Raw genomic sequence first — 112,722 nt, 5'->3', positions numbered from 1 at the left:
ATTGTTGCATGTATAGCATAGTTGCTCTTGTATCCATCTTCCACTTGCTAATTATTGTTGCATGTATAGCATAGTTGCTCTTGTATCCATATCAGTCATGGTTTTATGTAACAGTGAAACTAATAAGTACTCCTTGCTACTCTCTTTTTCTCAAATTAATCATCATATAATAAAATTTGAAATTTCTCAAATTGATCATTATATAACCGTATGGACATGGATTTCATCAGAATACAATTAATGCAGCATGATAAAATATGTGCATTCTAATTAAAGTATTAATTGGCATGGTGTTTTATTCGATGCATGCGTTATGGGAGATTGATGTGATTTAAATTATCTTTAGAGCAGGTACAATAACCTTTAGAGCAGGTATAATAGCAGGCTATAAGTTAGCTGCAAACATATTTTAAAAAGATAAATGAGGAGAGAGAAGGGCAGCGGGCTATAGATTTGTAGCTAGCTGCAGCACGGACTCCAAGACGCAGTGTGTGTATAATAGGTGGGACTAGATATTAATAGTGTAGTATATAACTATTGTATGAATGAGCTATTAGATTAACTATAGATAAATGGAGCTAATAGTTGGCTATACTATTAAACTTGCTCTTATAGCGCTAGCGATAGTGATTACACGTAGTTTTGAGTAGTGAGCTGGAGGGGTAAAGCGCAGAGAGAGAGAGAGCAGCTCGGCGACTAATTTGCTGCCCGGCTGTACGCTGCTCCCAACGTTGTCTCAACCTTTTTCTCATGCATGCATCCTAGCGGCTGCTCTCAGCCAATGGGAGCATTTAAGTGAAGATTAGAAAATTCAAAGCTTAATGGAAGTGTGTAGAGATGTATATACGGTCTATTATTGTATTTATTAGTTTTTGGCTTTGGCTATAGTAGGATGATGTGATCACTTTTGAAGGAAGGAATTTTTTAAGTACCACTGAGTGAACGTGAGTCGTTTATTGTAGTAGATCCATCAGATCATATGTGTTTCTACTACACCTATTAGATTGAGTAGTAGTGTAGTAGAAGGGTATTTTAGAAAAAAAATACTACTTCCGTTTTTTAATAGATGACGCCGTTGACTTTTTCTTACATGTTTGACCATTCGTCTTATTCAAAAAATTTACATTTATTTTGTTATGAGTTGTTTATCATTCATAGTACTTTAAGTGTGATTTATATCTTATACATTTGGATAAAATTTTTGAATAAAACGAATGGTTAAACATATAAGAAAAAGTCAACGGCGTCGTCTATTAAAAAACGGATGAATTACATGGCACTGCTGTAAATACGCAGTTGTTGAAGGGTTTCGTATTTCATCGGTATTCCGTAGATCCGTGCGAACAGAGTAAAGGGATAAACGCTTTTCAGCAGGGCGGCTTCGCCGCTGCGGCCGCCTTCCTCCGGCCGTGTTATCTTCTCCTGAAGGGCCACCTACTCCTCATGGACGCGGCGTCCGCGAGATCGTGACGGCCGGCCACTGACGGTGACGGGAGGGGCATCTGCTCGACTGCTCGGTAACCGGCGGCATGACCGACGTGGTCAAATAAACGAAAAACTAGCGTATAACAGATCACATGCATCTGGATTAATTACATTGATACATGCAATTGCCAATCGGGATAACTAAATTGATTGATAACACCTAAACATTCACGCATGCATGTTGCATGGTTCCGCCGTGACCATGCTTGCGCGACGAGGAGAGAGTGAAGGCAGACGGCGGCTGTCCCTCCTGTTCTCTTCTGCTTCGTCAACTCACGATGAAATGAAATTGGGTCTGCAAACCAGGCCCGTCTGATCTATCACGGGAGCACAATTACAAGATTACCCTCCCACCTCACTTAAACAATTACTAGAGTGGCCAACAAAATCAACGGTGAGATTTATTCCTACTACACTAACACTACTACCACCTTAAGTGGGAGGTACTGTAAAATGACCCTTTGAAGCCAACAACGGGCTATACTATTAGCCTTGCTCTTAGGCTGTGTTCGCTAGGGAAGGATAGGAACATACACAGTACACACGGAAAACGGAGTAGTTCATTAGCGCGTGATTAATTAAGTATTAGCTATTTTTTTTAAAAAAATAGATCAATATGATTTTTTAAACAACTTTCGTATAGAAACTTTTTACAAAAAAACATACCGTTTAGCCATTTGAAAAATGTGCACACGAAAAACGAGAGGGGAGTGTTGATAACTTGCTCTTGCAAACACAACCTTAGTCTTGATGTATAAACTTATATGATGATCAATTTAGAAATGCGCGAGTATATTTTTTTGGAAACCGATCGAGCCTATAAATTTTTCCTTATCACGTGCATATTGTTTAGTACTATATAATCAATCAAAGCTAGTGGCTCTGCGTTTGTTGCGACCCAATAGCTCAGGTGGAGCAGGCTCTAGCATTTATGTAAAAAAAGACTATGTTAGCATAATATCATTGCAAGCATCATGTTATTGGTAGGATGATCGCTTCAGATGAGTTCACACGCAATATGGAAATATTTAATTGCTTTAGCATTATTATTTATTTTAATATTTTCTCCATTTTCTTATTTAATATAGCATTCCTTTTTGCGTCCTTAATATTTTCTTGGGTCGGTTTACCATTTTATTTGAAGATAGAAGTGTTGTTGTTTTCTTTGATGCCAAAACTCGGTACCCTAATACGAGGATATTGGTATTTCAAAGTTTGGTAGGGAAATATACCTGTGTTACTTAGTTAAACGACAGATTTATCTGGTTATTCCTTAGAAAGTGACTACATGTAAAGTACATGCATGGCTGTTTTATCATATTATTTTATGCTTACATTTTGTTTTAATAAAAATGAGTTGTAGCATTCTCTCAATGTGGGGACACCCAATTTAGGCTTGGTGCCCCGAAAATCTACTCGTGATCGTCCAGGATTTTGATCACGCACAGATTGATATACAGAACAGCTTTCGATTAATTGTACAAATTTATTCATACAAACTAATTATACAACTGTTAAAGGGTGAAAAGATCCAAACTAATATATCCTTATTTGAAATACAAGAAAAATCCAAACTTCTAAGTTACTAAACTACAACTAATAAACTCCAAAGAAAATCCATAGGCTAAAACTCGAGTGTAGACTAGCCTAGAAGAAAAACTTGTCGTTGCCGTAGATCTCGCTTCCTTCCAGACTTCTTGTTAGCTTAACTATATGTCAAATTATGCAAGAGTGAGTACTTATGTACTCAGCAAGACATATTATTATAAATAACTAAGTGTAAAGAGATATGAATAGATTAAACAATGATAAAGTAAAGAAGTAATAAAAACCATAAACCATCTTTATCCTCAACATTTTAATTTTAAAACTACTTATACTTCAGGAGTAGGATTCACCCTAATGACACAACTCCAGAACCGGGAGTACGGCACATTCGAATGATTTAATTCACCTCTGTAGAGACTGTCCAGCTTTACCCGCACGATGCCCATAGCTAGCTGGGCTGAGAACAACAGAGCCGTTCGAAGGTCCCACTTACTACTAGTTACTGCACAGTGGGGTCTTGGCCCATCATAGTGGTCGAACTCTTGTCAGTCCTAGGGCAAGGTTACTATATCGTCACACTTTCATGGGACCCACTATTGTGAAACACTGCCCCCTAACTCCTTACGCATGTTCACCCAAACCGCTGATAGAGCAACCCAACAGTCTTTCATATAGTGGGACAATGTACTAGGCTAAGTCCAATTACTTGGTCATGTGGATGGATGCAACGACTATGTCATTTCCCATGGTATAAGGGGGTAATTATAATCCAGTTAAACCATCCAAAACTTTCCAAATTCCCCACACCATCTTCATCATTTATCAACATTCAAAATCACAATATTCACAATCTCAATTCATAAATGCCCATTTTAACCGGATTTCTAAGTTTGTAAAGATGTTTGAATAATAAACCACATAAAATGATCTCAAATGTATCTTTCAATAATATCATGTAATAATGCTAGAAAGCATTAATAATTATCAAAATGTTATTCTGAAGTATAACATCTACCCATGAGATGTTAAAGGATATCATGCATCAAATTAAATATGAAGATTAAGTTTTCTATATGATCAAATTTTAGTTATGTCTTGTCTTGTGCCTCGAGATTTCCTGCGGCTTCAGCATAGCCATCTGGGTCCATATCAGCTCCTTGCTGATAAAATTTACTGTACGGTCTAACGTACGAATACGAAAAAGATGGCAAATAAAGTCTATAAGCAAATTGCTACAAATAAACGATAAAACCAAGGAATAAATAAAATTGGAGCGAGGCGAGAGGAAAAAGGAATGGTTCAAAATAGATTTTAGTTTGGAAAACAAAAGAGAGGTTTTAGTTTCTAAAGGTTGGAATTGAGGGAAAGGATAAAATGGATAGGTGGGGTTGATTTGGTGGATTTGGTTTTCTAGTTGGTGCTAGAATGGAGTAGCACGATGGCTAGATATTTGGATTGGTTAGCCGATGCTAAGGTTGGGTAGCATGCCGGCTAAATATCAGCTCGCCAAGTCGATGCCACAGTCAAGCAGCACAACGACTAGTGAGTTGGGAGATTGTGCGGGTTTGAATAGTGTTACTCTACAGTCATAAGTGACAGCAGCGGCTAGGATCGCACAGAGCCCAAAGCTAGTGTACGGCGTGTTGTGGAGGTCGAGGGAATATTGAAGCTCTGACCACTATACGCGTCGAGCCGTGGGGTGCGAAGAGCAAAACTTCGACCTTAGGATTAAGCTATGCCGGGTTTTACAACCAACGGTTCGACGTCGGGGTTTGAGACCACACAAACATCTTCATTGAAGGCGTAAAGTTCAAACGGCGGCTTTTGTAGGATCGAGATGTCGACTAGAGGGGGGGTGAATAGGCGATTTAAACAAAATGACACCTAATCAAAACTAACTTAAGTTGCTAGGCTTGGTGAGGGTCAACTCTAACTAAGCAACTAAGTTATGTTTTGTAAACCTAGGGTGATAGTGGCTCAATTATATCTCTAGGAAAGTAAATCACACTCCTATGTCAATGTTTAGCAATCCTAAGGTGAAATGATCTCTAGTATGTCTCTAGAAATGTAAATTGCACAAATTAAATGCAACAAGTAAATGAGACAAGGAGACAAGAGATTTTTCACCGAGGTTCGGAAACTCGCCGGTTTCCTACTCCCCGTTGAGGCGAGCCCAACTCCACCGCTCAACCACGAAGCCACCGCACGCCCCCTTCGTCAAGGGGTGGGCAAGGCGGGAGCCGGCCCACGGAGAGGACTACCCAAGCCTCGATTACTAGGGTAGTTCTTCCTTCACTCCGAAGGTGGTGAACTCCAAACCACTCACAACCGGCGCCGGGCCTCCTCCACAATCTTCTCGGAGAAGTCACCGGGCAACTCTTCCATAAGCCATCTAGGAGACGGCAACCTCCAAGAGTAACAAGCAATGACCCGGCGTGGAGATGATCAATCAAGTGCCACACAAGCTCTACAATGGAAGCAAATGCACTTGACTCTTGGCTAATTAACCCTCTAACACACTAGATGGATGAATACAAAGCTCAAGTGGGTGTGAGAGAGGTGCAACGGGTGTATGCAATTGAATTGGGTGCCAAGAGAACCCCCTTGCTGCTGAGTGGGAGTATTTATACTCCCACCAACCAAAACTAGCCGTTGGGGGCGAAATCCCCCAACTCTGTGCTCTGGCGGTCTGACCAGAGGTATGTGGCAGGTCAGACCGTGCTACTCTGCAACGGCTAGAAAACTAGCCGTTGTAGCTCTGTCAGAGGGCCCCATCGGCCTGGCCGGTCTGCCGGTCAGACCGGCCTCGGCTCGGTCAGACCGCCATCAGGTCGGTCTGACCGAATACGGCTCCGTCGGCTCTGTATCGGCTACCCCGAGCAGCACCATCCCGGCCACCAGGGGGCCGGTCTGACCGCGCATGAGCCGCTGGTTAGACCGGCCTTATGCGTCGGTCAGACCGCCTTCTTGTGGCCGGTCAGACCAGCTAGGGCACGCCGGTCAGACCGCCACTCTGTGGCCGGTCTGACCGCCCCTGGTCAGGCCGAACCGAGTGAAGGGGATATGAAAAGTGTGTGTGTGAAATGTGAGCACAAGTCTAAATGCATAACGACCAAATGTGGCAATTAAAATCATCTCTTTGCTAGGTCATTACCCTTCTTAATAGTAAGGCGAAACTAAAAATAAACTAGCAAATTTGATCGCCCTACACCTCGATCAATTCAAAAATCAAAGCACTAGTTTTACCATCTTCTTTCCCTTTGCTTTGCGCCGTCAATTTTAGTCCATCGATAATCATCCATGCGCACATATGACGTGGACCTAACTTAAAATATATATCTCAAAGACAACGGTTAGTCCATAATTAGCGCTTGTCATTAATTACCAAAATTAACACCGGGGGCCTAGATGCTTCAGCTTTTTGGTGGCCAAAGGATGGTATATGAGTGGTTTTAGAAATAAAAAGGGGTATTTAAATAAATCAAAGAAATTTGAATTCAAAAAGGGTTTTCAAATAGATTAAAGAAATAAAATTTAAAATGGTATTTTAAAATAAAGAAAAGGGCATCTAAAGAAATTAAAGGATAATTAAATTTTAAAAAGGTTTTTAAATAAAAAAATAAATTTAAAATTAAAGGGATATAAAGTAAATCAAATAAATTTAAAATAATTTTTAAAATTAGAAAGTAAATAAATAAATAAGAAAAAGGTATTTAAATAAAGAAATTTAAATAAAATTTTAAAAATAGGAAATTTGGTATCAAAAGATAGAGTTTGAAATTAGATAAATTTAGATCGAAAATTTTCTGGAATTGGATCTAGGGTTTGAGAAATATGGATGTCTAAAGATTGAATTTGGAATAAAATGAATAAAAAGAGAGATTTTACTGTAGATAAGTGGGGCCCACTTGTCAATGCTTTCTCCTCCTTCTACTTCCTCCTCCCGTTCTTCTCTCCTTTCTTCTGTTTGGCAGCCAAGAGGCAACAGAGAGGAAGGCAAGCAAGGTACCGGCTCTCCAGTGGCCGGGAGGTGGGAACGTTGGTGGGATATGGTGTTCCCGAGCAACGCGCACCCGGGGAGGGTGGTGGAAGGCGGAGGGAGAGAGAGGGATGGCCGGAACGGCGGCGACAATTGCTCAGCTCCGGCGATAAGAGAAGGTGGTGGTGGCGGTTTATCTCAAGGTGGAGGGAGAGGGGAAAGGGGAAAAATGGAATCACCTCGGCGAGGCGGAGTTGTTGGCGCAAGGGTTTGGCTTGCGAAGCTCCTGTGAGGGAGATCGGCCGGTGGCACTAATGGCCAGATATGGGAGAGAAAGAGAGAAAGAGAGCTTGAGGAGCTCGGTTTGTGTGAGGAGGAAAAAGGGAACCTCGTCGTCCTTTTATAGACGGCGAGAGGCGGTGCCGATGGCGGTTCGCAGAGGAGGAGGGCAAGCAAATCACGGCGGCGGCGGTACAGAGAACAGGAGCACGGCGCCGGTCTCGTGCAGCCATTGGCCGGCCAGGGCGGCGCGCACACGTGGCGGCTGCAGCAGGGTTGGGCGGTGGAGGAGGAGAGTCACGGCACGGCGACGACTTGCCGTGGTCAGCAAGGCAGCGGTGACGGCAGCGAGGAGAAGAGGAGCACGGCGTCGGCGGCGGCGCATTGGGAAGGGGCGAGCGGCGGCGGCGCCCACAGGAAGGGAGGCGGCGGCTCAGTCCTGGGCCAGCTGGGCCGTGAGCTAGATGGGCTGAAAGGAAGAAGTTTCGGCCCGATCGAATAGGAACTCTTAGGAATTTTTGTGTAGAGGGTTTTGAATAGAATTTAAAGGAGATGAAGTCTAAGGGATGAATGGATGTGGACTTTTTGAATCTTGGTCAAGGAATTTAAATAGAATTCAAAGAATTTTGAATGCAGGGTTTTAAAGGAGATAAAATTTAAATGAGGAAAGTTTGGGGGGGGGGGTCTTTTGAATTTTATAAAAAGAATTTAAATATAAAGTTTTTAAAGCAAAACGAAGTTTGAAATATTTTTAAAATAAAATCAAATATATCTATTTTGAAGTATAAACTTTATGAAGGATAGAAATGCTCCAGTTTTAATAGAATTCAAATAAGAACCAAATGTAAAACTTGTCTCGAAAGATTTAAAAATCAAACGGGAAGGAAAGGCAATAATTTAACTTCTAACTTTGGATAAATTTGGGATGGTGGCAAAAATAGATGGAGGTAAATAACTAGGATTTTAGCCTCCAAAATATGTGGTATGAATTCTCGGTGAATTATTTGTGGCTAAAGGAAGTTGAATTTTGAATAGAAGGGATTGGGAATAAGTTTCTTAGCACAAGAGCAATGATTCAAATATTTGTGATAATATTATTCTTGTTCCAAGAATGTGATCAAGTCATAGGAATCAAATTGGTGGATGGATCAAAATAGAAACTTGACCACATAATATTTTGGATCGATTAAAAGGAGACAAAGGTTTTCGGAGATAGGTTTAGATAGGGGTTGATCCAAAATAAATTCCAACAGAAAGGGAGTTATACTGGTTTAGCCCCAAAGATAAAAATGGTTAATGTGATATAACAGAGAGCCGGGTCAATCGGGGAAATATTGGCCCAAACTAAATAGTAGACTTTGAAATCTTGAATGGATAATTTAGATGAACGAGATTTCAAAGGGGAAATATTTGTGGGAGTATAGATATGGATTCGGAAGTATATATGGATGGGAATTTCTACAGGAACGGAATTGGTGGTAGATTGATATACTTCTAAAGGATAGGTATGTTGACCCAAAGGGGGACTGAAAAGGATATTTTATGAACTATGGGAATATTTAGGTGGAGATCCAAAGGAAAGGTATTGGTTCTGGGAAAATAAGAATTGATATTTCATGTGTTTGGGTAGAGATCAAAGGGGAAGTATTTGGTGGAAGATAAAATTGGATTTGGTGGTAGTGTGGTAAGCTCTATATGAAAAGGTATTAACTATAGAGAGATTGAAATTTCACATGCTCTAGAGATGGTTGAACGGGAATTGAAAGGGTATTTGTTGGAGATATTCGGGAATAGATTTAAAGGAAATATAATTTAGAGCCAAAGTTAGAGATTACAGAAAATAAATGGAAAGGTTTTATAGAGTTTAAAAAGGAGCGATTAACTTTGCAAATAAAGTTTAAGTCCAAAATCAAAGAAAAGATTAAAAGCAAGATCACTCCAATGCAAGAATCGAGAAGAGCATAACTTAAGACATTTCGCAAAAATTTTTCCCGGAAATTTTGAGTCCGTTATACTCAAAATATAAAATTGACAATTTGACATTTAACTTTGCCATATAATATGTACTAGGACGGAACCCCATAGCAACAATAGAACAAGAAGTAAGAAAAAAAAGAAAGAAAGAAAGGGGAGCGAGGTTGGTTACAGGTGAATTGTAACTAGTCACGTCTGAAAAATCGATTTGCATTTTCGCATATGGCTTCTTAAGAGGCTACATGCAAAAATCAATTTTCGTAGACAAATATCTTAACATATCCACATGCAAAAATAAACATATTTTCGTTGGCGCCTGGTACCAACCAACCAACACCTTAAAATATCTATTTCCTTCCTCCACTCCTCACTCTCTCCCCACTCCTCCCTTATCCTCTCCTCTCCTCATTCGGTGGAAGCGGCAGTGAACTACGGTGGGAATGGCAGCAGCCCTCCCCCGTGTTGATCCAATGGAGCAAGCGTGCATCGACTACAGCGGTAGCCCTCCCCCGTGCAGATCTAGCGGTGGCAAGCATCCCCCACATGGATCCGGTGGCGACGGCGGCAGCGGTGGGGCCCTCCCCCGCGCTCCTCCTCCGATGGTAGCGGTGCCCCCCCTCCCCACACACACACGGATCTGGCGGTGGAGGGGCAGTGGAGGTGCGGGGAGGGTGACGGTAATGATGACAAGCAGCGGCAGACTACCGCGACGACGTCGCCGACGGATGGGACCTAGTTAGTGTTTCGACCTTTGCTTTTTTGTTTTTTTTTTGAATTTTTATTTTTCGTGCGAACGACGTAAGCATCCGCACGTGAAAATACAAAATTATATTGTCATTTTAATATTTTTTTTCATAATAGTGTGAAAGTATACATGATATTATATTAGAAACTTTCATAATAACGCCACTTGCGCAATTTGCATGGGCTATAGTAAATTTCACTACTTACAGTATAACTTTTTTTTAATTAAGGGCGTAATAAAGCGATACATGTCTATTTAGTCTCACGTATAGGATGTATACGCTCTACAATCCTCATATTTTGCACTGTATTCAACCAGACGCAATGCACACACGAGCAGGAGTCTCCCCAACCCTTGGGGAAAAAAATCCACTGTGATGGATAAAAAAAAATGTCACCACAATTTTAGCAAAATCGCAAATTTATTGTGATGTATATTGTTTAAATCCGGCAGAAACCTTGTGATATATGTGGGTAGGATGTTCTCTTACATGTACACCATCTTCAAAGAGGATCTCCGGACACCCACCTTGCAAGCATAGCAAGGCATTGCTTTGGCATGTACTCTGGAGCTGTATGTCCACCACCCTACTCAAATTAACACCAAATTACTCTTTTTCATTATCAAGTCCCAAGATTTTAATTTGTTAGTCACTTAGTTTCGGATTATAAGTCGTTTTGACTTTGGTTAAAATCAAACTACTGCAAGTTCGATCAAGTTTGTAGAAAAAAATAGTAATATATTGAAGACAAGACAAATGTATTATAAAAATATATTCAATTATAGATTTAATGAAATCAATTTGGTGTTGTGAATATTATTAAATTTGTCTACAAATTTAATTGACTTTAATCAAAATTAAAACGGCTTATAGTCTAAAACGGAGGTAGTACAACACATGAATCCTGAGAAGGAAGCTAGAACGCCGGCCCATACCTTGACAGTTGCGAATGTGAGGTTATTAGAGTATGACCTTGTATATCTGCACATATGACAGACGAATACACATATGTGATATATCGCACACAAGTAATTAATCCATCGAATACCCAATTAATAGGATGATACCAATGAATAGTGTGAGTCCTCACCCTCCAACTTGTCCATCCACAAACCATGGTCTCCACTCATCCACAACAGAGAAATTCAGAGACCTAATCCAGGCTTGCGTGCCGATGAAAGGGATACTCATGTCATGATCACCACTGTAAATTAGGCTTCTGTAGCCTCTAGTTGTCAAATCCAGATGGTATCTTATTGAACTTTTGATGTCGCGAGTGTACGGAAGGTCCAGGTTGCATCTTTGCCACGAAGGAACTGTTCCCTGCATTATTGCAGAATACCGTGGATAGGATAAATTATATTGCATTGTCTTGCTTAATTTGGACCCAGAATTGATCGAACCTGCAGATTACTGTTCAGTTATTCAATGATGAACAGACAGACAGGTGTATATATATACCTGGTGTATTCCAAGGGCCTCTCTTACTGTGTCATTGTTTGCCCATATTCTGGACATGGTATATCTTGTTGTCTGATAAAAAGAAATGCCAAATGGCAGGTACGTCAGATATGATGATATACTAGTAGAAGAAGAAATTAATCAACAAATTAGTTACATGAAGGTACACTAACTCTGCATTCTGAAGAAATCTCAGACAAGTGAAGGTCTTGGAGTTGGAGCATCTGCCGTCCTCCTGAAGTAAATGGCTTATCGATGCGCCGATTATGAGGGCTTGCCAACGTGCAGTGAGGCTCCAGAATGTGATTTTCGTATATGTCCTTGACACACTTCACAATTAGTTTACCAATTGATTAGTCAACAGCTGCATCACTGAACTGAAGAACAAAATAAGTACTAATAATGCGTGCCTCATCTATGGCATCAAGAGTATTATTGCACTGAACGCTTTGCTGCTGGGTGTTGTCCCTGATGCTGCAGCTCTTCTTGTATGCCTGAAAATCATAATTATATATTTAAGATGCTAATAAATATTCCATCACGAAGCAAGATATACATATGGACGTTTTTATATTCATACTGCATGTTTACCTCATACAGTTCGTCAGATATGAGACCCATCCCATGAGCAAATGGAATTTTGGATGGAGTGTCGAAGTTGTGATCAGTGACTGGATTGCCCAAAAGGTAGCCCTGATACATGACAATTCGCGGCAGGTAGATAGGCAGATGGATACCAGTGTGCAGTGCAGTTATTATATACTCACTCCGTCCCACAATTAAAAGATTTTGATCAGATAAGATACATCATAATAATACTATGAATTAAAATAAAGAACTATCCAGATTTGTACGACAAACGGAGCAAAGTACTCCCTCCGTTTTACGTTACAAGACGTTTTGATTTTGGTCAAAGTTAAACTACTTTAAGTTTAACTAATTCTGTAGAAAAAATAGCAATATTTTTAACTCAAGATAAGTATATTATGAAAGTTTGTTCAATTATAGATTTAATGAAGCTATGCTGGTATTGTAAATATTACTACTTTTTTTTCTACTTTTGATAGTCATATTTCTAAATCTGAAAAATTTATTTTTGATAGGCATATTTCAATCCAACAACCTATCCTCTTAATGACTTTCTCGGATTTAATACGTAACTCTCCATTCTTCCACACAAGATTGGCTATATGGGCATTGAGAAATGTAAATATTAATGAATCGCTTATTTACGAGGAATAACTATCGGCATATTTAAATGTATGATAAGTAGAATTACTTATCCTTGGTTTGTGTGCTAAGATGAAATATGACTATCAAAATTAGATAGAAGGGGTACTACTTTTTTCTACAGAATTAGTCAAACTTAGAGTAGTCAAAATGTCTTATAACCTGAAATGGAGGGGTACTCTACTCTCTCTGTTTATGTTATAAGTCATTTGACTTTTTTTATAGTCAAATTTTATTAAGTTTGACCAAGTTTATCAAAAAGTTTAACAACATCTAAAATACATATTAGTTTTATTAAATCTAACATTGAATATATTTTTGATAATATGTTTGTTTTATGTTGAAATTATTACTATATATATTGTATATGTATAAACTTGAACCATCTTAATGAAGTTTGACTAGAAAAAAAATCAAACGACTTATTAATATGGATCAAATGGAGTTGTTGGATTGCAGCAGATGGATGGAAGGACGAAGTCAATTTACCTTTAGATTGAGAGATGGTTGATGTGGTTCAGGTGAAGAAGTGGCGATTCCCAAGGCAACGGCCGGCACAATCATCCCAGAGTATGAGTCGCCGGCGATGTAGAGAGGATTGGAGAGGAGATCCGGGTGCAACTCCTGCAACCACTTGCGGAGGAAGGAGAGAATGTGGCGGACAGCAATGGTGTCGCCGGTGCGGAATCCGGCGCCGTCGGTGTCGGCGTCGGCGGCGTAGGAGAAGCCAGTTCCGACGGGGGAGTCGAGGAAGATGACGCTGGCTCGCTTCGTCCACGACTCCGGCTTGTACAGCAGCCTCGGCAGCTCACCTCCTTGTCGTCCATGGCGGCCATGGTGGAGATCGAAGGTGAGGGGTCCGACCTCGTAGACGAGGCCGGAGAAGGCGGAGCAGCCGGGGCCGCCGGTGAGCCAGAGAAGGAGGGGGTCGTCGGCGGGGCTGTGCTCCGAGCGGATGAAGTAGTAGAAGAGGCGCACGCCGGCGGTGCGGTCCACCTCCATATACCCGGTCTCCAGCTCGAACGGGAGCGGCCCATCGAACCCCGGGAGATGCCTCACCACTCTCCTGCTGCTGCCGCCGCCATTGCTTCTCGCTCTCGCACTCGCGGACACGCGGCTGCAGAGAGGAGAGGAGGTGAGGAGGAGGAGGAGGAGAAGCAGCAGCAGCTGCTGCCGCCGTGTTACCGCCGGCTGCTCTGTACATAAATTCATGAAGAAAAACAGCTGCAGCTTAAGCTTCAGCTAGCTAATTCTAGCTTAAGCTTGTCTCTGTCCTTGCCGCTCTTTATATTTCTGATCGATATCGTTTCTTCATTTTGATTGCGCTGTCCTTTTCTCGCACAACTCTACCAAATCTTCTAGGAGTATTGATTCTTCTTCTTTTTCCTAAATATTCTATCTTTTCCCATGCTGCTCGTGCCGCCTTAATTACTTGTCTTCCACTTGCTAATTATTGTTGCATTTATAGCATAGTGGCTCTTGTATCCATATCAGGACACGTACAAAGGTAGAATCTAATATAAGCTCTCTATATTAATTAATGTCACTAAAGACTATCCTTCTCCTACAATAGTAGAGACAATAAGATTTTTAAGCCATTAATACACTAAATAGTTTTTATTATACTTCTTTCCTTTTTTCCATCCTCATGCAACATTTTTTCCGTTAATAAATGCTAAGAGTCGACTCTGAGCCGTTGTCATCCGTAGCAACGATGTTTCTCATTCCTTCCATCTCTTTCTTCCACGTCACCAAATTTACTTACATGACAACGAAGAGAGCTCATTATTAAACGCCATTGTACATGCCCTCAGTCATGGTTTCTTGTAACAGTGAAACTAAGTACTCCTTGCTATTCCTTCTTTCCTAAATTGATCATCATATAATAAAATTTAAAATTTCTCAAATTGATCATCATATAACCGCATGGACACGGATTTCATCAGAATATAATTAATGCAGCATGGGAGAATGTATGTATTCTAATTAAGGTATAATTGGCATGTTATTTTAATCGATACATGTATTGTGGGAGATTGATGTGATTTAAATTATCCTTAGGCTGTGTTCGCTAGGAGAGGATGGGAACATGTACTGTGCGCACGGAAAACAGAGTAGTCCATTAGAACGTGATTAATTAAGTATTAGCTATTTTTTTTAAAAAAATGGATCAATATTATTTTTTAAAAAACAACTTTCGTATTAAAAAAACGCACCGTTTAGCCGTTTGAAAAACGTGCACACGGAAAACGAAAAGAGAGTGTTGAGAACTTGCTCTTGCAAACACAGCCTTAGTCTTTGATGTATAAACTTATATGATGCTCAATTTAAAAATGAGCGAGTATATTTTTTTCGAAACCGATCGAGCGTATAAAATTTTTCCTTATCATGTGCATATTGTTTAGTACTATATAATCAGTCAAAGCTAGTGGCTCAGCGTTTGTTGCAACCCAATAGCTCTGGGCATGGGATTAGACCAGCTGGACCTGTGCTCAGGTGGAGCAGGCTAAGGCATAGTAGTTTAGTTAGCAGTTAGGACATGTTAATGCTTAAAAAACACTATCATTTATGTAAAAAAAATACTATGTTTGTACATTGATCGACTAGCATAATATCATTGCAAGCATCATGTTATTGGTAGGATGATCACTTCAGATGAGTTCACACGCAATATGGAAATATTTAATTGCTTTAGCATTATTATTTATTTTAATCTTTTCTCCATTTTTTTATTTAATATAGCATTCTTTTTTGTGTCCTTAATATTTTCTTGGGTCGGTTTACCATTTTATTTGGAGATAGAAGTTGTAACGCCCCAATTTTTGGTCGGGATTAAAAATCATTAAATAATACATTTCCTAGAAATTAAATAAAAGTTAAATCAATTTAATCAAGTGAAATAATGGGAGAATTTGAAATTTTCCTTTAAAAATCATTGGCCTAGAATATTTTGTAATATTCTGTGCCCTAAAATACTCTCTGAAATTTCCCGTGAATTTTCAAAGCTCAAGAAGTAATTTTAACATCACAAAGTGCCATTAATCAATTAAATAAAATGAAAAACAAATTAAAAACCTCCTCTCTCCCTTTGGGCCGCTTCCGGCCCAAAGCCCTCCTTCCCTCCCCGCGGCCCGTCCCCTCCCCTCTTCCTTCCTTCCTCCTTGGGCCGTCGACCCATCTTCCTTCCCCTCGCGCAAAGTCTAAATAACCCCCTGGGTTCTCCTCCCTCTCTCCCTCCCCGACAGGTGGGCCCGGTGACCCCACGCCCTCCTCCTACCTTTGGCTTTCCAGGCCGAAGCCGCCATGGCAGGCGGTTGCCGCCCACGTCCCGCCAAATCCGGCGCCCTCCTGCTCTCGCCCTCGCACCCAAACCGAGTGAAACCGATTCCCCTCCAACTCCTCCACATTTTCCCCCACTTTTCCCCAATTTTTGGCGCCAAATTGAGCTCCACTTCGCCCACGTCGGCGTCCCACGTCGCCGGCCGGTTGCCACCCGATCCCGCCCCTCTCGGCCACGATTTCACCTTCTCGAGCCTATATAAACCCTCCCCGTGCTCTCCTCTTCCGTTTCCCCCTCTTTCCCGAGCCCATTGCGCCTTCTCCCGCTCTCTCCGTGCGAGCCCGAGCACCGCCGCTCACCGCCGTGATTCCAGCCGCACGCCATCGCCGCTCCAGACGCCGCCGCGCTGCGCCGCCACCACCGCTAGCCTCGCCATCCTGAGCTCCACCCCGGCATCCACTTTATTTCCCCGAACCACCGCCGTGATGCCATGTCCACGCGTAGCCCGAGCCACCGCCGCTTTTGCCGCCTCCGGCCGCCTCTTGCTGCCGCTCCCGTCGCCACCGCGCCGCGTAAAACCGCCGTCGGCATCGCCATGCCTTGCCGCACACCGCCGCAGTCGGGAGTCGCCAGAGCGCCGTCCCCGACCCCAACCTGAGAAGCGCCGCCGCCAATCCTCGTCGTCGGCCACCTTCCCGCCTTCTCCTCGCCGTCCCCGTCCTCTCGGTGAGCCCCCTCTCCCTTCCCCGCTGCCTCCCGTGTGTGCTGCTGCATCCAGCACCGCTGCCGCCCGCTGCCGGCGACCATCGGGTCAAGCGCTGCCGCTTCTCGGCCGGCTGCCGCCGCCCTGCTCACCCGTGGCCGCCCGGCCCCTTTGCCGCACCACGCCTGCCCATGGCCGCCTGATCGGCCGCCCTAGCCGATCTAGGCCGTCCACGTGGCCTCCCTGTACCGCCCCGCGTGGGTGCCCTCGTGGTGCCACGTCGGCGCCACCTCCGCTCGCCCGTCCGTTGTGGCCGCCACGTGTCTGCCACATGGTGCGCCCGCGGACCAGCGCGTGCGTGGACTTGGTCCACGGTGCGCCCGCCACCCGTGAGTCACCGACAGGTGGGGCCCGCTTGCCGGTGCCACCTCTCCCCCCGTCGGATGACGTCATAATTGATTTAAATTGCGCAATAATTCGTTAATAATTCTAGAAATTCATTTAAATGGCTCAAAACTTCTAAAATTCATATCTAATTCATTCAAACTCTGAATTGAGCCATTCAACTTGCAAAATTCATCTAAAATTAAGCTCTATCTGTTTGTTTACCTTTTATGTATTGTTTTCTTGGTTTTTATTAGAGTTTTTCCTCATTTTGTGTGCCAGCGAGTAGGTTCCGTCGTTTCGGAAGATCGCGGTCGCAAGGATAAGAGTTCGGAAGATCAAAGTGAAGAAGCAAGGCAAGTCACATATTCCCCTTGAGCATGTTGATCTCAATTTATAAATGTTTTACCGTTTGCAAATAAACATGCATGTCTTGCTAATTACATGGGATCCGGGTATTACCTATCTGCTTGCTTGTGCTATGTTTACTTGATATCTGTCCTTTGTCAACCTTGGGTAATAAATCAGCTCATGTTACTTATGTGACCTAGCTATAACTATATGCTTAGCCATGCTTAATTACCACTAGCTCAGTTGATGGGATAATTACAATGTTAATCCTTTTTAGTATCAGAACGAGTTGCGTGCTCGAGACATCTAACCATGCTTCATGGTCGTAATTATCCAACTAAAATGCGACCGAATGGTGGGCTGTGGTTGCATGATTTTGCTAGTCGCACCCATGGCAATTAAGGACCGGTTCACGGGAAACCCTGGAAGAATTCCTCGTACTTACCACAAGCCAGTGTGGGCAACGGCTGGGCTTGTAGTGTAGCTTTCCTCTAGCCGACGTACCCAGGCAAGGGTGTGCATGATGGAGTTGGGTCGGCCGGGGTGTCCGGTTGATCGGCTTCCGGATTCACCGTGGCACGAGAGGGGACTACCCGCTGCCTTGCGAGGAGTGGGGGTGAAACCTGAGGTGTGGTGCGATTGGTTAGAGGGGGTTATGCGAAGGGTCCTGTCACGGTCTCTTTCCGGTATGTCGTGGTGGCATGTCGGCGCACGGTAACGTGTCGTGGGGCTGTGTCTTGTGGGTACAGTTGTAATCAGAGTAAAACTATTCGAATAGCCGTGCCCGCGGTTATGGGCGGTCGACTAGATTCACCGTGATTAGTCTCACACTGAATAAATCGACCCAATGCACTGTAATTCAGGTGGGTTGGTTGGGCCTGTTCAACGTGGTGTAGCGTTGATCAGTGGAGATCTAATTTACCTTAATTAATCAACAGTTTTACTGTTTTTTCAATAAAATGTTTTACAACCGCCTTTATGCAAATAGCCACAAACCGTCCTTGTGTTCCCCTTTTCAGAAGTGTAGTGCTTCTGAGCTGAAGATGGAGTTAGAGGACCAAGGCTCTGACCCCAATTGAGTTTTGCCTGTGGAGTGGAGTTGAAGCCTCGCTAGGATCGCCTTTTCCGCTGCTGCTGCTTTCTTTTCGGTGAGGACTAAGTGCCTCTTCTGTAAGTATTTTACGCTTTTATTTACGTTTGGAACTGTATATTACTTGTTGTTTTGTGTACCCTTGCTGATCCTGGACAGGGATTTAATACACAAAATAGTCTGGAAGTTTGGGCTAAATTTCTGAGCATGACAGAAGTGTTGTTGTTTTCTTTGATGCCAAAACTCAGTACCCTAATACGAGGATATTGGTATTTCGAAGTTTGGTAGGGAAATAAACCTTTGTTACTTAGTTAAACGACAGATTTATCTGGTTATTCCTTATAAAGTGACTACATGTAAAATACATACATGGCTGTTCTATCATATTATTTTATGCTTACATTTTTTTTAATAAAAATGAGTTGTAGCATCCTCTCAAAATATAAAATTTACAATTTCACATTTAACTTTGCCATATATCATGTTATGTACTAGGAGTGAACCCCATACACTGGTGGAGAAACCATCTTTCGTCGGTCGGCCGATTTCCACAATAGTCCCGGATGTAATAAAAACCGGGGCTAAAGATGATCTTTAGTCCTGGTTCAAAAGGGTAACGGGCATATTTGATCTTTAATCCCGGTTAGTAACACCAACCGGGACTAAAGATCATCTTTAGTCCCGGTTCGAATGCTGTCAGGGCATGTCAGGCCCCCCCGGGATCTTTAGTCCCGGTTGGTCGTAACTTTAGTCCCGGTTGGTATTACCAACCGGGGCTAAAGATCCTGGTGATCTTTAGCCCCGGTTGGTGCTACCAACCGGGACTAAAGTCCCACCCCTATATATATGTCTTCTTCCTCCTCCAGCTGATCGAGCAAGCTTCAAAATTTCTTCAAAAAAGAGGGGAGGTCATGCCAAAATTTTTATTGAATTTATTTTGGTGATTACATACAAATCGGAGGTGCCTAAAAGATTTGCAACTTAATCGTCCAATGTTTTTTTTTGTCATACTACATTTGCACCTATGTTTTGCACACTTTTTTTGTCTCCAAAATTTAGTTGTAAGTTGATGAGAGAGAAAATATGTGTGGGGAAGAAAGAATATATAGAAATTTAGTTAATTTTCTAAACAAGGTTTTATAAAATAGTTGAGAAGGAAAACTCTAGTGAAAGTTAATCTTAAATAATAGAAAACAAACTAAAATGAAAATTAAAAGAAGTAAAACACATTAAAATTAGTTTAAAACTTTACAAATAGTTTTTAAGAATTATTTGGTGTAATATTTTATAATTTTTGTATGAATAAAGATATCTTATAATTATTGTATGACTGTCATTATTGTAAGAATAATTATTTGTGTACGGTTTTTTTTGACTCATGTAGATGGATCGGCAATGGATGTACGCTGACCAGCGGTCCAAAGAGTTTATTGACGGCGTGCACTATTTTTTGAGAGTGGCCGAAGCTAACAGGCAAAGGGGTTTTATTTGTTGTCCATGCAATAAGTGTAAGAATCAGAAGGAGTATTCTGCAACTAGGACTATTCATTTCCACTTGTTTGAGTCGGGGTTCATGCCAAGCTATAATTGTTGGACATCCCACGGAGAGCAAGGTGTTGAAATGGAAGAAGATGAAGTGGAAGACGACAATATTCCGGACTTTGCTCAGTATGTTGGATTTGAAGAAAATCAAACGGGCGAGGAGGAAATAGCTGCTGATGGTAACGACGTTGCGGATGATCTTGGTCAGATGTTGCAGGACGCCAGGGAGGACTGCGAAAGTGAAAAGGAGGCCCATAAATTGGACAAGATGTTGGAGGACCACAGAACTTCGTTATACCCAGGTTGCGAGCAGGGGCACAAAATGTTGGATACCACTCTGGAGTTCTTGCAATGGAAGGCAAAAAATGGGGTGAGTGACAAGGCATTTGGCGATTTATTGAAACTCGTCAAGAACATTCTTCCGGGGGGAAACAAATTGCCCGAGACAATGTACGAGGCTAAGAAGATAGTCTGCCCGTTAGGACTGGAAGTTCATAAGATTCACGCATGTCCGAACGATTGTATCCTATATCGCGGTGAGGAGTATGAGAACCTAGAAGCATGCCCTGTTTGCAAAGCACTACGATACAAGATTAGACGAGACGATCTAGGAGAAGTTGACGGGCAGCTAACAAAGAAGAGAATTCCTGCTAAGGTGATGTGGTATTTCCCTATAATACCACAGCTAAGGCGTTTGTTCAGGAACAAGGGGAATGCTAGAATGTTGCGATGGCACGCTGAAGAGCGTCAACAGGATGGGATGCTGAGACACCTCGCCGATGGTTCGCAGTGGCGAAACATCGACAGAAAATTTAAAGAATTTGGAAAGGACGCACGAAACATACGGTTTGGTTTGAGTACGGATGGCATGAATCCTTTTGGAGAGATGAGCAGCGACCATAGCACTTGGCCCGTTACGATGTGTATCTACAACCTCCCCCCTGGCTATGCATGAAGAGGAAGTACATAATGATGCCGATTATTATTCAAGGCCCCAAGCAACCTGGTAACGACATTGATGTGTACCTAAGACCACTGATCGAAGATCTTAAACAGTTGTGGAAGAAGGAAGGTGTCCCCGTGTGGGACGAGGACAAACAGGAGGAGTTTAACCTACGAGCGCTTCTGTTCGTAACCATCAACGATTGGTCTGCACTTAGCAACCTATCCGGACAGTCCAACAAGGGGTACAAGGCTTGCACTCACTGTATAGATGAAACAGAAAGTACGTATCTTAAGCACTGTAGGAAGGTTGTATACATGGGTCATCGTTGATTCCTTTCAGCAAACCACCCGGTACGGAAGAAAGGCAAGCACTTCGAACATAAGGCCGACCTCCGTACGAAGCCTAAACATCGCAGCGGGAAAACAGTGTTTGCTATGGTTAAAGATCTTAAAGTAGTGTTCGGAAAGGGGCCTGAAAGCCAGCCTATAGAGAGCGAAGATGGTCACGCGGCGATGTGGAAAAAGAACTCTATATTTTGGGAGTTACCATATTGGGAATTCTTGGACGTACGCCACGCAATCGACGTGATGCACCTCACTAAGAACCTTTGCGTAAACCTTCTTGGCTTCCTAGGTGTATACGGAAAGTCAAAAGATACACTGGAAGCACGTAATGATCTGAAGCATATGGAACAACGCGGCGACCTTCACCCGGAACCAAAGGAGAAAGGAAGCCATTACTTGAGTCCAGCCAGCTACACTCTTAGCAAGGCAGAGAAGGAAAGTATGTTTGAATGCTTGGAGAGCATAAAGGTATTGTCTGGATACTCCACGAATATCAAGCGAATAATAAGCACGAAGGAGAAGAAGTTCACAAACCTAAAGTTTCATGACTGTCACGTGTTGATGACACAACTGCTACCAGTTGTAATAAGGGGTATCCTTCCAGACAATGTCCGGGCAACAATAACAAAGCTATGTGCATTCATGAACGCAATTTCGCAGAAGGTCATCGATCTGGATAGATTAGAAGCCCTTCAGAATGAAGTGGTGCAATGTCTCGTCAGTATTGAGTTGATATTTCCACCTTCATTTTTCAATATAATGATGCATTTGCTTTGTCACCTTGTGAAAGAGATCCGTATTCTCGGGCCTGTGTACCTACACAACATGTTTCCTTTCGAGAGGTACATGGGCGTTCTGAAGAAGTATGTTCGTAACCGTGCTCGTCCAGAGGCAAGCATCGCCAAGGGTTATGGAACAGAGGAGGTCATCGAATTTTGCGTAGAATTTATCGAAGACGTTCGCCAATCGGGGTACCTGAATCACGCCATGAAGGGAGACTACGGGGAAAGGGAACTCTCGGAAGGAAAACAATAATGACGATAGACAACAATTTATTCCGTAAAGCCCATTTCACTGTTCTGCAACACTCTTCATTGGTAGCTCCTTATGATTATTGGAATTTTTATTAATTTTAAGTCATATATTTGCTTATTACGATTTATCCACTTAATTTATTACAGACAAAAATAATTTTTCGAAGTAATTGTCATTAATCTTTGTACTTTAAATAATGTTTATGCATTAACTTCTATTTTAGAAACACATATGTAAGCGAAAATAATATGCAGTGCTATAATCTTTAGTCTCGGTTCTTAACCCTAACCGGGTTTAAAAAGAATTTGGAAATAGCGGGAAAATATCTTTAGTCCCGATTGATGAGAACAACCGGGAGTAATATCTTTACTCCCGGTTGTTCTCATCAACCGGGACTAAAGATCGAGGGCTATATATATTCCCGATGCGCGCCCTCGTCTTCTCCACCAACACTTAACGTTTTCGGCCGATCTATCTCTCTCGGCCTCTCTCCTTCGCCGCCACTGCCTAGGGCAAATCCCCGCGCCGACGCCGCCGTATCTCGCCGTCGTCTCGAGCTCGTCGTCCTCGCCGCCGCCTCCGCCTCCTCCGCCGCCGCTGCATCTCTAGGGTGAGAGCCGCCGCCGCCTCTCCCTTCATCGTGATCTCCGATCTCGATCTCTCTCTCCGCTCGCGCCGCCCGCCACGAGACGCCGCGCCACAACGACGCCGCGCCACGCAGCCGCCGGCACGCCACGCCGCCGCCTTCGCCGCCGCGCGCGCAACGCCGCCGCCACCACGCCACGCCGCCGCCTTCGCCGCCGCCGCCACGCCGCCGCGCCAAGCGCCGGCCCGATGCCGCCACACCGCCGTTAACGAACACGTGAACGAGAACGAACACGTCAACGTACGTTGCCGCGAGAATGTGAACGAAAACGAGAACGATCGAACGAACGAGAGCGAGAACGAGAACGATCGAACGAATTAAAGTGAACGAGAACGACAACGAACATGAACGAGAACGAGCGAACGAACGTGAACGTGAAATGCAATATATATATGTTACTTCGCATTTATCCTAATACATATTTTTGTATCTTGCAGAAAAGACGTGTTGTCGGAGTCGTCCCTCAAGCCGGAGTGGAAGAGCTAGCCCTAGAAGGAATTCGTGCAGGCAAGTGACGTAATAATATAAATGATTGTTATATTTGTAATGCAATTAAGAATATTAGACTTGTAATTAGACTTAGCATATAAAATTGTGTAATGTTCTAATATTATTTGAGTTTTAATATAAGATTATTTTATTGCAAATTAGACTTAGTATGTAATTATTGACTACGGAATTGGTGCGACTCCTAGCAATTGACTATTGTAGTCTTAATTAGACTTTGCATATACACACGAAACACTTAGCATACATGACTATTTTAGTCTTAGCATGTAATATTATTTGAGTTTTAATATAAGATTATTTTATTTGTAATTAGACTTAGTATATAATTATTTACTACGGAATTGGTGCGACTCCTAGCAATTGACAATTTTAGTCTTAATTAGACTTAGCATATACGACAGTTACACTTAGCATACATGACTCTTTCAGTCTTAGCATGTAATATTATTTGAGTTTTAATATAAGATTACTTTATTTGTAATTAGAATTAGTATGTAATTATTGACTACGGAATTGGTGCGACTCCTAGCAATTGACTATTGTAGTCTTAATTAGACTTAGCATATACGCACGAAACACTTAGCATATACATGACTATTTTAGTCTTAGCATGTAATATTATTTGAGTTTTAATATAAGATTATTTTATTTGTACTTAGACTTAGTATATAATTATTTACTAGCTAGGGTTGTATAATATACGTCACCTAGACTTAGCTTATATCACGATTTGTAATTAGACTTAGCACGTAAGGTTGTGTAGGGTTCTAATGTACGACATTTACACTTAGTATACATGACTTAGATTGTTAAAACATAAATGTCTCGTGACTTAGCAGATGTTTCTTGTATCAACAGATGGCTGACCGCGATGAGGAACAGATATTGTACGATACAATCGTGGAGGGAAGCAGCCAGTACTGGAATGAAGAAGAGGGGAACGAGGATCCAAACCAGTACTTGAACGAGGAAGGGAACGTGGAGAGGGATGCGGAGGGGAACCAGCAGGGGCACGTGGAAAGGGATGTGGAGGGGAACCAGGAGGAGGAGGCTAGTGGTAGTCAACCCTCCGTTGGACAGAAGAGGGCACGCGGGCAATGAGGTGCAGCGAAGAAGCTTGAGGGTCGACACATCATAACGGAAGTGGAAGAAGATGGACGTCCTAGTGCCCCGGCCGAAGCCGCCAAGAACTATGTACGTCACAGCTGTTGGGTTGTGCGGGATAACGTGCCTGTCAGTACGATGTACTGGCGAAGAACAAGGGCATGCGGAGATCATGAGAGCTTTGTCCCAGATTCGGAGAAAGAGATGCTGTGGACCACAATGCTCGAGACATTCACCCTTCCCGCGGGTATAGAGGACAAAGTGAAAAGGTGGACTCTGAAGAAAATGGCAGAACAGTTTCAGAGCTTCAAGGGAGAGCTGTACAAGAAATATATCCTGAAGGGGCAGACACCGAACTTCAACACATTCCCAAAGCTAAGGGATCACTGGGACGAGTTCGTTGCATATAAGACAGGTGAACAAGGGCAGGTGATGATGGAAAGAAACAAAGAAAATGCCGCCAAGAAGAAGTACCATCACCACTTGGGGTCAGGAGGCTATAGCATCGCGATGCCGAAGTGGGAGGAGATGGAGGCTAGCTTGATTGAGAGGGGTATCGAACCGGCAACCGCCAATTGGCCGGAACGATCGAAGTTCTGGTACTATGCTCACGGTGGAACGCTCAACCCAGCTGATGGCTCACTGGTCTTCGGCGATCAGATACGAGAGGCTGCGCGACGACTAACAGATGCAGTGGAAGCCTCCTCTCAGGGCACGTTCCGACCAGACAGAGATAGGGACGAGCTGACACTCGCCCTGCAGACTCCAGAGTATCCAGGACGAACACGAGGGAAAGGGGTGATTCCTTGGAAGATTGGTTTCAAGGAGGATATCCACACGTACAGGACTCGGATGAGGAGTAAGAGAGATACCGAGGCAAAGATTGCAGATCTAGAGTTCCGGGTATCGAGCTACGAACTCAGCATGCAAGAGGAGGTGGCAAGGAATGTTGATGAACGCATGGCCGCACATCGGTCCCATGATCCCCAGCCGACCATTCCTCCTGCAATGGTGAGCCCGTCAGGAAACCGTAGCAGCTGCGCCTCAACGGGGCAGGTAGGATCACAGAGCATGGACGCCATGCAAACACAGGACGAATCGACCTGTCCCGTTGATGACATCACTCAGTGGACACCATGTGAGCTGCATATTCCTTACAAGAACTTATCAATAAAGGTAAGCTCGTAGTTTATATATTTTAGATTTAGCCATTCCGCTAGTTGCTGCTTATATATGTTGATTACTAATAAATAATCTCTCACAACATGAAGGTGGCGTCGGGCATGGCCATCCCAACGGACCCTTCAGGTACTTACCACTGTAGGCCGATTCCAGCAGGATACTCGAAGGTCAAAGTTGAGTTGGTCAAAGGCGCGTATGAGGACCTCGAGCTGGATTACCCTGGAGGAGACGGTGAGACGCATCTACGAGACACAAGCCATGCCATTATTCTATGGCGCAGGCGGTACATCATCCTCCCTAGACGACAAGCGGCGTCTCGTGCACCATCTCCTCCGGCTCCGCCATCTCCTCCTCAGGATCCTGCACCGTCTCCTCCTCATGATCCGCCAGCACCGTCTCCACCTCAGGCTCCAGCACTGACTCCTCCTCAGGATCCTGCACCGACTCCTCCTCGGGCTCCTACACCTACTCCTCCGCAAGCTCCTCTTCCGGCACCTTCAAAGTCAAGGGCCCCACCAGCTCCACCGCCTGCCCACACAAGGGCAACGAAGAAGGCGAAAGTTGACGCCGCCAAGAACAAGGACCCGGGGTACGATTGCATGCAACAGGAGCTTGACGCTTACGTTGCATCAGAAGTCAAGAGACAATTCAAGCCTCGAAGTCCAGAAAAGAAGATTCCTATAGACCCCAGTGTCAGGAACTTCTTCAGGGGTATGTCTGCATCTGTCAAGGAGGCCATCAAGCTATCGGACTATGAGCGAACGCTGAAGAAAGCATCTTCTGGAAAGTCCAAACCAGTCCCTCAGCTTGGAGAGCAACCAAACCAGGAGATCGAACCGTTGGTGACCGGTAAAGAAATGACGATAGAACAATTTATTACTGACACCGGTCTAACTACGGATCAATTGCTAGGAGTCGCACCAATCGAAAAGGCGGAAGTGAAATACATGTACGAACTCGGTAAACCGCTTGTCAAGCCTGAGCTGCTGCAGTCCCTACCCACACAAATGTACAAGTTCCATCAGCTGTACATGGAGATGAGCGGCACCGATAGAGAGATGATCGGGGCGAGGATCAGGGACACGGACTTCTTGCAAGGAGATGACATTCTCTGGATCAATTTCAGGGGAATCTACGAACTATACCAGCTGGACGCCCTCGACGTCTCTATTATGAGTTGCTGGATTTTGTAAGTATATCGTTCAGTTAGATTTCTTACTATACGTCTTCTTTAATTAATTAGGTCCTTGTATATAAGTAGACTATAGAAAATAATATACTCCCTTTTATCGTTGTAGAATGGAGATTCAAAGGGCCCGACGGCGGAGGGTTTTCGATACTGGATTCATCGACCCTCGGAGAGTAAACGTCGCAATGCTCGACCAATATCCACAAGAAACAGAGGACAATCTCGTCCATCTCCTGAAGGCGCAGCATTACAAGACGTTCATACTGTTGCCGTACAACACAGAGTTAGTTTAATTTTACTGCCTTCCTACATACCAAATTTCATTCCCGTACGAACTTGCTAAGTGTTTCATATGTAATGCATCCCACGCACATTGCAGATTCCACTGGGTGCTTTTACTCTTCGACCTGTCGGCCTGCACCGTCAACGTATATGACTCAATGGATAAAAAAGAGTCTACGTTTGACAAGGTTTTCGAACTTATAGACAGGTACCGTCATAAGTTCGTCTGTTAATTAAGAAAATCTTGTTATGTTAATTGCTACTACGAATCATAGCTTTAAACTCCATGTAGGGCTTGGTATCGGTTCCGTCATTTGGTCCGCGGCAAAATGGAGAGAAAGACTTAGGCGGAAGTTCAAATTTCCTGTGAGTACACATGCTCTACATTTATATTTCTCCGATTCAAATACATACAAGTGTATATTAATTAGATCTCTCGTTGTTTGTCATTTATTTGTAGTGCGCAAAGCAAAAGCAGGGAACTAACTTGTGCGAGTATTGCCACTGCCTTGCAGACCAAATCATCACCACAAGAGAGCTCGATGTACGTACAAATAAATTCAAAATTTCATTACGTAACGATTTCTTGTTTAATTACTAATCAATTCCATACATTCATATAGTTTATTCGCATGAGGGATAACCTGACCACACACAAGGAATTTATCGCGGCGGTTCAAGAACAACTCATGGGATTCATCAACGAAGAAATCCTTGATCCCAAGGGTGAATTCCACTACGACGGAAACACAATTCACCGGTCCTTAGCTTCTGAGCTAGCAACGAGTACTACTACTACGTCGAAATCGTAGCTAGCTAGGACATATAATGGATTATAATTAATACATAACTACATATGTTTCTATATGCATGTGTACACATTTTCTATAATGTAAATATATTTTGGTCATATACACACACACATATGCATTTGCATAACATATATATGTATAAATACATATATATTATGCATGTACATATGAACTGAACCATATATACATATAATATATATATATATATATATATATATATATATATATATATGCGTATATATGTATTGAATCATATATATGCATGGTTTATATATATATATATAAACCATGCAGCAACAGGGCCATGCAAAAAAAAAAGGTCAGCTCGATCTTTAGTCCCGGTTGGTAACACCAACCGGGACTAAAGATCGATCTCTAGTCCCGGTTATTTCACCCGGGACTAAAGATAGCGATCTTTAGTCCCGGATTGATATTCCCGGTTTGAAAACCAGGACTAAAAAAGGGTTACAAACCAGGACAACAAAGGGTTTCTCCACCAGTGATAGCAACAATAGAACAAGAAGTAAGGGGAAAAAAAGAAAGAAAGAAAGGGGAGCGAGGCTGGCCCAAACCAAACAGGCCCAGCCCCCCCTCTACTACCTGCTGGGCTCGCTAAGTTCCAGCTCAAGCCGGCCCCAGCGTCCGCTAGTTTGGCTCACACGCGCACGAGTGGGGCAGTGGGCGAGCACGTGATGGAGCAGCAGCACGCACGCGTTGTGCAACTATTGGTATCACGTGGCGCATAATTTTACAAGAAAAACCATCAGCTTTAAAATATTAGATATGATAGGCCTGTTTTGAATTAGATTTGGGACATAATCGTGAGAGCCAAAACCATTAGATGGTCTACTCAATATGGGTCGCTCGGCACGTGATCGAACTGTGGTCATAGTTCAAAACTCCGAATCTCATGTTGGCAAAGAATCTTCTCTCATTTCATCTTCTGGACAATGAATACATTTTCATCTCAAATTTTTTACCTGCTAAACAATAGTATTATTGCAAAAGAGCAACATTATTACAATATAACAAGACTACCGACAACAAACAAAAGCAGATCCACATGTGCTTCATCTCTCCACATGTGGTGCTACCCCCACCCTCTGGATTTTAGTTCCATGGCAAACCGTGAGCACGTACACCACACTATTTAAAAAAAGAGAGTAACAAATGAGAATATATCTCAAGATCATTTAGGCTGTGTTCGGGAGGAACGCAAAACCTTATTATATGACTAATTAAGTATTTGCTAATGTTTTTAAAAAAAAGGATTAATATGATTTTTTTAAGCAACTTTCGTATAGAAATTTTTTGCAAAAAAACACACCGTTTAGCAGTTTGAAAAACGTGTGCGTAGAAAATGATGGAGGGAGGTTGGGAACCCCTGGTAACGAACAGAGCCTAACGCAGAGTAAAATAGCGAGGAGGTTTTATGTCAGTGAAAATAAAGCAGAGTAGTAGTCGACCAAGTGGGTTCTAGGCATCAATAGCCAGCGGGCGCTTCAGCTTCCTTGGCGCACCCCAATCCTCCCGGCATGCAGACAAGATGGTGGCAGAGGTGGTGCTCCCCGCCGGTGACTGTCCTAGGGTTTGTGGCTACTATGGATGGCTAAATGGCATGTCTGGCATGACCCGGTCCGAGCACGACCAAGATACGACCCGAGATCAGTCAGACCAGCACGGCCCAATCGACACGCCGTGCCGTGCCGGTCCACGGGCTGTACCTACGGCTTAGGAACAACCCAATAAAACTTGGGCCGTGCCGTGCCGTGCCATGCCGGTCCAATGGCACAACTGGTCTACCGGGCTCGTCGTTAGAATAAATCTATTTTGCATCCCTCATCTCTTTAGGCCATATGTTGTATGAGAGAACATAACTTCACACACCATAATAGATATTAAATAAAACCATCTTCAATCCTTAATTAGTTAGCCTCGATGAACTGTACGTTGTACTTGAAACCGACAAGAGGACTGGAGGGAGGGTTATCCATCGCGTTCGGTCGACGGGCCGGTACAGGTATCAATGTATCCGTGTCTCAACAACCTCGACAATACGCCTAGCTAGCAACCTCGCAGGCTGGCTCCAACGAGGCTAATTAGTTTGGTTCACCGCTCCATGCGTTTTTTTCCCCCGAAACGTACGGTAGAGGCTTTTGGAGATAAAATGGTCTGGAAATATATGCACGGTCATCATATGACTTCTAAGATTATTATTTATTGTGTATTATGTGTTTTGGGAGTAACACAGTACAAATGTATGCACTCAACTGCGCACCCTATCTTATAAGCATCTAAGAGATTGACGAAGTCACCGCAGATATCGGGTATATGACTTATCATTGAAAGAATAATTAGTTATAAAAAGGAACACATATGTATCTGGGTGGGCTGGTTCTACCCTAGGGAACCTAATCAGTTGAGCTATGCTACAATATAGTGTAATTCAAATTGACTGCATTGAGTATTTGAAATTAAATTTTTGCACAAGTTTTTTTTACTATCTTCGGTATTCAATGTTTACATTGGCTTTTAGACGTATGTTTAGTTGTTTACCCACAATTCGTCTTATTAAAAGTTTATATAATTATTATTTATTTTATTTTTATTTATTTTTATAATTAAGGTTACTTTTAATATGACTTATGTTTTAGTATATTTGTTCAAAATTTTCAAACAAAACGAATAGTTAATTATATGTTAAAAAAGTTAATGTCGTTAGACATTTAAAAAACAAAGAGCTAGTACTTTAAAGTCTCCATTTTACTACACTTTGATGCTTCAGTGAAAGAGCCCGATCGGCGATCGTCTTCTATGTGAAAATGCATCACAAGATCTGAACTACCGCGGTGACGAGGAACATTAATCTGAATTTCATCGATTTTCATCGACAACCAACATACTGGTCGCTCTCTATATATGTGTTGCCAATGGCGCGTCTCGAACTGCACAAAAACCACGTACGTATGGAGATCACGAGCAGCGCGCGATGCTGAAGCCGCCGCCGGCGACGGCGTACGGCACGGCGCCGCACCCGCTCGCCAGCGAGAAGGTCCCCCTCAGCTACCGGAGGACAACTTCGGGGCGGCGCTTCTGCAGGTACAGCTCAGCCGCTTCAGGTGCGGCGGCCTCGCCGTCGGCCTCATCGTCCACCACCACGTCGGCGACGGCCACTCCATGAGCGCCTTCTGCGCCACGTGGGCGCGGGCGGTGCGCGAGGGCGAGGCATTCAACGTCCCGTCTCCGTTCCTCGACCGCGCGGTCACCGGCGCGCCACGCAGCCCGCCGGCGCCAGTGTTCGACCGCCGGTCCATCGAGTTCGAGGTAGGAAATCACGCCGGCAGAAAGCCGTTCGGCACCGGCGCCGTCGACACCAATATGGACAAGGACATCAGAAACCTCGCCGTGCACTTCACGGCCGAGTTCGTCGACGAGCTCAAGGCCCGCGCGCGCGTTGGCCAGGTCGACGGCATCACCGACGACGAAACCTCGCCGTGCACACCACCGACGACGAGTTCGCCGACAACTTCGGCCGCTGCTCCACGCCATTACCGGAGGATCAGCAGCAGCAACGCGAGCTCGATGCCGACACCGGCGCCGGCGGGTTCACGCACGGCGCCGTCGATGAGTTCGACCTCCCGGCGGCGGTCGACTGGCGGCAGATGCGGTACAACCTCGTCCCGGAGGCGGTGACGGAGGTGAAGGACCAGGGGGAGTGCGGGAGCTGCTGGGCGTTCGCGGCGGCGGCGGCGGTGGAGGGCATCGCGTCCATCCGGACGAACAACCTGTCGTCGCTGTCGTCGCAGCAGCTCGTCGACTGCGTCGCGGCGAGCCACGGCTGCGCCAACGGGTGGGCGTCGACGGCGCTGGACTACGTCGCGCGCCGCGGCGGCATGGCGTCGGAGGCGGCGTACCCGTACACGGCCACGCAGTCCACCTGCCTCCTCGACGACAGTAGCAGCACGGCGGCGCCGCCCGCCGTCTCCGCCGCGACGGCCATCGACGGGTTCGCGCGCGTCCCGCAGTACGACGAGCCCACGCTGAGGAAGGCGGTGGCGGCGCAGCCCGTCGTCGTGTTCATCGACGCGAGCGGGAGCGCGTTCAAGGACTACGCCGGGGGAGTGTTCGACGGGCCGTGGGCAGGGTTCACTATATCGGTTTAGGGTTTTGTATCAGGGATCACCGAAATCCCGAAATTTCTGAAATTTTGAACAAAATTTAGATGAATTTGAACAAATATTATCCAAATTTATGAAAAAATTGAAAAATTCAAAAATTTCGGCCGAATTAATATCGTATCAAGGGTCACCAAAATGACCGAAATTCGAAAATTTCGGTCCAAAATTTCCAACCCTGACCGGGCACGAAGCCGGGGCACGAGGTGGCGGTGGTGGGATACGGCGCCGACGAGGACTCCGGCGTCGGCTACTGGATCGCCAAGAACTCGTGGGGCATCCGCATCAGCCGTGACGGTGCAGACTGGGGCGAGAGCGGCTGCATCCGCATCAGCCGTGACGTCAGCGCCGCCACCGGCAAGGAAGGGGCCTGCGGCATCTTGATGCGTGCATTGTATCCGCTCAAGAAATGATCAGGTAGAAGACGACGACGTCGTTCTTGTGGAGAAATTAAACATTTGAGCGTGAGTCCGCCCAAATACATTTATTGAATTACTTAACCTTTCTATATGTATGAAATATAGGAAGTATGATTATGTACATTAGTGAAAAAGGATTGGAACAGAAGAAAGATTCCTGTGCCTATATCTTTTAGTAGAAATTATACAATCTTATAGATGCTGTTCATTTCTACGTAAAATAAATATGAAGAAAAAAAAGCCAAAACAAGAAATATATTAGCAAATGATTAATTGAGTTTTAATTATATAAACTTGAAAAGTTTGATTTATCTGGTATAATAGAGTAACTTTTATATAAAACGTTTTTTCATGAACACATTGTTTTAATTAGTAGTTTAAAAGCTTCGTAATGAAAACCAAGATAGAATTTGTATCTTAATCAGAATAGATGTCTTAGAAAGGGGTTATATAATTATTTGTACAATAATGGACATGTTTGGAATAGAAGAAATAAATCTCGCACTAGTATTTTGGGTCTCTATCTTTTAATAGAATTCCCATTTGAACTACTGTGCATGAGAAGGGGTTGAATATATAATACATTATCAATCCACGTTCTGTCGAGAACCTGCTGATCCATTTTGTATTTTGTAGATTGATTCGTAAAAAATAAAAAAAATCCTTGCATCTTTCTCTCTCTCTCTCTTTTTTCTCCAACAAAAATCACCATTGCCGATTTGGATTCCTCATACCCGCCAAAGAACTGATCAAAGGAATAGGATGTTGATGGTTAATGGGATATCCAAAACTATAAACGGAACCTCAAAGATAATTGGATTCGATTTTAAAATCCCAATGACGATTAAGAGAAGGGACAACGAGCAGGCTGTTAAGTAGCATAGCCATGACGATTGGCGGGACTTCTAAAAAGTAAAAAATGAACTCCAACGATAATTATTTTTAATACTTAAAATCCCAATAATAATAAAAAGGGTAGGCAGCGAACGAGCCATAGAGAAATACAGTGATGGCGTTTGACGGGAATTTTAAAAATTATAAAAATGAAACCTGACGAGAGAATAAACTTTAGGAACTAAAAAGTCCAATTTTTAAAGGTTTTAAGAAGGATAAATAGAACCCGTGTAGGTCGAACAAGCAAATAAAGGTGTGACAAAGTAGTATGAGTACCAACCGGTGTGACTTTTATAAAAAAAAGGATAAAATTAGAAACCCGGGGATATAAGGTTTGATCTTTGAAACTCCTAATACAACGAGATGACTATTCACTAAATTTTAAATAGAATTATGTGTAAAACTAGATAATTTTGTAGATGTTAGCCGCCCAATTACGCAGCCACCTAGCTAGTTTATTTATGATTTAAAGATGACAGGGGATAGCATGTTCCTCCAACGAGTAGCAGATCTGCTCGAAAGCTTGTGCGCGATCGTCGGCCAATGCGACAAACAGGTCGACGCCGCCGCCGCCGCCGCCCGCCGGCACGAGGATCATCAGCCCCTCGATGGGCAGGTCCGGCGACAGCACGGCGGCCGGCGGTCCGGTGCCAAGGTCCATCTCGTGGAACCTGAACCCGAGCCAGCTGTCCACCTCCAGGTCCGGGCACAGCGTCTCCCCCGGCTCCGCCGCCGTCGCGGCGAGCTCCTCCCCTCTCGCGTCCGCCGCCTCGACGTAGTCGACGAACGACTGGATGTACTCGGCGTCGACGCGCGCCACGGCGGCGCGGATGGCGCCGACCACGTCGCGGTAGCTCGAGCTGAGCAGGCGCCGGACCTGGAGCCTCGGGAACGCCCAGAGCACCATGTTGCCGAACAGGTCCGCCGGCGCCGGCGGGTTCGCCCTGCGCCTGCAGTTGACGGCCACCCTCACCCGCGTGAACTCCTCCGGCTTCAGGCCGCGCGCCGCCGTGATCTTCTTCCACGCGTGCGCGAGCATGCACTCGAACGTGCTGCACCGGCCGCCGACGCGGGCCTTGAGCTCGGCGACGAACTTGGCCGTGAAGCGCACGCCGATGTTTGCGATCTTCTCCACGGCGGCGGCGGCGCCAGACGAATCGCTGGATTTATTACCTACCTTGAACTCGATTGATCGGTGGTCGAACACCGGCGCCGGCGGGCTGCGTGGCACGCTGGTGATGGCGCGGTCGAGGCATGGAGACGGGACGCTGAATGCCTCGCCGTCGCGCACCGCCCTCGCCCACGTGGCGCAGAAGGCGCTCGTGGAGTGTCCGTCGAAGACATGGTGGTGGACGATGAGGCCGACGACGAGGCCGCCGCACCTGAAGCGGGTGAGCTGTACCTGCAGAAGCGCCGCCCCGAAGCTATGCTCCGGTGGTGCAGGGTACAGGTCGGTGGCGACGTTGGCGGCGAGCACGGCGTCCAGGTCGGCCTCGACGGTGGCATCGCGGACCAGCGCGCCCTCGTCGTTGACGTGCAGGACACGACGACGGCGCCGGCGCCCCTGGCCGTCGACGGCGACGTCGACGGCGAGGCGGCCAGCGGCGAGAGGGTACGCGGCGACGGCCATCCGGAGGCCTTCCTTGACCGCCTCGCTGGACGGCGCCGGCGCGCGGTAGGCGAACACCATGGGGACGAAGACGTCGAAGGCCGCGCGGTCGAAGGCGGTAAGGGGAACCTTCTCGCCGGCGAGCGGGTGCGGCGGCGTCGTCGCCGGCTTCAGCATCGCGCTGCTCGTGATCTCCATTGGTGAACTGTACGTTCTCTTGATCTTTTGCTTGTTGGTGCTCTTCGAGAGGCACCAATGGCATCATATATATAGAGAGCGGAGATAGGTAGAGAGATGATAGGAATTAATCGAAGCCTATTTTTAATAAAAGTGTTAAATTGTCAAATCTCTCGTAGAAGGCTAGGGGCTTGGAAAACCATTGCCAGTTATCAGCGGAAACTAGTGGAATTTGGACAAATTTTGGTAAAACCTTAAAATCAAGACACTATCAAGGAACTATTAAGAAAGTCGTAGGTGAAGAAATAAAAGTAATTGGTTAAGATAAGACACTAGATAGAGAAGTTCCTATATTTTGGGAGTTATATCTTGTGACGGTGAGGTAGTATTTCAAAACTTTTCATAAGGACAAATCTAGCTAAAGCATTTTTCAATAGTTTAATTTAAATACTAAAAGACATTTTATGAGGCACAGTTTAAAATAATTGACTACATCCATGTATTATGTATACACAAAACATAAAATTTCTTGCGTGCCTATAATTTTTTTCTCAATCCCTTTTATGTTTTCGAATTTTGTCTTATCCCCTTCATATTCTTGAGTTTTCATTTTAATCCCCTATATACCCCCTTCATTTGTTGAATGTGAGTTGGTTCTTAGATTTTTTCTAAAATAACTATATTGCCCCTCTCATACTTATGTGCTGGATTACAGAGAAAACATAATTCTCAATGTGATTTTTTTTAACAAACTCAAATGGGACGGAATTATTTGAACCCATATCTGAATAACAAAATTTAAAATTTCAAGCATAACTTTTAAACAATTAATGAGTTCCACATGAAAGTTTCACTGTAATTGAAAATCAAAATTATTTTATAATTGGGCTTAATTTTCGTTTGAAAATGTTATATGAATATCATTGAATTTGATTTAAAATTCATTTTAAAATATTAAATTTCAGTTTTAAAATTTGTGCTCAAATAAATATAATCCATTTATTTTCTTTTTATAAATAAATCTTATCGCGTTGAAGTATGAGAGAAGAACATAATTAACATTCTATGAAGAAACTAGCTATCAATTCATGGTTAACAACTCAGGGACATGTAAAAGATGCGGAAAAATGCAGAGGCGTAGAAGGGATATGTACAGCGAAAACCTATACGTACGTAAGAAATTTCCTATATACTAAATGTAATTTTTGCGACCGGAGATATCGTGTGTATATTTTTACAGCCCGAAAAAATCAACTATATAGAACTTAACTAAGTCTGATTCTGTGCCTAGATCGATGCTTGAATTTTATACTAGGTACATGAGGTTGTTCAATTTGGTGCTTCCTAGGTGCAAGCTGGATTTGGATCCCAATTCGTGCATGATTCCTGTGGTCTTGGCATGCAGTGGACCCTGTGCTTGTACGTAGTCTTACACTTTTCAATTTAGTCTGGATTGCTTCAAGTCTCTTCTTTAGTCTTCACATGCATGTACAAACTCAATTCAACGGTCTAATAATATTCAATTTTTGAGTATTATAAAAAAATTTCGGCTGTTAAACTGCGGAAGTTTCTGAATTCGCACGCGGGCATCTTGCTAATTACTAGCACGTGGCGTTTGTGCTAAAGTGAATGCACGTATGGCAAGACTAACGGAAGAATTTGGTTACTTTTCATTCCAAGTACGCCGTCTCCAATTAAGACTCCAACCTAGCTACGATATCTTTGTAAGACTTGTATATGTTTGTGCTCTGGGCTTTCTTTCAAATCCGGATAATGAAATTGCCTGTTCTCTTGAAAGAGAGAGTCTCTTCTCTACACTACCTGAGTTTTTTTTTTCTCCCGTGATCACATCCCAACATAATATTGATCATATCTCGTGGCACTCCCTCGCGAAACAGTGCCACGTCGTCACCCTACGCCATTCTCGCGAAGTGGTTCTGCAATACCGTATCGCTTTCGCACTCTCACCTAGCGACGACGGTATATTTATGTCAAAAAATTTGTATCCCAAATATTTTTAGGAAAAAAATAAATAAACTGTATATTTTCAAATTTAATTGGCTCGGCGTAGCACTAGAATAACCATCTTTTTGACTCGATTGTATGACGACAGACTAGAACGGTAGAATAAGGAACTCAGGACATAGGGAAAAATCTTTGCACAAGCAACGGTCTCACTAAGCAGCCAAGAAAGTGAAGCTGCGATAGGTACATTTATTTTGCTTTTAGAAAACAATGGCTGACACGAATAACGTTACATTTTTACGTCTCAAGACCATACTACAAGGTTACGATGTTCTTCAATCTATAAACTGAAGAAAATTCATCATCATCATAGATGCATGCACAACGGGTCACCATGATTACTTTACATTTACATCCAGTAGAGCAGGGACACACTGGTGATCTTTATTACCAGTTCATATAATTGCCGGCACAAGCTCACTGATCCTATTTCCCTTCCCTTTCAGGGGGTAAATCAGTAGTAAACTTGCAATTGTTATTCCATCTTTCTGTGGCAAAAATTGTTTATCTGTTATTTTATCTGTCATTGATGTATGCCTGTGGCTGAGAAAAACTGGTGCTCAACCGAATCCTGAGATTGCAACCTTCTGTCTGCTAGCTGTCAATTGTAACTCTTGCTACCTTGCTTCCTCACTGCAAGAATGACATCACAAAAGACAGATTCAATTCAAAATTTCAGAAGAGAAGAAGAAACTAGAGAAGAATATTTCAGATTTTTTTTGGTCTATTCATTCTACGGTGTGACAGGAATGCCTCAGAAACTGGTTGAAGTTGACTGGAGCATATGCTTATCAAGATTGATTTGATATTTGGTGTGATGGTGCATGGTGAGTGACCCTCTGCTTTACCACTGCAGTAGGGAAATATATACATTTATAAAGTTTTCATCACTAAGAACGTTGATGAAGGTATTATTACAATTAGTTGGTATGTAGTATCACCTCATCTGTGAGGAGAATACTATCCAGAACAGCAAATCCTGCAGCAACTCCACCTTCGTTTGATGAAGAAACTTTGGTGCGCATCAAGTAACCACACTGATTATTCAGGACTACCTTATCTTTGTTCCTGAATATGCATTGTAAAGCGAAGAATTCGATCAGAAAAAAGGAAGGGAACAAGACAAATACATAAAAATACAGAAGTTCTGAGCTTCCAAAGGGTTAATTACCGCAAATAGGCTCCAAATATCCCAAGCTCAGATATTGTAAGGTCCTCAAAGCAAACGCCACCCTGGACCAGATGAGTAAGAGAAGCTCTTGGAAAAATCCTTTGCATCAGTATGTAGGCTGCAAGTGCCTCTCCCTGCTCCTTCTGGAGTCTGACCAGTGTTTCTCGCAGATCATGACCATATATGTTGTTTCCTGAAAACAAATATTAGTAACAGCACGTTTCCAGAAGATTTATAGTGAACAAAAGGGTGTTCTTAAGTGCCATGAAAACAGACCTCCGCCTTCTCGCTGAGGTTTCAGGACAAACAAGTCAGGTTTTTCTATTGCAGTCTTCACTATTTCTTCATTATCTAAACTCCATAAGCCTGCAAAGCATTTCCGTAGCTTGGAAATGTCCTCCTTGTTGTTAAGGAATCTGCAGACAAATAGAATCAGATAGTGGTCAGTAACACATGGCTAAACAAACTGAACTCTAGAAGTATAGCGCTAGAAAAAAAAATGTTATACTGTTCATTAAAAAAGATGCATACTGACCAAAGTGAGTAACAAATTCAATAGATCTAAAAAGTAATATGCAGAGCACCACAGGGATATTAGAAAACAATAATCATCCAATGGTAATAAAAATGACCATTACCTTTCAAGAATATTAGGTTTTGCTAGTTCTTGCTGGATCTTTTTCGTACCCACTAAATGGTAGGATATTGAAGGGCACTTTATAGCAGATGACTGCTCCATCAAAAGCCTGGCTCTCCATTCCTACAATATAAAGAAAAGACACCATGGTGAAATGTGAATACCTGGCCACAAATCTAATTAATAAGCATTCCTTTTTCTCTGAAGAAACAGGAAGCTATGAAACATGAACCAGAAAACAAAAATACAAATGCTTCTGAAGCAAAACCTCTTCCAAGGAACTTCGTGATTAATACAAAAATAGGAATCCAAAATAGGAATCTCCTCTCTAATGAAAAAGGGTATTCACCACACAAATGCAGTAGCGCATACCGCTTCAGAAGGATAATCATTTGGAGAATATCCAGCTCTGAAATACACAACAGAAACTGTCTGTCCGTCTCTGCATTTTCACACATTTAAATATTAGAATGCTAATAGAGAACAGTAAGCCTGCCTTCATGCCTACACAGGACACATACACCACAAGCGTTCCATCTGGAAGAACCTGCCCTTCAGCCTCTACCTGTGCCAATGTTTTCCTAATGGTCTTCACACCATGCGTAACAGATAGTTAAGGAATACCTATTTCGATGATTTTAACTGTGGTAATCACATAAGTAGTAAAAACAAGTGCTTACCAAGCCCAAGAATTATTTCCTAATAAAAGTCAGGCAACATGTCAATACTTAAATCACATCCCCGAGAAAAGGAAAACTTAAATCATATGAACAAAAATCAACACATTAGAAAATGAATAAGAAATGATTGAAGTTTCAATATTTCAGAAGTTAACAGCTCAACATTACAACAGAAAAAGAAACAAATAATGAAAGGATATGATTCCTTCAAATGATTGATAAGCCAGTATTGGTCATACATGTTTCTTTCTTCAGGTTGAACAACCATCATAATTACAGCACTGGCAATCAAATGGAAGAAACCCGTGTTAGTTGAAGCTTGTGTTTTATAATAACTGAATTAACACAAACTCATAGTGCATAGGTAAAGTTTGGACCTCTTGTTATTAAACTCAGTCCAAGCCATGCTCAATGCTTCAGCAAATTGGGTGGCAGCCCAGTTCTGAGGAATCCTTTTGGAATCAAGGCCTAAAACCTTGCCATGTCGATTAAGTAGGGTCCTGTAGTTAGCAAAACAATACTACTAATCAGGTTAACACATTAGAAGATTAAAACAAGGCAAATCTGTAGAAATTAACCTGACCTGTGAAGTTCGCTTACAAGGGAACTAAGACCAGGAAATGATGATGAAATAGTGTTGAGCTCAATTTGGAGAAGTGAATTGGTTTCAGAATCCAGCATGTAATCAGATCGATGCAACCCTAAACGGATATCCTGATGGTTTATTAATAACTTAGTACCTTATGAACTGACATGTGCCACACACAACACACGAAATAAAAAGGATAATTTAAAAGATGTATGTACCATACTTCGGAATCAGAAGTTAAATACAAATATAGTTAATTACCTCCTCCTTATTTACTTCCATCATCTTCGCATGAATGTCTAAGAGCCTAGAAGTGAAATCATCAACTTGTCTTGTTCTGGAATCACAAAATAATGATGATTTAATATAAACCTGGCAATTCCTTAGAATCTAAATTTTTGTGCAGCTGAAATTCATTTTTTTTAATGAGGAAAAATTGCACAAGTCATTTCAATGATCAGAATATCAGATGATAATATGCACTTGAAAATTCAAGGAGGGAGTCTGTACGATATCAAGCAGTTCAGTATCTGTCCCCTTAGTACATGTTTAAAATGGATCTCCTCACATCAGTATCAACATAATTTGATGTGAAACTTGGAACTTACCTAGATAAGGAGTCTTGCAAAAACTCGCCATCCAAGCTCACACGATCCACAAGATCATTGAAAATAGGAGCCAGTTCACGTGCTTGCTTCCAAAAAGATGCTGGAAAACGTGTTGGAAGTAACGCAAATGGAGCATGAACCAGACCGACACCAGGAAGAGTTCCTGATCTCTGCAAGTGGTGGCAAAAATGCTACTTAGCAAGTACTATCTTACATTCTCGCTAAAAAATGTTATGATTTTCATTTCAATTCTTGAGTCAACATTTAACACCATATGAAATTCCTGATCCAACACATGGCATGAATGGATGCAGAATGTAACCATCAAATCTTCCAGCAATGCAACTCCACAATCTACATGTATCATTTACACAACTACACAGATTGAAGCAAACGCCTCTTTTGTACGTAATTACATACTTCAGCATAGTTCAGTTCTATAACAAGTTGAAATTCTATAGGTCAACCTCTGCCCAAACTGCAACAGACGATGCAGTGGTGGACTACAAAAGTATATATGTAACTTATTTATTTAGCCATCTAGTAGCATCAGAATCACAAGAGAATGTGCAGGCAAAATGCTAAGCACTAGTGCAGTACTATTACATATTGCCAACACATTCTTCGAAGATGGAAGGTGCTCTGTATTTCACACAAGACAAGATGTTGTAGACTGAATGTACCACTGTAGTGTACAGCAACAAACCATCCCGTTCGTTGCTTGTGAACTTACAATCAACCACACATCTGCCAATCTCACTGACGAAATATATAACCGAAGTTCAATTACAAATCTCTAGCATCGAGCAATCTCTTGGTAGACCATACTGGGTTTAGTGATTCAGCAATTCACGGATGGGATCAACAAACTGAAAATGGGACAGTCAAAAATAGTGTATGATTTTTCTCCCGCATTTCCAGACTAATGCGCGAGCAAATAACCACATAACTACTCCAGTAAACGAATCTCGCCTAAAACTTTTTTCATCTACTGATCAATCACCAAACCTATCTCAGAGAGGTAAAAAAAAAAACGCAAACGAGCAGGAACCCAAATCCCAGGGAACCAAAGCAGCCGTACCGGCTCCGCGCGGTCGCCGACGACGAGCCCGTGCACGGCGCACCAGACGGCGGCCTCCTCCGCCATCTCGTCCACCACCGCCACCATCTCCTCCCCCTCCGCCGCCGCCGCAGCCGGCGTCACGCCCAGGGGCGCCTCGGCGCTCATCGCCCTCGAGGCCACCGCGCAGCGGGGAGGGGGGGCCACATGCTTCAAGAAGGCCGCGGCGGCGACGACGTGGAGAGGCCGGGCGCGCGGCGCCGGTGCCTGGAGGAGGCGGCGGCGGCGGCGGCTGCCGGAGAAGCAGCCGTGGTGGTGGTGGTGGGGGGTGGTGACGCAGGAGGACATGGCGAGGAATTTGGAGTTTTCCGAGGTGGTTTCTGCAATTTACCCGTGGAGAGAGTGGAGTTCGTGGTGGCGGCGGCGGCGGCGTTGGCCACTGGTGGCGGGTCATAGTTGGGAATCTTGGAGCCGTCTTTGGTTTCATCCACCTCTCTTTTTTTTTCTATTTCTTCGTCATTTTCATGAGCTGAAAATGGATACAGTATTGCAGTTCTACTACTCCACAGTGGCGGATCCAACGTGGGTGGGTGCAGGGGACGCATGGATACCTTCCGGAGTTAAAACCATGCCATTATAATTTTACAAAATTTAAGATATGACATCCTGACCCACATGTTATTGACTCATGTAGGTCCTACATGTCATTGAGATACCGATGACATATCTCAAACTTTACAAATTTATAATGGTATGGTTCCAAATTACCCTTGATTTTTTCATCATGAATGATAAACTAAAGGTACCTATATCGCTGGAGGTTGAAGAAACTGCGTAATTGAGCCCCCAATTTTTTTTCCTGGATCCGCCCCTGCTCTTCATTGTATATGTGACATTAGGCAGTAAACACTAATTTTTTCTTTTACAAAAACGTCACATCAAATGTTTGGACATAGAGAAAATTCGATCAATAAGACAGAAGTTAAGCCGGTACCAAAAAATAGCATAAAAAATTTTCACTTTCAACTGGTGGCACAACACACTTGTTTTTTTCGATCCATGGTATTTCCGTCAGATCTGCCGTGAGGATTAAGCGTTTGGTCGTGAGCGGGAATAAAAAAATGACAAATTTGCCCTTAGTCCTCCCGTATTCACACATGACTTTGGGCTGGACCATTGCCTGTTCATCATTGTTCTGTCGTGAGAGCAGCCGGCTAGGCAACGCATGGGACGGGGCGAAAATGGCGACAACGGCAGCGGCTGGCAGGATACTCGGCGGCGGCTTGCTCGGCAGCCAACGGAATCAATGTCACGGCTTGCTCGGCGGTGGTGGCTAGTAACTCTTGATGAACTAGTTTGTTGTGTACTGCTTAATCAATGATTTGCAAAAATTAAATTCCGAACTCCAAGGACACCATTGATTTGAATTGCCGAGCTCAGGTCAGTTTCTTTAACAGAGAATTGCTCAATTCTTCTAATAGGAACTGAACATCATTCTTGGCCTTTAGATTCAGCGGCAGAGAAGAGGATATGAGGGAAATGTTCCCCATGCTGGAGCTCTTGCGGATGGGGGGAGCCACCGATGGGTCGCTTCCTTTCCCCACCTGTGGTCACGAGGAGATCGAGCGGAGACAGGGATGAGGAGGAAGGGGAGTCGTCAATGGTGGGAAGAGAGGAGGTGATGCAGCGGCGGTAAGACCGTGAGGAAGATGACGGGTTGAGTATCAGCTCACGTAGCTCCACGCCCTCGTCCACCCCGCCAGCGCCACGTGGAACGCGATGCTCGCGCTGGCGTGGCTGCCCATCAGGAACAGGGGCCTGCAGCCGGGCGAGCCCGTGGCGTACGAGCACACTGTCCGAACCGCATCAGCGGCGTCCTCAAACGCGGCAGGGAGGCGGTGCTCAGGCGCAAGGCGGTAGTCGACGGAGGCGACAACCGAGGGGATGGTGGCCGCGAGGGCCGTGCAGGTGTTGTGGAATGGCTCGAACGCTGCGCGAAAGAGGACATACCCGCCGCCGTGGAAGTACAGCATCAGCGGCAACCTGCCGCGGCCGCGGCCGTCGTCGACGTTGATGCCTGGGCCGGACGGCATGAAGAGGTGGACGGTGGTGTTGTTGGTGTCGTTGAGCGGCCGTCGTTGGAGATGAGATGAAGGGCAAATGAGTCCGACGAAAAATTTCTCCACTCCAATCTAACACCGTTACTTCAAAATGCGACGGAAGTGCTACGGGACGAAGAAAAACCGGGATTGTCGGTGAGACGATTTCCCACCCGAAGCCTCTGGGCGTTGCCGAGACTGATCTAGCGCAAGGGGATGCAACATCGAAAGAGCAACAGGTGATACCAGTGATGAAATCGATTATTCCGGCTGGTCGTATCCCTCCCACAACGTCGGTGGCCGGCGGGACTTTTGAGGGAAGGGGAGCTGACCCATATTCTTCGGGTCCTGCGGCCTTTACTGAGGGAGAAATAGAGGAAGAGGAGGATGAGGCGATTGAGATCAGTTTGGAGGAAGAGGAAGTTAAACAAGCTGGTCAATGGACGATCCTGTCCAGGTACTACTCGCTTCGCACACCAAGCCAAATAGCGTTGTTTGATGATATGAGCAGGGCCTGGAGACTGAAATCTGACATGAGTTATAAGTCTTTGCGAGATAATATGTTCATTGTGACTTTCACGTCAGAAGGTGATTACAACTTTGTTCTACAAGGGGGACCATGGTTGCACAGGGGTGATGCTCTGCTGGTGGCGAAGTTTGATGGCATTACATGCCCATCTGATGTTCCGTTAGAGGTTGTTCCAATTTGGGTCAGAATCTATGACCTTCCGCTTGCCCTAATGACGAAAGCTAGAGGAGAGCTTTATGGCAGTAAATTGGGTCGGGTCAGAGAGGTGGACATAGGAGAGGATGGCTGCAACAAACATGACTTTGCAGGATAAGAGTTGATATCCCTGCAATAAACCTCTGAAGACAAGGTTAGCCATCAAAATACACGCCCAGGGCAGTGAAGTAGTGAAGCGTTTTGAGTTACGTTATGAAAGGGTGCCTTACTTTTGTTTCTTTTGTGGATTTATTGGCCACTCGGACAAGGACTGCGATAAGAGGGGGACAAGCTCTGACCAACCGTTCCCTTTTTCTGCTGAGTTGCGCTGCTCACCGCTCAAGCCTTTTGAAAAGAAAGTCAGTAAGGTCAGGGCAACGCAGAGATCTGGGGTAGTGTGTAATCTGTCCTTCAGAGGGGCGGGAAGTGCAAGTTCTTCTTCGTCGCAGCATAAGGTGAGAAGGAAAGGAGAAGAGCCAATGCCAAGCAGACTAGATGCTTTTGATGACTTTGAAGGCCAAGAAAAAGCAGGTGATGGGAACGTTGATGAACAGCTGGCAGAGCACACAAATAAATTAAGCGTCTCGGAGGCAGCGGCACAAGGGCGGAAGGATGAGGGACAGTCGAACGGATCGCAGGGGAAGGATCCTCATCCAGCAGATCAGCACCTTGCATCTCATGAAATGATTCCGGCTATACAGAACCTGCACCAACCGTCTTCCTTTGGGGAGGATTCAGCATATGGACTTAGCAGTTCCTTGAGGAAAAGATCTCCTGATCAGCTGGGAAAGAACAAGTCTGATGTAATTCAGCAAGCTCTTATGATCTATGAAAAGCCAAAGGAAGGGACACAGATGGAGACTGACAAACCAACTAGAGCGCTCAAGAGGTCCAGGAAGGCGGACACTGAAGGTAATGTGGACAGCATGGAAGCAACCAGTCCTATGGCTACTGGTAAACTGACGGGTTCCGGTTTACGGGCCCGTTAGGAGCAATGAGTTGCCTAGCGTGGAACTGTCGTGGTTTGGGGAATGCTGCGACAGTTCGAGACCTTTGTGCCTTAGTTAAGGAGGCAAATTCCCAGATTGTATTCTTATGTGAAACAAGGCAAAATGCAGATAGAGTTCGTCGCTTGCGCAGTCGCTTGGGTCTTAGAGGTTTTGCTGGTTTAAATAGTGTGGGTATGAGTGGAGGTTTAGCTTTATTTTGGGATGAATCCATCCATGTCAAAATAAAAGATATAAATGAAAGATATATTGATGCTTATGTCCGTGTGTCCCCGAATGATCCACTGTGGCATGTCTCCTTTGTGTATGGTGAACCAAGAGTGGAAAACAGGCACAAAATGTGGTCCCTGCTTTCCTCCATTCAGCAAACCTCTGATCTGCCATGGCTAGTGATGGGAGATTTTAACGAAGCACTATGGCAGTTTGAACATTTCTCATCTCATGCCAGAGGAGAATCTCAGATGCAATCCTTCAGATCTGCACTTCAGCTATGTGGGTTGTTTGATCTCGGTTTCAAGGGGGTTCCATTCACTTATGATAACAAGAGATCGGGCAGAAGTAATGTGAGGGTGCGGCTTGACCGGGCTGTGGCAAATAATGATTGGAGAAACCTTTTCCCAAATGCCCAGTTGGATCATCTAATTTCGTCTTGCTCAGACCATAATCCGATTTCTTTAAAGTTGTCAGCCAACTCAGGCTCTCCAACTAGAAGCAAGTGTCTTTATTATGAAATTTGCTGGGAACGGGACCCCTCCGTGGTAGAGGTGATACAGAATTCCTGGGCTGACAGCGGTCAGTTGGATAATTTGGGAGACATCAATAGGGCTTTGAGCAGAGTGATGTCTGCTCTTCAAGGCTGGAGTAAAGCTAAGTTTAAAAATGTTAGCCAAGAACTGGATAAAGCTAGGAAGAAGTTGACAGTCCTGCTGGAATCCAACGCCGATAGTTCTGAGATCAGACACGCCACTGATCACATGAACGAACTGCTACATAGGGAGGAAATGCTTTGGCTACAACGATCAAGAATCAACTGGCTGAAAGAAGGAGATCGTAATACCCGTTTCTTCCATAGCAAAGCTATCTGGCGTGTGAAGAAGAATAGAATTCATTCCCTCCAGGACGCCGACGGTACTGTTCACCGTACGAAAACTGCAATGGAAAATCTGGCCACGGATTATTTCAAAGGTTTGTATAAGATGGATCCTAGCCTTGATCATTCCACTGTCACGAGGCTGATCCAGAGGAAGGTAACTGAGGCTATGAATACTGATCTTTGTCGGGATTTCACTGACGATGAAATTTCAACAGCTCTTTTCCAAATTGGTCCCCTTAAGGCTCCTGGCCCGGATGGTTTCCCAGCCAGGTTTTACCAGAGAAATTGGGGCACCATTAAGGAGGATGTGATAAGAGCTGTGAAGAGTTTCTTCCAAAGCGGGTTGATGCCGGAGGGTGTCAATGATACCACGATTGTGCTGATACCTAAAGTGAAGCAGCCCACATAGTTAAACATGTTCAGGTCGATCAGTCTCTGCAACGTGCTGTACAAAGTGGTGTCAAAATGCCTTGTCAATAGGTTAAGACCAATCCTAGATGACCTTGTTTCCCCGTGTCATAGTGCTTTCATACCCGGCCGACAGATCACAAACAATGCTTTATTGGCCTTCGAGTGCCTTCACTTTATTCAGAAGAACATGAATCCTAATAACGCAGCTTGCGCCTACAAACTCAACTTATCCAAGGCATATGATCGAGTGGATTGGAGATTCTTGGAGCAGGCAATGTACAGACTGGGTTTTTCTCGCCGATGGGTTAGTTGGATAATGTCTTGTGTAACCACGGTGAGGTTTGCAATCAAATTCAATGGGACTCTCTCTAGTACATTTGCTCCATCAAGAGGACTTCGCCAGGGAGATCCTCTTTCTCCATTCCTCTTCCTCTTTGTCGCGGATGGTTTATCCCTTCTGCTGGATGAAAAAGTGAATTAGGGAGCCATTTCACCAGTTCATGTATGTCGGCGTGCGCCTAGGGTTTCTAACTTGTTGTTCGCTGATGATACTGTTTTGTTCTTCAAAGCTGTGAAAGAGCAGGCTGAGGTGATTAAGGAGGTATTGGGGAATTATGCATCAAGCACTGGACAGCAAATCAATCCGGCAAAATGCTCCATATTGTTTGGTGAAGCTTCCCCTTAGCTATTCAAGATGAAATCAAAGCTTGTCTGCAAATTGTTAACAGTGGGTTTGAGGACAGATATCTAGGATTCCCTACTCCTGATGGAAGAATGAATAAAGGGAAATTTCAGAGTATGCAGGAGAAGATCTGGAAAAGGATTATGCAGTGGGGTGAAAATTTCCTTTCTAGTGGAGGTAAGGAAATATTAATCAAGTTGGTGCTGCAGGTGATCCCTGTATATGTTATGGGACTGTTCAAGCTGCCAGATTCAGTCTGTGATGATATAACAAAAGCTATAAGGAATTTTTGGTGGGGAGCTGAGAAAGGAAAGCGCTGAACACACTGGATTTCTTGGGACATCCTAACACAATCCAAGCTTCGAGGGGGAATGGGGTTCAAAGATATTAGGTTGTTTAATCAGGCTCTTTTAGCCTGTCAGGCGTGGAGACTGTTAACTAATCCTGACAGCTTATGTTCAAGAGTATTGAAGGCTAAATATTTCCCCAATGGCTCACTTATTGATACCAGCTTCGGTGGCAATGCGTCTCCGGCCTGGAAAGGTATTGAGTATGGGCTGGAATTGTTGAAGAGAGGAATTATCTGGCGAGTGGACACTGGTACCTTAATTCGTATTTGGAGAGATCCTTGGATCCCAAGAGACTACTCTTGCAGGCCCATAACTCCCAGGGGTAATTGTAGGCTCAAATGGGTCTCTGAGCTTATTGATCAAAACGAGGCTTGGGATGCAGCGAAGATACAACGCTTCTTTTGACCTGTGGATAGCGAGGTGATTCTGAATATAAAGACGTCAACCAGACTCGATGAGGATTTTGTAGCTTGGAATCCGGATAGATTGGGGTGTTTCTCAGTTAGAAGCGCATACCAGTTAGCAATTTCTTTATCAAACATGGACAGAGCTTCCAGCTCGTCAGGTTCAGGCTTAAGTGCTTCTTGGAAATGCCTATGGAACTGTAACATTCCCCAGAAGGTGAAAATATTTGCTTGGAAAGCAGCTTCTAACTGTCTGCCCACGATGGAAAATAAGAAAAGAAGGAAGATGGAATCTTCTGATTTATGTGCCATGTGCTGTACTGAGAGTAAGGACATTGCCCATGCCTTGTGCAGGTGCCCGCATGCGTCTCACCTTTGGCAGGCCATGCGAAGCTCAAATGATATAACTTATACTCCGGGTTCTGAGTGGAGGGGGTATAGCTGGATCCTGAACCTTTCTGATCAATTTGAGGCTGAGGATCGGGCGATATTCCTGATGATGCTATGGAGAATTTGGCATGTTCGTAATGAACTCTTCCATGGAAAACCTGCTGTACCGGCCAATGTATCACAACGATTCATATCAAGTTACATTTCCTCTTTGTTAGAAATCAAACAGCATCCTCATGCTAACCCTTCTAAAGGTAAACATATAGTGCAGCACAGAAGGCCTGCCCGCCCACCAAGTCCCCCAAAGCCATCCCCAGGAATCTTCAATTTGGTGAAACCTCCTACAGGCTGGATGAAATTGTCGGTTGATGGTTCTTTTGTGTCAAAGGAGAAGCCCGGAGGGATCGGTGCAGTTCTAAGAAACTATGAAGGTAAATTAATTTTTGCGGCATGCGGGGTACTTCGTTCATGTGGAAGTGCTCTTGAAGCAGAGCTCATGGCCTACAAAGAGGGTTTGATTATGGCCCTACAATGGACGCTACTACCTATCATCGTGGTTACGGACTGTGTGGAAATATTGAGTATGATTCACCCCAAGAAGGATGTGCGTTCTGGGCTAGCCTTCACGGTTAGGGAGGTAGTTAATCTTTTATCGGGTTCTAGGGAGATTGTAATAAATAAAGTTCATCGCGACCAGGTTAGGGATAGCCATATCTTAGCTAATAAGGGCAGGAATGAACTTTTATCTGCCTTCTAGCCGGATGATTCTTGTAATTTGGTCCCACATGTTTCTCATGTGGATTAAGTAATATATCTCCCTTTCCCCGCAAAAAAAAAAACTTGGAAGCTATCCCTAGTTTGCAAAAGAAGTTACTTAAAATTTGTGTATGAGTTGCATAACACAACTTCATGAGCATCTCCAATAGATGCCTAAAATTTAACTCCCAAAAATCTTAGATTGGGGTCATCCCAAAACAATTTGAGCCCAAAAGTCACCCCCTTGTCCAAGAGCTTCCCTATTTTTAGTTCCCAAAAGCATTGAATTATGCCACATCATCGCTGGTGGGTCCTCTTCAACTATTTCTAGCAATCTGGTTTCTCTTGTATGTCGCTACTAGGCCGATCGTTGGCAAGATCAGGGCATGGCAGGCTGATCACGGCCACATAGTCGCTAGCAGGCTAGCAGGCAATCACCACAGAGACATGACGGTTAGGCGATCGGGGCATTGCAGCTGAGAGCCGGCAGCCCGGGCAGTGCGTGGCCAGCCTGCGGCACGGTGAGGGTGCTAGCAGCTAGTAAGCCTTGCATTATGACACTATATTGGGGATCTAGGTCAAGTAAAGATGACAAAGTTCTGGTTTGACGAACCAGATGTGCTGAAACTGAGCTCTCCAACAATCATGGATCTTGGGATGACTATAATTGGCAAATGCTTACAAGCTTTACTTGAAATTGAAAATGAGGATATAGTATAACCATAAACAGGGATCCCTGAAATCGCTACATAACAAATCCCTTGAATTCATAATATCCGTGAATATATCTAGGTGAATTCCTAACAAATACATTGAATTTCTGAAGTCCAATTATGATTGCCAACAAACATTACCATTTCTAGCCCTCTCCTTCCCTGATTTGGTGTTACAAATCATCACAAGAATAAGGCTAGGTCATGCCCTCTCCTTTTCCTGATTTATGTAAAAAGGCATAAACGTATTATTATTTACTGAAATTTTGACTGTACCACATGCATAATATGGTTTAGATTTTCAGACTACATTCTAAACCAGATTATTCAGTTCAGCAATGTCAGTACTACCAACGCCAAATTATTCAGCATCAAAGACTTGATAGCTTGCAGAATCTCTTGAAGCTTCAGTATGCAATTGCTTCATGACAGGCAGTGCAGTGTAGTGTTGCAAATTGAAAAACATCGAGCAAACTGAAAACCAAGTGCAGTGTTGCCCTCATCCGACAATTTAACCTCAAAATAATGATTTCTCAATCAACCAAAACTTAACACCATATTTGTCATTGTGTGCAAGCAAAATAGCAAATAGACATCCACCAAACAATATTCAGATTCAATTTGCTCTAGAAAAAGTACAACGATACACATCGTCAAAACTTTCTTTAGGTTCATTCAGTACTAGGGCTTGAGCAGCTTACAGATTGGCGGGTGGATCACGATGACCTGCCGATAGTATGCAGACGGCCTTGGTGGTGCTGTGGAGACGACCCAGCGGCGTGGAGTGATGCACAAAGATGGCCCTAGCGGCGTGGATGACAACGGCCACGACGGCGTGGATGGAGGTGCCGGTCTAGACAGAGACGAATGGAACGGAGAAAGCCCGACACCGGCAGGGTGGCGGCGTCTGATGCGAGCTAGGAGAGGGGACTGAGCGACGGCAGCAGGGCACGACGAGGAGAGGAGGGAGGAGGAAGAAATTGGCGCGAGCAAAGAAATCTACGTGTGATCGCTGCGATTGGGAACGCCCAGGGCTGCCCCAAATCTGACTCGGTTTTGGGACTGGATTGGGCGTGGGGGATTTTTGGGAGCAAGTTTGGGCAGCTATTGGAGCTTTCCTTTGAACTAAAATCCTAAAATTTAATTTTTGGGGACCTGTTTAGGCATCTGCTGGAGATGCAATAGTTCTTGCCATTTGCTCATTAGTTAACTTTAACATGAAATATCATAATAGTTGAAGTAGTATTTTTTTTAAGTATCGAGGTAAACAACGAAAACGCTTTCTATCGTACGTCCGACAGAGAAAAAAATTGGACAAAAGCGTTATGGTGGGGCCCACCACCCATCCTTCCCGCAACCCCCTCTCAACCTTATCCTCTTTTGCTGCTCGCTCTTCTGCTTCACAAAAAATTTCCCATCTCGCGAGCGAGGCGGCGAGAAGGTCGTGCGTCGCCGCTCCTTCCTTGCCGCGATCTTCGGCGATGGCGGGCGACACACCCACAACGACGACGCTGGTGGTGGCGACGACGTTGTGAGCGCGAAGGATCCTCCCCGGCGGTCCACCTCTCGACTCTCCTCGATAGTCCGACGCAAGCGGCCGCCGGATGCCGACAGCGCGGTGGAGTCGCCGCTGGACGAGGCGCCCAACTCACCCGAAGGCAATAGCACCAGTAGCTGGTGGTTCCCTTTCCCCTCGCCGGCAAGGCAGGTAGGCAGCACCGCCGCAAGAACACTGGCATGGGCACCAGCGGTGACGGGATCTCGGAATAGAAGGCAGAGGTGTGTTTGTTTTAGGAATTTCAGTGAAGTTGCTGATTATTTGTATGTTTGTTGCACTTTATTCTATTAAGTTGTTTCGTTCTGTTTTGATTCTTTGTTGCATACATCGATTTTTGGTGTTGCAATCCGCATGTTCGACTATTGATTTGGTTGAAACAATTTTGATCAAGCACTGAAACATTTTTTCTCTGCGAGTGAAACTTTGACTCATTGTTGCATATATAGATTTTTGGTGTTGCAATCAGTATGTTCAACTATTAATTTGGTTGAAATATTTTTTCTGAAGCGCTGAAACATTTTTCTGTGCTAGTGAAATATTTAGAATATTTTAATTATTGAAACAATTTTTATCAAAAGATGAAACATGTGAAACATTTCTGAACAACACAGTGCAACACCGTCCGATGATTTTCATAAGATCGGACGTCCGATCTGTAGCATCCTCCGATAAACAATGTTGCACCAAATAAAACGGGAATGGGCTTTTATCAAAAAGAGAACAAATCAGGCCCAATTTTACCAGTTTGTCACGAATTTGGCCCAGTTGAGCTCTCCAAATCTTAAACCGACTTGTATTCTATCTCACGAGCGCCGCTCGTTAACTTCCTCTCGCAATCGCCGCCGCGATATAAACCTCGACGACATCGATCCGTACACCGATCGCCATGGATCGCCACGCGCCGCCGCCGGAGATGGCCGCCGGCGGCGACCGCCTGAGCAAGCTGGACGACGAGGTGCTCGGCCACATCCTCTCCTTCCTCCCTGCCAGGGAGGCGGCGCGCGCGTCGTCGCTCTCGTCGCGGTGGCGCCACGTGTTCGCCGCCGTGCACACGGTGTCCATGGCCGAGACCGACGCCGACCACCCCGCCATCCGCGGCTACGTCAGCCCGCCGTACCGCCGCGGCCTGGACCCCCTCGCGCCGCCGGTCTTCTCCGCCGTCGTCACCACCGCGCTCCTCTCGCGCCACCGCCGCCGCCGCCATCGCCCCGTCCCGCTGCGCGCGCTCCGCGTCGACATGACGGGCTACGTGCGCGCCGACTCCGCCGCCGTCGACCAGTGGGTCTCCTACGCCGTGCAGCAGGCGGCCGCCGACCATGGCCTCGAGATCGATCTCCGCCTCGGCCGCCCCGCGATCTGCGACCGCGCCTACTCTCTCCGCGACAGCGCAACCATCCCCGAGGACGACGACGACGACGACGATGACAATGCCGAGGACGAGCAACATGACAACGCCGCCGACGACGACGACGAGAAACAAGAAGCGAGAGATCGCTCGCCGTCGCCGGCAAAACGGGCTCGTAGTCATAGCCCCTCTAGCTCGGACTACGACGACGACGTCGCCTCCTCCGACGACGAGGAGGTCCGTGGCTACACTCCTGTCTTTCGTCCATGGCGGCCGGTGCACACCATCCCGAGCATGCTCTTCTCCTGCGCCGTGCTGCGGTCGCTCGCCCTCGGCTCCTGCGGCTTCGCGCTCCCGGCCACCGTCGCGCTCCCGTCCGTCGAGACGCTGGTCCTCTCCCACGTCAGGGGCCCAGCGAGCGACGTGCAGCGGCTGGTCTCCGGCTGCCCGCGCCTCGCCGACCTGACGCTCGAGGCCTGCGGCGCGGTGACCGCGGTCACCATCCTCGGCGGCGCGCGCCTCCGCAGGCTGGCCATCCGCTGCTGCCACCGCCTCGCCGCCGTCGCCGTCGACGCGTCGGAGCTCCACACCTTCGAGTACAGGGGCGCCGTGCCGCGCGGCCGCGACTTCCTCACGCTCCACCACGGCGACGCCCCGCGGCGGCGGCGCGGCATCGCGTGCTGCCACGTCGACATCTGCGGCGAGGAGGCGACGTCGGAGGAGGAGCTCACCGGCCTGAGGCTGTTCCTGCAGCTGTTCGCCGACGACGCCACGCACCTCCACCTCCAATCCGCCCGCCTCGGCGCCGGCGCCGACAAGGACGCGCTCGCCAGCTTCCCCACCTTCCCCAACCTCCGCCACCTCGAGCTCTGGGGAAGCCTGCCCGACGACGACGCCGCCGCCGCCGCGGTGACCACGGTCACCACGATCCTCAACAGCACGCCGGGGTTGGAGGCGCTGACGCTGGTGTTCCACCCGCGCGGCGACGGCGGCGACGCCGACTCGTACTCGCAGAACGAGCTCCGCGACGCGCACCGGCTCAGGTACAACCCGCACGCCGTGCTCGCCGCGGCGGCGGCGGGCGGCGCCATGGTGGTGCCTTGCCTGAGGAGCACGGTGAGGGAGATCAACCTGGTGCACTACCAGGGCGGCATGGCGCAGCGGTCGCTGGCCAAGTTCTTGCTCTGCAACGCGCCGGCGATCGCCGAGCTGTTCTGCGTGTCCGCCGAGGGGCCATTGTTCATGCTGGAACAGCTGAAGCAAGAGCTAAGAGGATGGTTGATGAATAAGTCGGCCAAAACATGCTTTCGCTGATGAAGTATATAATTATAGTATAATTGATTTTAGTAGACTTGTATTAGATGCAATATTTTTGTCATCTTCGACCCATACATAATTCTATCTAATTTATAATACTTCCAAATTAAAAAAAAAAGCTCTCCTCAGTCACGAAAAATTATCATTGAACATAAAACACGAATATTAAGAAATGACCAAATATCAAATACTCCCTCCATATCAGAATATAACAACATAGGAGAAAGGGTAAGTCTTCGAAAGACTAGCTTACCATCTTGTGGAGCTAGTCAGAGGACCCGTATACGTTTCTCATCATTGAACATCATCAAAGCTTTCAAAGTTGAGCAATTGCATTTTTAATGCCTAATCTCATCTACGAAGATTAAGCATGTGGATTTAACTTGAGAGTTTTTTTTGTTCATATAACTAAGATTTAGATTTTGATGCTCTATCGGTGTGAATGTGATAATCGAGCTTGGATTATTGCCGTGGAGAGAGGGGAGAGCTAGGGGTTCTTTGGATGATGATGAAGACAATGAAGATGATCACGACAAGTTTTCTGACATTGCAGGAGTTGTTAGAAAACGATAGCCAAACAAATGATAAAAAAACAATAGATTAAACATAGAATACACGAGATTTAACATGGAAAACCCTCCCAAAACAGAAGAGAAAGAACCACAGGCACCAGCCAGTAAAATATCTTCACTATATCTGGGGTGAGATTACAACGCCACACGGCGGCTTACAAGAGTATATATACAGTGGAACCCTAAAAGGGATGATGATCCGTACGGGATGATGATCCGTACCGGTGACGGGCCTCCGCACTACTACGGTAGAAGCTGGCCTTTATTAAGTACAAATGAATTTGAATCACCACTCAACAGGAGTAAGTCTGCAATTCGAAAAGTCAAATTCCTTTGAAAAACACTTTGAAAAAAATATATACTATATAGGCTCACTGGTTCAATTTTTTTCTATAATTTGACAAATGTTTAATTATAATATGTTTTTAACTCTTCAAAATCAATACGCGCGTCAGAAAAGTAAACCATTGATAGTGACACTAATAGTAGGAAATCAGTTCAGATTTGCCATGGTCTGGATAATCTCTGATTGATTGATGAAATTTAAATTTGACCTAGAATTACGACCAACTATTTCCTTCCAAAAAAACTACGGCCCAGCCCATTTAACCTGATGGGCCAAGCTCGATTTGGTCCAAAGCCCGCCTCGCCAGTCGCCACCGACTCCGATCCATACCTTAGTCCGTACCAAGATCGATCTCTCCCATCACCGTCACATCTCGCCGCCGCCGCCGCCGCCGCCGCCACCGTCGTCCACGACCGATGGCGGCCGGAGACGACCGCCTGTCCGCCCTCCCCGACGACCTCCTTGTCAGCCCAAACACTCACTCGCACACACACCTCTCTCTTTCTCACTTGATAAAACACACACACAGAGAGATGATGAACTGACGGAGGAAGAAGATGAACAGTACGCAAGGATTTCCACGCTGCACACCAGCGCGCACAGCACAAACACTTGTTTTTCACTTCACTTTTGGCACACTTTAACAAATGCTGATTACATTGGTTAAATAGACCACACACACGCACAGGTTAAGCCACGTCTTGCCGCACAAACCGGCAAGCACCTCCCGTGGATTATCCTCTAATCACCTTCCTACATGCAAGGCACAACTCGCTGCATGCAGAGCACCACTAAATCACTAACCAACACATGCATGAGCCATCTGATCCAGTCTTCTCGCCAAGAATCCATGCTTCACTTGCATGCAGATCATGGCCTCCCTGATCAAACTAAATCACACATACTATTGACCTGCTCACTGCTCAGTACACACACATGGAAAAACTAACGAGGACACAAACCACTAATTAGCTAAACACGACTTGATAGGATGAAAAAAACACAAACGACAAGATTAAGTCTAACACTCCTCATTCGCGTCCTCCACTTCGCGCCCGCCAGGGAGGCCGCGTCCACCAGCTTGCTGTCGCGGCGGTTCGGCGCGCTCTGGCGCTCCTCCGGCGCCGTCAACCTCGCCGCCTGCGTCCCCGACGGCAGGGACGCCTTCGTCCGTGCCGCCGAGGCGGCGCTCGCCGCCGCCGACCGCGCCGTCACGCGGCTCACCCTGCACGTCGAGGGAGACGACGAGTGCTCCACGTACAGCTCGCTCAGAGTCGGAGATCACGACGTGCTCGACGCCGTGGTCGCCCACCCGGCGGCGCGCCGCGTCGAGGAGCTCCGCGTCGCCGCCGTCCACCGTGGCCAGCCGGACGAACACGACGACGCCGTGATGGACGACGACGTCTTCCTCTACATCCTCAGGTTCTCCTCCCTCCCGTCGAACACCCTCCGCGTGCTGGACCTCACCAGGTGCCACAACTTCTCGCCGCCGCCGCCGCCGCGCACCGCCTCCGCCGCCGTCGCCTTCCCGAGGCTAACGACGCTACGGCTGCGACAATGCACGTATAGCGTCAAACACCTCCACGGCATCGTCGACGCCGCGCCGGAGCTCGCCACCGTGCACCTGGAGTTCGTCCTCCTCACGTCCGATCGCCATCGCCGCTTCGGCCCCGTAACATGGAACACCGGCCTCCGCTTCCCGTCGGCCACCGCGCTCGCGCTGATCCACTGCCGGGGCGAAGGAGGCGCACCGGGCAGATCAATGGAGGTCACCGCGCCGAGGCTGCGATCCTTCACGTACAAGGGAGAAGCGGTGCGGTTCGACCTAACCTCGCCGCCGCCGACGGCGCCGGACACGACGGTGGTCACCGCCGACCTCCACTTCACCCACGGCCTCGGGCGATGCGTCTACCCGCATTTCATCCACAACTTCACCAACGCTAGGGTGCTCCGGCTCAAGGCGAACCACCTCGACGACATGGCCGTCGCCGAGGTGTTCCCCGACCTGGAACACCTCCGCCTCGAGCTCGACGGAGCTTACAGCGGCTGGAGCATGGCGGCGGAGACGGCGGCGGCGACGATCGCCGGCCTGCTCCATTGCTACCCGGTACTTCGTCAACTCGAGCTCAATTTCATCAGCGATTTGCCACCTGATTCTTCTTGCAAGAACACCAAGCAAGTGAAGCATTTGTTTCAGAAGAAATGTGATGCGGATTTCGAGAAGTCGATCGATGATTTCATGCGCCTCATCAAATTCAAATCGAAGCAGAGATTGGATATCCCTGGACTGAGTGATTGCTCCTTCGCATGCTTGAAGAGTAGTTTGAGAAGAGTCAGTCTGCAGTTCAGGTTGGGAGAGGATTCCGATTGTTTTGGAGTTCGTCTGATCAAATTCTTCGCTGAAAACGCAATGTTTCTCGAAGAACTGCACATTTTGACAGTGGAAACCGAAAGCAGTACAAGTATATAGGTCTGAATATTGAATGAAGGATATAGAAGTACAACATGATGACAGGCAACGTTGGGATATACTCCCTTCATCCCAAAATGTTTGACGCCGTTGATTTTTTAAAAAATATTTGACCATTTGTCTTATTTTAAAAAATTAAGTAATTATTAATTCTTTTTCTATTATTTGATTTATTGTTAAATATACTTTTATGTATACGTATAGTTTTACACATTTCACAAAATTTTTGAATAATACGAACGGTCAAACATGTTTAAAAAAGTCAACGGCGTCAAACATTTAGTGAAGAAGGGAGTAGTTTCCACCCACACCTTCTATCGGTGCGATTACCTACACTTGATCTACAACTTCACTATGGTCAAGGTGCTCAAGCTGAAGTCGCCGTCGCCGTCGCCGTCGCCGCACCACCTCACCGACATGGCTTTCATCGAGGAGTTCCCCAACGTCGAGCACCTCGAGCTTGATGGAGCTTACAACACTTGGTGCCACATGGCGGCGACCTCAAGCTTAATCTAGCCGGCTGGCAAGGTATCACCTGGTTTTCCCAAGAACTCCAAAAAAAAAGGGAATCCAAATAAAAGTGGAGCATTTCTTTCACAGAAATTCTCAGCTTGATTTCTATGAGTCGATCGATCATTTCATGGGCGAAGCATCGGAGGAGACGATGGGTTCCTCCATGGATAATAATCATATTGGCGTCGGTTTTGGACCAATCTACAGAGGTGTTAAAAGGAGAAGGATCGAATCCATTCATCTTGCACGCTGGAACTTGGAGAAAACGGTTATGTAGACTTTCGCTAACTTTGCATAGTGAATACGTTAATTAGTATCTATTCCTTGTGTTGGTAGAGTTGTTATTTATATTTCTTTTTATTCTATGTTAGACATATTTTTGTTGGGCATTAAGCCATCAACTTTGTAATATATAAGTGGCCTGTGATGGGTGATAATATTTAAATTAATGTATCTTTTTTTTCTCAATATAGATGTTTGTCACCACTTACACTGTTGAGATATTTTCATCATTGGCCACTCACCGATGACGAGGTCAATATCAATCATAGATATGCCATGTGGATTATCACCTAAAATAGATGGTTGGTCGATATTGCGGTTATATAACACCACTGACACTATTGAGATATTTTCAACACTGACCACACATCAATGATGAGGTCAATATCAGTCATATATATGCCATAATGTGGATTATCACCTAAAATAGATGGTTGGTCCCTCGATATTGTGGTTCTATAGCTTCTATTGAAGTAAAAGTTGGGTTTATCCATTATAAAGATAATGAACCCAATCATGGTGATCATCACGATGACGATTATGGATTCCACACTGGATTGAGTTATTACTCATTCGCATGATTACAAAACAGTATGAGAAATTCAAGTTGGCGGATAATAACTCATTTGGATTCATCTGGATTGAGTTACCAGAGACAAGGCCAGATGCTCATCGCACGACAAAAAGCGATTTTTGGGAAACTATTTTGATCCTCAAGAGGATGCACTCCCTTTTTTTTAAAAAAAAACCATTGAAATGGCTATGAAAAATTTTCGAAAAAAATGACAACACTCATACGACATATTTATACAACTCCATAAAATCTTAATTCCAAATCCAACTCATACATCCAAGATATAAAAAAGATAAATTATGCAACTTTCATACAATATGATTTTTTTAAGCAACTTTCATATAGAATTTTTTTACAAAACACACACCGTTTAGTAGTTTGAAAAGCGTGTGCGCGGAAAACGAGGGAGATGAGTTGGGAACATGGGATTAAAAACACATATACTTATATGTTCAACTCTACAACATTATATTCTAAGGCCCTGTTTGATTTAGCTTAGGATTATTATAATCTGGATTATTAGGAGTAAGCTGAAACAAACAATTAGATTATTATGATAGATTATTATAATCTATAAGCCAGATTACTATAATCTAATAATCTACTCTGGAGGAGCTTTTTTTAGATTATTGGGTGGTTAAAGACCCACTACCCTTAGATGCCTCTAATAATCCAGAAAAACAAACACCTCGGAGCTTATTCTATGTCAGCTTATTATAATCCAGCTTAGAGTAATCTGATTTAATAATCTAGATCACAATAATCTTAAACTGAAACAAACAGGGCCTAATTAATGTGTCATGCATGTTTGCATGTGATATAAGATGTTCTATATGTGCAGTCTATGATCAATGTTATGTTGGGATGGGATCACGGGAGAAAAAAAAACTCAGGTAGTTTAGAGACTAGAGAGAAGAGACTCTCTTTCAAGAGAACAGGCAATTTCATTACCCGGATTTGAAAGAAAGCTCAGACGTGCACAAACATATACTCCCTCCGTTTTTTAATAGATGATGCCGTTAATTTTTTCTCACATGTTTGATCATTCGTCTTTTGTTATGAGTTGTTTTATCACTCATAGTATTTTAAGTGTGATTTATATCATATACATTTGCATAAATTTTTGAATAAGACGAATAGCCAAACATGTGAGAAAAAGTTAACGGCGTCATCTATTAAAAAACGGAGGTAGTATAAGTCTAAGATATTTTAGCTAGGTTGGTCTTAATTTGGAGACGTACTCGGAATGAAAAGTAACAAAATTCTTCCGTTAGCTAGTCTTGCCATACGTGCATTCACATTAACACATGCATAGTAATAGGGTATAACTGAAACGCCACGCCACGTGCTAATAATTAGCAGATGCCCGCGTGCGAATTCAGAAAAAACTTCCACAATTCAACAGCCGAAATTTTTGTAATACTCAAAAGTCGAATAATATTAGACCGTTGAATTGAGTTTGTACATATATGCCTGTGAAGAATGAACAAGACTTGAAGCAATTAATCCATACTAAATTGAATCGTAATCCCTCCGTACTCGTAAAGGAAGTCGTTTAGGACAATATTTAAGTCAAACCTTGAGAATATAAATCATAAATATATATTAAGTTATTGAGTTTGAAAAGGTAAAAATTATATGAATAGATTTGTCTTAGAAGATACTTTCATAAAAGTATATACATATATCACTTTTAAATAAATATTTTTATAGAAATAAGAAGTCAAAATTGTGTTTTGGAGACCGTATCGCTGTCATCAACAACTTTTTTTATGAGTACGAAGGAAGTATAAGACTAGTACAGGCACAGGGTCCACATGCCAAGTCTACTGGAAGCATGCAGCACGTACGTACGTCGTACCAACCCTACCAACTTGCACCTAGGAAGCACTAAATTGACAACCTCATGTCCTAGTGTAAAAGTCAAGCATCGATCAGGCTTAGTTAAGTTCTACATAGTTGACTTTTCCGAGCTATAAAAATATACACACGATACGTACCCGGTTGCAAAAATTACATTTTGTATAGAAGAAAATTCTTAGGTACCTATGAGTTTTCGCTGTATCCCTCCTATGCCTCCTATGCCTCTGCATTTTTCCGCATCTTTTATATGTCCTGAATTGTTGACCATGAATTGATAGCTTGTATCTTCACATAATGTTATGTACGTGTTCACATAATGTTATGTACGTGTTCTTCTCTCATACTAGCTTCTGTGCTAATTTATTGAGAAGAACAAAATTCTCAATGCGATAAGATTCATTTATAAAAAGAAAATAAAGGGATTATATTTATTTGAGCACAATTTTAAAACTAAAATTTAATATTTTAAAATGAATTTCAAATCAAATTCAATGATATTCATATAACATTTTCAACGAAAATTAAGCCCAAATATAAAATAATTTTGATGTTCAATTCCGGTGAAACTTTCGTATGGAACTCATCATTTGTTTAAAAGTTATGTTTGAGAATTTAAATTTTGTTATTCAGGTATGGGTTCAAATAATTCCGTCCCATTTGAGTTTGTTAAAAAAATCACATTGAGAATTGTACGTATTTTCTCTGTAATCTAGCACATAAGTATGAGAGAGGCAATATAGGTTGTGTTCTTCTCCAGTTTTCTCAACCCACCTCTCTCGTTTTCTGTATGGATGGTTTTCAAACTGTTAGTCGGTGTGTTTTTTTTTAAAAAAAGTTTATATGAAAGTTGTTTTAAAAAATCATATTAATGTATTTTTAAAAAAAAAGTTAATACTTAATTAATCATGCAATAATACGTGCTTCGTTTTATTTTAGGGAAAAAAATCTAAGAACCAACTCACATTCAACAAATGAAGGGGGTATATGGGGTATGAAAATGAAAACTCAAGAATACGAAGGAGATAAGACAAAATTCAAAAACATAAAAGGGATTGAGAAAAAATCATAGGCACGCAAGAAATTTTATGTTTTGTGTATATACATAGATCGATGCAGTCAATTATTTTATACTGTGCCTCATAAAATGTCTTTTAGTATTTAAATTAAACTATTGAAAAATGCTTTAGCTAGATTTGTCCTTACGAAAAGTTTTGAAATACTACCTCATGCACCGTCACAAGATATAACTCTCACAATATACTAACTTCTCTATTTAGAGTCTTATCTCAACCAATCATAATCATCTTATTTTTATTTCTTTACCTACGACTCTCTTAATATATAGTAGTTCCTTAATAATGTCTCGTTTTTAAGGTTTTACCAAAATTTGTCTAATTTCCACTAGTTTCCGCTGATAACTGGCAATGGTTTTCCAAGCCCCTAGCCTTCTACGAGAGATTTGATAATTTAACACTTTTGAAAATGGGAATCGATTAATTCCTATCATCTCTCGAAGCTAAGCTACCTACCTACCTCCGCTCTCTATATATGTGATGCCATTGGTGCCTCTCGAAGAGCACCTGCAACAAGCAAAAGATCAAGAGAACGTACAGTTCACTAATGGAGATCACGAGCAGCGCGATGCTGAAGACGACGACGACGCCGCCGCACCCGCTCGCCGGCGAGAAGGTTCCCCTCTCCGCCTTCGACCGCGCGGCCTTCGACGTCTTCGTCCCCTTGGTGTTCGCCTACCGCGCGCCGGCGCCGTCCAGCGAGGCGGTCAAGGAGGGCCTCCGGGTGGCCGTCGCCGCGTACCCTCTCGCCGCTGGCCGCCTCGCCGTCGACGTCGCCGTCGACGGCCAGGGGCGCCGGCGCCGTCGTCGTGTCCTGCACGTCAACGACGAGGGCGTGCTGGTCCTCGATGCCACCGTCGAGGCCGACCTGGACGCCGTGCTCGCCGCCAACGTCGCCACCGACCTGTACCCCGCACTGCCGGAGCATAGCTTCGGGGCGGCGCTTCTGCAGGTACAGCTCACCCGCTTCAGGTGCGGCGGCCTCGTCGTCGGCCTCATCGGCCACCACCATGTCTTCGACGGACACTCCATGAGCACCTTCTGCGTCACGTGGGCGAGGGCGGTGCGCGACGGCGAGGCATTCATCGTCCCGTCTCCATCCCTCGACCGCGCCAGCACCGGCGTGCCACGCAGCCCGCCGGCGCCGGTGTTCGACCACCGGTCAATCGAGTTCAAGGTAGGTAATAAATCCAGCGATTCGTCTGGCGCCGCCGTGGAGAAGATCGCAAACATCGGCGTGCGCTTCACGGCCAAGTTCGTCGCCGAGCTCAAGGCCCGCGTCGGCGGCCGGTGCAGCACGTTCGAGTGCGTTCTCGCGCACGCGTGGAAGAAGATCACGGCGGCGCGCGGCCTGAAGCCGGAGGAGTTCACGCGGGTGAGGGTGGCCGTCAACTGCAGGCGCAGGGCCAACCCGCCGGCGCCGGCGGACCTGTTCGGCAACATGGTGCTCTGGGCGTTCCCGAGGCTCCAGGTCCGGCGCCTGCTCAGCTCGAGCTACCGCGACGTGGTCGGCGCCATCCGCGCCGCCGTGGCGCGCGTCGACGCCGAGTACATCCAGTCGTTCGTCGACTACGTCGAGGCGGCGGACGCGAGAGGGGAGGAGCTCGCCGCGACGGCGGCGGAGCCGGGGGAGACGCTGTGCCCGGACCTGGAGGTGGACAGCTGGCTCGGGTTCAGGTTCCACGAGATGGACCTCGGCACCGGGCCGCCGGCCGCCGTCCTGTCGCCGAACCTGCCCGTCGAGGGGCTGATGATCCTCGTGCCGGCGAGCAGCGGCGGCGGCGGCGTCGACCTGCTCGTCGCATTGGCCGACGATCACGCACAAGCTTTCGAGCAGATCTGCTACTCGTTGGAGGAACATGCTATGATACACTCTCATCTTTAAATGGAAAACTCAAGTCATAAACAAACTAGCTCGGTGACCCACGTAATTACGTGGCTAGCATCCACAAAATTATCTAGTTTTACACATAATTCTTTTTAAAATTTATTGAATAGTCATTTCGTTGTATTAGGACTTTCAAAGATTGTATTTAAAATAGGTTTTTAAAATAAACGAAAAATCAGGATGTTACATCTTCTCCATAAGCGAGGCATCGATAGTCACTCTGCTTGCCCCTTTTGCGCTTAAGAGCTTGAGACAGCGAACCATATCCTCCTCGATTGCGTGTTCGCTCAGCAGACTTGACACCGTTTGTTGTCGCCCCATGGTTGGACTGCCCTCTCCCCTTCCCACGGCAGTTTGCTTCTGGACTGGTGGCTGTCTTCTAGGGCTTGTTTGCCCGAGTATCTTCGCTCTGGCTTTAACTCCTTGGTCCTCCTAGTCTCTTTGGCTGCTGTGAAAGGAGCAGAACTCCAGGGTTTTTGACTCTGCTCTCTCCTCAGTCCCCGTTGTCATTGATTCCATTCACTCGGAAGGCTGTCCGTGCTCTGCCACAGGCATTGTCGTTTCTGGGGATTTGCTGAGAGCATAGTGTGGCACCCCCCCTCCCTTTTGTTTGTTCGAGTAGTTTTTTTTTTTCTGTAGTAGTCCTTTTCTCTTTTCGCAGTTGGTAGTTAGAGTGGTTTTCTCCCACAGCATAGGTCTGTCTGGCCGATTGCGTTGTAACAAAATCTCTATTCTTCTAATATATTAACATGCAATCTTTTTGCGCGTCCGAAAAAAAGATAGTGCACCACTCTTGTTTTGGTGCTAGCTCCGCCTTAATAAAGCAGCTGGTGTTAATTCTGATCCGCGAAGTGCCAGCATGAGCGATATGTGAACCTAGGGACGCGAAAGATGTGCTAGAGCTCGATCTGGTGATCGAGCGATCTGAACGTAGACGCGGACGATTTGTTCGGCCGATTCGCCGCGCCACAATACTTACCCGATCGATACATGTCATCCTCGACACCAAGATCGATCTGATCTCCGTCTCCGCGTCGTGTAGAATCGCCGCCGGTGTATGCCGACGAGGTGACGACACCCATGGCAATCGGCGCTGGCGGCGACCGCCTGTCCGCCCTCCCCGACGACCTCCTCCTCCGCGTCCTCCACTTCGCGAACGCCGTGGAGGCCGCGTCCACCAGCTTGCTCTCGCGGCGGTTCGGCGCGCTCTGGCGCGGTCAACCTCGCCGCGCGCGTCCCCGGGTGAACCTTCGTCCGTGCCGCTGATGCGGCGCTCGCTGCCGCGGCCGCCGGCGGCCGCGTCGTCACGAGGCTCACCTTACACGTCGACGACGACGGAGATCATAGCGACTGCACCTACATGTACAACTTGCTCAGAGATCACGACGTGGTCGACGCCGTTGTCTCCCACCCGGCGGCGCGCCGCGTCGAGGAGCTCCGCGTCGCCGTCGCCGTCCACCCTTTCGGGCACGACAAGATTAACACCATGAGCAGCAGCGGCAGCGTCCGGATCTACGACATCAAGCTCGCCTCCCTTCCGTCGAACACCCTCCGCGTGCTGGACCTCACCAACTGCCGCAACCTCACGCCGGCCACCGCCACCGCCTTCCCGCGGCTGGACACGCTACGGCTGCGGCATTGTACGGCGAACATCGACGATCTCCACCGCGTCATCGACGCCGCGCCGGTGCTCGCCACCGTGCACCTCGAGTTCGTCTACCTCGTGTCCGATGGCCAGTACAGCTCCGATGTCTGGACAGTCTGGTCCACCCGCCTCCGCTTCCCGGCGGCCACCGTGCTCGTGCTGATCAACTGCGACACCACCGGCGCCATGGAGATCTACGCGCCGAGGCTGCGATCCTTCACATACAAGGGGGATGCCGTTCAGCCGTTCGACCTGATCTCGCCGCCGTCGCCGCCGGACATGGCATTGGTGAACCTCCACTTCACCCACGCCTTCTATTGACACGGCTACCTAAACTTCATCCACAACTTCACCATGGCGATCAAGGTGCTCAAGCTGAAGGCGCCGGCGTCGCGCCACCTCAGCGACATGGCGTTCGTGAGAGTGTACCTCAAGCTTGATGGAGCTTACGACACCTGGAACAAGACGGCGGCGGCGGTAGCTGTTGAGATGTGATCCAAATTCAGTTGCATTTAATAAAGACCAGCTTCTGCCGTAGTGCACTTAATAAACCACGGGCGTCATCCCTTTTAGGGTTCCATCATATATATACCTCTTGTAAGCCGCTGTACGGCGTTGTAACATCATTTCAGATATAGTGAAGATATTTTGCTGGCTGACGCCCGTGGTTTTTTCTCTTCTGTTTTGGGAGAGTTTTCCACGTTAAATCTCGTGTCTTCTGTGATTGATCTATTGTTTTTTATCGTTTGTTTGCCTATCGTTTCCTAACAGTGGCGAGCCTCCTCCATTGCTGTCCGGTGCTTCGCGAGCTCAAGCTGACTCTCGTCGGCACCTCCAAGAACTCCAAACAAGTGCAGCATTTCTTTCGAAGAAATTCTCAGGTTGGTTTTGACTCGTTTATCGATCGTTTCTTGCGAGATCATTGCGATGACGACGATGGATTCCTCCCTGGATTGAGTTACTACTCATTCGCATGCTTGAAGAACAGTTTGAGGAGAGTTAGCCTGCAATTCAAGTTGGCCAATGATAACTCCAAGTCTTTTGGAGTTCGTCTGGTCAAATTCTTCGCTGAAAACGCAATTGTTCTAGAGGAATTACGCATATTGACAGTGGGAAATTAACAGAAAGCTGAGCTAGGACAATAATCTGAATGTTGAAAGGATGGTTGTCGGAGCCCGGTAATATTTTTGTAGGGTATTGAGTACATGACATCTGGATTGCATGTTTGCTCTCACTGAAGTTGGATTAATGTAGTGTTCTCATGTGGATTGATGGTTAATTTACGGTTATTGTTGCGGTTATATTTTTAACATCTTGTGGAAAGTGGAAACACATGGTGTTGAAAAAAAAAAGGTGCAGTGTTTGGGAATTCAAATTAAATATGAGTAAACTTATGACAATCAACCTTTTGACTGTCATACTAGCTCCTTTTTTTGGAAAAAAAAAGTGCAGTGTTCAGTAATTCAAATTAAATATCAGTAAACTTGTGGCAGGGCGTGTGTGGTTTAAATCGTGAAGTCCCGTGTTTGTAATTTTTTTCCTGCTCTCAATATAAACTTTGCACTGTCTGATGTGAATTGTTTAAAAAAAAAACAAACCCAACATCCTCATAATTTCTTCTTAAAAAAATATTTGGAGGATGTCTCTCTCTTCAAATCTATTTTTCTCTTTTTAAATTAAAACTGAAATTACAGTCCATCTTAGCCTTCTCATTTTTCCTTTTAAATTAAAACTGAAATTACAGTCCATCTTAACCTTTTTTTTCATAAAAATTACGGCCTAGCCCATTTTAGCCTAATGGGCCCAGCCCGATTTGGCCCAACGCCGCCTTGCTACAGAGACTATCTATAACCCGAACCAAGATCGATCTCAATAACCGACGTCGACGACCGATGGCCACCGGCGATGACCGCCTGTCTGACCTCCCCGACGACCTCCTCCTCCGCATCCTCCACTTCGCGAACGCCAAGGAGGCCGCGTCCACCAGCTTGCTCTCGCGGCGGTTCGGCGCGCTCTGGCGCTCCTCCGGCGCCGTCAACCTCGCCGCGCGCGTCCCCTGCGGCAGCAGATACATCGGAAGAGCGGCTCTGATCGCCCGCCGCGACGCCTTCGTCCGTGCGGCCGAGGCGGCGCTCTCCGCCGGCCGCCGCCGCCGCCGCCGACCACCGCGTCACGAGGCTCACCGTCCACGTCGAGTGCGACAAGGAGGACAAAGGCTCGATCGCCAGCTTCCTCCTCAGCAGCGAGAACGACGAGCGCCGCGGCCACTGCGACGTGTTCGACGCCGTCCTCTCCCACCCGGCGGCGCGCCGCGTCGAGGAGCTCAGCGTCGCCGCCGTCCACCCTCACTGGGGCGACAAGGGCAACATCGTGAGCAGCCACGGCGTCGGGATCTACAGCATCAATCCCGCCACCCTTCCGTCGAACACCCTCCGCGTTCTGGACCTCACCAACTGCCGCAGCCTCGCGCCGTCGCCGGCCGCCGCCGCCGCCGCGTTCCCGCGGCTGGAGACGCTGCGGCTGCGACACTGCACGGCGAACATCGACGATCTCCACCGCATCATCGACGCCGCGCCGGAGCTCGCCGCCGTGCGCCTCGAGTTCGTCCATCTCATGTCCAACATCCGCGATGTCCCCTTCCTGGTGCAGCTGGCAATGTCCTCCACCACCCGCCTCCGCTTCCCGGCGGCCACCGCGCTCACGCTGATCAACTGCTTCACCAACGGCGGCATGAGCGGCAGCGTTATCGACGCGCCGAGGCTACGATCCTTGACATACAAGGGGGCGGCGAGGTCGCAGTTCGAGCTAACCTCGCCGGCGCCGGACATGAAGATGGTCCACCTCCACTTCAACCACTACTTCCATCAACGTGATTACCTTCGTTTCATCCATAACTTCACCAAGGTCAAGGTGCTCAAGCTAAAGGCGGAGAATGTCGACGACATGGCTGTCCATGGCGCATTCTTCCCCAACATTGCTCGCCTCGAGCTCGACGGAGGTTTCAACCGTTGGAGCAAGACGGCGAAGGCCGCCGCCGCGATCGCGAGCATGCTCCATTGCTGCCCAGTGCTCTGCGACCTCAACCTGAATCTCATCAGCACGGTGTCACCTGACTATTTCAAGAACTCGAAGCAAGTTCAGCATTTCTTTCAAAGAAAATCCCAGCTTGATTTCGACAGGTCGATCGATGATTTCATGCGAAACAGCGTATCAAAGCGTGGTGATCATCGCCATAACGGCGATGAGGTTTCTGGATTCATCCCTGGATTGAGTGACTGCTCCTTCACCTGCTTGCAGAACAATCTGAGAAGAGTTAGCCTGCAATTCAGGTTGGATGAGAATTCTGAGAATTTTGAAGTTCGTCTGGTAAAATTCTTCGCTGAAAACGCAATGGTTCTCGAAGAATTGCGCGTATTGACAGTGGAAACTGAAACCTGAGAGAGTAGAACAATCTGAACGTTGAAGGATGGATGATGCCCAAATTAATCATCCAACAGTACTAGGAATTATGCATAGAGTTTGTCTGGAATTTCTGAAAAGTTCACCTGGTTTTGTAGTAGGAGTATTAGTACATCTATCTGGATTTGTAGTCTCATCTTGAAAGAAGAACTGTCAAGATAGTTGGATTTAAATTTTTGCTCACTGATGATGGATTTGTATACTTGATATGATGAACTGCAATAAGTATTAATAGAAAATATTATCGACCACAAAAAAGCAGGAGTAGAAAAAGATTATCTTCCTTTTCTTTGTATGCATGCACCCTTATTTGTTTTTCATATTATCCAAATAGTAATGACTTTTTAGAGGAAGTTTGATAAGATTTATCAATATGTACTACAACATAAACATGCAATTTAAATTCAGTTCAATAACATATTACCATATATAATACACATTTCAATTTATTATTTTTAATAATTTGTAGAGGCTGGATTTAAACTTTTATTTTTAAGCGTTGTATCACATTGATTTTTCTTGTCAAATGCTTTTAATTTTTTTTGTTATTTAGGAGACGTGTAAAAAAGCGAGGGGCATCCCCTTCAGAATCAAACTAAATTAGTTATTATATAAAATTGTTTTGAACAGAACTACAAAAGGCTTTCAGTATCAGTATGCGTGAATAGGTATGTGTCTTGACCGGACAAGTTCGTGGATAAACGGGAAAATTCCTTTTTCCAAGCCTATCCTGATAAATGAGCTTGAACACAAAAACAACTTTGGTGGTTGATATTCCTCTATTAAATTATGTCTTGTCCTGCTACAGGATTTTGGCCAGCTTATATAGCCCACAACCGTACATGTGATATTACAATTTTGCACTATGGGTCCATATGAGTTTACAATTATACCCTTGCCATGTCAGTAATCCTAGGGGCATTTTTTTTTTAGAATTACACAGTACAACACAGACACTCACAACGCACGCGCACTCACACCTATGAATGCACGTACGCAAACCCTACCCCTATGAGCATCTTCGAAGACTGGGCCGGCAAATTCTGGAGAGATTGACGAAGTCACCATATTTTGGTATATTTTGGAGGTCATTATGGTCTTTTGGTGCCAGCTGGGAGGAGTGATTGAGAGTGGTCCCCATGGAATCTTTTGCCATCTTTCTTGTTCGAGTAGTGTTTTCCCCTTGAGTCATTAGGTTGAGTGTCTTTTCCATCTTGAGTTGTCTTTTTCATCTTGGGTTGTCTTTTCCATATTGAGAGTTTGAACACTCCTTCTCACCTGCCTGGCTCTTGGAACTTACCTATCACTAGTCAGAAACCTACTCAAACGAGACGAGTTGCTTCAGTAGCACAAAACCACTCGAATAGAACGTTAATTCCACTTGAATAATATTTTACCTTTCGAGTAGTATTTTACCACTCAAATAGTATTTTACCATTTAAACACTTAGAAATCTCAAGACCTCCTTCTCTTTAGTGTTTTGACCGAATAGGGAGTATGGTGTTAGCCCCATGCTACAACAATATGAACAATTTTGAGACCAATATTAGGCATATATAGCCGGGCACTTAGATAATATATTTATTTCCGTGGTCATAATATAACTTATAATCAGGGTTCAAAATTTCGGTTTATCCCTTTTACCGGCGCAGATAGAACCGAAATTTCAAAACTGCAGAATTTCATAATATTCTGGTCCGAAATAATTTGAATTAACAAATTTCGATAAAAATGTGAATAAACCGTGCTAAATTCAAAGCACATGAACAATTCTGGGAATTTTAGACGAAACAGTTTCGTATCGTGGTCCGAAACCCTATTCGTAATATATTTGCCACGCACGAATCTCAAAGCACAATTTTGACGGGACAGATATAAGGTGAAAAACAAAAGGAACGGGTGATATCTGATATGATACCAAACCGACACGTCCACGAAGTCCTGAATAAAGCCACCGATCGTTTACTCGTTCCATCGTCTAATAGCCAGATCGCATCGCATAGCCTCGCCGGCGCGCGCCCACGACGAGATGGCCGCCGGCGGCGAGGACGACCGCCTGTCCGACCTCCCCGATGACCTCCTCCGCCGCATCCTCCACTTCGTCCCCTTCAGGGAGGCCGCGTCGACCAGCCTGCTCTCCCGGCGGTGGGGCTCGCTCTGGCGTTCCTCCGGCGCCGTCAACCTCGTCGAACACGTCGAGGACGAGGAGGAGGAGGACGTCAACCTCGTCGAACACGTCGAGGATGAGGAGGACTTCGACTTCGACGACGAGGAGGACGACGACGAGGTCACGGCGGAGGAACCTTCGGCCCGCCGGCGCGACGCCTTCCTCCGCGCCGCCGGCGCGGCGCTCACGGCCGCCGACGGCGACATCTCATGCGACCACGTCACGAGGCTGAGCGTCGACGTGGACGGCCCCGACGGCTACTGTATCACGAATTTCCTGGACTGCGACGAGTCGGCGGCGGCGTACGACATCTTCACGGGCATGGACGTGCTCCACACCGTGGTCTCCCACCCGGCGGCGCGCCTCGTCGAAGAGCTCTGCCTCCGCGTCGCCTCCGAGTCCGACAGCTATGGCGTCCACCGCCGCCACCGCGACAAGGAGGAGGAGCCCAGTACCGACTTAGGTGTCTACGGCCTCAGCCTCACCTCCCTGCCGTTCGAGAAGCTCCGCGTGCTGGACATCGCCGGGTGCAACAACCTCTCCCTGCCGCCACCGCCCGCCGCCGCCGCCGCCGCCGCTTTCCCGCGGCTGCAGACGCTGCGGCTGCGGCGGTGCGCCGCGAAGGTGACGCACCTGCAGCGCCTCATCGACGCCGCGCCGGGGCTCGCCACCGCGCACCTCGAGTCCGTCGTCTTCAACACCGACGACAACAACGACAACCAGAGCTACAACCACCGCGACACCGGCGCGTGCAGCAGCATCAGCCTCCGCTGCCCGGCGGCGACCTCGCTCGCGCTGGAATGGTGCGGCTCTACTGACTACAAGTTCTACTACGCACACAGCACATACAGCGACGACGACGACAGCTGCGGCGGCAGCATCGCCATCGACGCGCCGAAGCTGCGCTCCTTCAGGTACAAAGGCCTCCCCCGGCCATTCCACCTCAAGTCGCCGGCGCCGGAGACGACGAGGAGTACGGCGGTGAGCCTCCACTTCAACTCCGACTATTATCTCAAGGATGACACATCACGTGTCCACTCCTGGCGTTTCATCGGCAACTTCACCAACGCCAAGACGCTCAAGTTGAAAGTGGATAACCTCGATCACCTCGCCGTCGCCGACAAGGCGAGCCGATCGAAGCTCCTCTGCGTGCTGCCGAACCTCGTGTCCGTCGAACTTGAGGCGGCGCAGCTGATGAACACCAAGAAATCGGCGGTGGCGATCGCCAATCTCCTCCGTTGCTGCCCGGTTCTCAGTGAGTTCACCATGAAGCTCGCTGCCGCCACAACGTGCACCGATAGATATTGGCCAGACCACCATGGCAGATTCCAGCCAGATTTCTACGATTCTGTCGATCACTTCATGCGCCGCAAATCGAACACCACGACGGCGATTTCCTCGATCGATAGTAGAAAAGGAAATGGTGATCGCCATGTCGATGAGGTCCCTGATATCCCTGCATTGAGCCGACGATCGTTCACCTGCTTGCAGAGAAGTCTGAAAAAAGTTAGCCTGAAGTTTAAGTGGAGCTGGGACGATTGCTTTGGAGTCCAGCTCGTCAAATTCTTCGCTCAAAATGCAATGGTTCTTGAAGAAATGCGGATCGACAGTGGCGACAGAAAACTGTGCGACCATATGAATCTGAATGTTGAAAGATGGGTTGGGGCTGATTCGACCAAAATTTCTCTGAAACGCAAGAATTTTGCGAATAGTACATGGGAGTTTTCGAGAACTTGTCCAGATTCGACACCGGAGCTTGAGACGAGTACAACAAGCTTTATAGTCTTACCCCTTGAAAGGTGACAGATGATGGATTATTTGTAATGCATCTGAAAATAATGCATGATAGCTAAAGGGCTACAATAATTGTATTTGTGCTTGTAAGATCAGAATTTTTATAAATAAATACGTATTTGGTGATTTTATATGGTTTTAAAAGGAGATACCCAGTGCATTTTAGTGCAAATTTTGTTGATCTCCCGGGAGTTACACAAAGTAACATTGAAAATTATAGTACCTCACAATATATACCTTCTTAAATACCACAAAATTGTTCAAGTGTTTGAGTTGTTATATGAAAATTCATTACAAGCTAAGTGCATCTGTACTTATCTCTTGCTTGTTGTATATATTCAAGTAAGTCAGTCATAAAAATTCTATAAATATCATAGTACCATAAATATTTCTCCACATTATGGAATAGTAAATTCATCAGTGGCACATATAAGCGAGAACAAAAGGAACAGATTTGGTGATGAGCAGTAGCCGAATATATGTAATTATTTTGTTGATCTCATAGTGTAAATCTATATTGGAATCGAAATTTTACGAGATGGTATATGAACATTGTATCAATATTGTCACTTTAGTTTATAATTTCTAATAATATTAGATTGATATTTGTGGTGTGAAGCTAACAGGTCAGGTACACAAGTGATCACACACTTGGGTTGCAAAAAAGAACTATTCTAGAAGGGGAAAAACATGCATGTGTTCTTATACAGATTTAGGGACAGCTAGCTATTGATATTATGAAATTATTTAATCAACTTATTTTTTTTCCTGAAATTTCGATCTGTGGATTTGAATTTGGGTTTTCGGTTTTTTTCCTTGGCAATGGCCATCGCCATCCGGCCTGTTGCGTTGTATAATTAAATCTTTACTTTCTCGTAATATATCGACGTGTAATTTTTTTTTGACTAATTAACGGGGGAGGGGGGGGGGAGAAATTCCCCACCTGAATTTTATCATTTTAATCTTTAGAAGGGTTACAATCATTATTACATAAGATTTAGAGTTTGAATGGGAGAAGAGAAAATTCCTTTCCACACCTGAATTGCAGTTCTATCTTCAGGCTTAAGGATTTCTGCCCATAGGGCAGCTTCGCTTACACAGCGTTGCAAACAGGCATTGATCGACAGAGCTAGTCCCCTGAAAACCACAGCGCCCAAAAGCATAGCAGGTAGAAAACTCTAAAGTGCAAAACTGACACCGTGTGCGACGGCTTGAGTTGGTGAAGGAGGGACACGTCTTGAACAGCAGGTTGTATAGCAATATTCTGCTAGACATTGATGGCAAAGGGGCAATGAAAGCATACATGGCTAGCCGTATAGATGGCCATCTGGGCCGCCCGGCACGGTATGGCCCAAACCCGGCCGTGCCTAGGCTGAGGCTTGTCGGGCCGGCACGGCCCGACCGACACACTGGGTCGTGCCGTGCCAGCCCACGGGTGGCATAACGGGCCAGGCACGGCCCAATACTACTCGGGCCGGCCTGAAGGCACGATGGTTCATCGTGCTTCCTCACAGAAAAAGTCTATTTATGGTCCCTCAAATCTATGGCAATCTGTGGCTGTGTCTAAATGGCTGGAAAATAAGTCTATTTTGTATTTCTCTTCTCTTGGGCCTTGCCTTATACGATTATTTAAGTCTATTTTGCATCCCTATATTTTTTTTATTTGATCAGCCGTGCCGGGCCGGCCCACCGTACCGAGGGTGTAGCCCAGGCATGGCCCAGCTGACAGGCCAGGCCGGCACGGGCACGACCCCAGTCGGACCGTGCCGTGCTTGGCCCAGGCCAAAATGGCGCGCTTCAGGCCAGGCCGTGGGCCCGGGCCATATGGCCATCTATAGGACTATAGCTAGCCGTTTCCACATCCTGCTTGAAAATGTCACAAATTGCAGTTTGAACAATCCTTTTCTTAAGCAGATTCCGTTTGGTAGATAAGCGATCTTTAATTAACCAAGAGCCAAGTTCGATCTTTAACCAAGAGCCAAGTAAACATCTTCACGTGCAATTTTTTTGCGTGTTCACAAATAAAAGATGAACGTATTCGCGAAAAAGAATTTGGAAATTTGTAAGAGATCTTGTAGACGACGGTGAAGTCCAATTCTCATACGTATAAGGCCATTAAGCCCGAACTAATGACGATTGACGGTTCGTTAATCCCATAGCTTAGAATAGATCGACACCAATTGCTACCTAAACTAATTACGATGGCCGCCGACGACCGCCTGTCCGTCCTCTCCGACGACCTCCTCCGCCGCATCCTCCACTTCGTCCCCTCCAGGGAGGCCGCGTCCACCAGCTTGCTCTCCCGGCGGTGGGGCTCGCTGTGGCGCTCCACCGGCGCCGTCAACCTTGCCGTGCGCGTCGTCTACGACGAGGTCTCCGGCGACGACGAGGCCTTCTCATCCCGCCGCGACGCCTTCGTCCGCGCCTCCCAGGCGGCGCTCGCGGCCGCCGGCGCCGGCGCCGGCGTCACCAGTCTCACCCTCGACGTGGCGGGACGCTGCCTCTCCGGGATAGACAAGTTCCTGAACTACGGCGGCGGCGGCGGCGGCGAGGAGATCGGCGTTGTCGACGCCGTGGTCTCCCACCCGGCGGCGCGCCATGTCGAGGAGCTCCGCGTCGGCGTCGCCGCCCCCATGTACCGCACCGACGGCGCCAAGCAGCGCCCCTGGCAGGAGGCCAGACGATGGAGGAGCGACGACATCTATACCTACACCCTCAGCTTCGCCTCCCTGCCGTCGGCGACACTCCGGGTGCTGGACATCACCGGGTGCAACTTCAGCGACAGCAAGCTCGCCCTGCCGGACGCCGGCGTCGCGTTCCCGCGTCTCGACACGCTGCGCCTGCGGCTCTGCGCCGTGAGGTTGGCTCACCTGCAGCGCCTCATCGACGCCGCGCCGGGGCTCGCCACCGTGCACCTCGAGTCCGTCTACTTCGAGTTCAACGTATACCTCGACTACTACGGGGTCTACGGCGGCCTCGTCGCCGTAGAATCGCGCCTCCTCCTCCGCTGCCCGGCGGCCACCGAGCTCGCCATGGAATTCTGCGGCTCTAGTAGCTACATCAACTCCCACCTCGACGGCGGCATCGGCATCGACGCGCCGAAGCTGCGGTCCTTCAGGTACACGGGCCATCCCCGGCGATTCTACCTCGAGTCGCCGGCGCTGGAGATGACTGCGGTGAACATTCACTTCATCGGCGGCGACCACAGATTCGCCGACACACTCTGGCGATTCTTGGGCAACTTCACCAACGTCAAGATCCTCAAGTTGACGGTGCAGGAGCTCGGCCACCTCGCCGTCGCCGGCAAGGCGAGCCGAGCCGAGCTCCTCTGCAAGTTCGGCAACCTCGAGCGCCTCGAGCTGGAAGCAGTGAGGAAGCCGACGAAGACGAAGGCGCCGGCGGTGGCGATCGCCAACCTACTCCATTGCTGCCTTGCTCTGGTTGACCTCAGTCTGAAGCTCAAGCTGCTCAACTACGCATGGTCGAAGAATTATAGTTTGTACTTGAGGTCATTTCATGCGAAATTCCAGACAGATTACGACAAATCCGTTGGTCTGTTCATGCATCACAAATCGAAGATGACAGCGGTTTCATCATCCTTGATTGATGAACACCATGATGATAAGTTTTCTAACATCCCTGGATTGAGTGGAAAATCATTCGCCTGCTTGAATAGCAGTCTCAGAAGAGTTAAGCTGCAGCAGTTTCAGTTGGGTTCGGCCTCCAACTGTTTTGGAGTCCGGCTTATCAGATTCTTCGCTCAAAATGCAATGGTTCTCGAAGAAATGTGCATCGACAGTGGTAGCAGAAAACTCTGTGAGCACATGAACCTCAATGTTGAAAGATGGGTTGGAGTTGATTCGTCCAAGATTCGTTTGAAAGACAAGAATTTAACAGAGAGTTCATGGGAGTTTTCAAGAATTCATCCAGATTCGGCACCAGAGTTCGAGAGGAATGCAACAAGCTTTAAGGTGTTACCCCTTGAAAAACGATGATGATCGTGCAATTGTTACCCATTGAATGGCAGTAACGATGAATATAAGATTTGCATCTGATAAATAGTGCATTCAGTTAATTCAATTACTAGAGGGCTATGATCATTTTGAAGTTTTTATTTGCAAGGGAGTTTTTAATAAATACTCCCTCCATTTCATGTTATAAAATGTTAGTCAAACTTTATTAAGCTTGATTAAGTTTATAGAAAAATTTAACAACATCTAAAATATAAAATTAGTATAATTAAATCTAACATTAAATATATTTTTATAATATGTTTATTTTGTGTTGGAAATACTAATATATTTTTCTATAAATTTGATCAAATTAAAGAAGTTTGACAAGAAAAAAAGGTCAATCATCTTATAATATAAAAAACGGAGGGAGTAAATATGGTCAAGAAGGGGGCGGTGGCGATCGCCAACCTGCAACGTTCCGTTGTGCTTTTCGTGACCTTGGCCTGAAGCTGATGAACACATGGCCTGGACCGGCTTGTGCACGCTGGAAATTAACATGTTGTACGTCTTAACTAATGTAACACAAGACTAAAATGCCGCAAAGGCAATGCCATTCTCTACTGATGAATAATGGCAAAGAGGAGGAAGGTCCTTGCCATGTTGTTAGGATAAGTTGTTTCAAGAGGCACTCACATCTCTTGAACTCTGGCGGCGGTGGAGGTAGGCTCGTCTCCGGTGTTGACCCATCCTCCACGATGAACGCCGTCGCCATGTCCATAATGATGTGGAACTCAAAGTGACAGTGCAAGTACCACATCCCTGTTAACAAGAACAAAACAGACAATGACACATCAGCCACTCTTTTCACCCAATTCTCATACCTACCAACTTAAAACGACAAAATAATATCATGTTATATAACATAATAATGAATTCCTTATATGCCATTGAAAGTTTACCTGGATTGTCTGTGATGAAGCGGACGGCGGCCCAACCACCGCGGGGAACCAATATGGTGTTCTTGAGCTGAGGGTTGTGGTCGTTGAACTTCCTGATGTCCCTCTTGGCGTTGAAGTTGCCGAGCCCCTGCGCGAGGAGGAAGACGTCATAGCCATGGAGGTGCATGGGGTTGGAGTCACTCATCAACAGCGTGCTGCTTTGGATGATGATCTCCACTGATGTGTTATACTTGAACTGCTTCAGTTTGGTCGCCTTGAACGTTGGCTCCAGCACCTCTTCAAGCGGGCCAGGAGGGATGAGAGCGGGGTTGGTGTAGTTGTATGGCCATGGTGGCCGAACGGGGAAGTCCTCCATGTAGACGCCTTCCAGAGTGCCGTCGTAGTAGCGCTCGAGGAGCGCGGTGGTGTTTGGGTGGGTGAAGGAGACATTGTTCATGGTGGCCACCTTGATGGTCTCCAGGCTGCGCTGCCGCTTGCAGGTGGTGTTCCGACCACGACAGATGGTACCAAGCCCAAGGATGATGAAGATGCGCTCGTCGACGTGCATGGGAACACGACGATGCTTCGGATGCACGAGGCCAGTAAGATTGGCATGGAAGTAGTAGGATGGCATGGTGTTGTGTTGGTTAGGCATGATCGGCATTGGGACCGGTAGGCCATTGTTGTTGGCATCGGCCCTTGCTAATGTGGGTGGCAGTCAACCTAGATGGAAGAAACCGGGAGAGGGATACCTGAAGATAAATGTTGATGGAGCCTTCAGGAATAGCACAGAATCTGGTGGCTGGGGTTTCGTCATCAGAGATATAGCCATCGCAGTCGCAGCGGGGTCGGGCAACCTGCAAAATGTTTCTGAACCGTCTCAGGCAGAGACCTGCCTCCAGGCCTTCAAGTTTGCTTCAGATGCTGGTATATATGGGGAGAAATATTGAATTGGAGGCTGACGCAAGTATGTTGTGTTTCGATTTTGCTATAAATTATATGTTTTCTTCCAAAAAAAATGTTAAATGTAAATACGATATAATTGTTGCGTTGTATATAACTACAATTTAATTTGAATATAACTTTTTTCATACAGTTCTAAACCATTAGATTTAATTTAAGATTCGTGCATGTTGAAAAGAAAAAGATCACACAGCATGCACGGGTGAGGAAATTTGGTCTCGCGACTTTCGCTTCATGGAAATAACGTGTTGTCGTAGGACTTTTGAAAGTTATACACAAAGTACTTCCTCCATTTCACAATACAAGTCATTCTAGCATTTTCTACATTCATATTGATGTTAATGAATCTAAATAGATATATATGTCTAAATTCATTAACATCAATATAAATGTGGAAAATGCTAGAATGACTTACATGGTGAAACGGAGGGAGTACATTGTAGCTACATGCAGGTTACACTATAATTACTTTATTATTACGTTACATTTACATATGATAAATTTTTCCTAGTAAATTTATGGACAAATATATATAGCTAGTCCCATGTGCTTAGCCCTGAACCGCGCCAACTTTGACAGAGCACAGAAGAATGGTGTTCTCTTCCTGGAGATCAAATTTGGAATGCTCCACCGAACATCCGTCTCGAATCTCCTGCACTGCGCGTCATGAACTGCGCCAAAGACCACCCATGTCCCATGTCAACCGCTCTCCGGCGCCGGCACCGCCACCGCCTCCTTCCGGCGGTTGAGACAATCACAGGCGACACGCGCGGCGAGCAAACACGCACGCGTCGCGAAGGCGTTCGATCTGGCAGCTCATCCATCAGCAACGCGAGAAGGCACATCGACACTAGCTGAGGCTTGACCACCGGCTCAACGCCATCGCCGGTGAGAAGAGCCTCGGCGCGGCGGCTCTCGTCAACCTCGAGCTGGACTGGACCTACGGCACAAGGGTTCCAGCCACCGCCAGGTTTAGCCGATTTGATCGGACCTCACCAATTCGGTCCGAAATTTCCAAAATTTTAAACAAAATTTAGTTGAATTTGCCAATATTACCAAAATTTAAAAAAAAATTCGGCCAAAATAATATTGTATCGGAGAGGTCTAAATTGACCGAAATTTTGGAAATTTCGTTCCGGAATTTACAGCCCTGGCCCTGACCAGCGCAGTGCTGCGGCGATGACGAGAGCCTGCTCGATTGGTGCACTTCGGTTCGTCACCCCCTATCAAGTTGACCTGCGTAAGGGATTTTGCAATTTCCGAATTAGGAAATTTTTCGCTCCCCACCAACAAGTACATATCTCGTCCAATTTTTTTTTAATTTTTTAAATTTTTCTGAATTTAGTCAAAATTTAATTAAAATTATTAATTTTTTTCAATAATTTCGTCGAAAAAAGTTCCAAAATTCCTGAAATTTTGGTGGCAATCGAAATTCTGAAATTTTGTTGAAAAACAAAAGTGTAAAAATAACGCAAAGGCTACCAAGCAATTCATGAGCGCAGGTCCATCGCTGGGCCTGTGAGACTGCAACTTGCATTGGGTTTGTCGTCGGTAGCTAGGTGGGCCTCATTCTGCATTGTCGCATCCCATGCAGCCCAGCTACATAATGAGCCCAGCCCAGATGACAACTTGCCATCACGCCTCCGCCGGCCGCCGCCGCCGCCGCGATGGATGCCGGCGACGGACGAGGGGACGGCGTCGACCGTCTCAGCGAGCTCAGCGGCTTCCACGGAGGCGGGCCGCGCTCTCGACGCGGTGGCGCGACGTGTTCGCCAGCGTCCACACCGTCTCGATGACGAGCGTTCGTCGGCATGGGCGTCGGCGCAACACACAGATCCTGCCCGGACAACGGCAGCGACGACGATCGATGACGACGACGACAACGACAACGACCTCACCACCATGTCCTCCGAATCCGAAGACGACGGAGATCGCAGGATCTCTCGTTTCCGTCTTCCTCCTGTTACCGCAAGGGTCGCCCCGCAACCCGGCGGCGCCAAGGGCGCCATGCCGCGCCATGGGCGTCCGTCTCTCCGTCTCCGCTGCCCGGCGTCGGTGACCAAGCTCGCCATGGCGAACTGCCGCTGGAAGATGAAGAACGCCCGGCGTCGGCGTGACGGCTCCGAGCCCTGGACCTCGACGCGCCGGCGCTACGACACTTCGTCTACAGGGCTTCGTCCTCCACCTCTCGCTGCGATCGTGAGCTCCGGACATGGCGGCGCGAGGTAGACCTGCGCCTCGTCGACAATCGGAGCCGACGCGTCGCGACGGCGTTCTGGCAGCTCACCCACAACGCCATCGCAATCGCCGGCGAGGAGAGCCTCGGCGCGGCGGCGGTGGCGGCTCTCGTCAACCTCGATCGCCTCGAGCTGGACCTACGGCACAATGCACCGTGTTCCAGAAAGCGCAGCGCCGTGGCGATGGCAAACCTGCTCCATTGCTGCTCTATTGCTGCCCTTCGATTCGTCACCTCTCTACAAGAGAGACTACTCATCACGATCTCTTCTACTACAATTCAGATATAAACTCGATTTCGACAAGTCCGTCGATCTCTTCGTGCACCGGAGTTCGAAGCCGAAGCTTTCTTTGGATGACGATGATGAAGAAGAAGAAGAGGTTTCTGACATTGCTGTCTTGAGTGGCCAATCGTTCGAGTGCTTGCAGAGCACTCTGAAACGAGTGAGCTTGCAATTCCGAATGGAGATCGAAGACCAACTGCTTTGGATCGCAGCTTGCCAACTTCTTCGCCGAAAACGCCATGGTTCTTGAAGAGATTAACGTTGATGATGGGAATCAGTAAATGTGCAAGCACATGAATCGCAGGGTTGGAAGATGGGTTGCCGATTCACGCGAAAGGAGAAAAATTCAGAGAGATTTCACAAGTTCAGAGTCTTAGGCTGTGTTTAGTTCCACGCCAAAATTAGAAGTTTGAAGAAATTGAAACGATATAACGGAAAAATTAGAAGTTTATGTGTGTAGGAAAGTTCGATGTGACAGAAAAGTCGAAAGTTTGAAGAAAAAAAGTTAGAATCTAAACATAGCCTTAAACTCTGAAGTCTGAAAGTTCAGAGTTAACTCTGACCTCTGAAGTACCCCAGAATTGACAGGTGACTTTCTTCATAAATAATTGTTCTCTTCTTCATAAATTAAATCCAAATGGATTTACTTACACTTTGCCACCTTACAACAATGAATACCAAAAAAGAATAGTAAATCTCTTTTACAGTAAGAATAATCATCACCAATACAATGCATACTACAAATCCATGCATTTTTTATTTTTTATTACTCGTAGCAGTAAAAAATTTGGACTTTCTCTTCAAAACCCTCATGGTTGACTCAGACCATTGTTGCCACATCTCTTGAACTCCGGTGGTGGTGGAGGCAGGCTCGTCTCTGGTGTCGGCCCATCCTCCACGATGAACGCCGTCGCCATGCCCATAATGATGTGGAACTCAAAGTGACAGTGTAGGTACCACATCCCTGCAAACAAGAACACAACCAACAATGACACATCAACCTCTCTTTTCACCCAATTTTAATGCCTACCAACATAGAACAACAAAAAATAATATCATATCATATAACGCGGTCATAAATTCCTTATATGCCACCGAAAATTTACCTGGATTGTCTGTGACGAAGCGAATGGCAGCCCACCCGCCACGTGGAACCTGCACGGTGTTCCTAAGCTGCGGGTTGTGGTAGTTGAACTTCCTGACATCCCTCTTGGCGTTAAAGTTGCCGAGCCCCTGTGCAAGGAGGAAGACATCATAGCCATGGAGGTGCATGGGGTTGGAGTCGCTCTGCATCAGCGTGGTGCTCTGGAAGATGATCTCCACCGATGTGTTGTACTTGAACCGCTTCAGCTTGGTCGCCTTGAACGTCGGCTCCAACGCCTCCTCGAGCGGGCCAGGAGGGATGAGATCACGGTTGGTGTAGTTGAAAGGCCGCGGCGGCCGGATGGGGAAGTCCTCCGTGTACACGCCCTTCGATGTGCCGTCGTAGTAGCGCTCGAGGAGCGCGGTGGTTTTCGGGTGGGCGAAGGAGACGTTGTTCATGGTGGCCACCACGATGGTCTCTGGGCTGCGCCGCCGCTTGCAGGTGGTGTTCTGGCCACGGCATATGGAGCCGAGCCCCAAGGTGACGAAGAGGCGCTCGTCGACGTGCATAGGGACACGATGGCGCTCTGGGTGGGCAAGGCCGGTGAGGTTGGCGTGGAAGTAGTAGGACGGCATGGTGTTGTGTTGGTTGGGCATGATCGGCATCGGTACCGGGAGGCCGTTGTTGTTGGCGGTGGCGCCGGCGTAGCGGACAAGGCCACGAGAGGTGAACACCGGGATTTGCGGATCCGGCTCTGGAGGTTGGTTAGCCAGCGCGATCATGTGGTAGTGCGCCGGTGGCGCGTCGGCGACCATGATCACGTCGATGGCCTCGCCAGGGGCGACGGTGACCATGTCCGTCTTAAATGGCGTCAGGTAGTTGCCATCGGCGCCGACCACCGTGAACGTGTGGCCGGCGACCCTGAAGTAGTATTCAGAGAAGAGTGCAGTGTTGATGACCCGGAGAAGGTAGCTCTCCCCGTGCTTAACGTCAAGGATGAAGCTTTCCTCCACCATGCGAGAGCAGTTGCTGAGGTCGCCGAGCTTCCCATTGATCGTCGCAGACAACGGGTTGTCGTCGAAGTTGCCGTCCATCATCCTTCTATCTAGCTCGATGAGGTCAAGCTCCCACCATTCTCCTACAAATGGGATGATACATATTTCTTAAGTAAGTGGATTCGTAAGTACCGAAATTATTCCAACCAAACAAATTCAATTAATCAACGGTCAAGATCAACCGGTGCATAGCTCAACGATCGATCTAGACCGTTCATTACCTATGATGATCGGCACGTCCTTGGCCGGTGTCGGGAAGGGGTACTTCCCATCACGAGGGCGAACGATGAAGGCACCATTGATGGTGGCCCTGAGGCAGGTGACGTGGGCGTGCCACCACAGCGTGCCGACCTGGCCGGTGACGTTGAAGCGGTAGGTGTGCTCGTTTCCTGGTGGGATAGGACACTCGGTGACAAAGCCAGCCCCATCAGCCCAGCAGCTCCTCATCTGGCGGACACCATGCCAATGGATGGTAAGCCCAAATGGCAGCTTGTTGATGACGTGGACAACCACCGTGTCGCCCTCCGTCACGTCCACCGTGGGGCCCGGGAACTGTCCGTTCACCACGTAGATCTTGGTCGTGTTGCACAGGTGCGTCGCGTTCATCTCGTGCACCACGAAGGTGTGCTCCACCACAGCCGCCTCGCCGCCGACCACCGCCACAGCGAGAACCGCGACAGTGATGGCGCAGAGGAGAGAGGTCACCATGGAGAGCTTCTCCATGGTGATCTTACCAGCTCCTACCTATAGAACCAAGCTGAAATGCTGAATTAGCTTGGTAGGTTTTGTGATGAAGTGATGCTTCTTCCAGGACAGTTTTGGGGCCATATTTATAGATAGAAGCAAGGTGGCTGATGATGCAGCCATACGCATATAGTTGGCACAGAAGTACATTTGCTGAACCGGATGGCCGTTTGCAATGGTTGACCAAGCCAATCGCTGCAGACCAGATGACAAAATGGACGGTAGCGATCAGCACAATGGAAAAAAGGGTAAAACGAGGAACACTAGATAGAAAAAATTAGGCTGCATTTGCACTGCATTGCTAATTTGCTATACTTTTCCAACACAACAAAGGCACGCAACCCAGTTGCCTCGCAGACGCAAGCTAAAATAGCTAGCTAGCTAGCTACTTCATGGAAAGGTCAAAGATCAGACAATATATCATAGCAGAGTAGCTGGAGATTAATATAATATCATTGGCAGAGATAACTTTTGTCTTGGAGTAGTAACCAATTAGGTTGGTAAACCCCAGCTTAATCCTGGGGTTGATTGACTAGTTAACCCTGAAGAGGTTGACATGTAGTAGTAATATACTCCCTCTGTATTTTAATATGACGCAGTTGACTTTTTAGCGATATTTGACCATTTGTTTTATTCAATTTTTTTTTTGAAAATATGAAAATGTTTATGTTATGCTTAAAGAATATTTGATAATGAATCAAGTCACAATAAAATAAATGATAATTACATAAATTTTTTGAATAAGACGAACGGTCAAACGTTGGATAAAAAGTCAATATACTCTCTCCGTATTTTAATGTATGGATAAAACGTTGAATAAGACGAACCCTAAACATTAGGATTAATATACTCCCTCCGTATTTTAATGTATGACGCCGTTGACTTTTTAGCAATATTTGACCATTCGTTTTATTCAATTTTTTTTGAAAATATGAAAATGTTTATGTTATGCTTAAAGAATATTTAATGATGAATCAAGTCACAATAAAATAAATGATAATTACATAAATTTTTTGAATAAGACGAACGGTCAAACGTTGGATAAAAAGTCAATATACTCCCTCCGTATTTTAATGTATGGATAAAACGCTGAATAAGACGAACCCTAAACATTAGGATTAATATACTCCCTCCGTATTTTAATGTATGACGCCGTTGACTTTTTAGCAATATTTGACCATTCGTTTTATTTAATTTTTTTTGAAAATATGAAAATGTTTATGTTATGCTTAAAGAATATTTGATGATGAATCAAGTCACAATAAAATAAATGATAATTACATAAATTTTTTGAATAAGACGAACGGTCAAATGTTGGATAAAAAGTCAACGGTGTCATACATTAAAATATGGAGGTAGTAATTAATTAGGATTAAGTCATATTAATTCTAGTTAGATAGAAGCAAAGACTTCTTCGTCTCACCAACCCCTACCAACCCAGCATTAGTCTGACTCTGATTCTCTTGGCTACGTTTGTAAGTCTTTCCATACGACAGATAGTACCGTACAGTAGAGGTTGTCTGAAACTCTGAATAATACGCTCGTGATAGCTAATACTCGTACGGATTGATAATACTTATTATTTTAAACAAGAACACGATCTAAAAAAATAACTTTGACCATTATTTTTTATTATAATATGTATATCAAATATATGATTTTATTAAAGTACTTTTAAGACTAATCTATATATGTAGTCACCATATTTGAAAGACAAATATTTTAAAAATAAAAAATAACTTTGACCATTATTTTTTATTATAATATGTATATCAAATATATGATTTTATTAAAGTACTTTTAAGACTAATCTATATATGTAGTCACCATATTTGAAAGACAAATATTTTAAAAATAATTCATAATCAAAGATTCTAAAGTTTGACCTCACCCTTATCTAAAATGATAAGTATTATCAGTCTGGAGGGAGAAGCAAAAATTTTCTTCGACATGGACGTGTAGATCATATCGATGTCGCGTGTTGTTAGGAAGATTTTAATACATTCAGATGAGTACAATTGGGAGATTTTATAAGATCAGCTGCTTTGACTTGTGGTTCAATTTTAGTTGTTCTTGCTGCAGCAGTGAAGCTGGGGAAGTCCAAATGGATATTCATGTATACTACAGTAATTTTTTTTGACCCTTCTTTCAGTCTTCTCAGAATTTATGCAGTAGAATCGAGCCACATAGTGAGAGTTCAGACTTCAGATTGGTCACATGTATATACATTTTGGTTGATTATTTGAAGGGAGAATAGATCAGACACATATAATATGCATGCAGCTGGTAGATTTTGACATTTACATTGGTAAGATATTTCTTTCTGAATCTTGCTGGCCTTGCATATCAAGCATAAAAAGGCAGAGGTAATTTTGACATGCAATTTTGACATGCTATCTCTGCATGCATGATTCCCTTTACAACTGAAAGTTCAATTCAGAAAAATAAATGAATTGCATGGTCTACCATTCTGGTTTCCCTTTATAACTGAAAGTTGTATGGTTTGGTTTTGGGAAAAAAAACATGCATTGCATGGCACTATTCAACAGAGTGGCAGACGGATGCAAAGACCAGGCACTAGCAATTGACCAGCACTAAACAAATGATAAAAATTATCACACGGGAGATAAGGAAATGTGGAATTTGATGCATTTTGACATGTCTCATATATGTCTGAGGCTGATATTATCGAGTCGGCCATGAGATGGGACTTCTTCTTGGAAAACTAGTTTCAACCCAATGACATATCTTGGACTATCAAGAACTGAAGAACATTTATTTTTGTCCTATTGTAGCCGACAGTCAAAACCATATGCAGACAACGAGTAATTAATAAGCTGTTGATAACATCTAAATAAATCTATATATATGCAAAAATATCTACCAAGTATGGTCTTTTTTCATCATATACTACTGCATAAAAAGTAAGAGTAAAATTCACTTTGTACCATATATATTTTATTTCCTATGTTTCACTTTAGATCACCTGTAACCAATCTTTTCATTTTGAATTGGGTAATCTTACATTTATTTCACTCTGGACCACTCGACTCTCTTCTAAAAGCATATGAATGATCTCGAGTATGTCGGCTCCTACTTGTCAAATAGCTCTTATAGCTATATGTATGTAAGATCATTTATTTGACATATAACAAGTTGGATATAGATGGATAAAAGAATCGAGGGTGGTCCAAAGTGTCTCAAAGGTAAAAATATCTGGTCCAAAGTAAAAATTGGTTAAAGGATAGTCCAAAGTAAAACATCGGAAATTTACTCTAAAAGTATATACATATATCAAGTATATAAATATTGTGACATTGTAGTGGTTTCTTTCCGAAAGATATTTTGGTTCGCCACAGAAATGATCAAGTAGTTCTTCTCTGTGAATGACATCAATGTTTTAATTACCACAAAATTATGAACTATACGAGACTTCACAAATTAAATCCCTTCATTCGTACATGCGTAGTTAATTAATTTAGCTAAACGGATTAGATCAATAGGTCACATCGCTGAATATATACTCCTTCCGTTTCTAAATATTTGACACCGTTAACTTTTAACACACGTTTGACCGTTCGTCTTATTCAAAAACTTTTGTGAAATATGTAAAAATATATATATATATATATAAGTATATTTAACAATGAATCAAATGATAGAAAAATAATTAATAATTACTTAAATTTTTTAATAAGATAAATGGTCAAACATATTTAAAAAAGTTAGCGGCGTTAAATATTTAGAAACGGAGGGAGTGGGACGCATTCGTAGCAGAAAATACGACCAGAAACTCTTTAGCTACAAGCACAAACTGTATGTTGAACGATCGACTACGTGATTGATACAATTAATTAGATATTTATTGCTAGAACTCGATCTAAGCTAGCGGCGGCAGCACAAAGCAAACGTGAGAAGTAAAAATCGGTCAAAGTCGATGGTGTCTACGTAATCACCTAATTACTTTGGTCAAAATAATTAACCTTTACCTTTTCCCAATATCGCTAGTTCTTGCTGCGCAAGCACCTCCGCATATATTATGCATCTATGGAATTGGTAATTAACAGCAGCTACTAATTAAGACAATTTTTTTTAAGAAAAATATGGAAGTATAGCTTTTGGCCTCTGCACTAAAAAATATGTGCACGTTATATCATGGACATCAAGGTTTAAACAGAGCACACCAAAATTAAGAGGAAATTTTGGCTTCAAACCATTCAGCTGGTGGTGAAATTTGTTGCATATGACAAAATTTTGTCTGAACGTCAAAGCAATCAGTCTTAATCTGCACATGGTTCTACTGTAATTACAGTGAAGAGAGTACACCAGTATCTACAATTCCATATATCCTCTTGTCCCTAATTGACTTTGATAATGTATTTGTGACAACTGAGACAATGAGACTAGTAGTATTATTTAGAGGACAGCATGCAAGAACAAAGGAGTAAACTTCCTTCTGTCTATATAATATGCAACAAGTACGCAGTAATGATCTTTCTAATGCCGATTTGGTCAAGGAAATATATCATTGACAGCTTCCTTTCTGGGAAGATGCCTTCTAGTTGGTGTAATTTTTTCAAAGAAAAACACTCGGAGAGGACAAACTTTTTGTGATCATTATTGTCTGTAACACTGTATGTAACTGAATAGTTCAATCAGCTAGCAAAGCCCGGGCTACTCACGGCGTCTACCTTGAGATAAACTCAGAATTAACTGTAAGATCAATGTGTGTTTTGATTTTTATTCTGTGATGAATAATTGGTATCTGTGATTATTGGTTTTTGATATTTGGAATTTATTCATGAAGTGGTTTTGGAGATAATCAATTTTCAGGTGATGAACAGGGTTTGTTGTTTTGTCGGGACCGGTCAGACTGGGCGGAGGTTGCCGGTCAGACTGGCTTGTGTTGAGCGGTCAGACTAGCCGGCCCGCAGTCTGACCGGCCGACGCTGTATCAGTTTCGGTTTCGGGTTGTTTCTTTGGATATCCGTGATTGTTTCATGGTTATGGCTTCTAGATGGATACTATACGTATGTAATACTGTTGTTTGCTACTAATGAGTCAAGTTGGGGATAGCTTGGTCTCGGAATATTGTTTCTTTGTTTGTTTCATGTGTAGGTGACTCGATGCCTTGGGAGAGTATTTGCCCCAAGTATTTGCGGTGATGGACCGGGAGTCGGCTTGGTGGTAAGACGATGTCCGTGGTAGTCAGACATCATGCGGGATACTAAGGCTAGAGTTGATGCACGTGGTTGGTAAATATTCCATATGGCATACAATGGAGGTATTGTGTGCGTATGGGATGCGGAGTCGAATTTGGAAGGAGTCCAAATTTGGTACGATTGGTTATGTAAAGTTTGTGTTTTGTACTAGAGGGTTTCCTAAGGTGTTTAGGACTCTTAGTATGAGTTTGGTTCGTGGCTTTAGGCTGCCTACCTCATGTATAAATAGAGGGGGAGCGTGAGGCTTCCTAGTATCGCTTTTGAGAGCAATTGAGTTGCTAGTTTAGTTAGGGTTTCAAGTTTAGTCGAGATTTTTTGTAAGGAGTGTTGTTGGTGCACTTTGTAAACACAGAGAGAAGCAATAAAGTTGTCATCTACTTTAAGAGTTCTTCGATTTGTGTTTCAGGTCAGACCGGCGGCAGGCGGCGGTCAGACCGACGGAGGAAAGGCGGTCAGACCGGCGGCGACTTCACACGCGGCAGGCAATCTTTAGGCGGTTGGACCGGCGGATCAACACCAGTAAGACCGGCGGCACGAGCTCGGTCAGACCGGCGGATCAACCTCGGTCAGACTGATCTACATCGAATTTGAGGGTAACTTTTATTTCCGCTAAAAGTTTGGGTTTTGGGGTATATCAACCATTCACCCCTCCTCTGGTTGGCTTAGTTCTTGTAATTCGATCCTACATTAACCTGTCCATGTTAATATTGAATAATTCAAAACCCAGCTGGAATAATATCAAATGACAAATTCTATGCTTAATTGTTTAACACATACTAAACTTTCTAGCATTGTTCATATTCATATAGATGTTAGTGAATCTAGGCACACATAGACAATACTAGAAAGTTTTATAATATGAAACGGAGGAAATATTGGTTTGTTACAGATGCCGCCGACAAGTCCATAATTATCAAGAACATATGTACTGGAAAATTGACTGAATATAATGTTATTTTTATATATTAGTTAGACTTAGTAATGTTTAAGAGGTCGTATATTATTCCTGCGTAATTATATGTATGTGTTGAATTAATTAATTGAAGATGTGGAATAGTATACGTACCATATGCAAGAATAATTGTCGAGGGGACACGAAATCGACAAGGAAAATTGCATGAACATTTGCCCCCAAAACATATTTGCTTGACCTTTGACTTCAATTTCATGGGCCCACCTGTCCGTGGAATGGCAGACAATTTCTACTTGCATATCAAAATAACATCAGCTATAAAACAGTGTACTAGTAGTAACAGTCAAGGGGAACTCCAGTAAAGAATACTCGAATGTTTCGTACCACGTGGTGCAAAGAATATACACTTAACTAAAAGCTAACTTCTAACCCCTAGAATTTATTTCAAAATATAACTTCTACTCTAATATTCTTCCACTCCAATTACATCTAGAATTTATATATCTTCCCATTTTAACCTCAACCTCCTCACTCTCAACCATCTCTAAATTCATGAGGCCGGGGACATCTCAGTCCTTTCCTTTCCTATTAATTTATCTTTACAATGCTACAGCTTTAGCCTCTTTGGAACGGAGATAATAGTAAGTAATAATTGCATGGCAACACAATTTTCTTATTGATTAATGCTTCCACCGTTCTATATCATAAAATGTTTCTAATTTTTCTCCTTTTCAAATTTGATCAAGCAATAATTTATAGAAAAATGTACTACAGTTTCTAACAAAAAACAAATTACTTAGACTGTAAATATATGTATTTAATGGTTAATTTAATGAAACTAATTTAGTACTGTACTTATTACACTATTTTTATAAATTTAAAGAAGTTTAACTTATAATAAACGTAAACGTCTTATACAATAAAACAAAACAAAGTGAGTATACGCTATAAAACGACCCATGTTTGAAACAAGGATCAGTATTTAGATTCAACAAGCTAGTAGCCATCACCAAATTAAAGATCTTAGTACCACATTGACTCTTAAAAGTCATAACACGCCGATGGCTAATTAATATTGTCTATTTCTATGCAAAACAGTAAACAAAGATCGTCGACGTTGGATTTGCGTGTCGATCAGTCATCACGCATGCATGCACCGAATGGTCCTAAATAAAACTTGACAAAGTAGTACCTTTGACACATGTTTTTAAATACATGTGAAAGATTAAGAGGACGCTTCTGATATGGACACGTCATATGTTAATTGTGCAATGTACGGGACAAAATAATTAAAAGAGAAAATCAAGAAGAGTGTCACGTTTGCCAATAACATTTGACGACGCCGTCGACGTTGTTGATCGATCCATCGCCGCCAGCGGTTCTCCGCGTACTGAAATATGGAAAATCCTTTGCGTCGGGTGCCCGATGCGCGCCAATAAAAGTCGGGCACCCGCGCGTCCGCCGCCAACATGCCGCCACCACGCGCACCCGCGCTCACCATGTGTCTCCACCACAGTGCGCCCCATTTGCAACGGTTACCCGGATATAACAGAAACGTCCTATAATTAAGGAGGATCCGTTTCATTTTTTTTCCACCAACAATGTTTCAGCTAGTATACTCGTGATATTTAACTATGTATGAATCAAATGTTGCAGTGAGTTTTGATACTGTTTAATAATTTCATCTTGATGGACACGTGGGTTGTTGATGTACACAGGGTTTAAGTGTTGCAATAGCTTCAAATCTTTTGTTGCATATATTGAACCAAATTATTTCATCTAGCGATCTGATCGTCTTTCACTTTTTTTAAGAATTGAAACATTCTTTCGCTATTTGTTGAAATATTGTTTTATATAGGATGAACAACGTCTGATTTTTTTTCGAAACCGCTGTTTCATACATTGTAGCAAAATGTTTCATAAGGTGATTTGATTATGTTTCAGCTTTTTAAAAGACTGAAACATTTTCGATGTATTTAGTGAAACATGTTCAATCTACTTGGTGAAATAGCGTCCGATTGCGCCCAATTTGTAGGCGCCTAGTTGAAATATTGGTACCAGACATAAAGGTCCAAGAGAGTGGGTTGCACTTGCTGTGGCTCATGTTCGGTTTCCATATTTGATAACTGATGTGATATCGTTGTGTTAGAGCATCACCAACAGTCTACCAATAATCTATCCCTAAAATTTAATTTTTGGGTTTCCTAAACTGAAAATAGGTGGTGAAAAAACCCATTCCTCCAAGAAATAGCCTAAATTCAATCACAAAAACTAAAAGTGGGCCCTTCTGTTAAACTACCAACAGAAAATCTAGTTTCTTTCCTTTCCCGTGCGCAGAAGGAGATCGCCCCGACGCGGGAAGGAGAGGAGAAATGCGGAAGGAGGGGATTGGGAGTCGTTCTCTCACCCTCAAATACACGTACCGAGAAAATTGGAGATGGAAACTCTAAAACGTCCAGAGTTCTTTTGGGAATCTGTTGGATCAGTTTTTTTTAACCAAAATCCCAAAAAAATAGGATTAGGGATGGAATAGATAGACTGTTGGTGATGCTCTTAGTGGTCTGAGTTATTGATCGAAAACTGCGAAATTTTGATGTTTCAGTATGGGATGAATGAAAGTATATTCCAAGTAAATTTTAGTATATCTTTTCCGAATTCAAATTTAAAACAATAAATTTAACTAAAATTTGATAAGCATTTATGCAAATTTGGCAAAAACAGTCGTATTGCCGGTGGTCGCTCAATCAGAAAGGTGAACCTTGGATTATTTATTTTATTTTTGAAACTTTAATTTAAAATTTCAAAATATTTTTTTCCTTTATAAGAAAACATGTTCTCTCTGTACAATTTATTTTTTTTACAAACAAATCTTTTGTCCATGCATGGTATATGTATACGGACATTGGCACGGTAACTCAAGGCAAGTTACTACTGTCTGCTAGCACCTCTGCTTACAGCATGACAAGTTAAAAAAAAGTTTCAAAAGGTTTTTTAAGAAATTATCATACCCACCTGTATTTTTAACAAAGCTTTATATTTGGATTTTTCAACAAAATATTTTTTTTTTGTGGGGAACTAAGTTCCAATCTTGTGGGTTGCTTGAATTTGTGTGAGAAGCTGCTAGCACGTGATGGTGATTTTTTTTTTCTGATTACAATCTTTCAATGTTATAATATTTTTTTGGTACTGTATTAACATATAGGAAATTCCACGTCTTGTGTGGGTCGTTAAAATAAATCCAGGAACGACAAGCAATATATTGAGGCAAAAGAAAAACATAGAGCAAAAGGTATATAACAACGGTATAAATTTTATATTTTTTTTTCACAATAACGAATTTAATTTCATGATCAAGCAAGCCCCTTGGACAGAAGTAAAGAACGAACAATCGATTATCCAAATTAATTAATTAACCAACACGCGCGCGCACACAAGCACTTCACGCTAGCTGACACGTCACACGTGCACATGCATCCTTCACTTCTCCGGCTTGCCGCCGGCGCCGGCACCGCCGCCGCCGAAGCTCTTCTTGCGCTCCTCGATGAAGCTCGACGACTTCTCGTTGATGTTGGACGGCACCCTCAGGATCGACGGCATCCTCGGCCGGAGCCCCGGCCGCCTCGCCGGCGGCTTCGTCTGCTGGCCGCCGTCGTGATCCCCTCCGAGCTGGCTCGACGACGCCTGCCTCTTCTTGGACAGCAACCTCTTCACCGCCGACGACGCCGACCCCGCCGCCGCCGCCGCGCCGGATTCCTCCTTGATCGTCACCGTCTTCTTCACCTTCTTCTCCTCCTTCACCGGCGCCGCCTCCGCCACCGTCGCAGCTTCTGCAGCCACCGGAGGATCATTACGACGGCCACCTTCTTCGTCCTCCTTCTGCACACTTGCTCCTCCATTGCTCGTCGCCACTTCAGTGCTTTTCTCTTCAAGAATGGTGGCCGTGATGCTCTTGTGGTCGTCGTCGTCGTCTTTCTCGTCGACTAGCAACACCTCGGCCTTCTCGATCTCAATGGTGAACTCGTCGTCGTCTTCTTCTCCTCCTCTTTCCTCTTCATGGCCGCCATTGTTGTTGCTGCTGTCATTTCTTGGGCCATCGGTGATGGTCTTCTGCCGGTTCATGGACAGGTTCTTGGCGAGGAACGTCAAGAGACGGTCACACATGCCAATGCCACCTACAGTGCCTTTCTCCATTGGAAGCTGCCTATTTGCGCTTTTTTAGCGGCGCATTCGTGGGTGTGTGAGTGTTTTTCGTGGTTCGATTCTCGGTGTAGAAATGGAGGATGATGAACTTTTATAGATGCTTCAACTTGATGTTTTTGGGTTGGAGTGGATAAGGTATCTCAAGAAGAAGAAGAAAGACAGTAGCGTAGGAAGGAAGCAGAGGGTATGCAGGAGCAAAGAATTCATTCGTTTCTTGAAGCTGAGAAAACATGAATCAGATGCTAAAAGGTGCTTTGCATGATCAGAAGCAAAAAAAAAAAAAAAAAAAAGATCCTTGTTTGATGAGGGGATACCAAGCGATTCCAGATGCCGGAGGCAACCTGCTTAGAATGTTGCAGGTTAAAGCAATCCCAAATGTGACAATCAGTCTCATCTTCTAATACACTTAAAGAATGAGTAAAAAAATCATGCTCTACTTTAGAGTGACAGGCAGGACAACAAGGTTAAGTAATGCAAATGTACATTTGTTCATATAATTGAACTTGCGACAATTCATTCACTTGAGTTTGACTGAACCCTGTTTATTTGGTTCATAATTTTTATATCATAGTAACATACATAGAACACCATTTTATTTGCAGTTAATACAACCTTTTTTTCAGCTAAACAAGCTATGGCACAGGGTGCAGCAACTCATGAGCACGATTTCTGACCAACAACAGAGTTGTTAAAACACAGATTTTTTTTTCCATTTTCAGGTTAAAGCCCGGTGCAGAGGAACGACAAGACTGATCCTGCTCTGCGCCGCGTCCTCTCGCTCACCTTCCACTCCTCAACGAGGAGCTTCTTCAACTTGGGGCAGCCCGAGACGATAGTCGCTATTCCTGTGCTGCTCACTCGCCTGCAGTACACCATCTGGCATGACTGCAGCGGCAGGCAGCCCCTGACAAGGTGGCCTAGACCAACATCAGTGACCTCTGGACAGTGGGACAGCGCGATATCTTTAAGCTGCGAGCAACCTTCACCGATCTCCGCAAGCGCCATGTCTCCTATGGACTGTTGGTTGAAGAGAACAAGGCATCAGAAAATAAGGTAAAATAATCACACTGCTCTCGCATAATGACAGATGGGTATATAAGAGGATTGTCTAAGAAATAGCTGTAAATCCTGTAAAGTAAACATCATTTATCGATTGTTGGAGCAGAGTCTGTGACAAGCACACGCGCCACACAAGCACTAAACAAATTTTGTCTGGAGCCATAAATTTTGAACACATATATGTACCGCAATACTCCTGGTACCTTATGTATAAGGCACCAGACAACTAAACAAAGGAATAATTTGAGTGCTGGTTAATGGAGAAGATATCATGACGAACTTCATATTAGTGCAGATAAAAACTTATTCATAGGCCTGTTATTTGCTGTATCTTACAGAGATAATCCTTTTTGTTCGTCTTCTTTATGACCATCTATTTCTAGTATTAACTCTTTGATCTACAACTACTAAAACACAGACTATTCAAATTATAAAATTTTGAAGTTCTCTGCATACCAAAACCTACAGCTGTATCTAGTATAGTATCATCATATGTTCTTTACGTGTTCCTTGGTTGAAATGAGCTGATTTTAGTCCTGAATCCTAACTGCGCGGACCATAGTAAGCCTTATTCATTGATACCACAATTTTCAGATAATTTTTCATAAAAGAAATTCAGTGTGACAAGTGATGTACCCGGAGAACACTTATATCCAAGTAGACCAGATCAGGGCATCCTCTTGCAATTGCAGTGAGCCCATTATCAGTGATTAGTTGGCATCCACACAAGTTTAACTTTCGAAGAGGACAGCCTTCAGCAATTGCAGTCAGCCCTGCATCAGATACCCTGGAAAGGAAGTTGCAACAAAATTTAGAAACTGATATGTCTAGTGATGCATTCAGAACATACAATCCCCCAAGGGTGCTAGTTCGAACAGCATGCATAGGATGGAGCTGTAGAAATGCTGTCGAATATTTGATACTGTAGAGGCCAGTCCTTATCCCAACTATCAAATGTTAGGTTGTCTTGCATAACAACGTGGTCAATGTCACTCCTAATAGGCTAAGATATGATTAATCAATCTATGAATCTAAGTTGTTTCCTAATACCAATCATTCAACAAAGTGTAACAAGAATTATAATGAGCTTCGGTAAGGGGATGATGTGCATGGAGTAATGGACAAGATAGATAAATTGGATGGTTAAATGCATGATAATATTTACCTCTCACAAAATTGGAGTGTTAACTCTCTAAGCGATTTACAGTTCTCAGCAAAAGATATCAATGCTTTGTCTCCTATCTGCATACAAAATGAACTTCAATCAACTAAAGATATTTGAATTTTTTTCTCATTGCTGCATATGGTAAAAGAATAAAGATGGTAATAACCAAATCATGTCATTCCATCTAACACTTTAATTCTAAAACATGTCAAATCTTATATTTGACATATTTCACCATGTATGCTAGTTGCAGAATATCTATGCAAATGTCAAAAGTACCTCATAACCACGCCGAATAGAAAGTTCAGTCAAGTTCTTGCAACCTTGAGCTATGTAGCACAAGGCATCATCACTTATTCTTGAACAGTCGACCAAATAAAGAGACCTGAGAAGGGAGCAACCTCTACCAACCTCCAGAAATGCACTGTCCCGGATCCTTGGACAATAAATTAGAGATAATTCCAAAAGACCCCTGTTTTGACAGAAAGCAAATCATCTACTGTTAGTGCAACAAAATATCAATATGACATAGCTCTAAAAATGCAGGTAAGATAATTAAATAACAATGCCAGAGTGCAACAACTACTTTTTTTTTCTGAAGTAAAAGGTAGGGTAACCCACACTCTTGCCAATGTAATAAGAAACCATATTGTAGTTTATTTATGGATCAAGCATCTAAAACCTTTTCTTGAATTACCCTTCATTCTAAAATACTGCTCACTTATGTGAACTATAGAGAAATAAATTAAAACAGGAAAGACAATATATAGATTTTAAGTGAAGAAAGGAACTTTTAATATATTGAGTTGTCAGCAAGAAACATACGGGCACCAACGTCCAATGTGCTCCAGTGCAGCAGTTTCCATATTCTGACAACCATTGATCTTCAGGCGTGCTAATTTTTTGCAGCTACGAGCTACAAATTCAAGGCTTCTATCAGTTAGTAAATGGCAGTCATTGAGAATAAGATCTGTGAGATTCTTGCACCCTTTTGCAATAGAAGAAAGGCTCCTGCAATTCCAAAGGAAAATGTAAGTGAATAGTTGAATGAACTTAAAAGTTAATGAAGCAGCACAAGGTGGAAGCAGTAAGAATTAATGTGTGACAAACACCTACAGTACAAGAGAAATGATTCAACAGAAAACAGGTATGGATTTGTAATGTACTAATGTCCTGATGGAAGTTCAGCAATTCCAAGAATGTAATGTACAGCAAAGGAGAATTATGTCAAGATAAAGGAATATCTATACTCTGGAAATTGTCAAACTAGTAGATTCGAAACTTATCTTAAAGGCAAATTAATTCCTAAGTTGGTGCAGCAACAAAAACATCACAACTGCAAACAATGGATGTTAGTTAATGGGCTAGTGTGTTTAATCAGTCAACAGTCCAGTTAGTTGATAAATGTTCCCATGTTATTGAACATAGTTAAGAGTGTTGGACCAACAGACCTCCCACCTTAGGATAAGCACCTAACTTTTAGCATTCCAGCAGGGCAGCAGGCTGGTGCAATAACTAGTCCAACATTTTGTATCCTATATCTAATTCCATATAACTTGGTAGTACCCTTCCTTTCTGGCCAGCACATAATGATTTGACAGAACTATGCAAAACAAGAATGTGAAACAAAGTCGGATAATATGCCTCTATAAAATATTGTGGCATTGATTTACAATTCTACTTAGTACCTGTCCGTGAATCTTTCGAAGTTGTTGAGTGACAGACTCTCTAAGAATGAACAAAATAAACCAATAGCGTCTAGGGCCTCATCACCAGCACCCATGCATTGCAGCTTCAAAGTTTTCAACAAGCGGCATCCTTTAGCAACGGATACTACTCCCTCATTTTTAATATGATCTGATTCCAGTGACAGGAATTCCAGGTTAGGGCAGTGTGATCCAACAGCATGCAAGGATGCATCAGTCATCCAAGCACAAGTGGCAACGCCAACAGAGACAAGTGATTGTCCACAGTTCTTTATTAGTCCAATCAAGCCTTCATCTGTAGTGCCTTCAACAAAACGCAAGTTCAAATTACGAAGTAACTTGCAGCCTTCACCAATAGCAATAAGTCCTGGATCTCCAATATAGCAAGCCTGCAGAAAAAAAATTGTGATTTAGACAGGTCAAAAATTTGTGTGCATAATTAGTCTCTACATTAACAGCATATTTGGCATGCAGATACACCATTTCCTCATAATTAGAGAAGACTGCTGCTAATCACCAGGAATAATGCTTGTTCCAAGTATTGTGAGGTTTCATATACCGTATTACAAGTAAATATTACATTGGACACTCACAGTTAATACAGAGGCATAGAAGTCTTCAAGAAAAAAAAAAAACATGAAAGAATTCAGAGATGATGAAGTAAATAACTGAGAAAAAAGCAAAGGAACGGGTAGCATGACATTACCTGAAGATCCAACGAACTCAAGTTCTTACAATTCTCTGATATTCTTACTAAGCCTGTCGAAGTTATGGAAGAACACCATACCAGACTTAGTTTTTCGAGCCCTTTGCAACCCCTGGCAAGACTAGTTAATCCAACATCAGTCAAGCAAGTGCGCTCTGTCTCATTATCACTGCCCGGCTGGTCCAATGGAAATGGGGACATGTGCGCTCCGAAATTTGAGCTGCGGGACATCCTCCTACGGCGCCCAGAAGGACTAACATCATACATCTGTATCGCATCAGTGCATCAGTACAAGGCTATGTTAATCTACTGCAAGGAGAAAGTTTTCATTAAAGAATCTAACTGCATGTAATAGCACAACATCCGAGCACATCAGTTCATATATATTGCCGTATAATAATCATTAATCACTACTAAGCTGGTGGACACATAGCAATGGTTTTTCAAACTGATCATATGCAAAACTCACACATTACTTATTTGCATGCAGCTGTTGTACAAGTCATGGAAATGCAGATCTCATACAACTATGTACAAATGGATACCACAACTCAATCCCCAGGAGAATTATCAGTTATCACGATTCTGCATCCAACCAAGAGAAATGCGGATTTGTAAGGTCCAAATCGATCAAACTACCTTCAAAACAGGATAAGAAATCGATAGTTTGCCCCCAATTCCCCTACAAAACCTTCGACAGATGCGAACCTTCTCCCAAAATTCTAAATCTCCTCATAATCCCGATTCGGAAAACATCTCTACGATCCTCTACATTTCCTGCAATTCGCGTACGGAGCCACAAAAGCAAGGATAGGGATGGAGGGAACCCACCGGGCGGCGGCGCGATCTAGCGGCGGCACAGGAGGGCCCGGCCGCGGCGGCCTCGACGCTGATGCGCTCGTCCACCGACACCTCGACGAGCGCCGGGAACCGCTCGGCGACGAGGCGGAGCACCTCGTCGGCGCGGGCCCCGGACGCGGCGAGCTTGGCGGAGCGGCGGGTGGCGCGGTCGTGGCGGCGCCAGCGGCGGCAGACGAGGGCGCACGCGTCGAGGTCCCGCTTGGCCCCGGACACGGCCACGCGGCGTAGCACCTCGTCGAGGATCTCGTCCGGGAGGAGGAGGTTGATCAGGTCGGCCCCCCGCATCTCTCCCCCGCCGCCGGAGACGGCGAGGAGATCGCCGGAGATAAGGTGGGGAAGGGGAGGGGGGCGAGTCGTGAATTGCGAGGAGTTCGAGGGGGCGAGATGTAAGAAATGCCGCGAAAGTGAGCTGCGCTTGCGTGCTCGCGCGGTTTTATGCTGCGGCGCTTTTTGTCATTTCATCCTTGTACTATTTACTTTTTGAAGAAAATGATTAGGAGACTTCTTTTTTGGGGTTCGGTAATAAGATTTGGTTGGTAAATGATGGAGGTTTCAGATTTCGGATTAAGGCACTGTTCAATTCCCCCGAAAATTTTTTTCACCATGTCACATCGAATGATTTGACAATATATAAAATATTAAATATAAAAAAAAACTAATTACACAGATTACATGTAAATTGTGAGACGAATCTTTTAAGCATAATTGCTCCATGATTTGACAATGTGGTGCTACAGTAAACATTTGCTAATGACGGATTACTTAGACTTAATAAATTCGTATTGTAGTTTACAGGCGGAATCTGTAATTTGTTTTGTTATTAGTCTACATTTAATACTTTAAATATGTGTCCGTATATCCGATGTGACACGCCGAAACTTTTCACCACTAGATCTAAACACGTCTTAAGAAACTGAGGTGTACTCCCTTTCCCATAAAAAAAACCAATCTTAGACGAGATATGATGTTAAAAGAACAACATAAACGAGATGCGGTGTTCTAGATTTATTGTACTAGAAAATATCATACCCTATTCTAGTTTTGTTTTTTTATGGCCACGGAGAGAGTAGTTGTTCAGTGATATAATTATTTATTTTTATTGTAGAAATAATGGTTTTTCTTTGCACTATGAGATGTATATATAAGATATGTTCATTTCATTTCAGGTACACAATATATGTCTATACGACTATATCATATTAATTTGGTACTTTCTAGGTCCCTTTACGTTAATCAGAAAAATTTAGCTATCGGTTACATAGATCATCTTATCTGTACTATGTATCATATTAAAGTTTGTATTAATATAAGGGTTTGTTGGAACCATGCCACTCTATATTTGCAAAATTTGAGACATGCCACCCGTATCTCAATGTCATATAGGACCCACATGAGTCAATGACATGTGGGTCAGAGTGACATATCATAAATTTTGTAAAATTTTAAATTTTGTAAAATTTTACAAAATTTATGTGGCATGGTTTAAATTGTCCTATATAATATATAATTGTTATAATGCCATGGACTCTTTCTTTGTTCGACTTCACGTGCTTAATAAAGTGGAAGACCGGAAGAAGCTGGTCCAACTTCTTGTGATTTGAGACGGGATAAGCGCTTTAAGTTCAGGATTCAGGAGTGCTTCAAACTAACACTGGAAGGATACCATCATCTCAATCGGACGATAAACCCCATCTCAATCGGGTACGGCGTCCGTCACAGGCTAGAAGTCACAGATGTAAAGAGTTAACTCAATCGGGCAAACGGCCGTCACGGATGAATCTATCTCAATCAGGCCCTAATTAAAGCCCGTCACCGATAGCTTTGACCCAGACGACCAGTCAAACTATAGCCCGTCACAGATGACCTATCTCAATCGGGCCACAACTAGCGCCCGTCACAGATGACCCTTATCTGTGACGGGCAACCCTCATCTCAATCGGGCCTAAGTTAATGCCCGTCACAGATGAGTATAATAAAAAAAAATTTATTTTTTGGCTAGTCTCAGGCCTCCTAGGCTAGTCTTTTTTTGTCCTCACTTGAAGTTCAAACTTCCCGGTCGGTCACCGTGAAATTGCTCCAAGCTAAGCACGCTTAACATCAAGGTTCTTTGGAGATTGGCTTCCGAAAAAGTAGTTGTAACTTGTTGGTATGAGTATTCTATTAATCTTATTAAGCCCTAGGCCAGGATGTCAAATTGGGGTTATTAAATGATTTCAAATGGAAAAGTTACCAAAACCAAAGTTGTAGAACTCATCGAGATGCAAAATTTTTATTTTGGTCATTTCTCCATATGACTCTATTTAAACAATTTGAAATTTGAAATTCAAAGTTTGAAAAGTTTAAATAGAATTTTAGATCAGTGAACGACTTCAACTGAAAAATTCATCAACAACAAAGTTGTATAACTCATCAAGATCTATAACTTTTATTTTGGTCATTTTTCTATATAACATTTTTTGAACCGTTTAAATTTGAATTTAAAAATATGGCAACTTCAAACAACATTTTCAAATACTAAATGATATCAACTGAAAAAGTCATCAACAACAAAGTTGAATAACTCATCAAGATCTAAAACTTTTATTTTGGTCATTTCTTCATACGACAAAGTGATAGTAATATTGTTCACAAAATTGACATATCTCTTATCTGGTTTTATAAAATTATAACACATATATGTAAAATTTGTGAATAATATTACTAACATTTCGTCGGATGAAGAAATAACAAAAATAAAAGTTTTAGATCTTGATGAGTTATTCAACTTTGTTGTTGATGACTTTTTCAATTGAAATCGTTTAGTATTTGAAAATGTTGTTGAATTTGTTATATTTTCAAATTCAAATTCAAAGTGTTCAAAAAAAATGTTATATAGAAAAATAACGAAACTAAAAGTTGTAAATCTTGATAAGTTATACAACTTTGTTGTTGACATTTTTTCCATTTGAAATCATTTACTACCCATAAAATTATTTTGACTCATAAAATGAATTATTATACTGCATTTAATTATTTTGCTATAGTTCAACTTACAAATATAAACATTTCATATGAAAAATGAAAAAATAGTCATCGGTGACGGGCTTTAGTTAATGCCCGATAGAGATTAAGTATATAGCCCGTCATTGATGAGTCATCTGTGACGGGCCTAGTTGCTATCTCAAACGGGCCTCAAGTTGGTGCACGTCACGGATGATGGTCATCTGTGATGAGCCACAACTTGAGGCCCGTTTAAGATATAGAATGTTATCTCAATCGGGCCTAAAGTTGGCGCCCGTCACAGTTGATGGTCATCTTGACGGGCCGTAACTTTAGGCCCGTTTGAGATATGGAATGTTATCTCAATCGGGCCTAAACTACGGCCCGTCACTGATAGGTGTCATCCGTGACGGGCTTAAGTTTTATGCCCATCTAATTTGTCTGTGCGACTATATCTCAATCAGGCACTTTTTGGCCCGATTGAGATGACTTCCTTGTGATGGCCCGCTATTTCTAGACATATTAGAGCCCGTCACAGATAGAAGTATCTGTACTAGTGTAAACAACTAGGAGTATAAGTTATAGCATGAAGATGAGAAAAAGGCCATGATAACCATTATTGATGACGGTTCTATCCAAAATCTTAGCTTTGATACGTCCAAGATGTCTACGATTGCCTATAGTAGTCTAAGGGGGTATTTAGATTTAGGGGTGTAAAGTTTTGGTGTGTCGCATCGGGTATTATATAGGGTGTTGCATGGGGTGTTTGGGCCCTAATAAAAAAAACTAAACCGCAGGACGAATTTATTAAGCCTAATTATCTATCATTAGTATATATTTACTATAGCACCACATTGTCAAATCATGGAGCAATTAGGCTTAAAAGATTTCTCACAAAGTGTTGATGTAAAACACGAGGCCTAGGAGATCTTCTTAACTCCAGTGCAGGTCCAAAACTCGCATTCAGGTATGCTAGCGTGCCAGTTGATTTGATCCTGCAATCAATAAGAAACAAAGACAAAGAAACCGCGATTAAATCAATAAACGATAGCCGATCGGCTAAGTGCCGATGACATATCATTTATCTTTGAGCCGATGTCATATCTACATCGATCGACAGTCATTATTAAATATGAACGAACTAAATCTACTCGATTGGCTATAGATATTAACAATATATAATCCCTATATCGATATATACTTAAATCAAGTGATTGGGATAGATCGGTCGTCATGCCAAGACAGTATAAATCACTTAGATCGAAATATATATTAATAATGAGGCTATACACGTTCATAGCATAGCCGATCAGATAGATCTAGCATGTATCGGCTAATACTCCGATACCACTCTATACTAAGATGTTAAAGCAAGTAGAATATACTAAACAAAAGCCTAATATACTTAATTGTGGCAAGATCTTAGCATAAAGGGCAGATTTTAACATGTCAATCAAGCATATGAAATAAATATGGTTAAATCAGGTAAGATCGGCTGAAACTCCGACGCTACCCTAATCGGCAACCAAAAGGCAGGCTAGAGATTGAGATTCTAATTACGACTCATAAGATCAAACTCAACTGATGCAGCTATAAGTATGAAAAGGGTGGTGATGCGCCAAAATTGTATTGAACGTGTGTTAGTTTGATTACATGAGGTTCGGGTCTATTTATACCCGAGGATTACAAGATATGTCCATATCGGACACGACTATTATCTCTAACAAACTCTAAGATACCATAAGTCTTTGCGGCAGACTTTTGCCCACACTTATCTCTAAGGAAATTACATAAAATATCTTAATTAATAGATACAATTGCCTTCTTAGGACTCAATCCATGTGTGGCAATCCACGTGAAGCACATTAACTCAACCCGATGATATATACCGAGTCATATTGTCGGAATCGGCTGTATCGGCTTATCCAGTCTGACTCGAACTCAACCGACCCTAGTCGTAGCCGATTTGGACTCCAGCCGATTCTTACTCTGTTTCCGAAACGATCTTCATCTTCGATTCCGCTTCGATCTAATCTTCATCCCCGATACTGATATTACCAAATTTGGTCGTTAACACAAAGTAATCGCAATCTGTGCAATTAGTTATTTTTTAAAACCTATATTTAATACTTCATACAAGTGTTCAAACGTTTGATGTGACAGGGTGTAAAATTTTAGGGTGGGATCTAAACAGGCCCCAAATGAACACCTCCGTCAAAAAAAAAGGCTACCTAGTACTAGCTTGTGACAATGAATCTGGACATCCTATTACTAAGTTGTCTTTTTTGGACAGAGTAGGTTGTCTTATTTTGGGATGGAGGGAGTAGAGTTCTAAGTGGCACATGTATTATTTTCTATTGGTGATTACAAACATGACATGGCATGTGATGTGGCAAATACGTCACATGTAGGATGCATGTCATATTCTTGAGTCAACGGTTATGTAACTTTTTGTCAATTTTGGATGGAGGCTCACAAACAGAATTCAATAATTGTGTACTCTTTATTTGGGGTTGACAGTCTTTAGTTTGTTTCTTCTTGATGGTTGGTTTCGTCTTTTAAATTTCTTTATGTTGAAACAAGATTTCGGCAATACTAAAAGAGGGTGGCTATCAAGCTAGAAAAGTGGATGGGTTTGGAGATAAGGAATTTTATACAGGTTCAGGCCTTCTTAATCAAGAAGTAATACCCTACTCCTGTCCGGGGATTGATCCGTCGAGTGTATTATTGATCGTATGATCTGGGAGAAAATCGTGTCCCCAGAGGGACTCGGACCCCTCCTTATATAGGGGAAGGGGTCCGTATTACAAAATACAGTCCATATCCTAACGGAATATGTGATTACAGATAAAATACAATCGTAACCGACTAGGATCCCGGATATTTCCTTGACATACAAGTTTAGAACCTAACCCGAGTCCTCTTAAAGATATTCTATCTATATCTGGTACCCCGTACCCAGTCGGACTATACATGCCGTATAGATATGGGTTATCCATAATCTCCACACTTTAAACTCCTCTCATTTTGAGTGCGAGATTGTAATAATTTACTGTAACTCTTTAAGCAAAGGTCGGGATGTTCTATTCCATTATAAAAAAAACGCGTCACATGTTGCTAGGAAGATAATGTATATGATCGTGGTTCTATATATATGATTAGATAAATAATCAACCGTAATATTCATGTACTCTTCAAAGCAAGACATATATGTTACTTCCAACATCTCTATAATTTCTTTTAAAAAAATCTTGCACTTATAAATACATTGAAAATGACAGAGGGCCATAAAAATAATCCAAACTCTTAATTAGATCATATGCTATTACAAATATACCATATTGCAAAATTCATTATATTTCGTGTTATCGGCTAGATGCCACTAAAATTTTTTAAAATTGAAATCATGCCACTCCCGTCCACTCTCATCTAATTTTCTGTTACTGTCGTCAACTCCCATTTGTTCTCCCCGTCATCCTGCCTCTTCTTCCTTCTTTTCTTTTTCTTCTATATTGAGCTGTTGCAGGGTGGAGCGGAGGATGGGGCGAGCGGGGTCGAATGCAAAGGTGAGCACCACGAGGTTAGGCTCCGTACGGCTGTGTGCCTCCTACTCCTGCTCCTACTCATCGCCATCCTCATCGTCGAGGACGGAGACAGCACCGGCGAGTGCTCATGGGTGAAGGCGGTGTCGGGGGACAAAGTCGATGGTTGGCACTTGGGGCGGAGAGGGAGACAAGGAGGTAGCTAGCGTCATGGACGGGGGTGGCTAGATCCACTGCCCTCAGGGTCAAGGCGGGAGGATCTGGTTGCCGTGTGTCACCATCATCCCCTGGCTTACCGGATCCATTAGAGGAGGCGGCTTCCGACGCACAGAAAGGAGGACGAAGGAGATGACGGCCAGCCATCGAAGCAGAGGGAGGAGTTTGAGCTTGGCCGTCCCAGATCTTTACCTCCGCGCGACGACCTCAAGTTAGGCGGCTTACGACGCATGGAGAGGAGGGTGGAGAACACGACAACCGAGCCTCGAAGCTGCTTCACCTCCGACGGCGACCTCAGGTTGGTCTCCCCTCAACTTCATGCACTAGCACCACCCCACTCCTTGCCGATGGAGCTGCAACTGCATCCTCCTCCTTCCCCGCTGACGGAGGCATCGACAATGAGAGCTCTAGCGACGATGGCGGTATAGGGTTCCAGCGACGAGAGCTTCGACTCCGACGGTGGGGACGAGAGCATCGACTTCGGTGTTGGGAGGCAACGGTAAGAATGGCGACGAGAGAGAGGATGACAAAGAGTATCGGGAGTGGCATGGTTCCAATTATAGAAAATTTCAATGGCACACAACAGTTGATATCGCGAATTGTAATGGTATTTTTCTATTATGACATATTTATAATGGTATAGATCAAATTAACCTTAAAAATAAGTGAGTATCAAGAACAATAGCCAAAAGAATGAGTTAGCTTAGAAGGGTTAGCCACGCCGCATGTATTTTTATAGGAGGGCTTTTTTATCATTTCAATATTGTATACTGTTCAGTTTTAAAACAAATAATTATGAAACCTTTTTTTGGGGGGGGCCTGGGGGTGTTCTGGTTCGTAAATATTATAGGGTTCAAAATTCTTTAGGATTATTAAACTGAGGTGTACAATCATTATTATTATGTGATATCAGAAAAGGCCGAATCATTTTTGCAATGAAAATGATCTTTCTTCCTTCCAGATAAAAAAATATCATGTGATATAATTATTCTTTTCTTGAGGAACAACAGTTTCTTCTTTGCAATACGATATGATAAGGTACCGATCGAAGAAAGAGGAATACAGCATATGGCTGAAATGTAAACTAGTGATGTGTCGACTGTGGCTTGGATTTTTACACAAGATTATAGGCAACAACCGAAATTAAAAAGCATTCAGCTGGTTTGCCCGAGTGGTTAAGGGGGAAGACTTAAGATCTTCTGCACATGAGTGCGCGTGGGTTCGAACCCCACAGCCAGCAAAAAGATATTTTGAATATTTTTTAATTTTTTTACTTCACGAGTTTTCATTAAATCTACTATTTAAGTTTTCATTAAATCTACTATTTTTTATTTTTTTTTTCTACTATTTTTTTTTCATTCAGTCACTCCGACTGAGTTCATGTTTTGAGCAGCAAAGATTTATTTCAATGTTTAAAATTTTATTTTGATTCTTTTTGGTACTTCAGGACTACATTCATGTTTACATTAAATCTACTTTTTTTTTAATTTTTTTCATTCAGTCAAACTTTTGAATATTTTTTTTATTTTTTTACATCACAAGTTTTCATTAAATCTACTATTTTTTTTAATTTTTTTTCATTCAGTCACTCCGACTGAGTTCATGTTTTGAGCAGAAAAGATTTATTTCAATGTTTAAAATTTTATTTTGATTCTTTTTGGTACTTCAGGACTACATTCATGTTTACATTAAATCTACTGAAAGAATTGTTTTTGTTTTTTATTTTTACTTCAGTCTGACTGCGTTCATGTTTTGAAGTTTTGTACTTCGGTCTGTCTACGGTCAGTCTGAAAAAATAGTGATACGACCCTGTTAGGGGTGATGTCACGATCTTCACGGCGTAGGATCAAGAACCGATAACTAGCCTCAAAGAGACCAAGATAACTAGCTGCAAGCAGCCAAGATAACAGTGTCACCTGGCGATCGTACTCGAAGCCAACCACCATCTCTATTACGGCAACCTAAATCGAGGGTTCGCCCAACCACACTCTAAGTTACCAACCAACACAACCTGCAATCAACCAAGGAAAAACCTCGAAGGGACCAGGAGCATCAATTGGGAGGCGTTGAACGCCGCTTCTGTAATCTCACAAGGAAATCACAAGAGCAAAGGGGTATAGATCTCTCTTTGAATTTATTAGCACACAGCTAAACAAAAGGGGTTTATATTTTTGTTGTCAAAAATCTTTCAAATGATAAAGCATAGGAGATATTTATACTAGGAACAACCCTCCTAGATGAGAATGAAAGGTCTTGGGAGTTTACAGTATATAGGCTAGCTCGAAGGTCACAATAAATGAATTCCCGAGAAGATTTATGCGTCTGTTTGGCTTCTGAGCAGTACTCAATGATTTGTCCATAACTCCTTATTAGGAAGTCGAAATGATAAGCCATTTGTTGGAGGTGAAACTAGACTTGATTATCTTTCCAACCATATATATTAAGCATGGAGAAAGTTGATTGGTTGGGTCGCACAAGCCTTGGAAGTTGAGCCTTTTGCAGCGTAAACCATCTTCTTGCTGGTGTAGACAGCTACTGGTTGGGCATGGGCTGATTCCTGCTCGACGTAACCCTTGTCATCCTCAACGTAACACATCCTTCTTTGCGTAGTGATGATGTCCTCGGGCAATACAAATGTAGACCATTTATGTAGTATAAAATTCTCACTAAAATTTGGGTTAAGTTAAGCAAAGAGCGAGTTCACCTCTTGTTGTATCTTCCTAGCACGGCTGCATGTAATTGGACCATGAGATGCTTGATCGTTCTTGCTGAGACGTAATCCATCAAGTTGGTTTACGTCATCTTCATTTTCTTCATGTGATGTATGACGTAAACCATCACCCTTGTTTATGTCAATTGTAACTAGGGATGTGCTCATCATCATGTGACGGGGGCTGGGGCACATCAAATAGTTTGTGCAGGAATTGCAACTTGTGAAGTTTGTCTTATTTCTAAAATTTACTCCCATGAACTGAAACTTGCATTTATAGCCCTGAACATTGGGAAATTGTGAAGCTGCAGAAATTGCGATTCGTCAAGTTTGTGTCTAGTTAGGCCCAGTTTAGTTCACGAAAAAAAATTTTTGGGGTGTCACATCGGATGTTTGATCGGATGCCGGAAGGGGTTTTCGAACATGAATAAAAAAACTAATTTCATAACTCGCCTGGAAACCGCGAGATAAATCTTTTGAGCCTAATTAATCTGTCATTAGCACATGTGGGTTACTGTACCACTTATGACTAATCATGGACTAATTAGACTCCAAAGATTCGTCTCACGATTTCCTCCCTAACTCTGTAATTAGCGTTTTTAATCTATATTTAATGCTCCATACATATGTCTACTGTTTTTGGAAAAAAAAATTAGGAACTAAACCAGGCTTTAGTTCCAAATCAGTTGAATTAAATGTTACTACTTTCATATGAAGAAAAAGTTATTGAAAACTTGTTAACTATAAGTTACTTCTATAATAGCATAAGAAAGAACGAAGTTACCTCAATTTCTATTTTAAATTACTCCTTTAAATCCACTAAACATTGTCCCCCAACGTGTATCAAAAGGGCACTTCTGTGTGATGATAAAGTTAGTGATAGTCATACATCAAAACCCACATATCAATGCAGATAAGCTGCCACAGCTGCAACCAACAACATCATAACGCAACGGTAAACAACAAGCAAGCAAACAGGCTATTAGAAGTAGATGGCCTCTGTTTACAGCTCTGCTCGACCGGTCAATCGCGCCCACACTAGGGTTTACCAGACTGTATGGTTATTGCACGGTTATTACGTGTGGTAACTTTTTCAGTTTTGAAACCACAGTATATCTCGTGATAACCGTATGGTTACCGTGGTAACCACCAAACCGCGAGGTAGCGATAACCTCACCCTCACCCTAATCTGTTTGGTAAACCCTGACCCACACTATTGCTGTCTGCATCATCGGATATGTGGGATTGTGCGGAACTTTTATTATATTGTTTCAACGTTTCTAATATTTTATTTGTAAAATAAGCCCTCTAAAACATATTAACTTTTTGACCGCACCATATCATAGAGGGCATGACAAAAATAAAGAGACGTGACAATTTTATGTTGGACAACGTAGAAGCATTGTTTTGTCGTGCTAGTCCAATTGGTGTGTGTGACCAAAAGACTTAGATATAAAAATAAATTTTAGAACAGTTTATTTTTAAAATAGAAATAGAAATGTTAAGAAAATTGACTGTGGGACTGGAAGATAAAAGAGGTCTGTTAAGATTCGTTGTACTAGATTATGTCCCATTCAAGTTCTAGGTTGGCTTTTTTTTTATGGAGGGAGTAGGAGTTTGTGCCAATGCAGTCTCTTGCATAACTCTCACATCTCCTCTCTATCCTCCATATGAGATAATGCTGAGCTGGATAGTTTTATCGTTAGCTTAAACATTTTTATTGTATTTGTTCTAAGGGTGTGTTCGAAGGTAAATAGGTAATGGTTAGAAACTCTTCCTCCGAGTATGCGAAACGGAGCTACTCATTAACATATAATCAATTGTATAATCAATTAAGTATTAGCTTAAAAAATTAAAAATATAATTTTTTTAAAAAAATTTTCTATTAATTTTTTTTAAGAAAAAAAATATCGTTTAGCAGTTAGGAAACCATACACACGGAAAATGAATAGAAGTAAGGAAAGGGTAGAACCAAACTTGCTATAGCTACTGCTGTTTACGATACATATAGGTCTGTGCACGTACGGCTGGGCCTTGCAGGTTTGGGGAGCCCTAATGGGCGATCAGTCGTGTCCCTTGACCGGTGCGCGATCAATTCTAACCCTTTCTAGTCTCTCCTCTCTAACTACTGCATGTATGTAGAGCGGCAGACGGCGCATCGCTCCCGTGTTTTCCCTTTTTTTTCGGTTTCTCTTTTCTTTCCTGTGAGCGCCCCGCTTTTTCCTTTTTTTTTTGTTTTTTCTGTTTTTCTACCGTACCTTTCGTTTTGTTTTTTTTCTTTTCATATCTTTTTCTGTTTTTAATACATATGTATGAAAACTTTATATACGTACAAATACAAACTTTATATACGTGTATTTTTAGATTTTTATATGTACGTATACCAATTTTGTATACATGTATACAAAGTTTGTATACACATATATAAAGTTTGTATATGTGTATTTTTGGGTTTTTATACGTATGTATACCAATTTTATATACACGTATACAAAGTTTATATACACATATATAAAGTTCATATACGTATATTTTTTTAGGTTTTT

General features: G+C 44.3%; 14 protein-coding genes, 1 non-coding gene and 1 pseudogene across 16 annotated transcripts; 8 read left to right on the top strand and 8 right to left on the bottom strand.

Moving 5' to 3' along the window:
* Positions 1-10,293: 10,293 nt before the first annotated feature.
* Positions 10,294-13,992, bottom strand: LOC127753797 (serine carboxypeptidase-like 2). Its single transcript, XM_052279221.1, has 9 exons — positions 13,192-13,992; positions 12,064-12,165; positions 11,883-11,966; positions 11,646-11,801; positions 11,473-11,544; positions 11,102-11,334; positions 10,947-10,992; positions 10,501-10,597; positions 10,294-10,381 (listed from the first exon to the last, which is right to left on the bottom strand). The coding sequence occupies exons 1-8, from the start codon at positions 13,912-13,914 to the stop codon at positions 10,514-10,516; spliced, it is 1,500 nt and encodes a 499-aa protein (XP_052135181.1). The 5' UTR covers positions 13,915-13,992; the 3' UTR covers positions 10,294-10,381; positions 10,501-10,513.
* A 15,656-nt stretch (positions 13,993-29,648) lies between these two features.
* On the top strand, positions 29,649-32,690 carry LOC127755833 (cysteine endopeptidase RepA-like). The gene is made up of 3 exons (XM_052281468.1): positions 29,649-29,737; positions 31,101-32,259; positions 32,472-32,690. Exons 1-3 carry the CDS (start codon positions 29,649-29,651, stop codon positions 32,688-32,690), a joined length of 1,467 nt encoding a protein of 488 aa, XP_052137428.1.
* Positions 32,691-33,917: 1,227 nt separating this feature from the next.
* Positions 33,918-35,397, bottom strand: LOC127755378 (tryptamine benzoyltransferase 2). Its single transcript, XM_052281041.1, has one exon. The coding sequence runs from the start codon at positions 35,395-35,397 to the stop codon at positions 34,057-34,059; it is 1,341 nt and encodes a 446-aa protein (XP_052137001.1). The 3' UTR covers positions 33,918-34,056.
* A 2,173-nt stretch (positions 35,398-37,570) lies between these two features.
* LOC127755570 (glutathione synthetase, chloroplastic-like) lies at positions 37,571-42,580 on the bottom strand. 2 transcript variants are annotated; one of them, XM_052281250.1, is made up of 13 exons: positions 42,168-42,578; positions 41,087-41,256; positions 40,740-40,815; positions 40,473-40,603; positions 40,267-40,389; positions 40,091-40,170; positions 39,731-39,812; positions 39,582-39,651; positions 39,211-39,332; positions 38,849-38,988; positions 38,573-38,765; positions 38,343-38,469; positions 37,571-38,034 (listed from the first exon to the last, which is right to left on the bottom strand). In XM_052281250.1, the coding sequence occupies exons 1-13, from the start codon at positions 42,492-42,494 to the stop codon at positions 38,032-38,034; spliced, it is 1,644 nt and encodes a 547-aa protein (XP_052137210.1). In that variant the 5' UTR covers positions 42,495-42,578; the 3' UTR covers positions 37,571-38,031. The 2 variants fall into 2 exon arrangements, with proteins under 2 accessions (XP_052137210.1, XP_052137209.1); XM_052281249.1 differs by lacking the exon at positions 37,571-38,034 and adding an exon at positions 38,041-38,251 and having other exon boundaries at positions 42,168-42,580.
* Positions 42,581-43,870: 1,290 nt separating this feature from the next.
* LOC127755832 (probable carboxylesterase 8) lies at positions 43,871-44,239 on the bottom strand. Its single transcript, XM_052281467.1, has one exon. The coding sequence runs from the start codon at positions 44,237-44,239 to the stop codon at positions 43,871-43,873; it is 369 nt and encodes a 122-aa protein (XP_052137427.1).
* An 8,980-nt stretch (positions 44,240-53,219) lies between these two features.
* On the top strand, positions 53,220-54,992 carry LOC127753637 (uncharacterized). The gene has a single exon (XM_052279048.1). It carries the CDS (start codon positions 53,220-53,222, stop codon positions 54,990-54,992), a length of 1,773 nt encoding a protein of 590 aa, XP_052135008.1.
* A 711-nt stretch (positions 54,993-55,703) lies between these two features.
* Positions 55,704-58,899, top strand: LOC127755831 (uncharacterized). Its single transcript, XM_052281466.1, has 3 exons — positions 55,704-56,371; positions 56,941-58,375; positions 58,667-58,899. Exons 1-3 carry the CDS (start codon positions 56,330-56,332, stop codon positions 58,897-58,899), a joined length of 1,710 nt encoding a protein of 569 aa, XP_052137426.1. The 5' UTR covers positions 55,704-56,329.
* Positions 58,900-63,235: 4,336 nt separating this feature from the next.
* LOC127755446 (tryptamine benzoyltransferase 1) lies at positions 63,236-64,573 on the top strand. The gene has a single exon (XM_052281126.1). It carries the CDS (start codon positions 63,236-63,238, stop codon positions 64,571-64,573), a length of 1,338 nt encoding a protein of 445 aa, XP_052137086.1.
* A 3,540-nt stretch (positions 64,574-68,113) lies between these two features.
* LOC127753874 (uncharacterized) lies at positions 68,114-69,334 on the top strand (annotated as a pseudogene).
* Positions 69,335-71,690: 2,356 nt separating this feature from the next.
* On the top strand, positions 71,691-73,739 carry LOC127753922 (uncharacterized). The gene has a single exon (XM_052279370.1). It carries the CDS (start codon positions 71,710-71,712, stop codon positions 73,648-73,650), a length of 1,941 nt encoding a protein of 646 aa, XP_052135330.1. The 5' UTR covers positions 71,691-71,709; the 3' UTR covers positions 73,651-73,739.
* A 2,103-nt stretch (positions 73,740-75,842) lies between these two features.
* LOC127753926 (uncharacterized) lies at positions 75,843-77,636 on the top strand. Its single transcript, XM_052279373.1, has one exon. It carries the CDS (start codon positions 75,843-75,845, stop codon positions 77,634-77,636), a length of 1,794 nt encoding a protein of 597 aa, XP_052135333.1.
* Positions 77,637-78,162: 526 nt separating this feature from the next.
* LOC127755830 (laccase-20-like) lies at positions 78,163-79,220 on the bottom strand. Its single transcript, XM_052281465.1, has 3 exons — positions 78,554-79,220; positions 78,288-78,413; positions 78,163-78,182 (listed from the first exon to the last, which is right to left on the bottom strand). The coding sequence occupies exons 1-3, from the start codon at positions 79,194-79,196 to the stop codon at positions 78,163-78,165; spliced, it is 789 nt and encodes a 262-aa protein (XP_052137425.1). The 5' UTR covers positions 79,197-79,220.
* Positions 79,221-82,607: 3,387 nt separating this feature from the next.
* Positions 82,608-84,937, bottom strand: LOC127753927 (laccase-19). Its single transcript, XM_052279375.1, has 3 exons — positions 84,375-84,937; positions 83,121-84,236; positions 82,608-82,978 (listed from the first exon to the last, which is right to left on the bottom strand). Exons 1-3 carry the CDS (start codon positions 84,874-84,876, stop codon positions 82,824-82,826), a joined length of 1,773 nt encoding a protein of 590 aa, XP_052135335.1. The 5' UTR covers positions 84,877-84,937; the 3' UTR covers positions 82,608-82,823.
* Positions 84,938-94,406: 9,469 nt separating this feature from the next.
* LOC127753929 (uncharacterized) lies at positions 94,407-95,464 on the bottom strand. Its single transcript, XM_052279378.1, has one exon. The coding sequence runs from the start codon at positions 95,221-95,223 to the stop codon at positions 94,510-94,512; it is 714 nt and encodes a 237-aa protein (XP_052135338.1). The 5' UTR covers positions 95,224-95,464; the 3' UTR covers positions 94,407-94,509.
* A 108-nt stretch (positions 95,465-95,572) lies between these two features.
* On the bottom strand, positions 95,573-101,130 carry LOC127753924 (F-box/LRR-repeat protein 4). Its single transcript, XM_052279371.1, has 8 exons — positions 100,700-101,130; positions 99,869-100,135; positions 99,145-99,551; positions 98,282-98,467; positions 97,736-97,928; positions 97,457-97,533; positions 96,928-97,078; positions 95,573-96,249 (listed from the first exon to the last, which is right to left on the bottom strand). The coding sequence occupies exons 1-8, from the start codon at positions 101,012-101,014 to the stop codon at positions 95,953-95,955; spliced, it is 1,893 nt and encodes a 630-aa protein (XP_052135331.1). The 5' UTR covers positions 101,015-101,130; the 3' UTR covers positions 95,573-95,952.
* Positions 101,131-108,623: 7,493 nt separating this feature from the next.
* On the top strand, positions 108,624-108,706 carry TRNAL-UAA (transfer RNA leucine (anticodon UAA)). Its single transcript has one exon. It is a non-coding gene; the product is annotated as a tRNA-Leu (tRNA).
* Positions 108,707-112,722: the final 4,016 nt, after the last annotated feature.

This window comes from Oryza glaberrima, chromosome 11 (assembly GCF_000147395.1).
Source record: "Oryza glaberrima chromosome 11, OglaRS2, whole genome shotgun sequence".
In the NCBI taxonomy this organism is placed as follows: Eukaryota; Viridiplantae; Streptophyta; class Magnoliopsida; order Poales; family Poaceae; genus Oryza; species Oryza glaberrima.
The sequence above is the reverse complement of the archived record's forward strand: the minus strand, read 5'-3'. Positions and strand labels throughout refer to the sequence as shown.

What these genes read in the sequence shown, in the direction of transcription:
- LOC127755378 (XM_052281041.1), bottom strand. Translation starts at nt 35,397, where the DNA reads ATGGAGATCACGAGCAGCGCGATGCTGAAGCCGGCGACGACGCCGCCG.
- LOC127753927 (XM_052279375.1), bottom strand. Translation starts at nt 84,876, where the DNA reads ATGGAGAAGCTCTCCATGGTGACCTCTCTCCTCTGCGCCATCACTGTC. An exon ending in GGACGTGCCGATCATCATAG is followed by an intron (nt 84,237 to 84,374) that starts GTAATGAACGGT and finishes TCCCATTTGTAG; the next exon opens with GAGAATGGTGGGAGCTTGAC. An exon ending in CTTCGTCACAGACAATCCAG is followed by an intron (nt 82,979 to 83,120) that starts GTAAATTTTCGG and finishes TCTTGTTTGCAG; the next exon opens with GGATGTGGTACCTACACTGT.
- LOC127753637 (XM_052279048.1), top strand. Translation starts at nt 53,220, where the DNA reads ATGGATCGCCACGCGCCGCCGCCGGAGATGGCCGCCGGCGGCGACCGC.
- LOC127753929 (XM_052279378.1), bottom strand. Translation starts at nt 95,223, where the DNA reads ATGGAGAAAGGCACTGTAGGTGGCATTGGCATGTGTGACCGTCTCTTG.
- LOC127755833 (XM_052281468.1), top strand. Translation starts at nt 29,649, where the DNA reads ATGGTGGCAGAGGTGGTGCTCCCCGCCGGTGACTGTCCTAGGGTTTGT. An exon ending in GGCATGTCTGGCATGACCCG is followed by an intron (nt 29,738 to 31,100) that starts GTCCGAGCACGA and finishes GCGATGCTGAAG; the next exon opens with CCGCCGCCGGCGACGGCGTA. An exon ending in GGGCAGGGTTCACTATATCG is followed by an intron (nt 32,260 to 32,471) that starts GTTTAGGGTTTT and finishes CCGGGCACGAAG; the next exon opens with CCGGGGCACGAGGTGGCGGT.
- LOC127753922 (XM_052279370.1), top strand. Translation starts at nt 71,710, where the DNA reads ATGGCCGCCGGCGGCGAGGACGACCGCCTGTCCGACCTCCCCGATGAC.
- LOC127755446 (XM_052281126.1), top strand. Translation starts at nt 63,236, where the DNA reads ATGGAGATCACGAGCAGCGCGATGCTGAAGACGACGACGACGCCGCCG.
- LOC127753924 (XM_052279371.1), bottom strand. Translation starts at nt 101,014, where the DNA reads ATGCGGGGGGCCGACCTGATCAACCTCCTCCTCCCGGACGAGATCCTC. An exon ending in TGAGTTCGTTGGATCTTCAG is followed by an intron (nt 99,552 to 99,868) that starts GTAATGTCATGC and finishes TTTTTTCTGCAG; the next exon opens with GCTTGCTATATTGGAGATCC. An exon ending in ACACTCCAATTTTGTGAGAG is followed by an intron (nt 97,079 to 97,456) that starts GTAAATATTATC and finishes CTTCCTTTCCAG; the next exon opens with GGTATCTGATGCAGGGCTGA.
- LOC127753926 (XM_052279373.1), top strand. Translation starts at nt 75,843, where the DNA reads ATGGCCGCCGACGACCGCCTGTCCGTCCTCTCCGACGACCTCCTCCGC.
- LOC127755830 (XM_052281465.1), bottom strand. Translation starts at nt 79,196, where the DNA reads ATGCCGATCATGCCTAACCAACACAACACCATGCCATCCTACTACTTC. An exon ending in CTTCATCACAGACAATCCAG is followed by an intron (nt 78,414 to 78,553) that starts GTAAACTTTCAA and finishes TCTTGTTAACAG; the next exon opens with GGATGTGGTACTTGCACTGT. An exon ending in GCCGCCAGAGTTCAAGAGAT is followed by an intron (nt 78,183 to 78,287) that starts GTGAGTGCCTCT and finishes GCGGCATTTTAG; the next exon opens with TCTTGTGTTACATTAGTTAA.
- LOC127755832 (XM_052281467.1), bottom strand. Translation starts at nt 44,239, where the DNA reads ATGCCGTCCGGCCCAGGCATCAACGTCGACGACGGCCGCGGCCGCGGC.
- LOC127753797 (XM_052279221.1), bottom strand. Translation starts at nt 13,914, where the DNA reads ATGAATTTATGTACAGAGCAGCCGGCGGTAACACGGCGGCAGCAGCTG. An exon ending in AGATTTCTTCAGAATGCAGA is followed by an intron (nt 11,545 to 11,645) that starts GTTAGTGTACCT and finishes TCTTTTTATCAG; the next exon opens with ACAACAAGATATACCATGTC. An exon ending in AGGCCCTTGGAATACACCAG is followed by an intron (nt 11,335 to 11,472) that starts GTATATATATAC and finishes GCAATAATGCAG; the next exon opens with GGAACAGTTCCTTCGTGGCA.
- LOC127755570 (XM_052281249.1), bottom strand. Translation starts at nt 42,494, where the DNA reads ATGTCCTCCTGCGTCACCACCCCCCACCACCACCACCACGGCTGCTTC. An exon ending in TTGCAAGACTCCTTATCTAG is followed by an intron (nt 40,816 to 41,086) that starts GTAAGTTCCAAG and finishes TTGTGATTCCAG; the next exon opens with AACAAGACAAGTTGATGATT. An exon ending in AAACCTAATATTCTTGAAAG is followed by an intron (nt 38,989 to 39,210) that starts GTAATGGTCATT and finishes ATTTGTCTGCAG; the next exon opens with ATTCCTTAACAACAAGGAGG.
- LOC127755831 (XM_052281466.1), top strand. Translation starts at nt 56,330, where the DNA reads ATGGCGGCCGGAGACGACCGCCTGTCCGCCCTCCCCGACGAC. An exon ending in TGTCCGCCCTCCCCGACGAC is followed by an intron (nt 56,372 to 56,940) that starts CTCCTTGTCAGC and finishes TTAAGTCTAACA; the next exon opens with CTCCTCATTCGCGTCCTCCA. An exon ending in GGAAACCGAAAGCAGTACAA is followed by an intron (nt 58,376 to 58,666) that starts GTATATAGGTCT and finishes TCAAACATTTAG; the next exon opens with TGAAGAAGGGAGTAGTTTCC.